The following is a 144179-nucleotide window of genomic DNA, read 5'->3' as shown; positions in this document are numbered from 1 at the left end:
ACTGATGAGCATCTCATCTTAACTCTCAGATCATCTCCTAGGACAGAAAATCATGAAAATGCTTCTAAATAAATTGAAAACCTTGAGATTGTTAGATCATGAGATACACAAACAATGACAAAATGTTAAAAACATGTGCAGCCCCACGTAATGAATTCAACAACCTTCCAAAGGTCCTTGAGGTCTTCCCGCAAAATACATGTCATTCTGTTTACATCAAACACAGAAAACTCATTTACAAGTGAATGTCATTTTCATCTTTGTTCCATGGCCAAGTACATCTCATTTGCATTCGTTTGTTTCCCTACTGGAGTGCTCACCACTATTCTACAGCTGGTGTGGGTTGTGCTCAGTACCTGCTACTTACCATAGGCCCATACTCCAGTCTCCCAGTTACAGGTCTGAATCATAATCCTAAAGATGGCTTTACATAGGATATTTTTAAATAATACACATCATAGGGAAATCAAAATTTGATGACAGTGTTCATGGGAAAAAACTTTAGAAGTTCAAATGCATGTGCATGCAAACGTACTCTTTTCCCATGTTAGCCTAACATTAGGATTTCCATGTCACTTGCCATGGAGAAGTACAGTTCTATAGCTAAAGTTACTTTGCCAAATTCTCAAGAGAACAAAAGAATAGAGTGGAGGCCCCACTGTTGTCACCCTATGTGCAAAGTACAGTCAAGAGCTAAAGGTGACACTGAGTCTTTCAACTATGAAGAGAAGGGCCAAGTTGAGCAGTCAGCCAATCATCCATCTCCTAGAGGCTGGTCTGATTCTGACACTGGCTTGGCCAGCTTGGTGTCCTCAATTGCTCTCTCCACTGCAATCAAAGAAGTTACACCTCCTGAAACATGCCTGCACCCCACCTACAAAATCATTTAGCACAAGTTATTCGCTAAAGTATTCTTTATAGTAATAAAGGATTGAAAACAACCAAAATGTCCATCAACAGGAGAACTGGGTTAAATAATCCATGTACATCTACATGATAGAATACCATGCAGGAGTAAAAGAAAAAAGAGAGGGAATGAGGAAGCTCTCTTTGATTTTTATGGAAAAATCTCCAGAGTTCTTATTTAAAAGCAAGGTACAGAAACAGTAAATATTAAATCTTTAAAGTAGGGAGGAAAATAAGAATACATTCATTCTTGGGTGTTTATGTTTATAAAAAGAAGCACTGAACATATACAACAAACTAAAATAAGAGGCTTCAAAGCACAGATCCAGGTTTTGTTGGTTCTGAATTTCACAGAAATGGGGAGATCAACTTTAAGAAATAAAACAAAAAATTAGTTACAGGTCTTAAAAGAATCCTATGCCAGTGAGCTTCATGATACATTCACCTGTGGTGATGACCTATGAGTTGACAGGAGTATACAGAAATGAGGGGTGATTAAGACTCCTAAACATATACCTATCTATACGGTTTTCATCTTTGAAACTGCGAGTATATTACCTATGTAAAATGCAAAATTAACTTTTTAAAAAATTCCTACTTCCAAACTCCAATTGTTCAAGATCTCACTCCTTCTCCATCTCCTCCATTCCATTCCAACCTTCTTGTTCAGCTCCATTCTGCCATCTTGTCTCTACAGGAGTCTGCCTCAGCCTGGCTTTTTCAAGGTGATAACATGCCTGGCATTCTATTTTGAGTTTGGTTCTGTATTTCTCTTTGTGATCACCCTCAGCTCCACCACCAGCAGAGCAGCTTCAGGCCAACCCAGCCCCACCTCTGCACCCTGAGTGACCCAGACTTCCAGGAATCCAGCCTGCTACATGTGAAAAGAGTTTGAAAATTGATTAAACCACACCACACATGATCTCCAATCCCAAGGGATGGTAGGAAACTGGGAAATTTTTCAGGTCCTACCTTGGGAATTGCATGATTCTCTAATAGTTCTGAAATTCTCAACAGAATCAAGCCATCACACCTTCCTTCCTAGGATCTTCGGAACCACAACTAGGCCATTTTAAACCCACCCCTATACACATCTCTATATTAAACAAAACCAAGCCAGGCTAGATTGGACTGAACCCAGCCTTATAGGGATTTACAGAATTCAAATGATTTCAAGTACATAGCAAGCCTAAGACAGTCTCTAACTCAACTCTAGTTGAAAAAGCCTAGGGACCCATTGACCTTTCAGTTCACCTCATCATCATCCTGTAAAATGTTCATTGGATCCAGTTACAAACGATTCAAGCTGAGTTGCTGGACACTTCCTACATCAGATGACAAATGTTTTAAAGAGGATATATAGTATGTTGAGAGTGAGGCTGTGGAATCAGTAGGCTTAGGAATGGACTCTGGGAATATTTCTAGATTGGCTTCTAAATGTAAGGCTCATTTCCCTTACCTGTAAAATCTATTGTTATAAAGTTTAAATGAGATAATGAAGATTTGGTAAAAATGAATGCTGTCAAGGGAACCTCAAGGCAAAACTAAATTTTTTCTCACTTTATAAGGAGAATATTGGCCAATATAAATATTATGAATTCCAAACTACCAATTCCAGACAATAACACATAAATTGATTTTGGAAACAAATGTAGGACACAGTATATATAAACACCTATAGATGACAAAGCCAGTACCCTGAGACAACATTTCAGCATGTTAGCTTTAATTAAGTCTGAAAAGCTATCCCATAAACCCCCAATGCATTTTCTTTTTTCTACATCCTCTTGGTTGCTAAGGCATTTTTTTCCTCCTGCTTTCTGAAAAAATTACAAATAAGCTTATAAAATGCGACATCCTGCATTGACTTGTTTCTTATTGGATTGACTTTTAGCATACCTGAAAGCATTTCGTTGCTCACGGATGCATTCTGCTATGGTCCAATGCCCTCAAGTGAGCTTGAATCTGACCTGGTCACATCTCCATTTACCTTAAAGTGATAATTCAAGAATCAACTACTCAGTGTCAAGTATAGAATCATATCTCTCTGCCTTTTTCTTCAGAATTAAAAAAAAGATGAAACACAATCTTTGGCCTCCACTACGTTCTTATGTAAAGCCATCTGCTATTTCATCTCTCTTCACTATATTTTCTGTCACATAAGACATTTTCACCTAAGGCTCTCTACTCAAATCATTGGATTTGAGCATTTCCCACTCAAATACAATTTGCCAGGGAACGTTGGATTTTAAATCATTCTCTACCTAAAGTAACTTCCAGGAACATTACTGTACTGCCAACATTAAAAATGGGAAATATGTATTTGCAGTTATTTCCTACAATATCGAATTATGCAAAAGCATATATGGATTTAAAAAAATAGAAAATACTCATGATATTTGGATATCTATTTTATTTTTTAATAGTTTCCTCAATCTACATGAAAACATTTTAATCTATTTAACTCAAATTACCAAAACTGTCTTTTATGCCATCACGTTTCTATTCTTTAATGACATATGCTTTAGTCTTTATCGGCTATGTACATAAAACGGTAAAATTTAAATAATTAAAACATATCGTACTTGAAATAAAATCAGTGTTTTCAAAGGGGTTATATGCATACATACAGTTCACCCAACTTTACTTCCTTTTGGTATGGTTTGAGAGCCAAAGGCATTAAGAAGTTGTCTGTCGTATTACAACAACGGTTACACCTAATTTGAATGAAACTACAGTCGCAGATGACAGAAGCTCTCCTTTCATCTTTTGTGGGAAGGTCACCCAGCCCTGAGCGAGCGCCACGCTCCTTCTGGAACTAAACACGTTGGCCCCGCCGTCTGTTGAGTCCTCCCTTCACAGCTCACACCTGGGTGGCCAAGGGTCACGTCTGACCTCCCGACGGGCGCCAGCACCTCTGCCCTCTTCCCTTTGGAGAAGCGGCAGATGGCGAGGGCGCACCGCGCTGGTGCCACAGCTCCCCGCCACAGCGGGGCGGGCACTGAAACTAGGGCTAGTTCTGCCTGAAAGTCTCGGCCTCCGGATGGGAGCCGCGGGTCTCTCCTCCAGGACTTCCCGCACTGTACACCTAAATGCGACGCGACTCCCATACCTCTGCCCCAACCCAGAACCAGGAAATCCCTGATGCCAGGGAGAAAAAGCTGTGAGCCGAAAGAGCAACGCACTCTCACCCCTGCCTGGCGGCCGCCGCACCCACCCAAACAACGCCACCGCCACCGGCCCGGGTTCCTGCGAGGTAGCGCCTGCCCAGACCTTCGCGCGCGGCCAGCTCGCCACCAGTCGCAACCCTGGCTCCAAGGGATGAGCCAATGGGAGCGCTCGGAGTAATGAGGCTGAACCAATCACCGCCCTCTCGGCTCTGGAACCCTACCTCCAGCACCACCACTGCTCCTCCAACTCCGCCGAACTGCAGTTCTAACCTCGAGTCGTTTCCTCAAGAATCTAGATAGACAGTAAATAGAGTTTACCCAGAGTAGAGTCGTGCGGAATTGCAGCTCTTGCTGGATTCCTCCTTCTCTGTTCGACTCAAGAAGGCAGATGCACGCACGCTCACCGCTGCTGAATGCTTTTGCTTAAGCTCATCCCTCACTGCCCAGCCAAGCATTTCAAAAATTAGTGAAAACAAACGAAAACAGCATTCTTCTTCCCATGCAATTGACCTCTATGGAACATTTGAACCGATACCTAAGTTTAAAATGGAAAGATGGCCTGATAAGGGATCTGAAGAAGTTTCTCCTTAGCACAAGTATAGAAGGCCTTCATTTACTGAAATTGGTGCGTGTTGGGGGCCTAGAAACCAAGAAGAGAGTGTCCTTTGAAAAGATGCTAATGCTTATTAAAGGGCAATCAACCCTTATCTCCTTAGGTTGATGTCTTTGAAGTGAAAACACAAAAGGTTACTACAGTTATTTTCATATCGTTAGAGAGTTTACTGTGCTTAAGTGTGATTCTAAGCTGTGGACCTGTTGACTCATTTAATGTTCACAACTACCCTATTAATTATTTCTTCCCTGTTTTACAAATGAGGAAATCGAGGCAATTGAGAGACTGGCCCAAGATGCCAAGCTAGTAAGTCACGGAGGACAGAGTAGAACCCAGGGTCTGCCCAAATTAACGAAGTGCGCACAATCTAGAGTCTTTCACCTCTAAAGGACATGAATACGCCTACTATCTTTTCTTTTTTAATCTTTTGGTACAAAATATTCCATCCCAGAAACTCCCAGTGGCCTTAGCATGACCCTCAAAGTTAGTTGTGGTCACTAGGATAAGAAGGATTGAAAGGGGGAAGAGAGTGGAGAGAAAGGGATAGGAGACTGAAAAAAGTAATCTGAGAAACACTAATTCAACTGAGCCATCTAAAATAAGCAACATTATTGTTCTGGGTTGTATATCACTGATCTGACTTTGCCATTAAAATAAACAATGGCATTAATTATGTATAGTAGTATGCACATACATGAACAAATATATGGGTTAGCTGAAGCAACCTGTGGAGAATTACACATGACCTGCAATTAGGAGACTTTTAAATCTTTGTTCAATTTTCATTTTTTTATTGGAATCTATTCTAACTTCTAGTGATATCAATTTACAAAGCTAGAAACAAAAGGTTGGGTTGTTTGTTTTAAATCTCTATCAATTCTGCATGTATATCCTTTGACCAAACATTTTTTTTAGAAATGAGTGTCTCTCTCTAGGCTGTAGTGCAGTGGCTATTCACAGGCGTGATCATAGGGCACTGCAGCACGGAACTCCGAGGCTCAAGTGAGACTCCTGCCTCACCTCCCAAGTAGCCCAGACTACAGGCGCCAGCCACTGCACCCAGCTTATTTTTAATGTATTTCTGTTATCTTTAGGAGCTATTTTTGCACAAAACAACAAGAATTATAAGAGTTAGTACTGAGCCAGGAAATGGGAGAGGGGAGTAATACTTTTATAGCTGATGTAACTTTTCTTATTTTTCAAATCTGAGCAGCCTTTCTCACTTTCCTTGAAGACATGCTCTGATTTCAGAAAAGTTTTCCAACATTCCTCTACAGTGGTGGATTGGTTTCAAGCAATAATTGGGTTAAAGGGCAGGACCATGATATTAAGCAGGTGGTAAGAAGTGTGGTCTCCTGGAGCCCAGGTTTAGCGGGCAGATGCTTGACTTCACTTCCTGTTCTGTGTGACAGTGCCATCCCTGAACCTGGTTGGGCAAGCCCTCAGTCTTCCTCCGTAGAGAGGAAAGAACTCCAACTAGCATAAGAATCTGTACAGAGTAGGTCTTCAATAAATGGCAGTATCTTTGTCACCATATTTACATGTTAATCCACACATTTCTTTTTCCTCTTTGGGCTTTCTTTTCCAAAGCAAAACATTTTCTGGTCAGATAATACTAAAAACTATAATTCCTAACATACATTTTCTCATAAAAGAAATCCTTTGCAGATCACCACCCAGAGAAATCAGATGCCGTCCCCTACTCATGCTGCCTGCTATGATGTGCCAGAAAAAGTTCCTGCCAACCACCAGGTGACTGAGGCAGTGTTCCCAACAGGGAGAAAATGAAGTGAAGACTTACATTCAGAATTCAGAAAATAAAGGGTATTTTTAACTGAGTTCAATCATCAGGGTCACATCCACACCCTTGGGTGACCTACCAGAATCTTCCAACCAACCTCTGAGAAAAGTGCTGCAGACCTGGGCTTTTAGGATGCCTGTTCTTCGCTGAGAGGTTTACTAATCCTTCATTTCCTATGGTGAAATCTTCCCCAGAGTGTGTATGGGGAGGAGAATGGATGCTTTCCAGTTTTAGCCCACAAAATTATATTCCTTATTACATTCTTCCATTAGCTTCCATTAATTTTTTTTCATAAGTAGATACAGTCATTGCTTCTAACCTTGTTGTTCTGATTATGGGTCTCCCAGTGACCTTGAAGAGTATGTTTTCTCTCCTGTAAAATGGGACCAATACTGACAAGCCAGAGATTGTTGGAAGAAGTACACGGAAGAAAGAAACTTACGAGTAAAGCAAATAAATCAGGACCTCAAACAAAATAGATCCTTCTTCACTATTTGTTGAATATTCAAATGTATGAATCATAAAAGGCACTGAGCAAGTTTCCTTTTGTTTCCCAAGGAAAGTTCTGTCAAAATGGAACACAACAAGAAATAAAGACTGATTCTACAGTTGCATAATTCTTTTTTGACAAAGGATAATATGTGGGTTTTTTTCTTGAAGGTCATTAGCTTCTTTTAGTAAATGTGAAAGCACTTAGTATGATCAACAATGGTTTAAGAAAACAATTGTTTTGCCTGCTATTTGGGAACCTGTGGAATGCACATATTGAAAATGGTATATTTCCCTGTTACAACACTGCTTAACATTATTTTATGAATAGTCAGAATATTCAAGTGTCCTATGACTTATTTTGAAGTCTCCTCAAATATTGCTTTCAAATTAAACTACTTTTTTAAAAGATCTGCTAAAATCGCTAAATGAACAAACTCTCGTTTGTATCTTTATTTTTCTTAAAGATTGCACAATCTGGAACCGAGATCAAAATACTGTATCCACTGTACACCATTCATTATAAAACAACATACACCACATTTGTTGTCTACCAAATAGAATATTTTCTTTAAAATTATATATTGCGTGCTCTTAGATTCATGCTTTAGATATTTTACATTTATCATTATTCTCTTATAAATAATTGCAACTTGAACAATTTGTACACCTGCTACCACTACATGTTCAATGAGGCAAGGCATAGTCTTTCACATGAGAACAGATAAAATGAAAACAAGTGTATGGACGTCACATCTAACGAATTGCGACAACTGTTTTGCCTATGCAATGAAATGCTAATGTAAAATACACACAAAACGTCGTTTCAAAAGGCACAATTTCCTGCACAGAAAAGTACAATTTCAAAATACGTGGCAGTTAAAGTCCGCGTCCTCGAGGGCGTTTGCATTAACGTGATCCTAAACCCCAAGAGCAGACCGCCTGTGCAATTCAGAGTCAGCCTATCCAAGGAGTCCAGAGGCCTGGAGTGCGGGGGGGACTGGCCACCCTCTGGCTGCCCAGGTGGTCGGATTTCTTTAAGCTACCTCTGAACTTTTGCTTTGAGTTTCAGCGCTGGACCTAGGACTTCTCTCTGCTCCTAATCTGGCTCCCTCCCCCAAATTAAAACGATTTTGTCAACTGAGTCCTCCTCCTCACCAGCAGGAGGTTCTCTTTTCCCAGAACAGACCCTCGCCTTTTCCCTAGAAGACTCGTTACGAGTCGCGCTCGCCGCCGCCCCCGGCCTCGGGGTCGCTCTGGTCATCCGTGAAGCAGACGTCCACGTCACTGTCTTCGCTCTTGGGATCCCCCGGCTCTGGGGGATAGCCGGGCTCGGCACCTGAGCCGTCGCCCGCCTTGGCAAGCAGACTCTGGCCAGGGTGGCGGGACTTGACGTGGCGCTCCAGATCCCGGCGGCGCACAAGCACCTTGCCACAGAACTCGCAGCGGTAGGGAGTGTTGCCCTCGGCGTGCAGCCGGATGTGCTTGTTGAGATTGCTGGGGTCGCCGAAGGGCCGCAAGCACACTTTGCACTTGAGTGGCTTGTAGCCCGTGTGCGTCCGCATGTGGATCTTGAGCCCGTACTTGCGCGAGTACAGCTTGCCGCAGTAGAGGCACAGGTGGCCGGTCTTGGGCTTGCCTGCGCCGCCTCCCCCGCTGCCACCGCCCCCAGCGCCGCCCGCCGCCACTACAGCTGGTGGAAGCGTCCCGGAGTCCAGGCGGCTGCGACCTTTCCCGGCCGCCATCTCAGACAGCTGCTGAGTGTGCATGGCGATCTCTCGGTCGATGCTGGCCAGGGAGCCCAGTTCAGCGGGGCTTAGAGTAGCCGCGGGCCCGCTGAAGTAGGATATAGACTCCGGATACTTCAGCAGCCCGCCAAAGTGCAGTTTGAGCGGGTAATAAGCGGCAGTGGCTGGTGAGCCATAGAGCAGCTCCCCGTTGTAGACGGTAAAGGCTGGCATGACGGCGGGCAGGTGGCTGCACTCACCACCCGGAAAGGCCTTGAGCCCGCCCGCGTCGAGGGGCGGTAGAGCGCAGCGCTCAATGGGCAGTCCTGGCGCTGGGGGCAGCTGCGCGTAACGAGCTCCGGGTAGCGCAGCGGCGGCGGGCGGGGCGCGCTCCACGTGCTTGAAGGCGGACACCTCTTCCGGGGGGACCGGGAGCGAAGGGAAGCCGCGCAAGGCCCCTGAGCATGGCAGGCCAGACGGAAGCGGCGGCGGCGGCGGCGGGTCCCCCACGAGCAAGCACTTGGGATGGTGGTGGTGGTGCGAGTGGTGGTGATGATGGTGCCCCGCGCCGCCCGCCGCCGGGTTCTCCCCGCTCCCCGGGCGCCCGCCTGCCCGGCCCCCGCCCAGCAACCTGCCTAAGGCTAGGCCAGCCCCCTGCTTGCCGCCGCTCTCCTCCCGGTAGGAGTCGCCATGCGCCGCCACCGCTGCCCGGGCCAAGCCGGTGGGTTTGAAAGCTGAGCGCACGCCTGGGTAGAAGGCCAGGCCACCGCCCCCCGCTGGGGAGCCACCCACGATGCCGAGAAAGTGGCTATGTCCTCGGGCGGTCCCGCTCATGTCCAGGGCACGATCTAGCTGCTCCTTGCCCTTCTTGGGCGGCCCCCACTTGCCTGGGGGCGATGAGGTGGCCAAGGGCGCTGAGGAGACCTCGCGCTTGACGCTCTCCCGCGCCCCGCAGGCCTGAGGGGGTGGCGGGCCCTGTGGGTGGGGCCGCAAAGCACCAGTCTGGACGGGCGCGGCGAAGTCAGGCGCCGACGGTTTAGGGGAAAGGCCGAGGCCATCCGCCGCCGGGGCAGCGCCTTGGCGAGCCGCGTGCTCTTGCTGCAGGAAGGCGCTGCCCCCACCGCCGCTGAGCACGCAGTGGAAACGCAGGTGTGCCTTAAGGCTGTTGGGGTATCTAAATGTCCTCCAGCAGTACCAGCAAATGTAGCGCTCCTCCCCTGTGCGAGAAAGAGTGGAAAAGCGACCCGGTGAGAGGCAAACAAGAGGGACAGAAAGCTCCAGAGAACCCAACGCAAAGCCCAGATTTTGACTAGCGGTATGGAGAGAGGGCAAGTAGGTAAGTTCGTTAGCCCCACTGTATCAAGCTAGAAAAGCCCCAAATGGCTAGCCCCTGTCACTGTCTCCATCCTCTGGGACTACTCAGAGGCCAAGGGGGGTGACCTGGCCTTTCCAACGAAGACTTCCTCTGGGACATTGGAGCAAAATCTTCGTTGGAAGGGCACTGCTCAGGCAGGCTGGCCGGGGAAGGGCAAAGAGCAGCTGTTGCTTTAAATCAAGTGTTGAGGCTGTGCTGTGCCTGGGCCCATCTGTTGGTGTTTGCAGAATAGGTGGCGTATGTCAAGGAGTTTGGATAAACTGAACAAAGGCCAATCTAATGGTCGTGAGTGCCTCATTACCAGGCGAGACAATATCCTGTATGTATGGGCCATATGTAATCATTCCTTTTCATAGAACAATGTCTTTTGTGTCCATTACCCACCCTTTCCACCCCCTCCCAGCCTTAAACACTTTGCCTGAGGTTTTCCTGGAGCGTGACCAACTGAAGGACCACATAGGGACTATAATTAGCTATTCTTCAAAATTATTTGTATCTTTATTTCCTCTTTAACCCCATTTAATTTGATGGGAGAAAAGAAAAATATCCTATGTCCTGATGATGATATTCTAAGAAGGATGATGTTGCATTGTCTTGTCAGTTCCACTTGGTAAAATTAATTAACTCCTAGATAGCTGTACAGATCCAAGCTTAGTAAAGTCCTTGGAGAAGATACATTTATTAGTTTGTTTTATTACATGACTATATATAAGTAATATAGGTACTCAGCTTTTAATAGGTGCAGAATTCTCTACCAGGACAATATACATGTTTGATGTCAAATCTTTTTTTGTGTTTAATATTACTAGTATTACTTGTTTTTAATTTTGCCAATCTGTGAACACAATCAAGAGACACATGTATGAGACAGATTCCAATCACATGCTAGAAGTTAATCTCCACTCAGAGGGGTCAGGTTACTTTTGTAGAGAGAAGGGTGATCTTGCATTGCAATTGGGTTTCTTTTAAAATGTGGTTGGCTGATAACACTGAAGATAAAGAAGATAGTCGATCCACAAGGAAGTATTCAAAGTATGTCAGTCTCATAAAATTTAATGGGAAAGTTAAATTCTCCCTCCTTATGTACAAGCAGCTCAAATTTCTAAAACATTACTACAGAAATAACAATGGGAAAACATTTCAGATCTTCTTCCCTTCATGTATATTAACTTCTGACTTTGCATAAAGCAAGTAGTCCCCCCCCCATAGCAATGATGAAAACTCAAGTGAGAAGCAGTTTATTCCTACTGAGGCCAAAGGAGAGCAGAAATAAAAAAGGGGAGACGACAATTTGCCTATGATACCCTATCCTAATTATTTATAGAAGATTTGGATAAAACTATTTCAATATTCCTGCTACCTTGTATTGAATATTCATGTACAATAAATCTTAAGAGTTAAAGAATAGATCTTTTGTGTTCTCTTGGGGGGTATGTTGATTTAATATCTTAAATAATCTCCCTTCTTCTAAATTTAGAACCTCCCTCTCTCCTCACCCCTGTGTAAAGAGGGAGTTTTTAGGAGCCTGCCCCAGACTCAGCTTAATGCAAGGCCAAGTAAGCTTTGTTCTTAAAACAAAGGGGCAGTATTTTCCTTAAACTTACTATGAATTGAAACCAAGTGAAATTAGCCAGTATTGGAAGAATAGCAGCTATCCCTACTTACTTCTTCCTCTTTCCAAGATTTAAGCAAAATATGTTTTCTGATTCAATATGCACTTTTCCCAGTTTATCCTGACCAACTGACATGATCTCCAGACTCTGAGATCCAAATTATGCCAAGAGTATCAAACACACTTCATAAGTGACCTTGCCTCCTTTCCTTCATGTAGCCCAAAGGTGGTTAGGATTTCAAACAGCAATCTCCAAGCTGAAGCAGTCAGGGTTCAAAATAGCCTATGCTTTCCCCAAAAGGAAAATGATGTTTAGTTTTACTTCTGTTACCATATGATGTTTATAAGCTCAATTGGCTAAAAGGAAAACATAAGGGCCACTACTCAAACAAGTTGCTCTTGTACTATTTGGGAATGCCTAACTAAGGAAGGGTGTTCTGTGTAGAAATGGCTAGCCCCTAAAGGCCAGTGGCCCTCCAAATTGTTCTATTATGGCAGATTTGAGAGTTCTCCACTATGGAGGTTTTATCGTGCTTCTCTCTTACTGGAAGAAATTGACAAGAGAATTTAATATAATGTGATGCAAGGAACAAACTATTTTAGGATAATTTTAATGAATACTGTAATACAAATCTACACACAAAACTAAGAAAATTAATTTACAGAGAACAGTGATACTTGAAGTGAGTCATCATTTTGAATAAACTTCATCCTGTCTTATTAATGAAGTGTTTCCTAATTCCCATATTTGTATTAATTTCTCTAAACCTATTTCTAGAGGGATGAGATTGAGCAGGCAATTCAGGAAGAGAGCATGTTAAAATATTTCACAGCATTCATTTTTGTCAACTTTAAATAATAAATGTGTCTTTAGGAGAAATTAGACAAACTATTGGCAAGGAAAAGAGCCATGGAAGGGAAGCCATGAAAAGGGACTCTCAAGACCTTAACCTTAACTATTCTAGCACCTCCCAGACTTCTTTCCACAGGAAGTGTCCTAGGGAAGGTTTTAAATGTTTTTCTCTTTAATTACTTCACCTTCATTTGCATAAATCCGCTTTTGGCTTTGGAAGGGATCAAATAAATCTGAGAAGAAACTGGGATACATCCCAGATTCAATTTAAGTAGGGAGGGGGAAATGAATAAATACTATTTAAATGGAAGGGCCTCAGTACCTGCCAACTCACCAGCTGTAAGTACCGTAATGCTTCTAAAATGCTGTAGAAATACATTGCTCTCCTCGAAAACCAGTGTGTGTGGGGGGGAACCCTTCTACCTTGTTAAAGTATTCCAGGTTTGAGTTATACTCTCTGGAATTTATGATATAATTACTGTAACGATGATTTAAAGCTCCTTTACTGATTCTCAATTGTGTAAAAAATTGTCTCTTTGAGTATGCAGTAAGAAAAGATGACCCCATGAAGTTCATAAATTATGAGCCAGATTATTACTATCCCTGTTGTTACCATTTACTGTTGTTTTTAAGGAGGTAGTGGTGATGTCGCCTTTCTGCCTATATAGGGAGTGTGAATTCAGGTTTACAAAGCTCGAGGGAAAGGCCTTCCAAGTCTGGGGACTCGCCTCAAGACTGAAGGAGAGCTGGACTCTTGCCCACCCACGCTGGCCTAGGGGCCCTTTAGGGCGGTACCTTTCTCGTCGTGCGTCGGAGTCGCCGTTGTGGGGATGTCGAACCACTGAGCCAAGGAGTTAGAATACCACACAGTCAGCTCCTCCCCTGGCTGAACGTCTCGCAACGCTCGGTAGAAGATCTGAGAGGCAACGAATAGGACAGCTCTGTCATTTCCCAGGTAATACTCAAAAAGCAACTGAGAAGGTTCAAATCCAGGCTCTGACGCTGTGTGACCCTAGAAAAGCTACTGTATCTCTCTGAACCTCACTGCCCTCATCCTTCAAATGGAAAACAGTAGTATCTACCGTATAGGATTGTTGGGACGTTTAAATGAGACCTGTAGCTAAAGCGCTTTGCTCTTAATATCGTTGGCCCGGCAGGGATGGTTAGTGGAGATGGCAGTGGGGAGGGCGTGGGGGGTGTGGGAGGAGAAGCCCGCAGTACCTGTCCTCCGGGTAAGTCTGCAATAGCTTCCAGAGTCTGTTCCTGGGGGTTCCTGGCTGCCCGGATTAACCCTATCCACTCCAGAGGGGAGCCCCCCGACTCGTCCACCAGCTCCCCTCTCACCATGCGCACCTGCAACACAAGCAGTGGTCGTTCTCCCCCGCACCATGGCCAAGACTACAACCCAGAGAGAATGTTTATCCTCCACCCCACCCGACACAGGAAAATGGTTGTTTTCGCTTTGGCCAGACTGCTATGGGCTGCTGGGAGGAGGATAATTCCTGAGGACCGTTGCTTGGGGGGAGGGAGAAAGAGGAGAGACTGACTACTATAACAGTACCCTCCTCCCCGCGCCCCACCTTGACAACGTGTGGGATGAGGATATTCTCCCTGCGTGCCTGGACGCATCTTGCACCAAGAAGTCCTCCACCCCTACCCCAGCTCTTCCACTGGCGGTTCTGAGAGCAGTCCTAACACCAGGGTAGAGACAGTCCAAGTCAGTCCCAGGGCCCAAAGCGCCCACCCCCAATTTCTCAAGCCTCCCTGTTCATGCTGCACGGCACTTAGGTGCGGGGAGACTTGCTCGGCGAGACTTGCATCGAAAGTCTCCGAACAAAGCGCACGCAGGGAAAAGCTTGCCCGCAGATGGCCGGCCATTTAAAGGCAATTAAAGCTCATTTAAAGAGGAAGACGTGGTGCGCAGCAAACCTGGCTTCAGACGTGGTGGGGAAAAGGGTTGATTTCAAGGGAAACAAGATGCGGATCCCGCTGGCTAGGCACGGGAGCTATTTCTTAGAAGAAAGCTCTAGGCAGCGGCAAGCTAAAGCCAAGGTCCTCCCTTCTCCACCAGACTCCTGACTTCATTTTCTGATCGCTGTTTGCAGACCTTTGACTGCTGGGATGCCCTCAAAGCGGGCGGGAGCCTTTAAATCTCCCTTCTGGTCAGGAGTCGAGACCCTGTTTGGGGTTAGGGAGTCAGAGCTAGCGGGTTGGCCACGGTGGCCCCCGGTTGGGGCCCTGGATTCTTAGAGCCCGGCTGCAGGCTCTCTGACCCGTTGCCCCAGGCGGTGGACACTCTTCGCCCTCAGAGCCCGTAGGAGAGCCACCACCTTGCTGACCCTCTCTCAATTTACCCCAAACCCACAAACAGGCATTGGTGGGAGAAAAAAATTGGAGGAGGGTCTAGAAACTGTGAACATCCCAAGAATTATTTTTTCGGAGCAAATGGAATTAAATTATTTTAAAGCAAATTTAAGCCGCAAATTAACATATTGAAGGAAAAAGGGGAAGAAAAGTCTTCGACGCCCTGCGCTCCCACAGAGAGGGCGCGTTTGCAGAGAGAGCCGCGAACCCCGGGAGAGGGTCAGGGGAGACTCCAGCGCCTTGAGGAGGAGACCTCAGAGCGCGGGGGAAACAGCGAGTTCCGAATGGTCCCAGCACGTAGAGAATCCAGTGCATCCCACCTGGTGACTGTCCCCTCTCAGCCACGTCCTACCCTCTCAGCCGGGCCCTTGTCCAGCTCTCATTTAATTAGACTTGCTAGGAATAAACGGAGCCCTCTTCTACCCGGCAGAATTAGCAGGTAATGACCCCATCACTCCCTTCCTGCACTTTCCCTCTCTACTCCTTTCCCCGGTAAGGGCAAAGGGAGGCAGCCGACAGGGGGCGGAGGTCGGAATAGCCAATACCTTTTTCTTGGGCCCGGGCTCCCTGCGGTCTGACAGGTACTTGCCCAGCTTGAAGGTGCCAGGCACCGGCCCGAGGCGCAAGCCGGCCGGGATGCAGCAGTCCGCACTCACGCTGGTGGCCGGAGCGCGGGCTGTTCCGTGCATTGTTGCTGCCGCTGCCAGGCAGGCGCTCCGATACTCCGGGTCCTCCACAGGGCGCGAGTGACAGAGCCCGAGCCTGGAGCGAGCCAGGGAGCCGCGCCCCGACGTGCGTCCTCCGCCCGCGGAGTGACGCGAGCGGGCATGCACTGCGCCTTTTCAATCAGGGCGGGCGCCTTTTGGCACCGAGAGCGCAAGGGCGCGGAGTTTGGTGAGAGAGTTGCGCTGCGAAGCAGCTGCAGAGTCCCACCCGAGAGGGTCACATGGAGTGGTTCCCTCAGCCCCCTGCATAATCGAGGCCTCTGAATGGCTAGCACACAATGGTCCAGGCGACCTTCCCATTCCTAAAAATCCAATTTGTCAAGGGCGAAGAAAAGGCGCTGGTGAATCAAAGGTCCGGCGGGACCATTAATCCTCAGCATGGGGTATTGTCCCTGAGACAGTTACGATATTTTAAGTGACAAATCCACTGTATAATTTATCCATAAATTTTACTTCCTTTTATTGTTCGCGGACAAACCAGTTTTGGGAAATAAGTGACTACTTTAAGTCTACTTGGCTGATTCCTTTGAGCCTTGGTCTACTTCAAAGATTTTTAATTCTCTCCCCTTGGCTTTATTGTAAAGGAGATTAAACAAAGAGATGGGGACTGTTTGGAGGACTTGTTAACTTCTATTGATTTCTGGCGTGTGCCATACAGAAATTAGGCAGGTACTTGATGGGAAAACACCAGAAAATACCTACACTTTTTAAATAACGACCATATTACCATTTCAGGGGATTGGGTTCAGGCCAGTCTGCTATTTAGAACCGCTTTGATGGTTACCTCTGTCCCATCTTGCCTCGAAATATGAAGCTTCCCTACCAATTTGAGAAGGCGAAGTCAACTGTGCATCACTTTTCTTGGGCTCACCCCGGGCTCTCGCTTTCTCTGGAGAGTGGGAAGCGGCTGTAGAGCCAAAGGCTTCACAGGGGGATCCCGCATCCCGGATCAGTGGTTGAAGAGCAAGAAGTTCTGTGGGCAAGTTATTAATCATGTCCCCTCCACATGCTAACCCATCAACTCAAGCCCTGACTTGCTTTTAAGTTTAAAACGAGGAGGAGGGCCTTGGACTAACTTCCCCAGAACCAACAAAGTGGACTTTTCTATTTACAAAAAAAAAAAAAAAAAACAACAGCACAGAACTGCCACAGTCTGTCAAAGGTTGCCAAGAAGAAGGGCAAGGTGGGCATTTGGGATAACCCTTGCTTGGACCTACTTCGTGAACTAATAGGACAGGTACTTCGGGATTAAACCAGAGTGCTCCCCGTTTTCTTTTAGGGGAGCCTCCTATTCGTGTGAGGACATTTATTTTCATAAAATAGTAGTGGAATAATCAAGTTCATCAGATACTTGTAACAGTTTTGCTGTCACCTGCAATGCCCTGCTAAGTCAACACCCCAAATCCTAGGCAGCCAGCATGCGAGCCCCACTCAGTTCTTCTGGAGAGGCCAGACTGGTGTCAGAGGCCCAACCACTGCACAAAAGGGCAGAGGACCCTGAGCAGCGCCCACGCTGTCTTCTCCACCTGGCTTTGCCTGGGGAAGGTGAGATTCTCCAGCTGCAAGCCAGAATGATTCTAGTTAACAAGGGCAGCAGGATGCAGGGTGACAACACCCATAACTCCCTAACTCCGCTGTTTGTCTGACAAGAGCGCCCTCAAAGAAGCTTTGTATGGTGCCCTTCACTTGAAACCTGTTTGCCACACTGGACAAGGCCAGGCTGGAAGACTCGTGGTCATTTGGTCTGTGCTCTGCCACTCGAGACTCAGGGAAACTTAAATGAATTACCTGGAAGCCTCAGTTTCTTAGTCTACAAAATGGGAATGATGGTTGCAAACAGACCCTTGGCTTCCTCTCCACCACTCACCCTGGTTTGTTGCAAAGGTCAGTAGCAACCTGTGGAGTGAATACATTCTGGAAGCTCCAAAACTCATTGTTTGTATAATGGGAGAATCCAGACCAGGTCAAGGGTCTCAAGTCTAAGCATCTCAAGTTAGACCATGTGAGGCCACATGATGGCCAGCCTGGGTGCCAACTCCAGGGCCTGTGTAAACATGGCTAGCAGGGCAGAGAAGAGCCACTTTGCGACCACACGCTGTGGCCCCTCTGACTGTGCAGCTATGCAATGCCCAGGCCACTTTCTGAGGGAGCTGCCACTGATTTTTCCTCTTAACCCTCCAATTGCCCCTCTGTGGGCTGCGAAGGCTGCTCTCCACAGAGAGAAGGGAGCCTTTGATCCCGCGGCCCATGAATGGCAAAAGCCGAGGGAGGGAAGGAGGAGAGGAAGCCTTTCCGAAGAGTCGAAGAGTCGAGGGCAATAAATTTAAGCCATGAACATGTCCCTCTAACCTCTGGCCTGGCGACTCCGGAATGACACCCAGTTTAAATTACCAGCACTGCGAGCGGGAAGGGGCGAACGCGGGGCCTGGGTTCGGGGCGCCTCCCTGGCCCTCCTTAATGAGTGAAAAAGCGTGAACGACACGCGAACAATTTTATCAATAGGACCATGTAAAGGCCGACTGTGAGGAAAGTTATTTATTAATATAGCCAATTGTGGCTGGTTCCCAGCCCCACGAGAAGAAAGAGACTGCGCCAGAGGCATTCACACCAGCTCGCCGAGTTTTATTCTGTCCTGTGGCTCAGAGTTGAAGTTCCCCAAGTGAAATAAATTGTCCACAAAGGAGGAAAGGAACACATTTTCTTTTATTTTTCCTCCCCTAAAAAGCAAGGGTGAAACCAATCTAATGTGCCCAGTGGAGCAAGATGGGCCGTGAAAGGCTGGGTGTTAAAAGTAAAAGCGGGCTGTGCAGCAAATGGGATGGAAAATTAAATGAAATTAAATAGCTTGAACGGCCGTATTGTCCCTTATTAAAAAGACACATTAATTACATGGTCTCAGCCTTATTCAAAGACAATGTTGAGACTCAATCAAAACATTCCACTCGGCTTTTTTTATCGACTTAAAATGGGCGTCCAGAGGCCCCGTTAAAGCGAAATCCCTCCTACACCGAGGTGCGGGGAAAGGCGGTTTGGGGGCGGTCCTGCGGCCTGCCCACCACCGAACCGCGCGGCCCGGCTCTCGCCCGGGTAACAGGTTGCCCCAGTGAGGCCTGGATGTTCCAGAGCTGCCGCCGGCCGCAGGGGCTGGCTCAGTCCCGCCAGCGCGCCGCTTTCAGACTCGCTGCGCCAGGAGAGGGCGGCCCCCAGCCCCGTGCGTCGTCGCGGCCCAGCGCGGAGCTAGAGATGCTGCGGGCGCCTAGCACGTGTGACCTGACTGGGCTCCGCCTAGAGGAAAAGAGACCCCAGAGGACTCTGGGGCTGGGATGAGTGGCTCCTTTAAGAACATGCTTCTCTGGGGCTGCCCGATTTCGCCGCGCAAAGGCCTTGGGCTTTGGTCCCCGGGGGTACTGACTTTGCCTGCCCCTTGGTGCCCTCAGTCTGGGAGACCCGGGGGTAGAGGAGTCACCAAACACCCCTCCCTCCCCAGTTGGCTTGGAGTCCCGAACCTGGGGATAGAGGGAGCGACGCGAGGTCAGAGACTCAAGGTGAGGACGAGGGGGAAACAGAGGCCTGCGGACCCCGCGTTCAGTAGTCGAATTTTGGCCTGAGGTGGCCTGGGCCGCACCCCCGAGGTTGTCCGCGCCGGCCGGGCCAGCGGGTCAGCGCGGACCAGCTGCGCGGCCCCCGAGGCGCGGGTGGGACATTAAGGCTGGGTCTGAATAGGGCGGCGGCGACGGGCTCTGGGAACGCCACCAGATGACACGCCGGCGACGGGGCCATTTTCCCCTTAATTGCGTGGCCGGTGGATGCGCGGCGGCCGGGAGGCTCCAAACTCGCAGCCAGGACGCAGCCAGGACGCCGCTGGTGGGTTTTGTGGTGCCTTTTTTGTTTTTTAAGTCCTCCATTGGAAATGGCTCAATAAAAGTATTCAGAATCCCTCTCAAGTTGCCTTTTAACCGGAGTTCCCCAACTTATTTCTTGGTTCTTTCGGTTGACATGGTGCAAAGAAAAGTCAGGCGAGCGTGTTGCTGAATTGCAATGTCTGGGGGCACCTCCACATTCAGCGCTTCTCTGCCGGCCGCTGCCGAATGAGCCCGCACTCAATTCGATTTTCCTTGCTGTTGGACACATTTAGGAGCGCCTCTATTTGTGAAGTTCATTTCTAGGCAAATGTATTCAAGAGCTGATGGGAATGAATAGGACCGTGTGTCAGCCGCCCCTAATTGGGATTAAAGCACTTAGGAGCATATGCAGAGAGTGACAGAAATTCTCAGGTTGCTTTGTGTTCAGACTTCCACCCGCTCGGACACTCCTCCTCCAAGGGAGATTTATAAAGATCGCAGGGAGAAACTGAGGAAAGAAAAGCGAAACGGAAAACAACCGGACTAATGGCTCACGATGGGCCTGTGGTTTAGCAAGTGGTGGTGACAGCTTCTGAGAAAAGATGCTGGGGAATAATTGAGTGCGGGCGGGGGAGCAGGTCTGAACTCTTTAATCAGAAAGGCGGAGAGTTAAAAGGCGAAATAAAGATGTTCTTGAGATTCCCAGACGTTTTTTTTTTTTCCCCTTCCTTTTCTTTTTCTTTGAAGAGTTTGGCTTTATTTCTTTTTATATCTGTCTCCCCAGCCCCACCCCAAAACCATACCCTCTCCTGGAGCAATAATAAGAACAATTTGGTACTTGAATGGGGGAGAGTCACAAAAGAAATAAAAATATCTTTTTTGTATGTTGAAGATTTCACACTCAAATAAATCAATGAAAATATTTCTTAATGTGTTTGTAAAATATACACATACTGTGTTAAAACACAAGGCTAGCAATAAGTATTCATTATACATTCAGACCATATATGTAAATGTATAGTCTGCCGGTAAATCTCTGCCTAGAAGTGGCCAGTGGGTTTCTGGGCTGAAGGTGACAAGGCCTTTTAAAAGTTGAAAATCAACGTGGACTTGAGGCTGGGACAGTTGTCTAAGCAAAGAGCAGTGACGGCCTCTTTTAGCCCCCAGGAGCGGAGAAGACAGAAAAGACAAATGAATTTTTTTTTTTTTTTTTTTTTTTTTTTTTGAGACAGAGTCTCACTTTGTTGCCCGGGCTAGAGTGAGTGCCGTGGCGTCAGCCTAGCTCACAGCAACCTCAAACTCCTGGGCTTAAGTGATCCTACTGCCTCAGCCTCCCAAGTAGCTGGGACTACAGGCATGTGCCACCATGCCCGGCTAATTTTTTCTATATATATTTTAGTTGGCCAGATAATTTCTTTCTATTTTTAGTAGAGATGGGGTTTTGTTCTTGCTCGGGCTGGTCTCGAACTCCTGACCTTGAGTGATCCACCCGCCTCGGCCTCCCAGAGTGCTGGGATTACAGGCGTGAGCCACCGTGCAAATGAATATTAAACAAAAGAATGGAGGGGAGAGCAGATACTTCTGAAATTATCTCGACTTCCTTGTGTGTCTCTTAGTTTGTTTAAATCCACATGGAAACAGATTCCCTTGAGGGGTAAGAGACTCTGGGTGTCTGAGCTTGGGATAGGAGGGAGACTTCTCACTCTATCCCTTTTGGTATCATTTCGGATTTGGTACATAAGAATATATTTCCAAATGAAAGTTATTCTTGAGATTTAAAAAAGTTTTTAAATCCACACAGGGGTAAGGGGAAACAAGGGAGAAAATAAAAGGATGGTGATGTCGGAATCTGAAGAAGGGATAATAGCCAGTAATTTTGTAATGAATTCTTACCCAAAGTTAGGCTCCCAAACTCACTCTAGGGACACTGGTTGACCACACTCATATCCCCACGCCCACCCCAACCCTGGCTTAGCCATGTTGGGAAGCTGTGTTTTTCTACTACAAAGGGGATTCTGGACAGAGGGGATGACCACGTGACAGGGGGACAAGCCTCCATAGTTGTGAGCCATGGATGAAACATCTTCTCTTTCAGTTCCTCAACAGACTCAAAAACCTCCTTTCTTTCCGAAGCTGGCTCACCTCATGAAAAAGAAATTGTGAATCTGGGTTCAGGAGGTACAGGATTTTCCTTTAACCCCAAATCCAGTTTTAAACTCTTTGGAAAGTGGTGCATAATGGGAAGAAACTGCCTCAAAAATACCTTTATAGCCCCTGGGACAACCTGTGAGTGAAGGAAGTTCAAGTGATCATTATGATAGCAATAGGAACAAAACAAGAAAAATTTCCAGCTATGTTACAACTAAGAACCAAATTTAGGTTCATAACTGGCAGCTCCACACAACAATTAGTACATCACTGATAGGATCTTGTGTACTTCCCTAATGTCATGGCTAAATATGTGTTTGATACAATGCTATTACCCATGTTATTCATACACATGAGCAAACAATGATACATTTTAGTTTCCTGAAAGCATGTTTGAATTTTAATTATCCTTCATTTTACTCCAGGGATTCACATTCAGAGAACCTTCCAAGTACATGCATAATCACAAGCTAAAACTTAGGTAAGGTTACAAAAGATGAATTTTATGTATGTACACATATTTTTTCTTTTAAAAACAGCTTTATTGAGATATAATTCACATGCCATACAATTCACACATTTAAAGTGTCTAATTCAATTTTTTTAGTATATTCACAGGGTTACACAACCATCAGCACAATCTAATTTTAGAACATTTTCATCCCCTCCCCTCAAAGAAAGTCCACATGTGGTAGCTATCACTCCCAATGTATCCTCAACTTCCTGAGTTCTAGGCAACTACCAGTGTATTTGCTATTTCCAAAGATTTGCTTATTCTGGAAATTTCATACAAATGGAATCATACAATATATGGTCTTTTGTGACTCGATTATTTCACTTAGCATAATGTTTTCAGGGTTTGTCCATGTTGTAGCGTGTATCAGATTTCATTCCTTTTTATGGATGACTAATATTCCATTGTAGAAATAAATCACATTTTATTTATCTATCCATTCATCAGTTAATGGATCTTTGAGTTCTTTTCCCTTCTTTGCTATTATGAATAATGCTGTTTTGAATGTTTGTATAAATGTTTTTGTGTATATATATTTTCCTTTCTTTTGGCTATATACCTAGGATTGGAATTGCTGGACCATATAACTCCATGTTTAATTCTTTTAAGAACTATCAAACTGTCATCCAAAGCAGTTGCCACAATCCTTCACTCCCACCAACAGTGTATGAGGGTTCCAGTTTCTCCACATTCTCACCAACACTTCTTATTATCTGTCTTTTTAATTATAGCCATCCTAGTAGAGATGAAATGGTATCTCATTGTAGTTTTGATTTGCATTTTCCTAATTACTAAATGACTAATGGTCAAACATTCTTTCATGTGCTTCTTCCCATTCCTATATCTTCTTTGGAGAAATGTCTATTTAAATCCATTACCTATATTTTAACTGGATTATTTGTCTTTTAATTATTGAGCACACACACATCTTTTCATAACTTTTTAAATGCCCAACACACAACAAGCTATTAGGTTTAACTGCTATGACAACATTATGATGTAGAATTTATCTATCTTTTACCAATGAGAAAAGTTCATAGAGGCTAAACAGCTTGTTAGGGTCACACAAGATTCCTCCCACATCCCTCTGAGTGTAAAGCCCAGGCCATTTATACTTGACCACACTACATTCAGGAGGTATAATTGACTTCATATATCTATTCTTCTCCATGAGGATCATTAAGTTACCACAGCAAGTCCTAGTGGTTGAGAGCATGGGCTCTAGAGCCAGACTACCTAGATTAATACTCTGCTTCTGGCACTTAGTAGCCACATGAACTTGAGCAAGGGTAACCTTCCTATTCTCCAGTTTCTTCATCTGATTTGTATGAATAATCAGACCTACTTCACAAGTGGTAAGCATAGCACTCAGGACATAGGATATACTCAGAAATGCTTGTTATTGATTGATATTTTTATAATGATACTGATACTTACCATTTATTGAGCCCTACGATAAGGTCCTATACTATTAGGCTAGGAAATGTATATATGATAAATAGAACAGAACATCTGACACTAGAGGCCACTTGGCCAGTCACATAAGATACAGTCATGCATAGCTCAGGGCAACAAATAATTGATGAGAGGAAGCCTCTCTTATAGATGTATTCTACCTAATAAATGAAGAAAGACTTTCAGAATTCAAATATCATTGTTTTGCAACCCTTAGCCAAATAATGGATCGAGGCAGTGATCATCAATGATGGTCACAAAAAGCAGGATAACTACACAGTATGTGCCTCTGAATGGAATATGAGACACTGCCTATGAAATAATCTTGCCAAAACAAGCAAGCAAGCAAACAAACAAATAGAATCAAACCTGAATCTGATTGTTCTAATAACAGGAAATAGAGAGGACAGATGAACTTGATTAAAAAATCCATGGGATTCAATCAGAAAAAAAAAAAAAAAAAAAAACAAAACCAGAAAAACAGACTGTGGGACCCTCTACTGGACAAATGGCCTGTTTTTATTTTTAACAAATAAGTTGCAAGGGGAAAAAGAAAAGGAAAGGGGAATCAATAGATTTAAAGAGACTAAAAGTATGTAATGGTTTAAAAACATGTCCCAGATTCTTTAAGAATTCTCACCTCAAAAGATGAAACTTTGAGTGTGCAAGATTTAATGACTTGCTTGTAACCAAGAGAATATTGCAGAAGTGAAAGTGTGTGATTTTCAAGACTAGACCATTGCAGATTACTCCTTGATATCTCTAGAACATGACTAGATATTTAACGATACTAGAAATTAATGTTGATTTTAAGTGGAATAATTGTAGTATGGTTATGTTTTTTTAAATCCTTATTTTTCAGACACACACTGAAATATTTATAGATGAGATATGATGTCTGAAATTTGCTTTAAATAATTCTAAGGTGGGGGAGCAGTGGATACAAGTGTAGATCAGGATTTTTCAACCTCAGCACTATTGACATTTTGGACTGAATAATTCTTTGCTGTAAGGGCTGTTTTGTCATTATATGATATTTAGCAACCTTCCTGTCCCTACCCACTAGATGCCAGCAATATCTCTCCCCCACTGTGATGCTAGATATTGCCAAATGTCCCCAGAAAACAAAATCACCTTTGTCTGAGAACTATTAGGTATAGATGAAACACAATTTGCCACAAGTTGATCATTGTCAAATTAGAGTGATGAGTATATGGGGGTTCATTACAATATTCTCTCTAGTTTTGTATGTGTCGGAACGTTTTCAAAATAAAATGTTATTTTAAAATAAGATTTTTTTAAAAATCCAGTAGAGGAGAGGGGATATGGGGCTGGCAGTGGTTTGGTTGTTAAATATTGCCAATATTCCATTGAAACCTGAGAGAAAAGAAACAAGCAAGTTGTTTTGGTTCTGTGATCTTTCAAGAATCTAGAGCAGAGATGAGCCAGAGAGAATATGCTGAGTTGCAGCATATACAATTTAAATGGCTGTCTGGAAACTTCACAGCTACAGTGGTACCCTGACAGGCCTAAGAAACCCACAGGCAGTGTCCAAAGCCTTCACAATAAAAAAAATGCTAATCCTGTGGCATTGAATAAAACTCTCCTCAGTTGGAATACAAACCACTAAATGTGGTCTGCACCTAAGCCAATTATAAATGGCCTAAATTCATTTTATTAGTGAAAATATCTTCCCTTTTAAAAGATCAGTGAAGTTTTTCTACAATCATCCTTGACCTTTGAGCCTTGAAGTTATGTTGGGAAGTAAGGGGAGGAGAGTTTTAGATATTATCACTGAGTTTGGGGATACGGTGCCCCTAGTTTGATGTCCCAAGACATGCTTAGATGAATGAGGGTTATTAGGTACTGTTATGTGTTGAATTGTGTCCCCCAAAATTCGTATGTTAAAGTCTTAACCACCAGTACCTCAGAATGTAACCTTTTTTGGAAATAGGGTCTTTCTAAAGGTAATCAAAACAAAATGAAGTTATTAGAGTGGGCCCTAATCCAATATAACTGGTATCCTCATAAAAAGAGGAAATTTGGACAGACATCCAAACAGAGAAAATGTCATGTGAGCATGAAGACAGCCATCTACAAGCCCAAGGAGGAAGGCCTGGAACAGATCCCTTCTTCACAGCCCTCAGAAGGAAGCACCACTGTCAAAACCTTGACTTTGGACTTCTGGCCTCCAGAACTGTGAGGCAAATTTCTGTTATTAAAGCCATCCAGTTTGTGGCACTTTGTTATGGCAGCCCTAGCAAACTAATAGAGGTACAAACATCAAAAATCCTCTGTGAATGGCTGAAACAGAAAAGAATATTAAGTGGTTCTGATTTTATGTAAATACAAGAAACAGTGGCTTGAAAGCTACTCCCCCAGGAAAACTGCCCAAATTAAACACCATGATGGCTCCCCTGGAGACACCACACCCACTGAACAGGACACAGACCCTAAAAATTGCACTACCATCTCTGAGCATGGACCTCTGCCATTGCTGCCTCAGGAAGTTTGATGTCTCTGCTGCTGCTCTCACAAAAAGGGATTCCACAGATGCATTTGCTTTTTTACTTTACTTACTTCCAAATCACAGTCCTGGGTGGTAGAGTCTGACTTAGAGCCCAAGCCACATTGCAATGTCCTAGATGCAAAAGAAGGCAGGGGGAAATGAGCTTCGGATTTAGAAATAGGCAAAGGATGGAGCCAAAAGGTAGGATATTCCCAGTAGTAGTTGAAAGGTTTTCATAAGCATGATGCAATTTCGCTACATTGCTTTAGTCACTGTAGCCGAGTCTTCTATTAGTATATCTACTCTAAGCATCCATTCTCCCATCTTCTAACAGAAGCCTGATTACATTACATTACTTCTGGTTACATTGCTGTATGGAACAAAGAGTGTATGTCTCAGCTTCTTTGTAGCTAGATGTGGCTATGTACACTCTCATCAATATGCTGTAAGAAAAAGTGGATGTGAGAATAAGACAACCCAGCCCACTTTTGCCTTTCCTCATGTCTGAAATGCAGACATGATTGCTGGGGCTGTACAAGCCATCTTGGGCCATGAAATGACCCTGTGAATGGAAGCCATATGCTGAGGATGGCCAAACAAAAACACAGAAGGAAGCAGGATCACAGAGGACTTAATGGAATGACAACACCAACCCTGGATTACCTATGTCTAGACCTCTTTTATGTGAAAATAAACCTTGGTGTCTAAACCACCACTTGGGTGGGTGAGGGGGAGTCTCATTACTCATTGCTTACAGCAATTCCTAAGTGGTACTACTAACAAATGGAAGATGTTGGTTTGTTTCCTTTGGAGCTTTTGCTTTTTGTGTGTTATCAAGGAATCGATTTTTCAGATTTCCTTGTAATTTGTATTCATTTTATATTTGAGAGGTTTGTATAAATAAATAAACCTTTAAAATTGAGATATGATTAATTTTATTTTACCAAAAATATTTGGAGAATAAAAACAAATGTTTAAGTTATTATTAAAATAGGAACCATTCTCCTGAAAAAGGTATGTATTTAAAGCCATGATAATGGATGAGATCAATAAAGGAATGAGTATATGTGGAGATGAAAAATCCAAGAACTGACACCTGGAGCACTTCAACTTTTGGAAGTCAGAGAGGTACAGAGGAACCAGCAAAGAAGATAGAAGAAGGAACAAGTGAAGTAGAAGGAGAACTAAAGGAGTAGTGTCCTGGAAGTCAAGTGAAGTTTTCAGAAAGATGGAGTGATGCTCTCTGTCCAATGCTGCTGAAAGGTCTTGTAAGATGAGAATTTAGAGAGTTGACCATTAGATAAGACAACATGGTGGTCAATGTTTCACTGGCAGGACATGTTTCCATTGGAGTTATGGACATGAAAATCTGATAGGAGTGAGTTCAAAAGAGAATGAAAGAAAAGGAACTAGGACCAATGATTATAGGTTACTTTTTTTTTTTTTTTTTTTTTTTTTTTTTTTTTTTTTGTTGAGACAGAGTCTCACTTTGTTGCCCAGGCTAGAGTGAGTGCCGTGGCGTCAGCTTAGCTCACAGCAACCTCAGACTCCTCGGCTTAAGCGATCCTACTGCCTCAGCCTCCCGAGTAGCTGGGACTACAGGCATGCGCCACTATGCCCGGCTAATTTTTTCTATATAGATTTTTAGTTGTCCATATAATGTCTTTCTATTTTTAGTAGAGACGGGGTCTCGCTCAGGCTGGTCTCGAACTCCTGACCTTGAGCAATCCACCCGCCTCGGCCTCCCAGAGTGCTAGGATTACAGGCGTGAGCCACCGCGCCCGGCCTAGGTTACTTTTTAAATGAGTTTTTTTCTATACAGGGAATCGAAGAAATACAGCAGATACTGAAGGGAGATATGGGATTGAGGAGTTTTTAAAGGTTGGTAGGTATTAGAGCAGGCCTGTATAACGATGGCAATGATTCACAAAAGAAAATATTGATAGTACAAGAATGAGGAGTGGACAACTACTGAGTTAATTGAGAGTTAAATCAGAATGGTTGGTAACAACATATCCTGGAAATTCTGGGATATTGGGAGACAGGCTCAACAATTCAATCCCTAAAACTATCCCTGCTCACCTATCATCAAATCACAAAACTGAGAAGGCCTTAACAATCATCTAGTCCAACTCTCTTTATTTTTCAAGAGGAAACTGAGCATAGAAGGTTGCCCTACTTAGCCAGGTGCAGTGGCTCATGCCTGTAATCCCAGACACTGGGGAGGCTGAGGCCAGGAGTTCAAGGCTGCAGTGAGCCACTGTGCTCCAGCCAAGACCCTATCTCTAAAAAAAAAAGAAGAAGAACAAGAACAAGAAAAGAAAAGAAAAGGAAAGAAAGAAAGAAAAAGAAAAAAGAAATGTTAGCACACTTATCCAAAGTCCCAAAGCCATGTAACTGGTGAGAGATGTAGCCTGCTCTTTCTATCTCACCATACTTCTTGTAGTGTAGTTAAAAAGGGAGAAGGTAAGAGAAGCACCAATGTCTTCTTTTCATCCTGGTCGTCTCATGTTTCCTCTTGAAAGTCAAAGGGATTGACTCTGTCCTTAACACTCTGCTGCAGTCAGGAAACTGCCCTGTATGTACCATACCCAGCATGCCCACCAGCTCTCCTGTACAAGCAGCACTGGGACCCCAGTCAATTTAGGTGAATCAGGATCTAAAAGAGCTTTTAGATGCATGTGTCTAAAAAGCTTTTGATTATAGGGTCTGAAACCAAGATAATGTAGTCTAATTTGAATCAATAACCTTATTTGGGCAACCATTACTTTTTTTTTTCTCCCAAGTCTGGCTGAATGCCCACCCTTTAAAACCACCACATCCTAGTCACTAAGCAATTCCATTTGTATTGCAACTCATGGAGCCAAGTATCTCAGAACCAATGGGACATCTAGAGACTCCAGGTCTGAACCCTCAGATACTTATTAAAAATCCAAATACATATAAGGAGGATATAAGTTAAATGGAATAATAGGATTCTTTTGGGTTGCCCAATTAAAACAAATTCCAAAGAGGATCTTAATCAAATACTTACTGATAGGGAAACAGGTGGACATCTGAAAGATAGAGGTTCTTTAGTTCCCCTCTTTATTTCTGTAGTCTAGTCAGGTCTGAGCTTTCTTGGCCTTGATATTTTATGGTCTATGGTCCAACAAAACAGAGGTACTTTGTCTTGCATTATAACAAATAAATTTTACCAAAAATATTGGAGAAAACCTCAACAAAGTCACCTTGAAGTTATAAATTCAGGGCAGGTTATTTCTAATAATATCCCTTGATGGAAATAACTTATGGGTAAACCCCAAGATTTTGGTGTGTTTAAAGACAAAACAATTTAAAGGCTTCATTTGATAGCAATAGAAATATTTAAAAGGTTATAAAAAATAAGAAAATGTTTATTTAATGATGAGAAGACTGAAGTTGCAGTCTACATCTTCTTGCATTTTACTCCATTTTAAGTAATCATAGTTATTCAGCCAAGGCTAAATCACCTAGATATAGAATGAAGCAATTTTTAAAATTATTGATATCATTTTAATGTTGGATAGCATTGCCCTCAAAATTCTAATTTTGATTATTTTAGATACTAGAGATCAAAACAGTGGAGAATTCACTAGATGCCACAGAATATTTACAAGGAAAATAAAGTAAATTCAGTATGTGTTGACCACTGAAACCATTCCTACTTCTTTTCATGCTATCTATATACCATAGTTTTCAAGGCTTCCTGTTATTAGAATGGAAGGCCAGGAAAATAACATATGGAAAAGAAAACTAAATCTTGTTTTGACCTAGAAAGAAAATGACACCCTCTTCCAAGTTGGAAAGAATTTGTGAACTAAGGATGATTATGATTTATTCGAAGCTCTAAATCCTGGGTCTTCATTATTGGCAGGAAGGCAATGAACATGAAAGTTCAAATTAAGAGAATGTTTCTTTTTCATATTACCAAATCAATTTAAGACTAAAAATGTTTAGATCTGGCAAGCTGATTTCATCTTAAAACAAGATATTTGTAGAAAAATGGAGCTAGTGTGAAAAGAAAAGAAGACCTTTGCTTTCAGCATGATAAACTTATTTTTTCCTAATCACATTCTGAATTAGGCAGTATTTTCTACCTTGCTTGTTTCATTGAAGAAGGAGATCAAGGAAGCTTTAGCTTGAATATATGAATTAAAAAGAGCCAGTACTTCGATTATCAAAAAGTCCTGTCATAAGGAACACTTCTGCCCAACTTTTTAAGCCTAGGCAGTTAGACCTCCACGTCAAAGACTAAAGAAATGTTGGATGTTTGTTTGAATAATTCGACAACAGTTTCTGTAACTTATATAAGAAGTGGGTATTTTGCTTTGCTTCTTTCTCTTGCACATTGGGGACTGAAATAGGAGAGGGAAAATTGCTAGCAGAGCATAAGAAAGGGGGATCAGTTTCCAGTAAGTGTTTTAAGTAATTTTCCTAACTAATGTTTTGCCTCCTGTGCCTGCAATTAATTTACCTTTCAGCATTGTTTGGTCTTTTAAAAACTGATTAGAAATTTGTAACAACATTACAACCTTACCTCCTTTTCAGAAAATAAATTCGAACAATTGATTCTACATTCTTGAGACACTAAATGTTACAGTGAACGCTGGGATCTCAAAAAGATTTCTCTTTCTGGAGCAATACAATTAGGTTTTCACAATGATTAAATGGGTCATCTCCTAAAAGACATTATTGCTCAGGAAATAAGATTTGACTTCATTCCATCAAAGTGGTGCTCAAGTTCAGAAAGATGCACACCAAGCACCCTTTGATGAACACAGACATTGGGAAAGGAATGAAGTGTGAGGCACCATCAGTTTCCCCATCTAGTTCTTCAGCCACCTGGTGAAGTCGTCGGACCTCGAGCATCGGCAGAAACGCAGACTCTGAGGAAGCCCAAAGGGAGAGAGGAGCGCTTGGGATCTCCGCTGGCCCGGCCGGCCGGGGTACCCTGCAGCCCAAGAGGGACGTCCCAATCCCTGAGCTGGGGCTGAGGCGGCACCGGGCTACGCCCTGAGAAGCCCCAAAAGAGGCTTCGCGGACCACCGAGCTCAGGTGCAGACAAGCGCGAGGCCTGGCCTCTGTCCCTATCTCTGCTCTGCGCTCCGGGAAGAAGAGCCCTGGCCTCCCTGGGGGCTTGGTAAAGACGCGGCGCCGCGCCGGGGTTCCTCTCCTCTCTTCTTGGGGTTGGACTTGCCAACAGGTCAGACTATTTTCCTGCGGGGACAGAAAGAAAAGTCTCCCTCCAGTCTCCTCAATCCCGGGGGCCCACAGAGCCCCAGCCCCGCGCCGGAAGTTTGTTTCTTCCCTGTGGACGTCTCTGCCAAAGCCTCCCGTTTCACTTAAGCCTTCTTGAGGATTGGCTTCCGTCGCGGTGGCCCTACACTCATGGAAGGTAGCGTGCGGCTGCAGAACCGTGCACTGAAGTGCAAGTACTCGCGCACCTCGGAGCGGGTTTCTGGAGCTGCCCCCAGATGTCAGGCGGAGCTAGGTGGCCGCATCGGTGGACGCCACCTCCGACCCCTGCCTGCCACCATCGCCCCGTACTGAAGCTCTGCAGTCTGCTCCGGGGAGCGCTGCTTACTTGCAGAGAGCAATGCGCAGTGAGCGGAGCCTTAGGGTCCAGTGGCTCTCACAGCTGGAGGAAGGCGGGGAGGTGGAGGAAGGCGCAAAAACCCAGCTGGGCAGTTGCTCGCCATGACTGTACCAGGCTGGCATCGGACCCCTAAGGCAAGAAGGCTTTTGAAATAATTCATTAAATGTCTTTTACTGATGATAAAGACATAAATGATAACAAAAGAGAAACAGGCGCTCACATTTGTAAGACTTTGATAATGGGCACATGGCATGAGCTCGCTTTTCTACATTAATTCACGCATCAAACGTGCCTTCCTCGAACGCCTATGGGGCAGCTCTGCTCCAAGCTTCCTTCTAGTCCCTCCCAGGCACTTCAAATAGGATCTTCCCCCACGTTTTCAAGAGCACTGCAAGGTAACTGTTACAACAGTTTTCAAAAGGACTGGAAAGCCTGTTGACCAGGACAAAGAAAGGCAAGGTCATGCACAGGAAAAGGTTGTTTAATTTACGTGCACAGTCAGTGCCAGAGTCAATCCCAGGTTTTAATGTTCTGGAGAAAATGGACAAATGTCGAGGGCTTGGGGTATGTCAATCACTGCCTTGAAGAAGACCAGGAGTCCTTCAGGGTGATTTTGATCAAAATTACTGTTTACTTCTTTTTAAAAAAAGGTTTGAATATGTGAAATCAATATTACTTAGTCAAAGACTTACAAATGCAGTTGAACTAAACCTGTAGTCAAGAAAAGTATTCATATCCTAAGGAAAAATACAAAAATTGATGACTGTGATTGTAAAAGGTAGTGATTGGTTTCCTATGTCCATATGATTATGCGTATTATGAAGAACATACAGGAAAGCATGCATATCAAAAAGAAAAAAATTTTCCTTTAGAAAATTTTGTAGGTGAAAATGTTGAAATTATCAGTTGAAATATCTAGTGAAGTCTAACATTACCCTTAAATAAAACACAAATGACAGAAGGGTACAGATGCAATATTACTCTTGGGAAATTAACTGTTTCTCTTTTAATCCTCCCTTCACACCTTCGCCCCCGAATTCGCCACCCAACTATAGCAAGGCAGTCCGTGTTTGGGGGTGCCAGACACCGTAATCCGACTTTAGAGCTCTTTGCTTAAGTAAAAGGTGGCTTCTACGTTCCCCGGCCGTCCGAGGCGGGGCAGACCCCCAAAGCCTGACCCTCAGAGGAGGGGACACCTGCCCACTCCCTGCTGGGCTGCTCCCTCGAGGTAGCCCACCCACCCGCAGCCCCTCTACGGCAGCCTTGCTTCCCCCCTCCTGCCCCCGCCCCCGCTGGCTCTCGCAGCTGCGTAGGGTTTAAGGTACCGTAGGAATTTCAAGCTTTCTCTGGATTCCTCCTCCCTGCCCCGCCTTGAATCTGGTCTCTGGGCACCGCGGGCTTTTCTAGCCCCATCCAGCTCAACCTGAGGCTTGGAGGAGAAGCCCCACAGCTGCGATTCGACGTTGCCCCGCCGGCCGAGGTGAAAGCACCTCGTGGAGGACCCTCCAGCACCCGGCGCCGGCACACAGGAGAAAAAGCTCACAGCCGAGAAGCGCCGCATTCGCCCTCGAACTCGGGCTTCCAACCTGTGTCCACGTCCCAACCGCGAAGCGGGGTGGGTGATGTCGTAGGGAAGCAGCGACCCCGAGGGGAAGAATTTTGGTTTCTTTTTGAGGCATTGCTGAAGTGCTGGTGCCCAGCCCGGGGCAGGGGTCTCCTCGCTCCCCGGAGTCCCACGGGCCTGAGCTGCCGCTGGGCCACTGTGGTAGACAGGTGTGTGAGCCGAATCCGGGACACCGGGAGGCATCTGCGAGCCACGGCAGAATGCCTGGGGCGCGTCCGCAGGGAGAAATCTTCTGGCGTCTGAGCAGCTCCTGGGTCTTTTGCTGGCGCTGCAGATCGGCTTGCTCAGCAGGAGCCGGGGGAGCAGAGCCGGGCCAGGCCAGACTTTGCAGACGCGCACGCCACCCAGCGCCCGCCTAGCGCTGGTCTCAGCCTGGAGTTCCCTCGGTTAGGCAGAGCGCTTAGCGAGCGCGTAGGTTTTGGTTCTTTAATGTGTGTCTCCCAAGGAAGCGCAGGGCAATCGTTACCTTCGTATTCTCAGCTCCTAGATACCAGGCACACAGGATCACACAGTAAAATATTGATTCTTCCACTAACAAGTATTGTTGAGCACCCACTCTGTGCCAGGCACTTACACAGCTGTGAGTAACGTAGACAAGGCCTTGGGCCTCATGAAGCTTACATTTCTGTTACCGCCCAATCAGGTTCATTGCCCACTGCTTAAGAGGAAGCCAATACCCTGTTACCGCAGAGAAAGTGTTTAATACCGCGGGCGCCATTCGAGGAGATGGGAGGAATTTCTCAAATCCATCTCCCTGAAAATTTGGGAGAAAGGATTTTTAAAGACAATTTGGCGGCAAAAGTCTAGGCAATTGGATCTACTAATTGGCTGGGTTCGCAGAACCATAGGAGTTTAGAAATTGTCTTCTTTGCCAAGTGGGTTCTTAGGTGGAGGGTGTTATACCAGCTGAGTCAGTTCCTTCCTATAGGCCACTGGTCTGGTGGGTCATCCATTCCATAGGAATGCAGGTTTCACAAGGGTGATGTTATCTATGGGGAAAGTTAAGAACCTTTATCACCATCAGCTATGTGACTCCTGAGTAGCAATTATAGGAAAGCAAACAAGTGGACAGTGGCTGGTCATTATCATTATTTTTAGCTATGCCTGTGCTTTTGCAGAGTTTTACACCCTTACCACAGTTCTTACCTTGTACTCCTTTATTAATTTATAAAGGATGGTTTCATTTCTAGTTGGTTGAATGAATAATAAAAGAATAAGGTTGTCAAGAGGAACTGTGGAAGAGATGGCACCTATGGGCCACTTTCCTATTGGCTACCTCAAAAAGGACAAGAAAAGTAGTGGTGGCATGTGTCTGTAGTCACAGCTACTCTGGAAGCTGAGGCAGGAGAATAGCTTGAGCCTAGGAGTTCAAGACCAGCCTGGGCAATATAGTGAGACCATCATCTTGGAAAAAAAGAAAAGGGTGAGAGAGATGGTAAGAGATGAACGGAGGGATCGCCCACAGTGGTCAGCTGTGTGTTGTACTGACATATTACCTACTTTCTTATGGTATTCAGTATATTTTGTCTTTGCCTAGGGAGAAAGTTCTGTCTTTTAGGTATAAATATGAACTGCCATTCCAGTTTCATGGAAGAGGACCTAAATAAGACAAAGACTTAATAAGTAAAGTGGAAAAAGGGAATAAGGAGAAAGGGATATTCAGACAGTCCAGTGATTAAAAACAAACCAAAAAAACAAAAACAAAAACAAAAAAAACGCTAGGGCTATCATTCTCATTTTCACTTCTCACAAAGAAGCATTATGAGTTTAAATCACATGCATTTTTCTCTATTTTTAATTTAGCTCAAGAACTGCCAGTCAAAGGAATTAGAATAATAAAATAAGTACATTCTGATAACTTCATTCTCATTACTTTCTGGCTCTAGTTTACTACAGTCATACCTCATTTTATTGCACTTCACTTTATTGTGCTACACAGATATTACATTTTTTACAAGTTGAAGGTTTGTGACAACCCTGCATTGAATACATGTATCAGCACCATTTTCACAACAGCATGTGCTCACTTTTTGTCTTTGTGTCACATTTTGGTAATTCTCACAATGTTTCAAATTTTTCATCATTACTGTATGTGTTATGGTGATCTGCGATCAGTGATCTTTTGAGTTACTACTGTAATTGTTTTGAGGCGCCATAAACTGCACTCATATAAGGTGGCAAACTTAATTGATAAATGTGTGTTCTGACTGCTCTACTAACTGGCCATCCCCATCACTCTCCCTCTCCTCAGGCCTCCTTATTCCCTGAGACACAATATTGAAATTAGGCCAATAATATAATGTCCTCTAAGTGTTCAAGTGAAAGGAAGAGTCACATGTCTCTCATTTTAAATCAAAAGCTAGAAATGATTAAGATTAGTAAGGAAGGCATGTGAAAAGCCAAAACAAGCCAAAAGCTAGGCCTCTTATGCCACACAGCCAAGTTGTGAATGCAAAGGAAAAGTTCTTGAAGGAAATTAGAAGTGCTACTGTAGTGGACATACAAATAATAAGAAAGCAAAACAGCCTTATTGCTGATATGGAAAAAGTTTTAGTGGTCTGGATAGAAGATCAAACTAGCCACAATAATTTTTTTAAGCCAAAGCCTAATCCAGAGCAAGACCCTAACTCTCTTCATTTCTATGAAAGCTGAGAGAAGTGATTAATCTACAGAAGAAACATTTGAAGCTAGCAGAGGTTGGTTCATGAGGTTTAAGGAAAGAAGCCATCTCTATAACATAAAACTGCAAGGCAAAGCAGCAAGTGCTGATGGAGAAGCTGCAGCAAGTTATCAAGAACATCTAGCTAAGATTTTTGATGAAGAAAGCTACACTGAACAATGGATTTTTCAATGTAGATGAAACAGCTTACATTTGAAGAAAATGTCATCTAAGACTTTTAGCTAGGGAGGATACGTCAATGCCTGACTTCAAAGCTTCAAAAGACAGGCTAACTACCTTGTTAGGGGGTAATGGAGCTAGTGATTTTAAGGTGAAGCCAGTGTTCATTTACTATTGCAAATTTCCTAGGGCCCTTAAGAATTATGCTAAATCTACTCTGCTTATGTGCTCTATAAGAGAGAACAATAAAGCCTAGGATGACAAATCAATACATCTGTTTACAGCATGGTTCACTGAATATTTTAAGTCAACTGTTGAGACCTACTGCTCAGAACAAAATCCTTTCAGAATATTACTGCTCATTGACAATGCATCTGGTCACCAAGAACTCTGATGGAGAGGTACAATATTAATGTTGTTTTCATGTTTGCTAACACAACATCCATTCTGCAGCCCATGGATTAAGGAGTAATTTTGACTTTCAAGTCTTATTATTTAAGAAATACATTTCATAAGGCTATGGCTGTCATAGATGTTGATTCCTCTGATGGAACCAGGCAAAGCAAATTGAAAACCTTCTGGAAAGGATTAACCATTCTAGATATTAAGAACATTTGATAATTCATGGGAGGAGGTCAAAATATCAACATTAACAGGAATTTGAAAGAAGTTCATTTCAACCCTCATATATAACTTGGAGGGTTTCAAGACTTCAGTGCAGAAAGTAACTGCAGATGTGGTGGAAATAGCAAGAGATCTAGTAGTGGAGCCTGAAGATGTGACTGAATTGCCACAATATCACGGGTTAAACTTTAAATGTATGAGGAGTTGCTTCTTGCAGATAAGCAAAGAAAGTGATTTCTTGAGATGGAATCTGCTCCTGGTGAAGATGCTATGAATATTGTTGAAAGGACAACAAAGGAATTAGACTATTACATAAACTTAGTGGATAAAGCAATGGAAGGGTCTGAGAACATTGACTTCAGTTTTCAAAGAAGTGGGTAAAATGCTATCAAATAGCATGGCATGCTACAGAGAAATCTTTCATGAAAGAGAGAATCAATTGATTTGGCAAACTTCATTGTTGTTTTAAGACATTGCCACATCCACCCCAACCTTCAATAACCACCACCCTGATCAGTCAGCAGCTGTCAACATCAAGGCAAGATCCTCTACCAGCAAAAAGATTACAACCCACTGAAGGGTCAGGTGATTGTTAGCATTTTTAGCAACCAAGCATTTTTAAATTAAGATATGTACATTTTTTAGACATAATGCTATTTCACACAATAGAATATCATATACTGTAAACATAACTTTTATATGCATTGGGAATCCAAAAAAAATTCTGTGACTCACTTTATTGCAACATCCAGAACTGTGAGTAATAAATTTCTGTTATTTATAAATTAGCCAGTCAAAGTATTTTATTATAGCATATTTATATGATCTGAAGAGGAAACCAGAGTATATTATAGCATATTTTAAACTAAACATGAGTTTATTCTATGATCTCTGACTCTAATCCATTTCCATAGAGTTAATTCTAGCCTTCCTCCCTTGATTATTCATAACTTCTTTCTCTGACAGAGAGGAACTTCGCTCCCATTACCTACTATCCATTTACTTGTTTGTTCAAATCCAGTATACATGTTAAGCAGGTTTAGAATTGTTAATTCACACTACTGTGAGAAATTTACAAATTAGAGTATAATGTCTATATACAATTCTTTTTGTCTTTAGCTTTATAGTTTCCAGTGAAGTACATTTTATAGTCAAAACGTTTATACAGAAAGGGATTCCATAAAAAATTTTTCCCAAGATTCCATACCCAAGTATTGGCCCTGTTCTCTCTATCCCACTAATCCCAATATCATTTTAATGTCTTGCTGCATATTCTCCCACATATTTGTCCTTGTTTATATATAAATAAGCACCAGGCATATAAATATGAGTATTTGTATGTTTATTTGTTCTACATATAGTTTGTTTGGTCTGAGGGTAGAGTCTGAGAAATAAAATGTTTTAGAAACACCCCAAGCAATTGTAAAACATAGTCAAAATTAAAGACCACTGACCCTCCTAAGCCAATTGTGGTCATTCTCGTTAGGGCTGTCCCTAGGTGTTTGGGGCCCAAGGCAAATTTTTTTTATGAGAGAGAACTCTATCTATCTAAACAAAAGAAATAAGGAGAAAATGAGGTATAATGAAGCTAAAAGATCATGATGTGGATAAAAGTTGAACAATATACAAACTAAAGTTACAATGAGCAAAGACTATGAAGTATGCAGAAAACACAGAACGGGGAAGTATTATAGGCCAGTTGGAACAAGAAAACAGAGGAAATATACAAAGAGAAATATGCTTCAAATCTAGACAGTTTTCTATGTACAATTCTAGGTCCAATCCATGTTTCTTTTTATAGTAAACTGTAAATTTATGGAAGCAACTTTACAACCAAAATAGTCTAATTACAATATATAGATTTGATACAAGAATGAAGGAAAAGAAGTAAGGAAATTGGCCAGTGTTCCAGGGATAAAGAATGTCAGGAAAACAGGAGAGTATTCAGCTCATAGCCAAGTGGTGAGACCCATTCTGAGCTTCAGTTTGAAGAGAAAAGTATATTGAAGTCGATCATTTCAGAAGATCACTGAGACAAGTGGACTTCCCCAGAGTCTGGGGACCTGGTTTTAATTTTTGCAGACTCAGAAATATGAGCTGCTGGATTACCAAGTCTAGTCTACCTCTTAGGTATAAACACACATTGATCACGGCCACAGAAACTGATATATTAAAAACCCAATATAAATTTATTGATTTATAAGGATAATAATATAATCACCAAATTGACCAGATACCTTTGTTTAGTGCTCAGAGCATTATATTTCTATATATAAATCTATGTGTGGAGCCAAATTATTATTAGAAGATTGCTTGGTAAGTATGAAATTAGATCAACAGAAGTTGGTTAGAGTTAGTGCTATCAAGTTACAACAACCTGATACATCCACTTCTGTTCTAAGAACATACCTGCTGAGGAGCGTAGCTACTTAAGTCTGTGCCGGAGTGCTTAACAATCTGAAGACATTGTGCTAGTCAATATAATGATCCCCAAAGATGTCTGCATCCTAATCCCTAGAACCTGTGATCATGTCACATTACATGTCAAGAGGTAATTAAGGTTGCAGATGGAATTAAGGTTGATAATCAGCTGAATTAAAAATAAAGAGATTATCCTAGATTACCCATGTAGGATCAATGTAGTAATCATAAGGGTACTTTAAATATGGAAGAGGGAGGGAGAAGAGTCATCGTCAGACTGATGCAATATGAGAAAGACTCAACCCACCATTGCTGGCTTTAAAGATGGCTGGTACATTTACAGAATACCTTCAGAGGTGATTTCCCCTGGAACTAAAGAAGCCTAAGTTCCTTTAGTCCCAGCTACTCAGGAGGCCAAGAGCCAAGGAATGCGGGAAACTCTAGAAGTCAGAAAAGACAAACGAACAGATTCTCCTTTAGAGTCTTTGGAAAGGAACAGAGCCCTGCTGACACCTTGATTTTAACACAGTGAGACCCATTTAGGACATTTAGGACTTCTGTCCTCCAGAACTGTCAGATAATAAATTTGTGTTGTTTTAATCCAATATGTTTGTGGTAATTTAGTACAGCAACAATGGGAAGCTAACAGAGACATCTTGCCAAAATTTAATCTTTCTGAACTCTGTTTATAGATTCCATAAATTTCCCTTCCTTAAATACCATCTTTTAAAAGCAAACTAATATAACAACTTGGTGTAAACTTTTAGTTACAATCACAATCCAGACAGGCTTCCCCTTGCCTCAGCCTCCTGAGTAGCTGGGACTACAGGGGCACGCCACAATGCCCAGCTAATTTTTCTATTTTTAGTAGAGACAGGATCTTGCTCTTGCTCAGGCTGGTCTCAAACTCCTGAGCTCAAGCAATCCTCCCGCCTCGGCCTCCCAGAGTGCTAGGATTACAGGCGTGAGCTACCATGCCCAGCCTCATTGCAATGTCTTATTCCTGGATAAACATCATTTTTTTTCAGAGAGCCTCTATCTAGGTTGACAATTATAAATTACCCAGTCTGTGGTATTCTCTTATAGCAGCACAAAACTAAGACACTTTTCCATAATTTAGAGGATTATTCATCTTCAACAAATACAGATATTCAGGAACTGAAATAAAGGGAGACACAGGGAGTAACTAGATAGAGAAGAAGATGTTTTTCACAAGAAAGACTATTAGTACCAAAGCAAAATAACTAAAATAACAATTTAATTAAAAATGAGAAGATGGTCTCCAATAATTGTGTTTAAGAGGAGAAACTTGTACTAAAAACTTGGAATAATGTGTTTATGGTAGTTTAGTCATGAAAGTTTTATTGAAGTTGTCTTGATGGGTGAAAAACTTATTGCACTGTGAATCAGAAAAACTAGATTTTAGCTGCTCTGGCCGCTAACTAGCTAAGTGAGCTTGATGAAGCCACTAAATATCTAGGCCCTAGTTTCCAGAAAATGGTATTCATGCTGCTAGAAAAAGCACTGTAATAAGAAAAAGAATAAATGCTTTTTTGTCACAGGAGAATGAACATTAGCATCAAGAATTTATCAAACATATTCATATTTGAAAAGCACAAGATAAATTGAAAATTGATTGGGACAATATTGAATTATTTCATTAAGTTCAAATTATGTGGGTGGTGAGGACTGAAAAACAATACTCCTAAAATGATAAAGAAAAGCTTAAAAAAATCATTGGCAATAAGAAGCAAACCTACATGGTTCGTCATCTTCTTGTATCTAGGTAAGCTGGGATATCTAGAAATTTTAACAGCTTTTGTAAATTGCTCTACTCCACCAGAGATATCCTTAAATGAGGTTAGCTTTTGGTTCAAGTCAATTTAACTTAGGCTACATTTACAGAATACCTTCAGAGGTGATTTCCCCTGGAACTAAAGAAGCCTAAGCTCCAGGCCCCTGACTTGGACAGCTCGTGTGAGCACTGGGAGCTGCTGGGCATTTGGTGTTCTGGGTGGGAAGTAGAAAACAGGTCACAAACAAGAAGAAGTTCTATGTAGCATTTCTGGTAAATTCCCTAAAAGAGTTTACAGAAGGAAAGGAACTCAATTTTCACAGCTCTAGTAATTTGTTGTGGTTCTTTTTGCACCCTAAATACAGTATCCACTTTTTCAACCTAATTTTGTATCCATTCTGTTATATCAAAGCATGTACTCCAATTATATGAGTCAGATTCACATGCCTATTTGCTATGTCTACTATGTGTTATGCCCTGAACTAATGGAGATACAAAGATGAAGGAGCTCACTGTTTTTGTGGGCAGAAGAGTGAAGAATTAGGTATAAAACAGAATTAAGTGCTAGTCCAGTGATAGAAACAAAGTGTAATAGGAGCACATAGAATAAAGCATTAATAATACTAATTTGTTGCAGTATCCTTATCTTCTGGATGATGCCCGGCTGACAAAAAAAAAAAAAAACCCCAAGAGAGTTGGAGAAATCCTGATCTCTATTAAGTAGCCCATGGCCTGAAGTTTAAGCTAATGCCTTTTCAAACATTTTGGACTGTGATCTGTAGTGTAACAGACAATAGCATTCATCAAATACATGCTCCTCTACATATCTCAGTCTCCCTGAAAGTTAAATTGGAGGCATGTGTCTATTCTAGTCAATGACCCATGAGAGGAGGTGATTGTGTTGTTTCTGTTTCAAGGGTCTAACATTGTGTAAGAGCCACCATGAGTCCTCTGTGCTCTCTCTAGAAAGATTTTAAGCCTAGAAGCAAAGAACATCAAGATGAAATAATTGAAAGATAGAAGCATACTTACTAGATCCTTGAAGATCTGGAGGACAACCACCAAGGAGAGCAAGCTGACTTTATGGAACTTTATGGGAGTGACATGTGACATATAAAATACTTTTATGTTAAGCTACAGAGATTGGGGGTGGAAAGTGGAGAGCTGTTACCATAATTTCTCCTAGTCTAGCTCATTCAGGCTAATTTGTAGAAATAAATGCACTTAGAAATAAATGCATTTCACATCTTGACCTAGTATATATACATACATATATAACTGAATCAAATTTAAAAATAATATCCTTTCTATTTCTGACACATTTTTTAGTTCTATTGCATTTAGGAAAATGGTTATTATGCTTAATTTCACCACAACCTAACTGGTCTCTACCCATAATGTGAAAGAATACTGTCTTAAACTGCTTCAGAACACTGATCTTCTATGAACAACTTCAGGCGTGTCCAATTATTTAGAAAAAGATTTCAAAGTTTTATAATAAATGCATTGTTACAATGATAATGAAATGGAAAATACAAAAACATTATTTCATCTTGTAAAATTATTGTATTTTTGCAGTATGCTTTTTGTTACATATATGTGCACGCGTGTACATAAGTGTACATACATGTGCATGTTTTTCGATGTTTTGCAAAACTAGTGGTTCTGCGGCATTAAAAGCTCTAAAAGTTCGCACTTTAACACTCCCAAAGAACGCATTAAGAACACATTGGTGGACGCGGTGAGCATTGCGTAGGGGAAAGGGCACGCCTCCAATCCTGGCTTGGATGAGACAAAGTCATAACATGTAACCAAAATGTTTGTACCCCCCCATAATATCCTGGAAAAAAAAAAAAAAAAAGAACACATTGGGCCTGGTGCTAGTAGGAACTCAATTAAAAACACTCGATCTGCGAGGCCAAAGTCATCTTCATTTATTTCTCCTTCCAGTAGAAGGAAAAATAAGTGAAATCATAAAATCTTATGTTTTATTATTATTACAATGCCATCGTCCTGTTTTTGGAGGCCTGGAAGACGGAATGATAGAACCGCGAGCTGGGCCACTTCTTCTAGGTTACGCCCACTCAGCGACTCCAGTGCTGAGGACCCAAAACCGAGCTGTGCCGGCTCTAGGCCAGAACCGCACTACGCTCTCGCGAGAGTTTTCCACCCGCCGCGAGTCTCCGTGAGCAATAGTTCCCGTCTCCTATCTCAGCTCGCCCACAGGCCGTTGTCTCCCCGCCGGCTTCCTCCGCTACCGCGGGGCGGGCCGGAACTTTTGTCCATAGGAACGGGTTTCCACTGTTGAGTGTTGCCGGCCGGCGTCAAGGAGAATAGGGTGCCATCCTCTTCCTCTCGCCGTCGCTGCCGCGGAGCGGAGCCGAGCTGATTTGATCGGGGAGCGTGGTTACCGGACGGGCTGGGTCTATGGTCGCTCCGCGGGCCGCTCCGCCGGCTGGTGCTTTTTTATCAGGGCAAGCTGTGTTCCATGGCAGGGAACTTTTGGCAGAGCTCCCACTAGTAAGTGATCTTCCGTCTTCTCACCTGGGGCCGGTTCGTGGGGGGCGGTGAGGAGTGGGCCTGCGACTCCCCTGGGCCTGGATCCCTGCCTCAGTCCCGAGCGCCGGCGGTACTCCCGGGAGGTGGCGGCTACCGGAAGCGAGATGAGCTTCTCTGAGGCGACTCTCCTCCACGCCCCCGGTCCGGTTTCGGGGAGGGAAGAATCTGTGAGCTGGAAGGGTGAGGGAAGGGGGTTTAGTCTCTGAAGAAGGAAGATTTAGGTGTTTAATTTCGGATTCTTGGATTGGCTAGGCCGCGGGGAATGAGATGGAGTGGGCACAGGTATGGAAGTGTGACTCAGTTCAGGACTGTGAGGCTACCTGTTCAGGACAGTGGTGGCTTGCTTTTGCCTCGGATTTCTTCAGAGAATGGGCATCGTGGTCTTTTGTCATTCACCTTTTATCTTGAATGGATATCTTACTCCGAGGAGAGGAGGGAGTCAGACTTATTTCTGTTGACTGCTTCCTGCCACTACTTTATGCCTAGATGGAGTTTTATGTTGATAAGGTATAGAGCAGGTGCTTTCAAAATGTATCCATTTCATTAGCCTGTGCCTTATATTTTGTTTTAAAAGTGCATTTTCCAGTGATTTGTTTGCCTATTTCTTTAACCTTTTTGATGAGTGAGTTTTTGTTTCTGTCAGTGACCATGGAGAGCTAGAGTAATATTAACACTTATCCTAAAATACATTTAAGCAGGTGGAAAGTATGTGATGGGGCTAATTGAACACTAACTAGGCTTTCCACTGTATAGTTGAAAGAGGAACGGAACTTGATAAAGAGGGTAATAATTTTTAATGCTAAGAAAGCATTAGTAACTAATTTAAATTTTGATTTTGAGAATAGGATCGATTCTTACTGTTCATTCATTTTTTTTAGCCCTTTGCACGAGGAAAAAAAACAATGGGCTGAGAAACCTATTTAATGAAAAGCAGGTTTTCCTTTTGCTATAAAGTGATTCAGTGGAGATGAAGTGTTATAGAAGCTTTACTACTGATTATGTTATTTTTATTTTGCATTGTTTCACACGGTGAAATATTTGCTTTGGCAAAGTTAAATAAGTTTTGGTAGCAGAGAAGAGGTATCCTGATAAACTTTGAAAGAAGCTGAGAGAATTGACAGGTAGCTAGCTGTTGATTTTTGGTTTTTCAACTTTAAATTAAAAAAGATCCTTTTTCCTTTTTTATAAGTGTTCTCACTATGTTTTCATTTACTCTTGGCATTATAAAAACAGGTTTTTCACTTTTCAAATGTAAAATTATTGTAAAATTAAATGTGCTCCTTTGGTGCTGTCCTTGCTTTCCAATTCAAATTGTCTTGGAGGAAGAGGCCAATTTGCCTTACTTAAATATTTTGCGAATTATGGAGTCCCTGATCTGCAAAAGGTTAACAAGTGTGAAAGACAAGACAATTCTGGAAAAACAAAGAAAAAAATTATGAAAGGCTATTGTCTCAGGTGAATTTGTGAAAGAGGAAAATTGACATGAAATATGCTGTATATCATGCCTCTAAAATGCACATTTTCACACTTCAACTTTGAAATCAACATGGCAATTTCTTTTATAGTAGCTCATGAAATAATAGTGAATCTTACATGAATCAAATTTGATGGAATGCAGTATTTGTAAGTCTTCTTGGTTTATCCTTCATACAAAGTGCTGTGAGGAAAACTTATAAAATATTTGTGAAATTTATCTTTTTTAAAATGTAAAATGACTCTGTGGAGATGAAATTGATTAGCAAATCACAGTATATTTCAGAAAGATGTAGTAGACCCAAACACATTCTCTGACCAAAATGAACCAGAAGGGCACTAAATATTTGCTGGTTGATTGAATGGATTACCGAACAAGTTACAAAAATAAAAACTACAGAACCAACCGTGGATACTTTATTATATCAAAAAGAAACTGACAAGTTATTTAATATGTAGAAAATAGCATGAGATCACTATATATGGGGTATAGCCAAAGCTGCATTTATTAGAAAATCAACATCCTGAATAACAGAGAATAAAAATAATATTCTATTCTACTTAAGAATATTAAAAATGAAAGTGAAATAAACCTAAGGAAACAGAAAGATTTATTAAAAGGAACACTGATACTAATGTATTAAAAGGAAAAAAAAATTATAAGAGCTGGTTCTTAGAGAATACCAAAACAGTAGACCAAACAACTGCTTGTTAAATCCAGAAAAAAGGGATGATACAAAAATAAAAATTAGGAATGAGAAAAGTAAATAAATCAGAGGTTCCTTTGGGTTATCTCCATGGTGATAAATTTGAAAGCCAAAACAAGTTAAGAAAATTACCAGAAAGCAACTCCTTAAAAAACCCTCCAGGCCCACATTATTTCAAGGGTAAATTCTTTCCAACTTTTAAAAGGATTTCCTTTTGAAATTGTTCTAGTTCACACAAAAAGAAGGAAAGCTTTTTAGTTCTCTTTATAAAGCCACAATAATGCTTATAGGAAAATCTAGCTAAGGTGGCACTAAAAACAGTCTCACTTTTGCATATTGATGCAAACATTACAAATAAAGTAATACTAAATGGAGACTAACATTACATGAAAAGTATAAAACAAGACAAAGTGAATTTTACTATAGAAATAGAGTCAATATTAGGAAATATGTTAAACAGTGAAGACATTAAAATACTATTAAAATTCAACATCTGTTCTTGACTAAAGTTCTTACTAAAACAGAAATAGGATGCTTCTTTAACATGAAAAACATACCAAAGCATCAGCAAGAGATATTTAATGGCAAAACATTAGGAAAATTAGGGTGCCTATTTAACATTTTCAGAATATGCTAGTCAATGAAATTGGTAGGAGAATGAGATATAAAAAGAATAATAATTATCCATATGTAGATAAAATTAATTAGAAAATTCAGTTAATTAAAAACTTATTAGAAATAATAAAGGTTTAATAAGATGACTACTTACAAAATACAAAGATAAACTTTTTAAAAGTGAATGGTAGAAAAATATAATTTACTTATAGTAACAGAAAATATACTGGAGAAAAAAGTTAAGAAATGTACAGGACCGGTAGGAAGAAAACTTTAAAACTCTATAGTGGAACAGAGATTTTAATAAACGGAGTTTAAATTGTAGCATTGTAAGATGTAATTTCTCCCTATATTGATCTTTAAATTCAATGCAATCCCAAACAAAATTTTGAGTGGATATTCTTTTTTGGGACTTGACATAATGATTCTAAAGTTCAGGTTTTAGAATAATAATTGTGATAGAATAGTCAGAAATTTTTTGAAGAATAGTAGCAAGGGGGCATTGTTTATACCAGATATTAATTATATAATTTTCTGTGTTTTAAAATAGCATGGCATAGGAACAAGAAAACAAATTAAAAATAGGAAATTATAAAGAAGATCCAAATATAATGGCAGAATTATAAATCAGGAAATACTTAAGCAGCATTTGGAACCATTTGACAAAATTAGCTGGATCCCTACTTTATGTCAAAATAAATTTCAGATGGATCATAAATTGAAAGAAAAAAAAGCCTTGAAAGGTGTTAAGATATGGGTGGATTATTTTTACCATTTTGAGTCAGGGAAGGCTTTTCCATGCATGACAAACATAAAAGTAAAAGATGGGGAGATTCAAGTAAGTGATTCAGTTTCAGATTTCTATATTGCAGATAATTAAATATTGAGAGATATTTAAACTTGGGAGAAATTTTTGCAGCTTATTTTACAGACAAATTATTTATCCATAATGCACAAATTTTAGATCAAAAGAATCTCTTAATCATAAAAAAATGGCAATCCCATTAGAAAAATGGTGATATTAGAATTAACATTGTACAAAAGAATTATATTTGGCTAATGAAGGTATGAAAAGATATTTAACCTTAGAAGTAAAAAAACAAAACAAAACAGTAACATAATACTTTGCCTTTAAGTTACGAAGTATTTAAAAGACGGTAAGTAATCCATAGGATTAAATATTTTAAGACACACTCATGAATGGTTAATTGGAGTGGAAATTGATATAACTTTTTTGGAGAGCAAATTGACAGTGTGTTTCAAAGTTACCTACAAAACTGACCCATTAGTTCTACTTCTAGGAAATGATTTCAGGTATATTATTAATCATATGCAAGGATGAATTATAAAGTTGTTCACTAAAGCACTATTTGTAATAATGAAAAAATAATAACCTGTATATCTGCCATAAGGATTGGCTAATGATTCATCCATAATGCTGTGCAGCAATTTAAAAGGACGCTAAATAACAAGTTCATTGACATAAAAAGACTTACAATACATACCAAGTGAGAAAAACAGGTTGCAGAATAGTTTTGTAAGCAATATCAATTTCACATCTCTAGTTACAAATAGTATTCTTGACTAGACCAGAGGAGGAGGCTGTCAGTGTAATAAATTTTAAAGTAGCTTTTGGTATGATTGGATTTGTGAAGTAGGAAAATCAAATACCATAGTTACTCATGAATAGCTGAGAAACAATTTACTTCATCAAATCTAAGGTGCCATTAATTGGTGCCAAATAATTCCACCTTATTTTATATATCACTAAGAAAGAATAAACATACTGCCAATTAAAATGCTAAGGCATCACTGATTATAAGACATGTCTTGATATCAGAATCCTAGAATCAATGAAATACAATATAAGCTAGTAACAGAGAAAGACTGAGGAGGAAGAGGGAAAAGATTAGAACAGAATATTTTTCAGGGCACATTCATGTGTTCATTCACATTTCAAGAAATGTGAGAAATATCATCTTTAATGTTACTTCTTGAATTTTGTACTTCTCAGAATATGAACAACCTATTCAATCTTACAGTGTTGTCTGTGACTTTGTTGATTATCTATAGCGTGTCTTAACATCTTACTTCTTCTAGTTTACAATGGATTTTGGATAAACAAGATCTTTTGAAGGAGCGCCAAAAGGACTTGAAGTTTCTTTCAGAAGAAGAGTATTGGAAATTACAAATATTTTTTACAAATGGTAAACATTTTTATTTTTAATTGGTTGAAATGGTATAGTTGGTTACCTCTGAATTAAAGTGTTTTTAAATGGTAATTTTTGAACTGTTTTAGTCCATACTTAACATTTTTATTTATACATGTATTCTTTTTACAACTTATCTTACTTTTTAGTGATCTAAATAAAGTTTTTTTGTGTGAATCTTACATGTCACAGGCACTCAGGACAATTTGAAAGTGTTAATTAATCTCCCTAAGCCTTTATAATGCATTATTAAACCTAGTTTAAGGTTGGCTAAAGCAAAGTACTTAAAGGATAAATGATTCTTTGGTTGACAACCTCTAGTGGGCAGTCGTATCTCAACTTTGCTTTGGAGGGAAGAGGATTTAGAGTTGGAAGGTCTGCCATGTGGTAGCTTTGCTACATGATCTTTCTGACCTTCAATTCACTCTTTTGCAAACCTAACTCTCTTGTTGTTTTGAGGATTCATTATGGATTTTTTTTTTTTTTTGTAAACTGTAAAAAGGGTTTTAATGGTTTGATAGGCAGCTAATATTTTGTTCTTATATTTATTATAAAGATAGTATGAAAAGCATTGAAAATATTTAGACAATAGAGGGGAAATACCTATCATTCATCCTCTAATGCAAGAATAATTTTTGCTATGGGGCAATTTTTTGTGTGCTTATGAATATCTATTAAACAAATCTGCAAATCCTACTGCTAGACCACCATGATCCATGTAGAGCTTTATAGCATGTGTAGGTTTTTCTTGTGTTAAAAATGAATGTAGTCATGATTTGACTACATAGAAATTATTGTTCTATGTACCAGAAGATACATTTAAACTTTATTATTTTCCTTTTAGTTATCCAAGCATTAGGTGAACATCTTAAATTAAGACAACAAGTTATTGCCACTGCTACAGTCTATTTCAAGAGATTCTATGCCAGGTAGGGCTGTTTTATTTTGGGAATATGTTGTGGCTATTTGAAACTCTTATCTAATGTTGATGAACAGTATAAGTGAATCGTGTTTGCCATAGAGTTATCTTATTTTTTTTCCAGTGTGTTCTCTGTATAAATGATATCTAACTTTGTTTTTATCATATTTTAGGTATTCTCTGAAAAGTATAGATCCTGTATTAATGGCTCCTACATGTGTGTTTTTGGCATCCAAAGTAGAGGTATAAAACAGTTTTCTGTTCTTCATCAAAGTGTAGTCATGTATGTTGGTTAATCTGCCCCAGTTTTCACATTACTTATGTAAAGGTAATAATAGATGGTAATTTATGCAAGATACTGAAATAGTGCAAAATCAAAGATATATACACATCTTTATTTTATATATTAATTTAACAAATGCTTATGTAGCACTTACTGTGTACCAAGTGCTTTTGTAAGTCCCTTTACAAATATTAACTGATTTAACCTTCATAACTATGTAATATGTAGTAGTAGTATCCTCATTTTATAAATGAGGAAACTGAAGCACAGAAAGATTAAGAATTTGCCTAAGATCATACAGCTGGTAAGTGGCAGAGCCAGTATTTGAATCAGCAGAGTTTAGTTTCTAATCCTCTATTCTTAACTGCTTTGCTTTGCTGCCTTTAAGACATTTATAGCACTAACTATAGTAGTATTCAATAAGTGCCACAGCTTGTTTACTATAACCTGAGAATGTCCCTCCTTCTCACTTGTATGCTTATGTCCTACTTTTTTCCCTTTCGTGTGTCCTGATGATTGGCTGCCTACCAATTCACAGGGAAAGCAAGAGGGAAGACAAGGACTGGGGGGTAGCTGTAGCTATATAGATTCTAACAAGGGAAAGTTTGGTTGGTGAGGATAGAGAAATCAGGTGAGGGAGAAAAGACAAATAGGAACTTGCAGCTGAGACTGAATTTCTGTTCAACTTATTTAGCTTTTCAGTATTTTTGAGAGAGCTCAGCTAAAATCCAGAAAATAGTAGCAAATATTGGTTGGTTTTCATAATGAATTCATGCAGTCTTTACTGTTACAAAATTTTTGTATTATGTTTCTATTTTTGGATGATATCTTTAGAATAGTAATTGTATTCTTGAATAGTGAATGTGATTTTAACCCAGTAAGTTTACATTCCTTTTCGTACCCACTATGATTTAGTTTTGTTTTAGCCATTATTTAGGATTATCTATGACATCTTTCCCAACTATTTCCTAAATAATGAGAGCTGACTCTATTAGAAATAGTATCAGGACAAGCTTTCTAGAGATTTAAGGTTTTCTCATTGTGAGTGGTAGTTTAAGGAGGTAGAACCAGCTTTGTTGTTAAGTTCTTTAATGGAAAAAAAAAGTGTTTATAAAAGCCCTTTATTATGGGTGATTTTTTAAAAATATTACCATGTAATATTTGATTTTATTTAAATATTACCATGTAATAATTTAATTTTATGTATCTTAAGTACAACCAGTATAGGTGACTAAGGCAAAATCTTTATAAACATCTACTCTTGTAGATTAATTTGGGGATTTTAATTTGTTTTGTTATTTGTTATTTGATTTACTGAGTAGAACTCTGTTATGTGATTTACTGAGTGAAAGTTTTTGCTTTAAGATAAAGAATTATTTGAGGGCTTGGTGGAGTGACTTTCAGATTTGGTTATAGCATTACATTTTATCTCTATGACCAAATCTTTCTGCTAATTGTACAAAAATTGTATAGAAATGGTGTTTGGCTTTTACATTTTATTTTCAGTTATTATGGTTGGATGTTTAAATGTAAATATAAATTTATGTGTACACATACATGCGCCCCCCCACAGAATAAGGAGGTAGGTTGAAGATATTTGAACAGATAGATTTTTTAGTTTAGTTTCTTTTGTTGGATAAGGAACCAATTCTTGATTTTTTCAAATTTTAAAATGAAATGAAGGCTGTAGGAATCTTATGAAATTAATCTTATGAGAAAATTAAATGAGACAATATGTGTCAGGTGGATCACCTGATAAATTTTAGTTAATTTTACAATGGTGATATGTTAGGTTGAAAGAAGAAATGAGAAGTGATCTTGGAAGTCTCATACATATCATTCTTGTCTCCCTGTTCTGAAAAGGATAATTACTGTTTGTATGGTTTTTTTGAGTTCTTTTGGTGATATTAAAGTTTATCTTATTCAGAGATTGAACTGTTTTATTATTAAATGGCATTAGGTATATGTTAGTCCAGGTTCAATTGAATAGGAAGCATACTATTCAATTAATATTTATTCTTGCAATTCGATGTAGAATCTAAACAGTCTTCTTGGAAACTATTTCAAGTGCAGAAAACTAGCACTGGCACTCTAAGGCTTGGTTTCTAATTTGGTACCTTTTATTGTTATTAAGTTATAAAATTATTTGTTTTAAATGTAGCAATTTTAAAGAAAAGTAATATTGGTATCCCTAATCCAAAAATCCAAAATCTGAAACTTTTTGAGTGCTGACATCACACTCAAAGGAAATGTTTATTGGAACATTTTGGATTTCAGATTTTCAAGTCAGGGATGCCCAACTAGTATAATGTAAATATTCCAAGATAAAAAATCCAAACTCTGAAACACTTCTGGTTCTAAGCATTTCTTATAAGAAATTCTCAACCTGTATATTTTGGAGATTTGAGTACTTTTTCCCTCAAGTAGGTAGAAGGTGAACAGACTAGAGTACAAATATGAGGGGAGCTAGGAAATACTGTTTTGAATAGACCTCAGATAGATACTCCCAGGTTCACTGGGTTAATATGTACCTGGTCTCATCTACTTTTCTTTCTCTAGGAATTTGGAGTAGTCTCAAATACAAGATTGATTTCTGCTGCTACTTCTGTATGTAAGTGCAAAAAATATATCTGCTTTAAGGATGTAATTCTGAAGAAAGTTTCATAGTACATAGAAATTTTTTAGTTTATGAGACGTGTGAGATTAGTTGGGTTTATTAAATCTCCTGAGGATACCTTTATGACTAATAAATTTGGCAAAAAAGAAGTTTTTTTAAAAACCACTTATAGTATTATCTTTAAGATGTTACTTTTAATGTTATAAATGGATAGTAATTATCAGTCCAAAAATAGCAACTCGGTGGCTCTTAATTTTATAGTAGGGGTACAGAAAAATTTATTTCCTAATTTTATTATATTTTATTGTTTCCTAATAACTGTTATGTCATTGTTATGGGTGGAATATACTATAATGTTTCTTGAGCAACTATAATGTCTGTCTTTGGGAATTAGGTATTTTTAAATATACATATTGAAAAACATGGTTCAGAAAAAAGGCTGACTTTTAACCCTGGTTCTGTCATTAAGTAGCTATGTTTTGTCTCTAAGGAACTGTGTAACCTTGAGCAAGTTGCTTTACCTTTCTGCCTGAGTCCTTTATCTAGAAAGAGGGGGTTTAGTCACAGCTTCTCAGAGGTGATAAAAAATATTAAAAAATGTAAAAAGATGAGATTTAGCTTTTTGTGAGTCATGAAATGAAAGGAAATAGCATTGTAAAGTACCGTGTACTGGATATTAACATTATGCTATGTTCCATCTTTATAGATTAAGCAAAAAGGCCTCATCTAGCAAAAGATAATTCATATATATTATTATTATTATTATTTCTGTGATCTACACAGGAGAGACAGAAGATAGCTTTTTATGTTTTAAGTTTGTGAGCCAGACTGACTAATTTTTGTATTTTTGAGTCAGTCCCTGTCCGAGAAGAATACAATACTATAATTCAGTCTTTTCCATGTCACATCATAATTCTTATAAGGATAGAAGATTAATAATCATTTTTGCCAAAAAGTTTAATATACCAATCTATCACATTGATGAAGTAATGAATTGCCCTTTGGAAAATCAAATTATTAAAAAATTATAAAATGACTAAAAGGAATTCTCACCAAAATGTTAGCAATGCTCAATCTGTGCATAGTAGATTAGTGGTACCTGATTTTCTTCTTATGTTAGTTTCTGCTTTTTAAACTTTTTAAAAAATGTATATATTTTTTATTGTGAGATACCTGTTACCAAGGTTTATTTATATATATGTTTTAGAATTTTTTATATAACAGGCTATTTTATTTATTTCTTAAGTTTTATAGTGTATTATGTAGGCTCAGACTGCTTGGGTTTCAAATTTTAGCTCCATTTCTATGGGATAAATTGAACAAAATATTTTTTTCTGTGCCTTAGTTTCCTCATCTGCAAGGTGAGGATGTTAATATTTACGTTGAGTAGTTGTGAGAATCAAATAAGTTAGTATCCATAAAGCTCTTAGAATAGTGCTTTGCTCAGTGTGTAACTTTGCTGTGGCTGCCATAAATACCACAGACTGGGTGGCTTAAACAACAGAAATGTATTTTCTCACAATTCTAGAGCCTAAATGTACAAGATCAAAATGTCAACAGGTTTGGTTTCTCCTGACGCTTTTCTCCTTGGCTTGCAGATGGCCACCTTCTGGCTGTGTTCTCACATGGTCCTTTCTCTGCACACACAGCCCTGGTGTGTCTTCTTCATATAAGGGCAACAGTCCTATAGAATTTCATCTATAATAATAGGTGAAACTGGGTGAGGGTGTCTTAAGTCTGCTCAGGCTGCTATAAGAAAATACCACAGACTGGATGGCTTTAACAACAGACAGTTATTTCTCACAGTTCTAGGCTAAGTCTAAGTTCAACGTGGTAAAAAAGATCAATTCCTTGTGTCAGAGAGAGATCTAACCTCTCTTTCCCTTCCTATAAGGACACTAATCTCATCATGGGGGCTAACCCTCATGACTTCATCTAAACCTGATTATCTCCCAGAGGCCCTACCTCCAAATACAATCACATTGGGGGTTAGGACTTCAACATGTGAATTTTGGGGGGACACAGACATTCAGTCCATAAGGGTATAAGGGAATTCTGTGTACTGTTTTCTCAGTTTTTCTGTAAACTTAAAACTGTTCTAAAAAATATTCAGTCTACTAAAAAGAAAAAAAAAAGGAATATAATTAGGTAGTGTTTGGTTTGTTTTGTTTTTTTAAGGGAAATTTGAGCATATGGGACAGATTTACTGAAGGAGGAAAGGTTAAAGATGAAAAAAATAGTAGGAACTAGCAATTGAATAGATGAAAGCAAGTGCATAAGTGGTTAGGGGTAAAAATAGAGAGGAGTGATGCATTTTCCTCTAAGTTGGAAGAAAGGGATTAGAAGATAGAAAATCAAAATGCAGAGCAATTTTAGCATGGAGTAAGAGATAAATTGACAGCATCAGGTAAATCTAATTTCAGTAGAGGTATTAGGTGTCAAGGTCCAGGAGTTAGGAATGTAGATTTGTTTTAGGTACAGAGATAATTTTACCTGTTGATTGTCTACCATTATATAAGAACTTGTTTTTTCTCTTATACTTTACATTTTATTCACATCAAAATGATTTGTAAAACTCAGAGACCTTAATAGGTATAGGTACATTTTCAAAATTAACTGAAGACAAGAGGAAAAGAAAGATTAAGTGTAAATTTCCTTGTGTCAAGTGTAAATGGTTTCAAATCCTGGTAGATGTTACCTATCTAAATTAGCAATAGGGTACTCAATTTACAAAACAAATATTTTTGAAAACATGGTACTAGAATAAATGGAATTCCTTTTCATCTCAGTGAGGTCACCTGGGATTTTATATAAATGGAAGGAATTATAAAACAGGTCTTTGAGGACCTGTCAGTAGTTACTTGATTGAGTTAAATGTTGTGGCATAATAGCTGGAATACAGTTTTCTCAGATAGTACTTAAATATATATATGTATGTATATATGTATATATTTAAGGAGATGGGGGACTGATGGCTAATGTGTTTTTTTCATTTGTACTTTATTAGTGACTAATAAAGTAGTAGATAATAGAGTTGTAACGGTGTGTGGTATAAAAAAAGGTTCTAGAGACCTTTGCACATATACTAATGCTTTATTAAAATATATTTTTTGATAAAAAATAACTAGTCATTATATAAAGTTTAGAAAGTACAGATTAGTAAAAAATTCTTAAATCTCAGATAACCATGTTATCATTTTCTGGTATATTATCCTTTCAATATTACATATGTATATTTTTAAAAAACAAGTACATATGTATTGTAGACACGTATACAACCCGTGTGTTCCTTCTAAGGTAAATCACTAGAGAATAGAGCAATACCATTCTGGACCTGGAAAGATTTTAAAGATGATAAAAGCCAGTGATTTTTTCTTCATTCTTTTTATTTATTTTTTAGGCTGCAGAACCCTTTCTTAATATAACAATTATAAAATTGAGGCTAATTGTAGTATAGGTGGTGATCTGGGGCTTCCTGCTACTCAGTCTTTCCCCTCCCCTGAAAAAAAAATCTGGATCCCTAAGCAATGCCAAGAGCTGCTGAAAATGGGTAGCCCTACCCTCTAATATTCTACACTGTGTTAAATTCTAATTTTGGGTTAATTTATTTTCTCATTGTCTTAGTTAAAATTGTTTTTTGTTTTCTGCAGTAAAAACTAGATTTTCATATGCCTTTCCAAAGGAATTTCCTTATAGGATGAATCATGTAAGTATAGTGTATAAAATAAAACACTTGTCAAAGCTATATATCAACTAGCTACATTTTGTATTAGAATAAACTTAATAGTCTCCTAGAAATGGCAATTTCAGATATTATAAGACCATAGACATTATTCTAAATTAAAAATAACTAGCTTTTACCATTTTTTAAAATACTTCATAGTAGTGATTATCAACTCTGGCTGACCATTAAATCATCTTGGGAACTATTTAATACTACTGATGTTGCATCCTTAATAGACCACCTTAATAGAATTTTCAGGCTTGGAGCCCCCCAGCATTGGTACTTTCTAAAAGCTCCCAGGTGATACTAATGTGCTGCTGGGGCTGAGAACCACTTTAATGGAACAGTATGAAATATTTTTAAGATGAATTTCCATTGATATTTTAATAGACATATCTTTCTTTTTCTACCATGCAAGGGATTTGTTCATTCTGCTTAAACTGTGTGTTTTTAATTAAGTAGAGATCATTGCATTCTTGCATTTATTGAGTAGAAAAATAAGGAAGTTTTTACAGGATATTTTAAATAAAAATGAGTAAAAAGAATGCTTATAAGAGGCTGACTTTTCCTTATAAAGATTGAAATGCTTTATAATCATAATTGTGTGTTATGTAATAAAAAGTAATTTTTATTGCATATGTTCATTTTAATATAAGCTTATTTTCTTAGTTTAAAATTTTAATTAAAATTTGTGCTAAATTACTATAATGTCTACAAATTGTGTTAGATTAAGTGGACTCATCTAATTTGGTTTCTTGTTGACATTTGATAATTTTTTTTTTTTAAACAGATATTAGAATGTGAATTCTATCTTTTAGAACTAATGGTAAGTATATTTCCTGCAATTAATAGAGTAAAACAATTTCAAATTTAATAAAGTCAGAAATTATTTAAAGAAATGATTTGTAGGGAGGTACATTTTAACACCATCCACATGATACATGATGGTGAAATCATAGTAGCCTGGTAACCTTATCACCTGTACCCTCTCTGAAACCCATAAAATAATTTGTGTATCCTACTTAGGATGGGAACATTTTTCTATTTTATAGTAAGTAACTACAATAAAAGGATCATAAGCAAACAGGTCAGGACATTAAACCACTGTAAATTATGTGCACAATTTGTATATGTGTACAGTGTTATTTAAAGATAGATAATGTCTTTGGCAGAATTCTGCTCCTCCAATTGAGAATTATGGATTTATAGGCTAATAAGAGGTTTCAGTGTGTTGCAGATGTGACACTTTGAGTCTCTAAGGGAATGAATGGATGCTGACTGACTGCCAACCGATTTACCAAGGTATATTCCAGAGAGAGCACTGCCTTCACTATTATAGTAGAGGTTAGGGCTGCCATACTGCTTGCTTAAGAGAATAAAAGGGAAGCAAGCATGAGTTAGAGAACTTCACTTTGGAATACACAATTACAAATCAGTTGGGTGATGATATCGTTTTTGTGTTGTAATAAATCTGTTTTTATACATACACATTTTTTAAACTGTTTCTAGGATTGTTGCTTGATAGTGTATCATCCTTATAGACCTTTGCTCCAGTATGTGCAGGACATGGGCCAAGAAGACATGTTGCTTCCCCTTGCATGGTAATTAGAACAGAAGTTATTAATAGTGTAACATGTTATTAGATAGGAAGGTTGACAAGTAAAAATGAAGTTTAGTATTGTTAAAGTCATTAAACTAGTGCCCCAAGATATTTTATGTTAAGTAAAATACCTGCTTGTTGAATTTTAATAACTATAGTGGTATAAATGCTAAAATTATAAGCATCTTAAGTTATCTATTTGATAAATATACCTGTTAAAATTTGATTTTGTATGAAAAACAGACTGTTAATATAAAAATTAAGACTGAGGTTATCTTTAACATAATCAGAATACTTTTTGGTAGTATTCAACATATATATAAGTTCATCATATAATTTCTGTTTTTTTATTTAATCTTCTGATTTTTGAAAAACTATGCAAATATGTTTATAATTTATTATGAGGTTTTGACATTTAAAATACATTTAGCTGTAGTTTTATTCATTGATAAGTGCTTGTTTGTTGTCAAAATCATGTATTCTTTTGCCTTGATGTTTTCACCTTTATAGCTGTGCTTCAGTAATAGAAAAGGGAAATAAGTGTTACAAAGATGGGAAATCTGGCCCTCTCTGGGAGGAAATGTACACATGAGGTAGTTCTGCTTTCAGTAATAATATGATTTGCATTTCTATAGGAGGATAGTGAATGATACCTACAGAACGGATCTTTGCCTACTGTATCCTCCTTTCATGATAGCTTTAGGTATGTAAGCGTGTTATTACTTCTGCTAATTAAATTGTTATAAATATATTTAGGTCATCCTAAAATAAATTTCAACCTATTGTACTTTATGTTTTTATGTTCCATGAAGTAATAGACTAATACTTGCATGTGAATTTCAATAATATGAACTGCAACTGTCACAAATCAGGATTAGTATCCCCCCCAACCCCCTTTTACGGTAAGTTTTTTTTAATCATTTAAAAGCATTTTAATCAGTGTCTGAATAGAACATTTTTGTTTGTTTAGGGGGAAATGTTCAGAATTAAGCCTGCCAATATTAGTTTGAACTTATGTAAAATAATTGAGCCCATCTTTCATATCTTAAGCCCAATTAAATACTTAGGTTGGGGGCCGGGCGCGGTGGCTCACACCTGTAATCCTAGCACTCTGGGAGGCCGAGGCGGGTGGATTGCTCAAGGTCAGGAGTTCGAGACCAGCCTGAGCGAGACCCCGTCTCTACTAAAAATAGAAAGACATTATATGGACACCTAAAAATCTATATAGAAAAAATTAGCCGGGCATAGTGGCGCATGCCTGTAGTCCCAGCTACTCGGGAGGCTGAGGCAGTAGGATCGCTTAAGCCCAGGAGTTTGAGGTTGCTGTGAGCTAAGCTGACGCCACGGCACTCACTCTAGCCTGGGCAACAAAGTGAGACTCTGTCTCAACAAAAAAAAAAAAAAAAAAAAATTAAATACTTAGGTTGAGTAAAGGAGCATCTGTGGTCCTTAATACCTTGCTGGAGGGAGAAGTTAGCTACCATTCTGCTGTCTGTGGAAGGCAGTGATGTGATGGGTTAGAACACAGTCTTTGGAGTCAGATAGTCCTAGGTTTAAACTTTACTTTCTTTACAATTGTGGGGAAATTATCTAACCTTTCTGGGTTTGTTTCCTTAATTGTAAAATGAGGGGGATGCTAATAATTCCATACAGAGTCATTGCAAGAATTAAATGAGATGGCTTGTAGAGCAATAAATAATGCCTGCTGTTTGCTAGGCACTTGTTAATTTTTGTTCCTTTTCCTTCTATTGGTTCCTTCTATAACTCCATCCTCTTGGTTTTCCCCCATTATTTTCCCAATTCAGACTTAATTTTCATTTGTTTCTCTTTGTTCAGTTTTTCCTTAAATGTTCATGTTTCTTGGCCTTCTTACATCAGAGGTGGCAAATAGGCTGTATTTATACTTTTGTGGTACTGGTGGCTCCCTGAAACACTGGATTTGGAAGGATTTTGAGGTGGCATCTGGGTTCAGTGTGTAAGAATGCTAGGCTCTACATAGGTAGGAAGGAGGGGATAACAGGACATGTGCTATATCTTTGCCATCCCTGCTATCTTTCTTCTTCCTGGGTATTTTCACTGAGGCCCGTGGCTTAGAGAGATCTACTATCTCTTACGTGCTAAAATGTTCAAATTTCTTTTTTAGCCAAGATCTTGTTCCCAAGCAGTTCTTTATATCCTTTTTCCTTTTATACTGCCCCTCAGACTCACCACTGACCTCATCAGTTTGCCCCAAAATATGTTCCTCCTTTTGATGTCTTTGCTAGCTTGTTGAATAGCACTAGCTAATTACCTTAGTTGGAAACCCACCAGTTAGGTTCTTTCATCTCCCTTGATACCTACATCTAGTTGGTTACCAATGCTTTTGTGCTTTTCTCTTGATTGTCCCTTTTTAAATCTCATAACTATCTTCTCATCTCTGTCCAGGTTACCACAGCAGTTTCCTAACTGGCTAATTCGCCTTCCACATCCCTGTGCTCAAGAGAGCCCATCCATCCTCCACACTGTTGAGCTAGGCTAGTGGTTCTCAACTGGGGATAATTTTGCCCCCCAGGGGACATTTGGCAATATCTGGTTTGGGTTGTCATAACTAGGGTGAGATGCTACTGGCATCTAGTAGGTAGAAGCCAGGGATGCTGCTAAGCATCCCATAATGCAAAAGATAGTCTCAAAGAATTGTGCAATACAAAATGCTGGAATGAGCTTTTTAAGATTCAGAATTTGTCTCCAAATTAAACCTTTCAGTGCTCTTCCTAATTGCTGGATAAAATCTACAGCCTCTTTTTACCATTTATGTACATGTCATTCTCTCCTCCCACTCTCACCTTTTTTTTAAGGCTTGGCTCAGATACCCCCTTTAGTTGACCCTCCCCAGCACCCTCCCAACATTACCTCTTAGGATGCCTCCTCAATCTCTGATTTACTCTATCTATGCCCCTGTCATGGCTTTTTCCACTGTATTTAAATCATCTGTTCTTATCATTTCAGTCCTTTAGCCTCGTAATTCCTTCTGGATCTAAGCCCTACTTTGTAGTTTTGTTTGACTTGGGGCAACCAGTATGTCAGTTCACATTTAAGTTGCTGTTTGCCTAGAATGTCATCCTTAGCAAAGTCATGTGGGTAACCAGACCAGGAAATTTAACTCTCAACAAGCTAGGATGGGATCAGGGTAGCCAGGCTGCTAGTAGAAATTGTTTTAGGCAAAATCGCAATGGGGATTCTTGTCTTTGAGCTCTTTTACTATCTTTGTTAGTTTATATTACATATAATGTATATAATTGTATACGGTATATTACATTGTTTCCTAACCTCTATTTTATTTCAACACTAAATTTATATAGGTGTGCCCACCCTTCACATAACTTGATCATATGCTAATAACTTTAAAAAGAAAAAAAGCAGAGGCAACACTGCTTTTAATTGAAATGTCAACATTCTTAAAACTTGGCATATTGATTGACTTTCTTGTTTTGTTTTTGTCACACTGACTTCTGGGTGCAATTTGACTTTGTTTATACCACTGTTCAGGAATGGCTTCCCTGTTCTAATCTCCTCTTTGGCTGTTCTTCCTCTCTAACATACCCTGACTTTCAAGGCAACTGCATTGCGGCTAGGGTCTAGCACACAGTGAGGAGCAGATGTTTAGAACATTAATGTAGTCTAATAATTTTTCTATCTATATCAGAGGTTGTTGAGATGGTCAGTGGTAATTATTAAATGTAGCTGTGTAATTTGTTATTTTTTTTTTATTATTTTTTTTTTTTATTCTTGGTCTTGACTTGCAAGCTGTATAATTTTTTAAAGGAATGTTGGAAAATACACATAAATTTGTAAGTGAAAATCTTATCTTTAGTTCTAAGGTCATGTATTCTATGTCTGCAGCTAAACATGGGCAATTGTCTCTCATTTTCTTTCCAGCTTGCCTACATGTAGCCTGCGTTGTACAGCAGAAAGATGCCAGACAGTGGTTTGCTGAGCTTTCTGTGGATATGGAAAAGGTATTCTTTAACATTCCCTTACTTAAATAAAAACTTGAACATTTAAAAATTAATGTCTTATTTACTTACCATAAGTCTAAAATCTTAGGATGTTCATCAGGCTAAGAAAATTATTGGTTAAAAAATATTAAGAAATACATTTGGTGGGAAGAGTTGATGTTGACTATTTAAGTTATATTTCTCTTTTCAGCTTAGGGTTAAATAGAATGGTAAACTTTTGTTTTGACTGGTTACAAAGTAGCCTCTAATTTCCAGGATTGTTTTAAAAGCTACCCAGTGACCACTGATTACTACTGTGAACTTCTGTAATGCAGCCTATCTCCTGGCAAAATGGTTTTTGCCATGTTTTCTACCTTTTCTGCTCAAATGTTGAACACATTAAAATTAATACAAGTTAGGTCCACTCAGGTGGGAAAGAAAGGCCTAATTTGGAAACTGGTTATGACAAATTTGTAGCTGCCAGTTTTTGAGCACCTTAACTTACAGGTAGTTAACAGAAAATAAAAACATCTTGTGTGTGCAATCTCCCATTAAATTGTTTGAAACAGTTATTAGAGGAGTGTGCTCTATAGTGGCATATTCCTCCATGATTAGAACCTTTAATCTTACTTAGTATCTCACTATTTTGTTTTGGTGTAAGATGTCATCAGGTAGAAGAAAACCAACTTCAGAGATGGATAAGGATGGACAGGGTATACCTGTTAAAAGATGAGACTCTAGGAGGAAAAACCTGTCTAAAAAAAATTAGCAGAGTGGTGAAAAATACTGCTTTCAAATTTTATCAAAATTGTCTAACCTGCATACTTAAGGACAGAGACTCTTATCTTTTTACAGTTTTTTGTGATGTGTGTTCTTTACATAATAAATGTTGCTTGTTTTTGCCACTGAGAACTTTTCAAATATTTTCTTCTAGATTTTGGAAATAATCAGGGTTATTTTAAAACTATATGAGCAGTGGAAGAATTTTGATGAGAGAAAAGAGATGGCAACTATTCTTAGTAAGATGCCGAAACCAAAACCTCCTCCAAACAGGTATTTTATAAACTTTAATTATTGATTTCATTTAATTATATATCATACTTATCATATTTTTCTTAAATTATGTTGTTTTGTATCTTTTTCTTAAAATTTCTTCCAAAACTTCATAATCCATGTTAATTTTATTTTTTAAATTTGTGACTTGATAGTTTGAGAATATCTCATTTTTAAAAATACATTAGTCTGATCATGTATTTAGTAATTTTTCCTAATGCAATGGAGGTCTATTACAGGTATCCCTCAACATATGGCTACATATTGTACATAAATTTAATCAGAGAAGTATTAGGCATGTTTATCTGAAATTCAGGGATAAAGAATTCTGTAGTAGTTTCATGTCAGTGTGACTATGTGCCATCTTTTTTCCCCCCTACTACTGGCTAGTTTCCTATTTTATAAATTTCACTAGCAGAAAAATTCTGATGAATGACCTGATATTATAAAGATAAAGAATTTTGGTTTTGAGTGACCCTAAGATCCACAGCACGCAATAACATAATTTTGCTAAATAATGAATCACCTGTGCTAATAGGTTTTTGTTGATGATTTTTGTTTTTTTTAAATGGGATCTGTTCAGTTAGTTCAGGTTCTAAGCCCTCACTGTATATCAGATAATTTGGGGTAGGGAAAAAAGTCAGAAGAGAAATAAAGAAATGTTACCCATCTTCATCATCTATCTAGAAAAATAATTAAGTTATATAACAAGATAAATTTGTAGGTTGCTACTGATAATGTTACAGTTTGGACAAAGTTAACTTGACTTATACAAGGAGCTGTTTAAGGCAGTCATTCAAACAGCTGCCTTTGGATGCATTTTTTGCAGAAATTCCCTGAGTGATTCTCCACTAGTGGCAGGGCCTGAAGCTGCAAGATGATGGTGGACAAGATAAGGCAATAATCCTATTGCCACATTCAATGGTATTTTCAGTTTTAGTTATTTTTATTTTAAATATTCAGCATTTTCCAGGAAATTACCATATTTCTTTCTGACTTACAAAGTTTTGCTGTATTTATATATGCTTTTATTATGCCTTTGGACACGAGTTTTTTTGGAAGAACACTTCTTGATTTTCGTAAATAGTAGGAATAGAATTTTATATGTAAGATTTAATTTTATAGAAAATTTGTTTAGAAGAAGCTGTAATCTCTATGTTGAGTGATACCTGTAATAAGAATGAAATCCCATACCCTAATTTAAATTTTTGGAGTGTATATGGACACTGACTTCCAGAATGCTTGTTATGTGTGAGGACAAAAAGTTACATAAGAATAAAAACATAAAACCAAATGTTACTCTTCTGGGTTTTAATTTTTCCACATCTGTGTCTTAGAAATGTTTCTTTGTAAAGTTCTGCTGCAGAATAATGAACTTTAAAATTAGTAGGCTTATTAGGGTGTTAAAAATGAATCTTTTAATTGGTAAAAAATCTCTTTCTTCCCCATTTGAACAGTGAAGGAGAGCAGGGTCCAAATGGAAGTCAGAACTCTAGCTACAGCCAATCTTAAAACATTCCGAAGAATTCCGTAGTGGACCACTTGGAAATAAACCATTGGACAGATTTCAGTAATGTCTTCAATGGAACACAAATGAAAATGAATAGCTTGTTTCTGTCAAGCATTTTGGGAAGTGATTTTATTTTTGCAAAATCAGTTTCTTTACCTAATTTGATCTAGTACATAACTGATTAAATCTGTTGATTATAAAAGTTTGGAAAGGTTCTAAGGGGACCTACAGACAGACAGACATAGATATTTCAAAATTAATAGCTTTTGATTAGTATAATATTTCTTAATTTGGATAATAGAAATTGTAGCTTTTTATTAAGCCAGGAAACATGGAGCATAATTTCTTTAAAATTCTCTTTGGTCATTGAGGGACCAGAAAAGGACATTAAAAGTCAGTATATGAGGGGTTTTTTTCCCCCTTCATATGTTTAACTTTAAAACTGTATTTAAACAATCAAATCTTACAAAATCCTGGAAGATTTTGAAACGATGTTGATAATTTCAGGGAAATTAATCAAGTACCTATTGATTTAAAAGTGTATTTTATTCAATAGTTTTGGTATCTTGCCATGGAAGATACTTAGCCCCAGCCTAGCAGAAAAGTGCAATATGTATAGCATACTTTGACATTTTAAAAGTAATATTCCATAACCATTTTGAAATGCTGGGCAAACAGAAGAAAAAAACCTACATGAAGTTACTTGCAATTAATTCACAGTTAATCGGGCGTTTTGAAAATTTAATTGGATAAAAAAACATAAGTTTGAAATCTAGTAAAATTTTAATGTTAATTTTTACTGTGAAAAGTTTTTAATAAGATATACACACCCTAGTTTAATTTTGTGTCTCAATGTGGATTTACAAATTTACTACAGGTATCCTGAGCCAGGAACACAATCAGGTTTCAGGCCAGTTTGATACTGGCTGTTCTTAATTCTCACATGAGTGTAGGACTTCATACTAAATGTTATGTCAGTGGGACTGTGCTGTCTGTAGAACTTAATAAATTAAGCATTTTCTTCAGACTTGAAGGAGAGTGATAACATTTGGAGTCATAGGATATTGATGTACAATTTAAGGATTAAAATTTTTTAATAAATCAATTGTGGACAATGGGTTATTAAATTAAATGTTGGCTTCCTAGTATAAAACTGCAAGAATAAAAGTAAGTTCTCCAGCCATGTTGACTAGTGTCTTGAATTTATCTTTTTTAATTTGCCTTATGCTCTTTTCTGAGAATACCTCTTTAGTTAAGTATTAAATTAAAGCTTTCTGTAGTTTGCCATTGGGGTCATTTCAAATGGTATTTAAGCAGACCACATCCTGCTTCCTTATGGATAGTATCAGATGAACTGGAAAGGGAGACTGTGTGTGTAAAGTCAGACCAATGACAAATACAAGTCTCCTAGGCTTATGGCAGGATAAGAAATAAGAGAAAAAGCTCTCCTCAGGTCTGAAGGAATTAATGCTGGGCTTGAGGTGGATGGCAGAGTGATAATATATCACAATCATTAACTTAATAATTTTTCCTTTAAGCTTACCTATATTTTTAAAATTTTATTTTTAAAATTAATACATGTGCCTCAATCTCTTATTGTAGAAAATTTAAAACAACATATACAAGAATAGATAAAGTAGTGTAATTAACCTCCATGTTCCTATCACCTAGCTTCAATAATTATCAATTCATGGCCAATTTCATTTCATCAAAACTCCTACCTACTTCCCTCAACTTGTGTATTATTTTGAATCAAATCCCAGATAGCATATCATTTCATCCATAAATATTTCAGTATGTGTTCCTAAGAAATAATGACTCTATAAAAAAAACTTTTATAAAAGTATTATTGTACCTAAAAAAGAATTAGTAATAATTTTTTAATGTCAAATTTTCAATTATCTCACAAATATAAAAAATCGTTAAATAATTCTGGTCAGGATCTAAATAGGGACAACACAGTACAATTCATTGTGAAATCCTTTAGGTTTTTTTAAATTAATGAATTCCATCTCCATCACATTGTAAAAATTCCTCTTTTTGGTGTATTTTTTACTGAGTTTCCCACTATCTGGATTTTGCTAATTGCATCCTTGACATGCCCTTTAACATGTTTTTTTCTCCATATTTTCTGTAAATTGATTATTGAATCTAAAGACTTGATCAGATTCTTTTTTTGTCTAGTAGACTACTGTATAAAGTAGTGGTCTTCCATCAGGAGGCATGTATGGCTGAGTGTCTCTTTCTGTGATTTAGCAGCCATTGATGATATGTATTATTTTTAAAATTAAAATATTACCATAGGCTTCACTGTCCAGTTTGATAGCCACTAGCCACATGTGGCTGTTGAATACTTAAAATGTGGCTAGTCTGGCTGGGCACAATGGCTCATGCCTGTAATCCTGGCACTTTGGGAGGCTGAGGCAGGATGATTGCTTGAGCCCAGGAGTTCAAGAGCAGGCTGGGCAACATGGTGAGACCCTGTCTCTACAAAAATAAATTTAAAGAAAATTAAGTCAGGCATGGTGGTGCACACCTGTGGTCCTAGCTACTTGGGAGGCTGAGGCAGGAGGATCACTTGAGTCCAGGAGTTTGAGGTTGCAGTAAGCTATGATCATGCCACTGCACTCTAGGACATAAGAACAAGACCTGTCTCCAAAAAAAAAAAAAAAAAAAAAAAAAAAATTGGCTAGTCTGAATTGAGTTGTGCTGTAAATGTAAAAATATACATTGGATTTCAAATACTTTAGTACAAAAGAATAAGAATGTAAAATCTCTGTTTATAATGATTACATGTTTTAAATAATATTTTGGATACATAGGATTAAATAAAACATTACTAAAATTAATTTCACTGTTTCTTTTTAATCTTTTACATGTAAGAAGATTTAAAATAACATAATGGCTTGCTTTATAATTCTATTGGACAGTGCTGCTCTAAGACATCATATGGAAAATGTTAGATCCTTGTCCCATTCTCCCTACCTTTCATTCCTACTATCCAGAGGCAAATACTTTCAATTTTTAGTCATTTCTCTGCTGTTCACTTCCACATTTCTAAGTAGCACACTTTTAATCATAGCTTTTATATGAGCACTTATGATGTGCCAGGTATGTTCTAAGCTCTGTATTTATGAAATCAGTTCTCTGAGCAATCTTATTTTAGAGATGAGAAAACTCAGGAGTAGAAATATTAAGTAACTTAGTCACAGATCAAGTGAGTTGACAGAGCTTGGTATTCTTGATACCTGGGCATCTAAGCTCCAAATACTTTACCAGATTGCCTCCTCTGCTATGCTTTCCTTTCTTTTTCCTTTTTTTTTCAATTGTAAATATTATCTAACTCCCTAGTATGGAAGATGAAGATTTTGCTTTGTCACACAATTTCCCCTATTCTTCCCCTTCCTCAGCTGTTCCTAGACTGGGACATTTCTCATCGCCATTTAATTGTATAGTTTTGTTAAATTCTATAGATAGATAATGCTTTTTTCTGTAGTATACTATAATTACATTTTCTTTTAGGATATTTTTGTGTTTCTGGAAGTAGTAATTGCTTGGTTGTAATTTGCTGAATTTACTTTGTATCATCTATTAATTTATCACCAGAATCATTTGTCATTTATTTATTCTCCAAATCACTCAGAGGGAGACATTCTTCCTGGATTCCTCATCCTCCAGGCTAGACTGACTACTCTCTCAGCCAAAGAGCACAGTTGTCATCAAAGAATTGATCATATTGGGACTTCTCTTTATCTTCTATCTCTAAGTATCCAAGATCTGGGGAATCTAGGTCTTTTAATTAGCACCTTGTTCTTGTTTGAGAGTGTAATGTGTTCTCATCATTCTGAGGATATTAGTTTAGATTTTTTGGTTGTTTTAAAATTTTCTTTGTTCCCTGCATTAACACTACTGGTTGAGTATCCCTAATCTGAAAATCCAAAATGCTCCCAAATCCAAAAGTTTTTGAGTGCCAACATGAGGCCACAAGTAGAAAATTCTGTCCCTCACTTCATAGGATGAATCATGTCAAAATGCAGTCAAAACACAGTCAAAACTTTGTTTTGTGCATATATAATATTAAAATATTAAAATTACCTTCAGGCTACATGTATAAAGTATACATGAAACAAATGAATTTCATGTTTAGACTTATGTCCCATCCCCGAGATATTACATACATGCAAGTATTCCAAAAGCTGAAAAAAATCCAAATCTAAGACACTTTTGGTCCCAACCATTTCAGACAAGGGATACTCAACTTTTATTTCCTTGAAGTCCCTTTTTACTGTTTGGTTTGGTCATAGTCTTTCAAGTTAGAATCTTGCATTAATTTTCTTAGGTTCCTTCATATTTGAGAGGCACAGAGAAAGCTAATTGGAAGGTCTCTCTGTGCATGAGTAGGACTTTTCAGTTGTGAGCTTCATTGTAGGACGAGGCAGCAACAAAACTTTTTCATGTGCCATGTCTCCCACCCCTGACATTATTTTCTAAAGGTTTTTGTTTGGGGTGGGTCAGTATTTCCAGAGAGGAATCTTGTAGCTTTCTATCTCAGGTTGTAGGAGCTAGGCTGTCAGGGTTCTTGGAGACAAGTGAGGGTGGGGAATAAGGTTATCTCATTTTTCAGTATTCAGAGTTTCACTCTTCTTGTTTTCAGTAAGGGGTCCACTGCCATTCCTGCCCCCACACCCCCATGTTTAGCTAGAAGTTTCACCTGCCTTCTTTACCCATTACTGTTAAATGAATGCAAACAACAATTCAATATATAGCTGCCTATAATCAAGTACTATATTATACAGATTTACACAGTAATGATGATGATGACAGCATAATATTAAATATTTGACATGTTTTATGTGAGTTAATCTTCAAAACTAAACAGTGAGGTAAGAACTATTATTATCCTCACTTGGATATACTTCAGCACATTTTATCATTATAATATCTTACTAAAACTTCTCTCCTTTTCTGCTTTCTTTTCTTATCCTTGCTCTTGGAGAAGCTTACAGCATTGAAAAGTCGTGGTGACAAAATTATATTTTTCTACTAATAAATTGCTGTCCTTTTAGGCATTGAACAATATTTTTTACTGAATGGCGGGAGAAGCATTCAATTTTTCATTTGTCTTTAATAATATGAAATTTCTCATAGATTAGCTGCTGATCCTGCCTCTCTCCAGTATTTCTATGGCATACGCATTCTAGATAGCAAAAAGGCACATTATCACAGAATCCAAGAAACCCAACTGAGATCATAATGCAGCTAAGAAAAATGATGTGAATGAAGGAAACCTGAGACACTTCAATTAATTCAGAATTCTGAGGCTGTCTGCTGTTGCCAATTTTTCCAGGACATCTTCCTTCTATTCCATTATGAAAGTGAATGAGTATGTATAGCATTTCAAAGTATAATCTAGTTTTTCTCATACATTTCTAAAACTTTTGATCTACCCTTGTATTATCAAAGTAAAAGTGATATTCTCCCATGATTGAAATAAAATAGCCACTTGTTAAATGATATATTAAATCATATGCCATATTTTTACACTTTGAGGCCTTTGATACTGCAAACCTTGATGATGGTTTTTCCCTTTTAAGAATTTTGTTGCACAAGTCAGTGCAGTTTAAGAAATATAATTTGTTAAATTTTTATTTTGGAGTAACAGTTACCTTTATAAATTTGATCTAATATGGAAAATATATTTTTCTAATTTATTAACCTTTTGTTTCTTCAAAGAGATACAAGTACAGTTCAGCGCTCTGGGAGGCCAAAGTGGGAGGATCACTTGAGGCCAGGAGTTCGAGACCAGCCTGGGCAATATAGCAAGACCCTGTCTCTACAAAAAATAAATTTAAATTTTTTTTTAAAAGATATTAAGTTCAGGCCGGGCGCGGTGGCTCACGCCTGTAATCCTAGCACTCTGGGAGGCCGAGGTGGGCGGATCGTTTGAGCTCAGGAGTTCGAGACCAGCCTGAGCAAGAGCGAGACCCCATCTCTACTAAAAATAGAAAGAAATTATATGGACAGCTAAAAATATATATAGAAAAAATTAGCCGGGCATGGTGGTGCATGCCTGTAGTCCCAGCTACTCGGGAGGCTGAGACAGGAGGATCGCTTGAGCTCAGGAGTTTGAGGTTGCTGTGAGCTAGGCTGACGCCACGGCACTCACTCTAGCCTGGGCAACAGAGTGAGACTCTGTCTCAAAAAAAAAAAAAAAAAAAAAAAACATATTAAGTTCAGTTATTTTTGGGTAAACAGAATATGTTGTCATGTTTTTTTCTTTTAATAATAGTACCAGTAATCCAAACTTGTTACAATTTTATAATCTTAAGTGTAGCCAAGTAGAGATAATAATTCTTATCCCATACATATAAAAGGTAAAAATAATTAAGTGCTTATTTACGGACCACAAATACTAAATAAAATGTTAACAATATTGTTAAAGTCTACTGTTTTCCTTTCCCTTCCCCCAGTGGAAACCATTCTGAATTTAATATTGTATATTTATTATTTTCATAAGCTATATATGTCCAGATGCCTAAATATTATTTCATATGTTTTAAAACTATGTTTTACAGTATATGTTTCTGTACTTTGCTTTCTTCGTCAATATTGTGAGAGTCATCCAGGTTAATATATGTACCTCTCTAGTTTTTCCATTTTCACTAATCCTGTCATCAGTTTTGTATAATCTGCTATTAAACCCATATACCATCTATTGGGTGTTTAATTTCAGTTATTACATTTTTAAGTCCTGGAATTTTCATTTGATACTTTTTTGTAGTTCCCATTCCTCTGATAATGTTTTCAATTTTGTCATCTAAGTTATTGAATATATTAATCACATTTATTTTAAAGTCTGAAAACTCCAAAATGTAGATTTTTCTGTGGATGTTTCTATTTTCTTTTCTTGATTTATTGTTTGTTTGTTTGTTTGTTTTGAGACAACGTCTTGCTCTTTCTCCCCTGGTAGAGTACAGTGGCATCGTAGCTCACTGCAACCTCAAACTCCTGGCAATTCTTCTGCCTCAGCCTCCCAAGTAGCTGGGACTACAGGCGTGAGCCTCTTAGAGATAGGGTCTTGCTCTTGCTCAGGCTGGTCTCGAACTCCTGAGCTCAAGCGATCCCCCCACTTTGGCCTCCCAGAGTGAGTGCTGAGATTTCAAGCATGAGCCGCCGTGCCTGGCCTCCCTGTTATTTTTTCAATTATGAGGTCCTATTGACTGCTACACCCCTAATATGTTCTCACAGAATACTGAACATTGTATGTGAAAAATTGTAGGGATAATTTGTAGCTCTGGCTCAAGGGTCTACAAACTATGCCTCTGGCCTGCCACCTGTTTTTGCCTGGCCTTGAACTAAGAATATTTGCTATATTTTAAATGGTTGAAAAATAATCAAAAGAATAGTAATATGTGGCAACACATGAAACTTACATAAAATTCAAACCTAAGAGGCTATAGTGTTATTGGAATATAGTGACACTCACTCCTTTATGTATTGTCTATGGCTGCTTTTGTGCACAACAGCAGAGTTGAGTAGTTGCAACAGAAACCTAATGGCCACAAGACTTAAAGATTTACTATTGCTAATCCCTGCTCTGGCTAGATAATGGTATTGTTCTCTAGAGAAGGTTTATTAAATACTTCTGGTAGACCCTTAGGTATCAGGAAGATCACCTTAATTCTTTCAAGGATTTTAGTTGATTCAAAACTTAAGTGTGTGTGTGGTTGATCAATTTCCAGTTCACTTCTCCTAGCCTTTCAGGGCTTCCAACTAAAAGCCTGATGTGTTTACCCAGGCTCCTAATCCTTGATGGACTCAGTACTTCAGTATTGGTTCATGCTCTATAACTTTCCTTCTCTCTGAGATTATGGCTCTTCAAATCCTTGGTGCCTCAGGAATTAATGCCTTTAAACATTATATATATTACCCCTTTCTCCCCATCAGAAATAGAAATTCAAGGTGATCATATCACATCCCTACCCCAGATTCTCCAGTGGCTTTCCATCTCATTTAGGAAAAAACAAGTCTTTATAGGTACTGCAAGAATGACTTGCATGAATGAGGCTAAAAACAAATGGGTCTGAAGCGATACAGACAAGAAAACGCAGGTTTATTTGGCCAATCAGTGCACTAGCACACTAACATGTAGGATTTAACATTCCAAAGGAATATACCCATGCTAGTGGGAGTTATTTACATTTAGACATTTTTTCTATTTTCATTATTTTTTAATTGAGGTATAATTACTTAAAAAAAATACATTTTTAAGTGTTCACTTTAATGAGTTTTGACAAATGTATATACCTATGCACCAATACTTCAGTCAAGATGTAGAACATTTCCATCACCCTAAAAGTTCCCTCCTTGCCTTTTCTAGTTAATCTTCTTCCCTTTAGAACAGCAACCACTGTTCTGATTTCTATCCCCATTAATAATGTTAACCTTAATTTTTAAATTGCAAATTATATTACTACTGTGCTGGTTGTAACACTGCTGTAAGTCTTTGGATGCTGTTAATGTATTTTCACTGTTCAAATTTCCCCAATTTCTCTAGATCCCGCAGTCTTGACTTTTTTAAAGGTCAAGTCTGCTTATTAAACTACTGGTCTAGCTCATATCATAGCCTCCTTGATGAACAGAAGCTGTAGTAACACATATAGTCACACATGATTAGGTAATACAAGTAACCTAGTCTTTTAGAATACTATTGAACTATACTAAACTACTTAAAAAAATTAATTCCTAGAATCCCAATCCTTATATTTCCTTGGCAAGTTACATAGATTATCTCAATCCTCAATAGCCTTTGAAAGTAGGCCGGGGAGAGTGGTATTCTCAATTTACAGATGAGAAAAAGATTCAACAAGTAATTGGTTTATACAAAATCACCTTACCATAATCAGTGGTACCAGGACTAGATTTTTATTTTGCTCATTCCACTATCTTAGGCTGCATGCACACAAGGGAAGATCCAATTTGTATTCCAAAATTCAATTTCTTTATTTTTTCTCTGAAACTTCATAGGTTACCCATTCCTTCCATCCTCCAGCATAGTGTTGAGATCTGAAAATATACATAAAATAATTAGTGCTGGTAAACATTTTCTACTGCTTTATAACAAAAGATTGATAAGTTTAAATGCACGCATAAAATTTTTATCAAAAATCTAGAAAGCACTTGGATTTTTTTTCTGTGATCACAATAAGGAGCATAAAATAGAGAATCGTCTGTTACACGAGGCCTATTCTCTCTTTACATCTTCAGACTGAAATTCTGTAAAGAGGTAATAGCTTTATACAATAAAACGGAAGCTTAGTGGTCACACAAAAAATAACATTGAAATACAATTAGGAAATTAAGTAATATTGTGTGTTTCAAAGGATTGGAAACCTGAACTATAGATTCACTAATAATTTGGCAATGACAGATTCCATGCTGTTCACGTTTAGTCTGGTATTTATACTCACATGTAGAAAAAAATTACCCCTAAATAAAATCTATTACATAGCATTTGTGATATGAACTTCAGGAACAGAAATTAATAAGAGTTCCTATATCAAGAGCAAATAGTAAATTGCTAGAATAAAGGAATTTTTCCCTTTAAGTTCATTTGGTTTTATTTTACTATTTTGTCAAGGGCAGAAAAATATATACATGGTACTTCAATTACTTTTTTATTCTGACTGAGGAGTATATAAGCAAAAAACTTTAAATGTATTTCAGTATTCATGACCATCTTTATTTTATGTACTGGTGAGAAATGACCAACAAAAACTTTAAGAACGGTTTGAAATCTGCTGAAACCTTCTCCCATCCCGTTATTAGGGTGGGGAGAAATCACTTAAATTGATTTTCCAGTGAGAAAGCTAGAGGATGATTTCTAGGATACAATGTTTTATTTTTACCTAAGGATTGCCATTAAAAGAACCAAGATTTAATGTATTTAACAAGGAGGAAAATCACTCATTTGACTAGTCATTTAAAAACAGAACAGGAAGGAACAATTCTGTTCAGTAGTGACCTCATTAGAAGAGCCCAAAGACTTTAAAGAGATATAATGTAAATTCTGAATACATAATTAGCATTCCCCAAAAGACCTAATATAAGTTATAAATTAAACATTTTATAACTGTGTTTTGGCATTTCTTGAACAGAATGAGACAATCATTTAAATAAAAAATGAGAAGTATTATAATTTAATGGCCTTGTTTTGCTGTAGCAATAAAATGACCAAGTACAATGACTTGATTTAATAAAAATCATCTTTTAAAAGTTGCTGCTATGAATATTTTTAGCTATAAAATTTACTCTTGTTTTAGCCTGACTTGCTTTCAGTAACTATTATGTAATGCAGTTGATGTGGTTAATGTTCCAAAAAAAAAGAAATGGGGAATTTCAAAGTAGCATATTTCACTGACATGTTTACAGGTGCTGTATAAAAAGCATGCCTCTTCCTCGAAAAGAAAAAATAATAAAGAATTGTATTGCCAAAAAAAAAAAAAAAGATTGATAGGAACTTTAGAGATAAATAATGCAATGGCTACTCACCATACTATTTAGACTAAACCTATTTAAAAGATTCATCTTACATTTGAGTAAGATGAAAGATAGAGGCTTTTAGTCTCACTATCCTGCCTTTACTGACGGTACTTATAAGAAATTCTTAAATAGACCAATAAAAATGTAATATATATGAAACATTGCAATATACATTCATGAATCCATTTCCTTCACCTACGCACCTATTAAAGCCCAGAGATATTGCTGTGTCCAGAGCCGCCTTGCTTCTCACCCCAGCTAAACAAGAAAACACTAGACTGTCAGATTTGGATGGCTTTACTTCATCATACTTCTCTTTGAAATCTCTTGGGTTCATCTGTAGAGCTTCACCTACCTCATCCACTGAAAGAAAATGTTAAGAATTTCCATTAGATTTTAGATAACAGTAAATTTGACATATATAATGAATCAGTTTAAGACACATGGCACTTACATGGTATATTGACAGACCCAGGGATTTTTCCATGCTCCAGAATTTCCCATGTCTCTCTAACATCAATTAACATAATGCTTTTTGAATTCAACAGGTTTTTAAGTTCCTTATAAGTGACATCTTTAGAAACAGCAATACAAAAATTGTGGCAGCTTCCCTTTATTGACGTTAAACCTAGAAAAAATAAAACAATTCAGGCAACTTCAAAGTGACATTGCTATTAATAGCCAGAAAAAGTAGGTTAAAAGATCCCCGCCCCTGTTCCAGTCAGCTAACTATAGTTAGTCTTTTTACTTTAATAAACTGTATTCTAGGTATGTATTTTGTTCTGTGACATAAAAAATATGTATTTGGTCTCTACCTCTGGTTCCTGACACAGAGCTCCCAAATCCCTTGGAATTTTCCGGGTAATAGGAGATTCATTTGTTCTAATGAGGTGACTCTTGGTGGGCTCCTGGATAGCTTCAGGATGAGGGCTGGTCACCAGAGAGACCCAACCATGGTTAAAGCTTAGAACTCTCAGCCCCATCCTCCAACCTCCATGGAGAGGAGAGAGGCTGGAGATTGAGTTAATAATCCATCATGCCCACATGCTGAGGTCTCCATAAAAATCCCCCAACTATGGGATTCAGAGGGCTTCTGGGTTGATGAACACATCCATGTACTGGGAGGACAGGTATGCCAGCTCCACAGAGACAGAAGCTCCTGTGCTTGGGACCCTTCCAGACCTTCCTTTATGTACCTCTTCATCTGGCTGTTTATCTGTACCTTTTTTATGTCCTTTAAAATAAATCAGTAAATGTGTCCCCTGAGTCCTGTGAGCCATTCCAACCCAGGAAGGGCATCATGGGAACCCCCAATTTACAGGCAGTCCATCAGAAGTATGGGAGGCCTGGACTTGCTGCTGGTGTCAGAAGTGGGGGCAGTCTTGTGGGACTGAGCCTTCAGCCTGGGGAGTCTGTGCTAACTCTGGGTAGTTAGTTCAGAATTAAATTGTAGGACACTCAGTTGGTGTCCACAGAGTATTAGACAATTGCGTGGTGTGGAAAACCCACACAGTTAGTGTCAGAAGTGTTGTGAGCAGAAAACAGAAGAGTTTTTCCATTTATGCACACATCCTGACTCTGAGCATCAGGATGCAGCCTGTGCTGCCCTGAATGCTTGATGGCTGGCCCTGTGCTACCTCCATATTCTACCTTCTCCAATCCCCTTAACTGGGGGGAGCTTGTAAATGTACATTCAGCATTTGGTAACTGAATTACGGAAACAATTTGCAAACCTTACCGTAATTCAAATAACAACATTAAGAAAACTGTAGGCCAGCATTCATGCCTATAATCCCAGCACTTTGGGAGGCCAAGGCAGGAAGATCAAACAAAGCCAGGGGTTCAAGACCAGCCTGGGCAACATAGCAAGATCCTGTCTCTACAAAAAATTTTTTTAAAAATTAGCTGGGTATGGTGGCATGTACCTGTAGTCCTAGCTAGTAGCTGAGGATTACTTGAGCCCAGGAATTAGAAGTTACAGTGAGCTATGATCACACCACTGTACTTCAGACCCTGTCTCACAAAAAAAAAGGAAAATTATAATTTCTTTTCCTTTGCAAGTGAGGAGATTAAGCCATATGTTAGGTGTGGGGACCTTACATTTTAAACTACATTTGTAAGTACTTAATGTAATGGTAATGGCACTGTTTCTATTTCTTTTGAATATAGTCATCCCTCAGTACCCGAGGGGGATTGGTTCCAGGACCCCCCCAGGATATCAAAATCTGTGAATGCTCAAGTCCCTTATATAAAACGGTGCAGTATTTGCATAGAACTTTAAATCCTGTATACTTTAAATCATCTCTAAATTGCTTATAATACCCAATACAATATAAATGCTATGTAAATAGTTGTTATACTGTATTGTTTTTTAATTTGTATGATTTTTTATTGTTGTATTGTTAATTTTGGGTTTTTTTCCCCCAAATATTTTCAATGCACAGCTAGTTGAATCTGCACTTGTGGAACCCGAGGATCCAGAGGGCCAACTGTAATTGGTAATAACATGGTATTTGACAATAGCCCATAAAATAAATCTATAGGTCCATACTGATATAAAGATATAATTGAATAAATAAATAAATGAGGAGAAGGGATTATTTTCCCTAATTTGGAATTCCAGCTGATAAATGTAGAAGGAATGATGGAAACATAATCATCAGGCAAATACCCCAGTAATAATTGTTGCAGGCAAGAACCACTGATAGATATAGATTTAATGAGTGAAAGTATGATGGGAAATAAGATAGTATCTCCCCATGAGATACTAATCACAAAGGGAGAAACCTGAAAGATACCACATTAACCAGTTGTTGAAAGATGACTTTAGTAGTAAGACATGTTGATAACATGTACCTCCTGATATGATGCAGTGAGAAAAGCACGCCATTCCTTTAGGATTCTTGCAAAAAAAACCCAATAATAATACATGCCCTGAATCTCATCAGAAGACCTCAATTTACAAAAGAACATACTCTCAAAAAGTGTCAATCTCAAGAAAGACAAAGACTGGGGAAAGTATTAGGGGAAGGTGAGTAAGAATAAAGGGAACTGTTTTACTTTTGCAACTTTTCTATAGGTCTAAAATTATTTTTTAAAAGTATCCAAAAGATTCCAAAAATAAAATAGCAAAAAAAAATTAAATATTTTTTAACAAAATGACTTCGATAAAAAAGGTAAATAATATGGTTATGCTTCAATTTTTATTTAATATATTAAATACATTATAAACTTAAATTGACTTAAGTAGTGTAGAACTGGCATAGGAAAAGGTTTAAAGGTCTAAGTCCAGAAAGAGACTCAGAATATTTATATGAGAATTCAGTATTGGCTAACAGTGACATTTCAAATTAATAGGGAAATGATTTTATTCAATAAGTATGTAGGGCAACTAGCTAGGAGAAAACTTTAAGCAGGCTGTTGCCTCATTCCTCACATTTAAATGAATTCCAAATTTAAATCTAAAAGCTAGTATCTTTTTTTTTTTTTTTTTTTTTTGAGACAGAGTCTCACTTTGTTGCCCAGGCTAGAGTGAGTGCCGTGGCGTCAGCTTAGCTCACAGCAACCTCAGACTCCGCGGCTTAAGCGATCCTACTGCCTCAGCCTCCCGAGTAGCTGGGACTACAGGCATGCGCCACTATGCCCGGCTAATTTTTTCTATATAGATTTTTAGTTGTCCATATAATGTCTTTCTATTTTTAGTAGAGACGGGGTCTCGCTCAGGCTGGTCTCGAACTCCTGACCTTGAGCAATCCACCCGCCTCGGCCTCCCAGAGTGCTAGGATTACAGGCGTGAGCCACCGCGCCCGGCCTAAAAGCTAGTATCTTAAAAGTACTCAGAAAACATAAGTGAATAATTTAAATCTTGGGACAGGAAGGCCATTCTAAACATGACTAAAGTCAGAAATCAAAGGTTTGACCTCATAGAAATGCTAAGCTTATGTATGGAAAAAGAACAATTAATAATTCAAAGACAAGTAGCGGGCAGGAAGAAAACAGAAGAGATAAAAGATAAGTATTAATAAAATAGAGCTCATACAAAAAACTAGGAAAAGGACAAAAATCCCCATAGAAAAATGGTCAAAATATATGAACGGAGAATTGACATGAGAAATACAGATGGCCAATACAATGTGAAAAGGAGGGCAGGGCATGGTGGCACATGCCTATAATCCTACCACTTCAGTAAGCCAAGGTAGGAAGATTGTTTGAGGCCAGGAGTTCGAGACCAGCCTGAGCAAGAGCAACACTCCCATCTCTACAAAAAATAGAAAAATTAGCTGCACATGGTAGTGCCAGCTACTTGGGAGGCTGAAGTAGGAGGATCCCTGGAGCCCAGAAGTTTTGAGGCTGTTACAAGCTACAGTGACGCCACTGCACTCTAGCCCCAATGACTGGGCAAGACCCTGTCTTAAAAAAAAAAAAAAAAAAATGAAAAGGTGCCCAATCTCACTACTAATTAAGGAAATACAAGATATAAAATTCTGTAATTTTACCAGGTTCATAAAAATTAAAAGGATTGATAATATCAAATAGTGGTGAGAGAATGAGGAAATGGGTAACTCTCATACATTGTTGGTTGTGTATAATGTTACAAACTTTTGAAGTAAAATTTAGCCGTAATGTTTGAAGTATGCATATCTTTTTTTAAAGTCACAATTTTACTTTTAGGAGTCCATCCTACAGAAATATTGGTATGAGTTAATACAGATGTATGTAGGTATACATATGTGCATGGGCATCTCTCTTTGTTGTACTGCAAAATAAGCTAGAAGTCCATCAATAAGGGAATGGTTATATTACAAGTGGTACATTTATATAATGGAATATGTATTATTTAACGTAAGTTGTCCAAAATATAGTATTAAATGAAAAAAAAAAAAAACCTAGTTGGAGAACACTGTATATACAACTAAGGTTTCCAGACTTTCTGGGTTCACAGTGTTCTTGATGTCTTTGTAATTTTTTTGCAGTACCCATAGGCCAGAAGAAGTGCTTAGCCATTTCATTTATTAAGTGAAGAAAGCCAAAAAGTAAGTTACAAAAAAAGCGTATCTTTCTATAAAAACCAGACACTTTTCTATATTCATTTGTCTTTCTCACTGATAGCAAAGTATGGAAAAATGGACAAATACCTATAATAGTTTAAAATACAGGTTTCCAGGCAATTCCACTCCTAGGCATATCAAAAGAACTGAAAACGGGACTCAAATAAACACTTGTACACCACTACTCATAGCAGCAATTATTCACAATAGCCAAAAGGTACAAACAACCCAAGCGTTCAACAGATGAATGGATTAACGAAATATGGTGTATATTTACAATGAAATATTAGCCATAAAAAGGAATGAAGTTCTGACACATACTACAACATGGATGTACCTTGAAAATATTATGCTGAGTGAAATAAGCCATATACAAAGGACAAATATTGTATGATTCCATTTATACGAAATATCCTCAACAGGCAAATTCATAAAGACAGAAAGTAGGTTAGAGGTTGCCAGGAACTGGAAGCAGTGTTTGGACTTACTTTCTTATTTGTAAAATAGGAATAATATAATAATAATAATAATTAATATTAACCCTTTAGAGTTGCTGTGAGGTTTAAAGAAAGTAATATACATACAATGCAATCAATAAATACCTATTTCTGCCTTTCCTTCATGATTTATACACACTGTTCCTTCTGAAGGGAATATCTTTCTCCCTCATCTCTACATGCAATACTCTTATTTTCTTTTAAGACCCAGTTATTAATAAATGTCAATTGTCACTTCTGCTTTAATCTAACAATTTCACTTCTAGGTATCTATTCTACTGATAGTAAAATATTTGTACAAATAACACAAAAGTGGCACATACAATGATAATTATTAAACCGTTTATAATAAAAAATTGGAAAACAAAATGTTCATCAGTAGATGACTAGTTAAAACTGTGGTACAATCCATGCTATGGAATATATGCAGCACTTAAAAGAGTTACATGTGCTGCCACGGAAAGCTTGTGAATACCTAAGTGGGAAAAAAATTACAGAAAAGTATGCACAGGTCACATTTTTATATATAGTATTTTTAATGTACTTTTACTTCTGTATACTCATAGAAAAGTGTTTAGAAGGGTGTGTATCAAACCATATCTGGGAGGAGACTAGGAAAGGGAGGATGTATAAAGGAGACTAATGCTGTGCTTTATTGTTTGTTTTACTATAATAAGAATATAATTAATACTAGAATAATTTTTAAAGTGAAAAAGGCACCTTTCTCTAATACTTTCTCCAAGTCAGCTAGAGTCAGTTCTTTCCATCATAGTGTCACTTGACTGGGCTGCGTGTGGTCATTTTGACTTGGGTCTGTCTCCCCAGAAATGGTGAACTCCTGAGCTGCAGAAGCTGTAACCCTAGCAGGAGGCCTGGCAGAGTAGGTGCTCAATAAATGATTGTTGATTGAAGGTAAAACGAAACAATTTGCATAGAAAAGCACATCTTAAACTACAGAGGATGTACCAACGGTTTAGATAGAGTGAGGGAGGGGGAAGGTAGCGCTGTGCTATGCTGGGCCCCTGTACCTGCATCCGCAGAGAAAATCTGATGCTGAAGGAGAGAGGAAGCATGTAAAGCAAAAGGGGCTGGGGGCCTGCGCTGAGTTCTAGACCCAATGCCTCCCCTACCCACCTTCACTTCTCTGCCTTCTGTGTCCTCATCTGTAAAATCAGGCGTGGTACTTTCACAGCTCTAACACTTTATAATTCTGGGTGGCTGTTTCATCAAGCGGGGAACGCCGCTCTCTAGTGGGTCTCTGGCGTAACTCGCAAGGCGGGGCTCGTCACTGCGTCTTTCGGGGGCAGGGACTGGCCATCTTGCTCGCTTCCCTGAGTGGCGAATTGACCTTCATTGCTCAATCAAGCTCCACTACCAATAGAAATGCCCTCGCACACGAGCTCCCTGGAGCAATGTTTACCTCTCTCCGTGCGTCCCCCAGAGCAACCCCAGGTTCCGGTAGCCGGAAATCTGAAGTAACAAGAACTGCACGTGGATGCTGCCTCCCCAGGTACCAGGAGTAATGGGTCTGACTTTTAACTGAAGTCTAAAGAAACGAGCACCGCCACAAATGCATCCCTTGCCTGGGGTCCAAGGTTAGGCGCGCTCCCCTTTCCCAAGGACTACCAAAGCTCACCGCAGGGTGCAGCCTCCACAGACCCGATGACCGCCCTGAGTCGGGTCCCGAGCAGCAGCCGGGGCAGCACCATCGCCGGCTCGCTCCCGCGGGGGGCCTGATCACTTCCTCCTCCTCTCGCCCACGGCGCGCTGCGCGGGCTCTCCAGCGCCCTCCGGCCAAGCGCCGGCCAAACCGGGTAGTGCCGCAAGGCATAATCGCGGACAGACTGCCCTGCTTTAAAATTTAAAAATCGTTGGGAAAAAAACTAAGGGTTATGCTTGCTTTTTTGATTGTTATTTTTTTTAGGAGAGACAAAGTTTAAAAATGGAAGACAAAACACATGACCCAATTAATATTTAAAGATTTAAAGTAGATAAACTTCTCTAATTTACTTTACAACATGATTTTCATACACTGGATTAGTTTAAAGCAAACTACATAGATGCTTTTCTAAGAATTGTTCTTAACTCCATTAGCTGGTTCAACTGATGTCAGTATTAAAATAATCTCATACTATCATCTCCATGAATTGATGATATTTGACTATAGCTTTGCCAGGACTAAATCCAACTATTTAAAATGTGGGTTAGTTTCCTCTTGTTACTGGAACAACTTACCATACTGGCTTAAAACAACAAATTTATTATCCACAAGTCTGTAGGTGAGAAGTCTCACTTGTCTAAAATCAAGATGTCAGCCAGGGAATTTCTTTACTTGTCTTTTCCATCTTGCAGTGGCTACCTGCGTTCCTTCGCTTGCTGTCCCCTTCTCCATCTTCAAAGCCAGCAGTTTAGCATCTTCAAATTCCTCTCTGACTCTGCCCCCTACTTCTGCTGTCACATCTCCTCTTCCTCTGACTCTTCTGCCCCTCTTTTATAAAGACCTCTATATTTGGACCACTGAGATAATCCAAGATAATCTCTCTATCTCAAGAGACTTAATGTAATCACATCTGCAAAGTCCCTTTTTGCTCGGTAAGGAAACACATTCATAGGTTTCAGGGATTAGAACATAGACATCTCTAGGGTGGGGTGGGGCACTATTCAGCCTATCACATAAAAGTTTCTCATTACTTTATTTTTAATTTATTCTCAACTTGGTTCCCAAGCATCATGAAAGCTATATTTAACTGCAAATAGTTTAAAATTAAATATTAATGTTAATGGCATGATTAAAGGATATATACAAGTAATTTCATTAAGCATTTACTTTTAAATCATTCCATCTTCAACAATTTTATAATTAATAAACCATTTCAGATGTCTGTACCAATGACATTATGTATAATTATGTTTTTCCAAATCATTTGGAGCTTAACTGTAGTTTCTGTGTAATTTATTTTGGGGAATAACTTTGAGCTAGGATGTTATCATATTCGGTAGATTCATGTATTCTTTGTGGCAACCACAACCTGAATATGCATCATAAACCACCGGTGATAGGAACACAAGACATGGAAACATGTATTTGGCATCAGTGAATCACATTTAATATGATTTATGCTTTTGTAAAAGAAATATTACTAAACAATTCTTTTTCTAGGGTTCATGACTATTATTTAAGAAATATTTTTTCTGTAGTATTTTTTTTCTGAAAAGATGAATATGTCCTCCCATATATAGCACAGTGCCAAACTTTGTTTAAGAGTCCTCAGAGCAAAAAGATTTTGTCAAAAAGAAATTCTTGATCATTGCCCCTAGGGTACAAATGTCCAAATTATTCCTTTAGGGAGAGCTAGTAAGACTTAAAGTAGGATGAAAGGGGGAGAAATAATTTAACTCTTCTGAGAAAGGTGTACTAGTATAGAGTTGATAATGAACTATTTATTCTCAAATCATTTTATTTTTTATCATAATTCATGTTCAAGTGAAAGGCTGTTGGAAAGGAGGGGATTTTTAAGAGACTTGAGATTTTTCCTATTTCTTTTAAAATCCACTTTAAGCCCCCATATGATGGACAAATAAAATGAAGAATTAAGAAATGTGTGGCCTTTCGTGTAATTCTTTTTGTCCAAAGAATTTCTATCAAAACTTTAAATGCACATCTATTGACTCAGCATTTCCACTGCTAATTGTTTATTTGCTGAAAATACTTACACAAGTAGGCAAAGATAAATGTACATTAACAACAGACTGATTTTTATCAAAGATACATTCATTCACTAGAGTCCCACACAGCTAGTCAAAAGAAAAAGGCTAATGTGGAAATATGTCTGGCATATACTGTCAAGTGAACAAATCAAGTCATTGAACAGAATGTAGACTGTAATCTAGTATATTGACACCACACTAGAAAAAAAAATTTTTTCCTTGGGGCCACAGTGTTTTATTAGGAAAATAGAATAAAAACCATGAAAACAAAATGATCCTTTCTAATTTAATGAAAAAAAATTTTAAGTAGTTTTCTATGTGTGAATTACATACAATTTGAAAAATAGTTCTCTCAGCTCCCAAGGAGAAGAGACATGAGATGGTATAAATGAATATTGTATGTGCAAAGACAACTCCTAAGACTATACATAAGAAACAGTGAACAGAGGAGGGGAAATGTTACCTCTGAGGAGAGGAAACAGGAGTGTGAGAAGAAGAAAATGAGGAACTTTACATTCAAACTAGCATGTATTAAATTTATAATAAAAAGTATATCTTTAAAAAACACACATGATAGAAATTGAAGAGGTGTATGTAGAGCCTACAGTTTAGCAAAGTATTCCACACATTTCTAGGCAGAACAATGATGGTAAAAGTAAGATGTTTAGCATATTTGAAAAATACAGTTAGCTGATCTTAATTGAATCTGTATTTTTATTTGACTTTTTGTCATAGTGTCATTGTAATAGCACTGAAAAGATACTGGGTGACATTTAAAAATGAGTTCCTTCTTTTGAAGAAACCATCATATAAATAAATTTTACTTTCAATTAAGTGAACAGATAATTTGAAGAACATCAGAAATAAAAACTTAATGTTAGGCCAGGCTCGATAGCTCACGCCTGAAATCCTAGCACTCTGGGAGGCCAAGGCAGGAGGATTGCTTTAGGTCAGGAGTTAGAGACCAACCTGAACAAAATGGAGAAACAAAAAAATTAGCTGGGTGTAGTGGCCTGCTTCTGCAGTCGCAGCTACTCAGGAAGCTGAAGCAAGAGGATTGCTTGAGTCCAGGAGTTTGAGGTTGCAGTGAGCTATGATCACTTCATCGCATTCTATCTGGGGAGACAAAGCAAGACTCTATCTCTAAAAAAAAAAAAAAAAAAACAACCAACAACTTAGTGTTAGACAATTTTCACTAGCTCATGCTAAATTCTGAAATGGAGATTGCAATCTCTGGAGATTTTTATCATGCTAAGGATACAAGTGCTGAAAATCAAGATAGCTTTGAAGCTTGTCTTTTCCAAGAAAAATGTAAGTATTGTATCGCGGTTTGCATAATTTCTAAATTTCTTTTTATGAGGAAAAGAACCTCAATTTCCATATTCTAATTCAATCCGTTCTTTACTGTACACTGGGTTCCAATATATGATACATTTTTTAAAATCCCTTTTACTACAACACAATTTAAAATACAAATTATTTAGATTTGCTTATTTGCTTTCCCCCCCTCCACATTCTATGTCAAATCCAGTTAAAATATATGAAAATTTTTGATTTATGAAGTAGGCAACTTACCGAGTTCAAAATTACACCACAACACAACCTATACTTATTTGGGAAATATTTTCCTTTTCGCTAACGAAAAAAATTCCCTTACGGCAAAAGATGATTATGTAGCCCATACCTAGCACAGTGACTGACATATTTGTACACAATTGCATTTGCTAAATGAATATAGATACAATATAAACAATAGCAACCTCCTTTGCCAAGTTCTCCACGTGGAAATAATGTGAGAAAAGAATTACAGTTTTTAAGGTAAAATCAGATATTTTAAAAATTTAACTCTAGTATCTTTTGATTTCCAATCCAACGCTCTTATCCATAAGGCCACATTTGTCTCTTGGCTGAAGAGTTACGAAAGATTAGGACACTTCTAGAGCCCATCCATAATTAGTGTTGACGTTTGCAATATCTATAATTCAAACAAAATATTTTCGAGCCAACTACTTTTACTAAACATGCGATGCGCAGACCACTTTAATAGATAATCGGGCTTCGAACAGGTATAGGTGTAGGTCAAGAAATGTACTTTCTAGTTAGGAAGTGAGAACGACAGGTAATACAACAGTGATTTTTAAAAAAGCCAGACGGCATACGATGTATGTCAGATGTGACTTCTGATTCAGAGGCAGGTGAAGAGGGGAAGTCGGAGGCAGTCCCAGAAGGCGCCCAGCACAAGTGACACTGAAGCTGGACGCCCGGAAGACGGGAGCTGCGCACTCCACACAGACAAACTCCGAGTAGATGGCTGCTATTCTAGGAACGCAGGCGCCACGCGAGCCGCCGGGCGCGGCGCCCACCCGCGGGGCCTGAGGGCGGGCACCCGAGGCCCCGCCTCCTCCCGGCCGCGGGACGGCCGCGCAGGCGCAGTCTTTCCTGGCTGTAGACGCGGCTGCCGGGCCGGGCGGGGTGAGTTGGGGACGCCGTTGTTGTGGTCGCTTCAGGTTCTCGGTCTTCACTTTGGCGACCCTGACCCCTTTGTGGGTGGGCAAGGCTGGGAGAAAGGGCCCCTATTCCCCGTCGCCTTCCCGATCCTTGGGGGCGCCAGGCGGTCACCGAGGGCCTGGTAAGCGCAGCCCGGCCGGCTCCGTGTCCCGGCGCCTCGGGAGGACCCGCCAGAGAGGGTCCGAGTCCCCGCGTCACGGTGACCGAGGAGCGCGGCGTCCCGACACCCTTCCGTCCTCCCTGCTGCGCGCTCTCGTCACAGCGCATTTTCTCTTCACGTTCTGGGGGTGTCAGTGATCGGAGGAAGTGTGTCTAACCGCGTGTTCTGGCAGCGCCGTGTATTAGAATCTGGAGTCGGACTGCCGGTGTCCACATGCCCATCCACTGCTTACTGGCTTGGGGACCTATACAAGTCTCTTAACCCCTCTGCCTCAGTTTCAGGTGTAAAATGAGGAAAACAGTAGTAACTGTCATAAGGTGGTTGTAAGGATTAAGTGGGTTAGTATCTGTGAGGTGCTTACAACTTTGCGTGATATGCAGCAAAGCTATACGTGCTTTTCATATTTTTTAGCCTGTTATGTAAAAAGAGATTGTTCCTTTCTTCTCCTCACTCCCGAAAATAACTGCCCAAAAGTAGAAAAACAAGATGATGATTTTGAAGAATATGAGCTTTTGTTTGCATAGCCCGTTTAAAAACAAAGCTTTTAAGACAGCTTAGTTGCACACCCTACATTAGAGAAAAGACAGGTGTTACGTGGTGAAGTTGAAAACTGTAAAGTTTGATGTTTGCGAAACCACATGAGAAAAATGGCCAGAACATATTTGTGCTGAAAAAGAGTTAACATAGCAGGCCTGAGACTGCCATCCTTAGAAAGGCCTGCTTGCAAGGATGGCTCTTGTTTGGCATCTGGGAACTTGGATTTGGAGAGTTTGTGCTAAACGATGTATTTTATGCTGAAATTATAGCTTCCATAAAAATTCTGGGCACCAAGTCTTTAACAGGCTTCCTCCAGCAGAAGCATTGCATACGTGTTGCTGCATTTTCCATTTTGGGGGAAGAGTGTGTACTGTGTGACCCCTCCTGGGAGAGAGACAAGATAAGGAAGTCTGCATGTGATTCCTCCAGACTCCACCCATGTCTTTTTCCATTATGGTCAGACTGTACCTCTGAACTACATTGCTGTAATAAATGTTAGCCATGAATACAACTATATGCTAAGTCCTATGAATCCTATGGAATCTCCAAATGTGAGGGACGTCTTGGAGATCCTCGGATACAATCTGGATGATAGAAAGTATTTGAAACTCTAATAATTGGACTTTTTGTCTCTTTTTGCCTTAAATGGGAATTGGAAAATTGTACAGATAAGTGATTGCTAAATTGTGGGTTACTATACCAAATGATTCTTTCTGTTTAGACATATTACACTTGTCAGAAAAATCATCAGAAATTGTCTCTATGTTGCCAAGTTAAGTTTGAGTCAGTGTTTTTGAAAAAAGGCACGGTTGTTTATAGATTTGAGATCAAATGCCTGGTTTTGTTTACTGTTTTGCTAGCATTATGTGCTCATCTTTATTATGGATTTCTCTATACCACAAGGAGAAAAATTTGACCAGTTTCTCATGGACCATTTTTCCTGGATTCTATTAGCTATGCCTATCTCCTTTTAGTACATCAAATTAAAATTGATGGAGGTAGGTTTGTAAATTTGGGGGTAGGAAGATTAGATTTGCCATCTGTATATGTCTCTTTTCCTTCTATAAAGTAGACTACTAGATCATTTTTTGATGAGTGGGGAGGTAGAGGTTTAAGGAAAGTGAAAAAGGTTTGAATTGGCTTTGTGGGGAGTAAGTTGACCAGAAGGTAACACAGGGGTGGGGAACCTGCAGCCTTAACTAGGTCCTTAAATATGGCCTTTTGACTGAATCCACATTTTACAGAACAAATCCTTTTATTAAAAGGGATGCAGCAGAGAAAGATGAAGCTTTTCTTGCCTCTTTTGGTGCTTAAAAACGAACAATCTTGAAATCAGAAGGCTGCAGGTTCCCCACCCCTGCATGGGGTCTGCTTTCTTGTGAGACTTCTCCAGACATGGAGAAAATGGTTAATTGGGTTCATCTAGGACTGGGTTCTGCCAGGAGGGTGATGTAGTCATTAAGCTGTGCACAGATATTCTGGTTCACCTCTTTCTGGGTACACAGTAAGGTTGCACTCTTTTTATATTCCCCTATGTCTATGTGAAGTTAAATGTGCCATGTGACTTGCTTTGGTCAGTAAAATATGAGTAGATGTGGCGTGTGCCACCTCCAGGTGAGGCTTTAAGAACCAGCTCTTTATGTGCTACTAACCCCTGCCCTGCTGTAGGGATGGATCATGGGAGCACTTGCAATGCAGCTTCTTGTCAGCCCCGATACTAAAGTAGAATAGGAGTAGCCAATCAAGTATGCTGGAAGAACTGGGAAGTTGTAATCAGAGAAGGGAATTCTTAAATTAGTGATTTTTTAAATATGGGACTGTAGGAGTGAGTAGATGAGGAAGATTGGATGGAGAAAGTCGAGATGAAGTAATCAAGGAACTCATAGGCTTTATACATCTCTATAACTCTAAAGCCCTTCATTTGTTGCAACTCAGTTCAATAGTGATGACCCTTGGCCTTAAAGAAATGGCTCATAAAATGGTAAACTTGAAAGCTCTCTTACGTGCAACATGGAATGACTAAGATTCAGAATTTAGAATTGAATTGAGAAAGTCATTACCTTGATTATTGAAAAGTAAACAAAAATCATGAAAATTACAATGTAGCATAGACACCAGGCAAGAGAGTAGCAGGTAGGATTTAGGCTAAGCTGCTCTAATGGAGACTCCAAAATATAGTGGTTTAAAAAATGCTTAGCTTGTGTCTAAAGTCTTTAGAATTAACTGAGTTTTTAAGAAATATAAAGGATAAAGGTAAGTAACTCCATAAAGAAAGAGACAGATTCAATGTGGAACATCATACAACTTTGCTATTAAAAGTATATTTTGTGGATTCCCAGCAATGGCTCCAGTTAGGGGCTTGTTAGGCAGAATCTCAGGTCTTGTGCCAGACTTGTCGAATCAGAATTCATATCTTAAGGAGACCTCAAGGTGACTCATATGCACTGGCCTGATCTCTTAAAAAAGCCAGTGTCTTAGGCAAGTGTAATAAAAAGTTAGAAGAGCTGTTCTAGATTAAAAGATACCAAAGAGACATAACCAATATAAAGTGCAAATACTGATTGACTCTTATTTGAAAAACCAGCTATCAAAGAAGCTTTGGGGTCAACTAAGGAAATTAGAACATGATGGGACATGTTAGAGAATTATTGTTAATTTTCTTAGATGTGATAATGATGTATAATTACACAAGAGAATGTCCTTATTTTTAAGAGATACATGCTGAAGTATTTAGGTATGAAGTGTCATGATCTCTACAACTTATTCAAATAGTTCAGCAGAAAAAGAAAAAATATGCACTTACATACACATATTTGTCTCTGTATATACACATTGATATTTAGATAAAACAAATATAGCAAAACATTAATAGATGTGGAATCTAGATAGTAGATGGGTGTCCATTTGTACGGTTCTTTTAAATTTTATTGATGTTTAAAATTTTTCATAATAAAAAGTTGGAGAAAAAAATAAAAAATGCTGTAGCTTAAAAAGATAGAAATTTATTTTCTCTTAATAGTCCAGCACTAGGTAGTACAGCACAGGTAGGGTAGCTTTACTGTGTTTGGCTTATGGCTTCCTTCCCTAGTCCAATGTGGCTCTTCTAGTTCCTACTATTTCCTTGCTAGTGGAAGGGAAGAAAGGGCAAGAGGAGCACATTATCCAGAAGCAGCACTTACTTTGTTGACCAAGCTAGTTTTTTTTATTCGCCTGAACATCATATATTTAGGGGGTATGTGGGTATGTCTTAGTTCAGGCCACTATAACAAATGATCGTAGACTGGGTGGCTTAACCAACAAATATTTATTTCTTACAGTACTGAGGGCTGGGAAGTCCCAGGTGCCAGCAGACCTGGTATATCCTCATGTGGATACAAGGCTAGCTTTCCGGCCTCCCCTTGTAAGAGGCTAATCCCATTTATGAGGGCTCCACCTTCAAGACCTAATTACCTCCCCAAAGTTCCGCCTCCAAGTACCATCACATTGGGGATTAGATTTCAGTATACAAATTTTGGAGGGGGACACAAATATTTAGTCTATGATGGGGTGGTTGGTAAAAGTCAAATGGAATCTACCATTTGTATATTGATTTAATAAAGATTTCTTTGATTTCAGCTGATATTCCCCTCTTCTTCGAACTCTGTTGATTTACCAGACCAATTAAAATTATAGCTATTTCAATTTTGATATGCATTAAAGAAAATATATATAATTTTAATTTTGAAGATTGTGTATTCATTTTTTTCCCTTAACCTTTTCAGTAAATAACAGATGCGGGTAAAAGATCCAACCAAAGCTTTACCTGAGAAAGCCAAAAGAAGCAAAAGGCCTACTATACCTCATTATGAAGACTCTTCAGACGACATTGCAGGTAAATTATAATATCTGGCATCCCAAATAGTGTTGAAGACAAGAAATAACAATGCACTTGACCCTTGAACAACATGGGTTTGAACTGCACAGGTCCACTTATACATGGATTTTTTTTCAACCAAATGCGGATGGAAAATACAGAGTTTGAGAAAACCTCCTACTAAGAAGACCATCTTTTCCCATAGGCAGGTTGCACAAGGCCGACTGTGAGACTTGAGTATGTGCAAATTTAAAAAAAATTTTTTTTTTTAAATTTTAATAGATGTAGGGGGTACAAGTTGAATTCAGTTACCTGTATATAATATATGGTTGTGGAGTCTGGGCTTTTGGTGTACCCATCACCTGAGTAGTATACATTGTACCCCAAAGGTAATTTTTCATCCCTCATCCCCTTCCAACTTCCCCCCTTTTGAGTCTCCAGTGTCCATAGTGTATGTGTGCAGATTTTGGTATATATGGGGAGGTCCTGGAACCAATCTCTACATTTACCAATGTATGACTGTTTTATTTTTAATTAATAAATCCATTATTCTTTATTTTCACTGTTCTGCATAAGCTTTAGAATCAGCTTGTCTAGTTCCAAAAAATGCTGTTGGTGTATTTATTGGGATTTTGTTTAGTTCATAAAGTAACTTAGATTGGCATCTTTTTTATTGTTGTTCCTTTGTCAGGTCCTGTTAAAACCAAGTCTCCGAGGCACCCAAGCTTGGCAGATGGCCCTTGGGAGCTGCTGGCTTCAGGGCTTGCTTGTCTCTTTGGCCTCTTGCCTTAGCTTTTGGCCTCTGAGAATTTTCCTCACTTCCTTGCTAGTTCGGTTCTCAACTTACAAAGACATTTTAAATATATATTGCTATTTTTAAGTGTTTTTAACTTGGATAGGGTTTCAGGATAACTAGTTTGCTGTATTGAAGGAAGTCTGAAATATATGTTTATATATTTGTTCTATTCTGTTCATATTGATTTCCTCATATGATTATTATGTTAACTGTCCTTTGCCTGTCTTCCATGGTTATTTCTTTTTCTCAAATCCTTTAAAACTCTTCTTTCCTTTTCATCCTACTGCTGTTTTCATTTTTATCCTTTACTGTATTTGCAGCAGTGTCTTTCACCCTATATTCTTTTTATTTGAGCTTTCATTTTTGTGGTTTTATGTATTTATTTTTGTTCCACTTCTTTCCTAATGCCAGTCACTTCCTATTGTTTTGCCATCTTGTCCTAGAGCTCTTGCTTCTGTTTTGTGTTCTTATTTCATGGAAGAGCAATTTGTTTTTCCTGTTTCTTCCTTATTTTTTCTTATCTTAGTCTAGAATTTGTGGCTTTGATTTCTCTTTGATTCCCCATTTTTTCCCCCAAACATTGATAGACTGTATTGTGAGAGAGTTCCCACCTGTGACTCTACCCTCTTAAATAAAAAAGCACATAGAAAAGAAGGGATTTAGGTTAGTCCGAGTGCAGCGGTGTTTACAACTAATTGATCACAACCAGTTGCAGATTCCTTTGTTCCTTCTCCACTCCCACTGCTTCACTTGACAAGCCTTAAAAAAAAAAAAAGAAAGAAATAAAAGAAAAGAAGGGATTTAGAAACTTTTGTACAATATCTACATCCTGCACCCCAAGGTGGGAAGGTGGGTGGTGATTGCTAAGTGGGCCAGAGGGGTGGAGGCAGTGTCTTTGCCACATGCGTGCCCACATCCACCCAGAACATGAGAGTGGGAGTGAGATGCTCTGGGAGGGACTTGGGAGCCCCCAGGCTAGAGGCAAGGGGGTGATTACTCATTCTTTCATGTAGGGTTGCTTTTTTTTGGACTAGCAAGTTTTAGAAATATTTGGGTAAGAATGGAGGGCTAAAGCCTTGTTGAGACCTGGCTGGAGTTTTGAGTTTGAGTTCATTTTAGCCTTTACTTTTTTCTAACCAAAAAATGCAGTCCTGAATCATGCAGCCCTGAATTTTTCCATAATCCAAAGTATCTCTTCTCAACTGCCATAGAGACAAGACTGCTTCCTGCAAAGATGGCTTGCTTTATTTCTCACTTAATAAGTGAGAAATTCCCTTCCTTTGCTTCTTCTCAATGCAAAATTAGATATAGGAGATCTCCTGCTACTGTTGCTGCAGCACAAGATTTAGGTTTGTTTTATGTCTAGGAAGCATGTGGTGTTCTGTATGAAATCTACAGCTGCAGTATTCTCTGCTTTCTTCTTCATGTATCCTTGTTCCATTTCTGCTGCTTTGAAGTGGGTGCCCTTCCACTTAATTTGTGACTTAGGGCTGCAGCTGTCTTCTGGTTTCTCTGAAAATGATCTTTGGGTCTTTGTTTCCTTTTCTTATTGTCTTTGGATAATTTCTGGGAGAAGGGGGAAGTGTCACTGTTTGCAAATTGGAAGGCCTTCCTATAAAGTTTTTTTTAATACTTTAAGTGGAAAACATGGAGATTCTGGTTATTGTTTTTGATTTGTATAATGTGAAACAACTGTAGACTTTAATACATTTTAATATTTTATTCAGGAACCTTAGAGGACCTATTTGTCAGATGACATTTAGACAATTACACGATGAAAGAAATTTCAGAATACTGAAGAAATTTACTTATTAATACAAAGGAAATTTTTTACATATTTTCTACCACAAGAGATAGTGAATACTATTTAAACACTGGTTACCTATTGTAGGAAAACTTCAAACTTTTTTATTTACTCATAAAAAATATATATGGTTGAGACATTTAAAAGCTAATAGATTTAATTTATTGCCTAGAACCTTTTTATCTTGAGTTCACTTATCTCTGAATTCACTAAAAATTTCAATTTGAAAAGTCTGAATAGTAGAATCAGAGAATTTTAAGTTGTACCCTGGCCAGATCCCACCCCAGAGATGATATATAAACGTATGTGGAACGATTTTCCCCTTAGAGTTTTACAATATAAAATTCAAACAAAGCAATGACATTTGGTAAGCCATTTCTAGATCTTGTACTTGATGGTCATTTATCAGTCTTTCCCTGAAAAGTCCTTTCTTTCATGAATCCTTGCTTCTCAAACATATTACTTCAGAATTACTCCTTTTATGTCTGTTCCTATGGCTTGTCCTTTATATAAAATTAGAAGTTTTAATATTTTATTCATATTTACATACTATTTTTGTTGAAATTATATTTTACTATAAATAACTTGTCAGCAGTCACATTCTTGGTCTTCAGGATGAAACGAAACCAATGCTTAGCCTCCCTAGTCAACTAGTAGGCAAAAAGAAATGCTTTCCATTTAGAAAGGGAAGTAGAAAAAGTTGAAGTGTATATAGACCTGTTTTCCTCTTAAAGTTACTTAGTCTTTTCCTTTGTCTTTTGATTTTGGTAAGTAGTTGTAGTTTTAATGTTTGGGGTGTCGGAAGTGGAGAAATTAAAGTGTTCAGGTATTTGGGAGAAAGGGAAGTATAATTGTGCCCAGGGGGGAAATATATAGTTATTTAAAGAACTAAAAACATATTTGCTCAGTTTTGACCATTTGTCTCTACAAACTGCGCACAGTGAGAAGCTGTTATAAAGGATAATTAGGGACCAGTCAAAATAATTTATTTGGGAATATTTCTTAAGGAGAATTCTTGTTCCTGTAAATTATACCATTGTTTGTTCCTCTTTCTCCTTTCTCGCAACAATAATGAAAATTGCATCATAACAGGGCTAGTCTATGTAAAAATATTTTATACGTGCATCTTAAGGGAAAGAAAATACATTCAAAATGCCTGATAAATAGTAGCTATTTAAAACATATATAATCTCCTTAATTATATTTATTTATTACATTTTAAATTTAATTTTTTATTTTTTTTAGAGATTGGAGTCTTGCTCTGTCACTCAGGCTGGAGTTCAGTGGTAGAATCATATCTCACTGCAGCCTCAAACTTCTGGGCTCAAGTGATCCTCCTATCTCAGCCTTCTGAGTGGGTGGGACTACAGGCATATACCACCAGGCCCTGCTAATTTTTCTTATTTATTTTTTTAGAGATGGGGTCTTGCTGTGTTGCCCAGGCTTAAATTTTAAATTTTTGAACTAATTTTAGATTCACAGGAAGGTGCAAAGAAATATCCAAGGAGGTCCCATTCAACCTTCACCTAGGCTCTTCTGATGTTAGTGTCTTGCATTGTTATAGTATAATATCAAAACCAGGAAACTGATATTGGTACAATCCTTACAGCTTCTTCAGATTTCACCAGATATATAATACATGCACTCATATGTGAGTGAGTGAACGTGTGTAGCTCTATGCAATTTCAGTACATGTGTAGCTTTATATAACCACCAGAATCAAAATACTTGACTGTTCCATTACCACCCTGTGTGCTGTCCATTTATAGCTACACCCTCTGCCCCTGTCTCTCTCCCCTGACAGCCACTAATCTGTTCTCACACTCTATATTATTTCATGAATGCTGTATAAACGGAATCAGGTAGCATGTATCCTTTTGAGTTATTTTGTTTTTTGAATCTCTATGCTTTTTAGTTAACAGCATTGTAATACTATTGACTTTTGCTTACTGATGGTAGCACTCTGGTTTAGCTAAGAAAACGTTCAAATTTTGTTTTATCTTATTCATTAGGTTTAACTTGTGAACATGTAAGTCATGCTATCAGCGTGAATCATGTAAAGAGAGCAGTAGCTGAGAATGTGTGGTCAGTTTGCTCAGAATGTTTAAAAGAAAGAAGGTTCTATGATGGGCAGCCAATACATCCGTCTGATATTTGGTTGTGCCTCAAGTGTGGCTTCCAGGTGAGAAAAGTGTTATTTATGTGTGAATTTGTCTTAAATATTTTCCTTAGGTGCTTACTGTGAGTTGGACTGTTGGCCATGCATAGGACTTAAGATAAATTTATTCCATATTTAGATAGAAACTCTCCTAGAATGAACTTAGAAATGTTTGTTAAGGTAAAGTAAAAGGTATGGTATGCTCAGAAAGTAATCATGTGTGGTTTATAAATACTTTGAAAGGGAATCCAACCCACTTGCAGTAGTTGCCATGTTTGTATTTACTTAGGAAATGGATTCAACTTTTTAGACTCATTTCTTTCTCTCTCAAAAAGGATTATTCTTTTCAAAATAACTTGTCTTAAAGTTTAGAAGTTCGTAAAATAAAGGAATTTCCCAATGAAATTAAAAGTGTGTACATTTTTTAAAAATAAGAGGTATCTTTATTATCTCATATAGAAAGTCCAGAAGTAAGGCCACTTCAGGTTTAGTTAATTCAATGGAAAGAACATTAAAAACTGAGGTTTATTCTGTTTATCTGCTATCCTCTCCTCAACTTCATGGTTTTAGAATGGCCAAAGATGCTTCAGGCATTGTGTATAACGCAGCAATCCCCAAAGGCCATAAAGAGGCCTGTGTTCTTTTTTGAAAATATGTAAAACTCTTCTAGAAATATCTAACAGACTTCCTTCTTGTCACATTAATCAGAATTGTGTTTCACTTCTTTACTTACCCAGTGAAGGAAATCACTTGATTGGGCTGTGTGTCTCACTAGTTCTCAGTGGGTTTGAGGTGAAGATGTGTACAGGATTGGGCAATGTGTGGGCAAGGGGTACCACTGGCCTACCAGGATGCTCAGCATCCCACTGTCTCCAGACACAGAGTTTATACATTTTTAAATCATAGGGAAATTAACTCTGCTCATAATTGTTTTAGGTAAATATTACATATTGAAAAACAAGTTATCCGCTTTGCAAGAAATTAAATTTAATGAGAATCTTTATTTTTTTCTGAAACTTTCCCCTCCTGCTTGAAATTCAAAACAAAACAATTTTTTCAATATAAGTTGCGTATGGATTTAAGTTTTAATTAATTTGAAACAAACATATGTGAATCATACAAATAGCATTCTGTTCATCTTCAGGGATGTGGTAAAAGCTCAGAAAGCCAACATTCACTGAAGCACTTCAAGAGTTCCAGAACAGAGCCCCATTGTATTATAATCAGTCTCAACACATGGATTATATGGTAAGTTAAATTATGTTAGTTCTTGTGTCCACTACAAAAAAAAAAATCTTTAAGCTATATGAAGTAAAATATTTAAAGATGTTACACTAGCTTATGCTTTTTTAGCCTGAACACAATCTATGCGATAATTTAAGAAAATTAACATTACCAATGAATATAAAATTTAAATTGGAAAAAATTAATTATCTTTCTACTCTTCTCTAACATTTTCTTTACAACATAAAGAAAAATTCTTTCTAGTTGATTTTTTGTAATGAACTTGCTAATATAGAATTCCAGAGTTTTAGAGGAAGAAGGTACATCAAGCAGTCAAATGTGCATAAGAAGTTGGTAAAAACCTCTCAGGTGATTCTGCTATTTGACCCTGGTTGAAAACCTAGTCTAGTTTTCTCATTTTATGTATAAGGAAACTGAGTATCATTTACTTTTTTGTGGTTACAAAGTAAAAATCCAGACTCTAGAACAAGTTTTTTGATTTTCTAGTTGCTTACCATTATACCACACTGTTTCAGAGGTATGAGTGGACACTGTATTGAAATACTTTCTCTATATTTTACAATAATTTTCTAATTGGAATCTGTAGACTCTTTGGGTTCCTTGAATGAATTTTCAGGAATTCTCAAGTTTTCTTTAAGACAAAAAATATTTTAGCTTTATGTTTTCATTTCAGGGTTCTAAAATTAGTATAAGGATATTTTGGGCCATAGGAGAGATCATCATCTTATAATTTAATACAGCCACAGGGGTTGAGCACCTGCTGCATTTGTGTTTTTCTTTATTGTTGTTGACCCCAGGTAGTAGTATTGGGGAGAATGAGGAAAGAACAAAGGAATTTAATATGTAAATGATGCCTTAGAGCCAAGGGAGAGGAGGATGATGTCGTAGTGTGGCAGCTCAACAAAAATTTCGCTGTAGTGGTCTCAAACTACAGTGTGTCAGAATCTCGGGGAGGTCTTGTTTAGACAGATTGCTGGATGCCAGGCCTAAATATTCTGATTTAGTAGTTCTGGGGTGTGGTGTGGGAATTTGCATATTGATCAAATTCCCAGGTTTTTCCAATGCTGTTGGTCTGGAGAGCAGTTTAAGAACCACTGAAATAGAAAAAGTTGGTGGGAGAATTGAGGGGTACCTGGCAGCTCAAGTGAATTTGTGCTATAAACTTCGTTGTATTAATAGCTCTTAAGACCATAATTGTGAATGGTGATTTATCATCAAGAAAAACTTATCCAGCATAATAAATTAGTGTTGTTAGTTTTAATTTAATTGGTTTTGTAATTTTTTATATTTAATTGTATAATTTATTGTGCTTTTATAGTTATGTGGAATTGTAAAGATGATGAATTTATTGAGTTTTGTGAGAGTATGTGTTAGATTTATATTATGATGAAAATAATTTAAGCCATATTTGGGAGTCTGTAGATTATTTTTCTTTAAAAGGAAGATATTCAAGTTTGTCAAATGCATTTATAGAAATTTAAAGTTTGTGAATATTCTCTTTTCCCTTCTAATTTTTAAACAATAAATATTTAACAATTTCACTAATTTGAATTAAAGGGAAAACCAGCCTGAATTAGATAAAAACTCTGTGTAAAAAAGAAAGGAATATGGTAGATTTGATAATTTAATCATGGCTAGCAAAGAGTTGCTAGATAGTGGATTTAATACTGCTTTAACCAGTAATGACTATTAGAATAGTGGTTCTTACCTCTAACTTCACATCAGAATCATACAGGTGGATTTTGAAAAATCCCCAGATGTCCCTATTAAAGCAGTTCCATTTGTGATTTTGATGCCTAAACAGACTTAAGAGGCACTGATTTAACACCTAAATTAACATAAAGTACCATACTCAAAAGTTTGTTGAAAGAAGATTCAGCATTTTTCTTATACTCTTTTTTTTTTTTTTTTTTTGGGACAGAGTCTCACTTTGTTGCCCAGGCTGTAGTACCATGGTGTTATCATAGCTCACTACAGCCTCAAACTTCTGGGCTCAAAGCATCTTCCTGCCTCAGCCTCCCGATAGTGCCTGGAACTATGGGTGGGCACTACCACACTCCTGACTAAATTTTTTTTTAATTTTTTGTAGAGATGGGGTCTCACTATGTTGTTCAAGTTGGTCTGGAACTCCTGACCTCAAGCAATCCTCCCACCTCAGCCTCCCAAAATGCTGGGATTACAGGCATGAGCCACCATGCTCATCCCCCTTGTACTCTTATTACAGGAACCTCCTGTCTTAGTTTCTCATCTGTAATTAGAAAATATTATACTTCTATAAAGATATTTATTTAAAAATAAAAACACTTTCATGATTTTTGTGAGGAATTAAACCAGATAGTTTATGTAAAACACTAGAACAGGGCCTGGCACATTGTAAATGCTCAATTAAAAAATTTTTTTCGTGTTATTTTTAATGGAAACAGCTAGAATTAAGTTATCTTCAGTTATCCTCATGTTGATTTTTATTTACTTGCCTTTTCTTTTTGTACTTTCAAAATTAAAACAAGTAAAAGTTAAATTGCAGTATCAGTAAAAATTTCTTAACATTTCAGTATTTTTCAAAAGAGCAATTATTTAAATTTTTATTATTGTTGGACAATAGTTGAATGAGTAAATATTTAGCACCTTTATAATATAAATCTGGAATCTATAAATAAGTATTTAAATTCAATTTAATAGTCTATCAGAAAAGATGTTTTTGGGAATGTTGTCTGGGACTCATCTCCTTCACAGATCTATCTTTGGAGAAATAATAAAGTAGGCTCTCAGTAAATATTTGACTAAATTGCTATTTAGTCAAGTAATTATTTGACTAAATATTTGACCAAAGTACTATTTAGACAAGCAATCCAAACTAGTTTACAGCCATTGATTATCTCAGGACCATTTATAGGTAAGAAGATTGTGAACATGTAAGTAGTTCACAATTTGGTATAATGCATTATGATTATAAAGTACTTCAGTACTTTCAAATCCATGTTCTTATATGATCATTAGATCTCATGAAGATAAAGGAATCACAGATAATGGTAATATATAGAAGAAACATTAATACTATGCAGTAATGACTAAGTTTAATTGAGGGTAGTTTTCTGAAATGGAATTTGCTTTTGAAAGTGTCTTTTTTAACCCTCTATCTCTGAATAAGTCCCAAACAAAATAAAACAGCTATCTCTTCCAGTCTTCCTCATCTCTGTAAGGGGCACCTCCCTCCATCACTGAGTAATCAAGCTAGAAGCCTGGTAGTTGTTTTCTTTTCCTTTTTATCTTATATTATATGTTAAACTGTTAACAAAAGTAGATAGAATGGTATAATAAATTCTCCTGTACCTATCAACCAGCTTTAAACATGATCAACCCACACCAAGTCTTGTTTCATCTAGACCAGGATTTCTCAATCTCAATATTGTTGGCATTTGGACTATTAATTCTTTCTGATAAATTCTTTGTTGTGCTATCCTGTGCATTGTAGGATGTTTAGCAGCATCCCTGGCCTCTACCCACTAAATGCCAGTAGCAGTCATCTCTCCCATCACCAGTTGTGACAACTAAAAATGTCAAATGTCCCCTACGTGGCAAAATCACTCTTCAGTGAGAATCACTGACATTCTCTCACCCACTTCTTCCTTCCTATGGCAATGGTTTTGACACTTCCCTCATCTTTCATATCTAATTCATTACTGTTTCTACCTGCAAATATATGTAATGAATGTGTCCATTTCTCTCCATCTCCACTGCTACTATGTACTAATCTGTTTCTATTCCTGGTATCCTTCAATCTATTAATAGTTTATCACATTAGTCAGAGTGATGTTTATAAAATGTAAATTGGGTCATATAACAGCCCTGCTTAAAAACCTCCTCATGGCATTTAATTACAACTAAGATAAACTGCCAAAGTTTTCATTTGAACTTTATGGCTTCGTATGAACTGTCCCTTGCTTATTTATCCAGGCTGTATTCCCTCCCATGTAATTTATAGACAGAAATGGATAAATACCAACTTTGTTACCTAATGTGCAAAATTGTTGATGATGCTTTCATAATATTTGCTTAAATTTTGTATTTTTTCAGGTGTTATGAGTGTAATGAAAAATTATCAACACATTGTAATAAGAAGATTTTGGCTCAGATAGTTGATTTTCTCCAGAAACATGTTTCTAAAACACAAACAAGTAAGTTAAGCAATTACTAAAAGAATTGGTATTAAAATATAATATTTTATACTTCATATAAGGAGTTCATAAATTATAGAGTACTTTAAATTTTATAGTGACATCTTAGTAATTTTAGTAAAGGTATGAGTATCATGTATTCTTAGGTGGCAATCTTGTTATGTGTCTACATAGTGACTATGAAAAGCTGAGTTGTGTCCTGACTAGATCATGGGATTTTCACTCAGATAGTCCTGAGTTTGAATTTAGGTTCCCCCATTTACTTACTATGTCACTTTTATTCCTTAGTATCCTTACTTAAAAAATTAGGATGATAATTTTATTTTATGGGATTATAACAAGGCTTGGAGATAATATTTTCTAAAGATTTAGAAATAATGTATGTAAAAATACTTGATAGTGCCTGATGCATTTATGAAATGGTGTCTGTTATTATTTGTTACATGATTGCAGTGCAGTTCTGACACTAACTACTTGGAGTAAGGCCAAACTTCACAGGCCAACAGCACAGTTTCCTGTTAGACTGTCCTCACTTGAGACACCAGCTGCAAGTTTGAGGGTTCCCAGGCCACCACGTTTCTGACCAACTGTCTACAAATTTGGGGATTCCTACTACCCCTTCAGGTTCAACAATTCACTAGAATGACTTAGAGAATTCTGGAAAGTGCTATACTTACAATTACAGTGGTTTTCTTGTTTGTTTTTGTTTTACTGAGACAGGGTCTTACTTTGTTGCCCAGGCTGGAGTGCAGTGGTGTGATCATAGCTCCCTGCAGCCTTGAACTGGCTCAAGAAATCCTCTTGCCTCAGCCTCCAAGTAGCTGGGACTACAGGTGCAAGCCACCATGGCTGGCTAATGTTTTAAAAATTTTTTGTAGAGATGGGGTCTCACTTTGTTGCCCAGGCTAATCTCCAACTCCTGGATTCAAGCGATTTTCCTGCCTTAGCCTCCCAAAGTGCTGGGATTACAGGTGTGAGCCACCATGCTTGGGCCAATTACAGTTTTAATATAGCAAAAAAGGATACAAATCAGGACCAGCCAAAAGAAGAGATGCACAGGGCATAGTCTTGGAGGGTATGATGGAAAGAACGTGGCTTTGAGTTAGGGGGTCTGGCATTCAAATTTGACTCTCTCAATCACTAGCTATGTGACCTCAGGCAGATTACAGCCTATCTGAGTCTCAGTTTTCCTTTGTACTTTCTTGTTTTTCCATGGTGCTTTAGGGAATCGAGATTGATAGGACTGTCCCTATCCTTAAGAGGTTAAAGATCTGAAAAGCAGGTGTGAGATAAAAAAGTAATGATAATGCGAGCAGAATAAGATTTCTACTTTAAGAAATGATCAAGGTCTTTCAAATATTCAAAGAGGGATGTAATATTCAGTTGAAGGGAATTGAGAAGGAATCATGGATGAGCTGGCTTTCAAGCTGACCCTTAAAGGATGAACTTTGGGCAGGTGGAGATGAGAGACTAAATCATTTCAGGTGGTGGGAAGCACTACTATAAGCGTTAATTGAGTTTATGGAATCATGAGTAGCATCTGGCATACTGAGAAACAGTTCTAGAGGTAGTCTGAGTGTGAGCAGAGCCTTCGAGGTTTGGGAGATACATAGCAGAATGTCATTTTCCTTGTGGATCAAGCTACAGGATCTGTCAGGCAAGTTTTATTTTAAGTAAGATCCCTTGGCATTCTAGAAGTAAGTTTTTTGGGATAGTAATTTGTCATACTCTTTCTTGTATGAAGCTTCCGTATATTGTTATAAAATACTTGGAAAATCAAATGTAAAGGTTTATAAGGTTTGTCAGGTTTATAAGAATGCTAGATATGATTTTTCAGTTATTTTAACTGATAATTTTGAAGATTCTAGAAATGTAAAAATGCCTGTATATGATAATTCAAAAGGAATATGAAATTTTATATATCATATTTAGGAGGACAAGAATGATTTTAAAATACTCTTTTTATATTTTTACACTAAGTAAAAATAACTCTACTGAGAAGAAAGCTTGTACCTGTACAGTAAACACATTTTCTTTTTTAAGAGATAAGGTCTTAATATATTGTCCAGGCTGGTTTCCAACTTCTGGGCTCAGGGGATTCTCCCACCCTAGCCCCCTGGGTAGCTGAAACTTCAGGTGTGTGCTCCCATGCCCAGCTCATAAACACATGCTTAAAGTTATGCATTGCCTGAGTAATTTCATTTCTTATGCATCTACTATAGCTTATCTATACCGAGAATCTAGGCTGATGTCCCATCTACCTCTAAAAACAACTGGCTCAGTCAATCTCAAACTTTCGGTCTTGGTACCTCTTTAAGACTCTTAAAAAATTATTGAGGACTCAGCTTTGGTTATGTAGGTTATATCTATCAATATTTATGAAAAAATAAAACTAAAATACTTGTTGAAATCTGCAACCAGCCTGCTGAAAAAAGAAAAAAAAAAGTAAATATTCACTGAAAAATAATTCCATGACATGTTAACACAAATACCATATTTTTAGGAAAGATAACTATTTTTCAAAACAAAAAAATTTAAGGGGTGGCATTGTTTTATGTTTTTACAAATCTCTAATGTCTGGCTTAGAAAACAGCTGGATTGTCATGTCTGCTTCTGCATTCACTCTATTGTGATATCACATGTTCTGTAGCTTCTGTAAACTGCATTGTATGATTGACAGCGATTGAAAGTAAAAAAAAAAAAAAAGAAAATAACATCTTAGGCTTATTATAAAAATACTTTTGACCTTAAGTACCCCTGAAAGGAGGGTGACTTACAACCCACTTTGAGAACTGCTGAACTCTAGCCCATCTGTCTTTATATCTTCTGTCTTCAGCCTTACTTATCCATTAAGGCTGAGCTCAAATCCTACTTCTAGGATTCTTTCCCAGTAATTACCTCTTCTTTGGCACTCAAAGTCTATCTTTGGCACTTTATAATCTAATAACACACTGTTTTTTTTTTCCACTCTGAATTACCAACTGAAATAACACACTGTGTTTGATATTTAGCTTTCATGTTTGTATGTGTCTTATTTTCCCTCTCAAAATTTATGTTGCTTGTGGATTTGACCTTGGCTTATATTCTTTCTGATTCTTATGTGACTAGGCAGTAAATACTTGCTGACTTAAACTGAACTAGAATGTAACCAGTTTTTACTGAGGAAGTTGATAGATAAATTTTGCACTTTCACCCTCAAAATTGTGAATATTAATATCAAAATTATTTATTCAGTCAGTCTTTTAATATGTTTGAGTTTTTGCTTTGTGCCAGATGCTGTATTAGATGTTGGAGATGCAGTAATGCATGAGACAGATCTACTTCTCAGTTTCTGTCATTAATGATCTTTTGGTCTAGTGAGGGGTATAGACAGTCATACTTAGTTGTAATTCCTTGTTTAATTAAGTAGGGCTGTGATGGAGCAAGCAAGTGCCAAGAACTATGAGAACACTTTGCAATGGTATCTAACCTAGACTGGAGGAGCCAGGACAATTCTATTTAGAGGAATGACCTTCTAAGCTGAGAGCTGAAGAATATCTAGAAATTACCTGGCAAAAAAAGAAGGGGTGTGTGCTCCAGGCAGAGGAAATAGCTCATTGATGAGAGAGCTGATAGGTTCAGGGAATTCTGTAGAGCTGGAAGGTTGGATTTTGTGCTTATGGGGAGGATGGTGAGCAATGGGACTCAAGAGGTAAGTAGAAACAGATATTTAAGGGCCTTGTATGTTTAGAATTTGTTCTGAAGGCTGAGGAACTACTGTTAAGTTTTAAGCAGCAAAGTGGATGATCAGTTTGTATTGTAGATAGATCACTTGATTTGACTTGTTCTATGAAGACAGATAGGAATGCCTTTATATGTATACTTGCCTATTCATTATGTTAATATCAGTTCATCATATAATTAAAATTTCTAAGGTTAATAATTAACTGAGAGTTGGTAGATTTTTGAGAATAAACAGATGAGCTAATTATTACTTGATTCCAAGGTAGGGGAATTGTGGGGCTGCAAGTTTTTCCTTTTTACTCACTTTTTAAAGATTGAACTTCTTTTCAGCTGTAGAAATGGGCAAATTACATTAATACTACATGACTGGTTTAGGTAATTGCATTAAGCCGTTGAGATGAACCCTAGTTCAGGTTCCCAGAAGAATGCTTACAGCTGTGTAGATTTCACATCTGATGTTAGGATTTGCTTTAAAAAACAAAACTCCCTTTATCTCCCCTTTTCCTGTATACATAATGAAAAGGTCATATATAACGCAAGATTGAAAAGGGGCCAATAAACATTCTTGTGAGTCCCACCGAGTAATATGTATTATTAAAAAGTAGACCAAAAAACTTTGGAGACAGTAAAAAGATCAGTGGTGCCAGTGGTCGAAGAGAGGAAAGGATGAATAGGCAAAGCATGGAGGATGTTTAGGGTTGTGAAACTACTCAGTATAATACTATAATGGAGAAACATGTCATTGTGCATTTGTCCAATTCCATAGAACGTACACTACCAAGAGTGAACTCTAATGTAAAACATGGACTTTAGTTGATAATGATGTGTCAATGTAGGTTCATCAGTTATAATAAATGAACCATTCTGATGGGGATGTTGATAATGGGGGAGGCTGTGCATGTGTAGGGGGAGGGAGAATATGGAAAATCTCTACTTCTCATTTTTTATGTAAACCCAAAACCTCTAAAAAAATATATTTTTTAAAAAAGTGGGCCAGTGTTTTCTGAAAGGCTCATGAGATTTGTCACTTTGATAGACTTGCAAATGTCACTGAAGTGTTCTACAAATACAGAATACAGGAATTCCTGGTGAAATAATGTGGTTGAATATTGGTTTGCTTTTTGTGAAAGAGATGGATGACGGACAACCCCACATTTTTTGCCAAACCAATAAATTTGGCCCATGATTTTAATACTGGTGGGATGCCATTTTTGACAAGATTAAAGAGGAGATACATTATTATATTAAATTCATTAAGCTCGTGCTCCTGGTGTTCAAAAGATACGAATTATGTTCTTTGGTTTTTATATAGTATAAGCTTGCTGTATCTTTTTTTTTTTTTTTTAGTAAGAAAGTAAATGGTATGTTTGGGATCTGAAACTGCATCTGCAGATAAAAAAATATTGTGAGCTTTTATATTAATAGTGAAGTGACAATTTGAATGTGATTTAATATTTTTTTTTAAAAAAAGGTAATACAATTTGTTTTGCTATTAAGTGGCAGTCCTTCTAAGACATTTGTATTTTCAGGGCCAGTGACAGTGGCTCACACCTGTAATCCTAGCACTTTGGGAGGCTGAAGTGGGAGGATCACTTGAGGCCAGAAGTTCAAGACCAGCCTGGACAACATAGCAAGAACCCATCCCTATTTAAAAAATTTACAGTTTTAAAAATAATTACTAAAAACAATTCCATGTATACAAGGGGTTCAACTCAAAAAGATACTGCATTTTTTTTTTTTTTTAGACAGTGTCTTGCTCTGTCACCCTGGCTAGAGTGCGGTGGCATCATCATAGCTCACTACAACCTCAAACTCTTGGGCTCAAGCCCATTCTCCTGCCTCAGCTCCTGAGTAGCTGGGACTACAGGCATGTGCCATCACACTAGGCTAATTTTTTTCTATTTTTGGTAGAGACAGGGTCTTGTTCTTGCTCAGGCTGGTCTTGAACTCTACCTCAAGCAATCCTCCTACTTCGGCCTCCCAGAGTGCTAGGATTACAGGTATGAGCCACTGTGCCTGGCCATAGTGTACATTTTAAAAACTTATTTTTACTTATTTATAGAGTTTTAAATTTGGGGTTCCTCATCTAAACCACAAAACACAGAAAATTATTTGAGTGACTACTTTCTCAGTTCTCCCAAAGATGTCACAGAACTATATCCTTCCAGATACATGGGGAGAAGTTAATTGTATACATTTCATGCCTAGGGCATTGAGGAACCATTTGAAAAAGGCTGCTACAAACTATAACTAATAAAACTATAAATCCAAACACAAAAGACATCCAGCAATTGATTACATACTGCTTTTACTTAAGGGTAACGGCTTTTCCTTTCATATCACCACTGGCATTTCATTAGTGTCTTAAAATATTATTACACTTATAAATCTTTTCATCCTTTATTATTATGGACAGATAGTAGATCATAACATTTGTGTGAATTCTGAAGCCAGACTTCCTGGGTTTGAACCTTCTAACACTAACCAGCTGTATGCCTCAGTTTTGATCACTAACATATTTCATTTCTAAAATGAGGATAATTGTCACAGGTGATAATTTAAAGGAGATATGCTCTCAAACTCTTACCCTAATTAACAACAAAATAAGTTTACTTTCCCCTTGCCTATGGGTAAAAAGGGAAGAACCAGTGTTCCTTTTCTGCTTTAACCAAAGCGATTTACAAATACCTATACCATTGTGAAAAGAGAGACATCAATATTACTTGGCAACAAACCCACTCTTGGTTGGTTTCATTGTTCTCCCATGATAAACAAAGCTGTATCTTCATATACTTGCTCTTTTATTTTGTGGGTTAAAATTTGTGGAATTTCTTGGTCAAATTATAAACCCATGTTAAATTTTCATTACTGTTGTTAAACTGCTCTCCGGAATGATTATACAAAGGATGTAGTTGACAACAGTGCCCACTTTTCCATATTTATTTTGTTTATAGTTTAGTTTTATTTTGCCATAATGAAATTTTTAATGTCATTGTTGCCAGGTCCATCAATCTTTTTTTGTAACGTTTTTTAGCCTTTGGAGTCATGCTTTGTTTTTGTTCTCTAAAATTATAAAGATATTCACCTAAAATTTGCTGGTATTTTAAGATTTTAAAAACATATTTATGATTTCATATCCTTAAACTCAATTTTTTAAAAAAAGATAGTTTTAGTCTTTAAGTGTTGAAGTCATTTTTATGGTAGAAAAATTTGAGGTAATTCTTAAGATTACTTTTTTAGACTGTCTTAGACAAGTAAATTTTATTTTTTTCCTTTGCTGGTGCTTCAGAAGTTTTCTGTCTTACAAGACTTGTGGTATGTACAAAACCTATTAGGCTTACTCTATTAACCAGCTGCTCTTTGAGTACTTCTCCAGTTGTAGGCTTAAAGGTAAACTACAGAGATATATTAATAAGAGCTTTAAAAAATTAGCTAGAATGCCCAAAGTTTTCTCTCAATTTTCTTTGCATTCTGGGTCTATATTATTTTATTATATAAAGAAATATCTGATGATAGTGTTGGTAATATAGAGGTGATAAGTAAATTAAATCCCTTTTAATAAAATAATCCCACTTCGAAATTCTGTGATTACTTTTTCTAATTATGGGCACCACTTTTTTATAGGTGCAGGTGGACTTGAGGAGAATACAAATGAATGATAATCAAAATTTTGTATAGCTTATCTTTCCTATCTTTTTTGTTATTGTTGTAGCAGCTTTGTCCTTTTACCTATATTATGCTTCAAAACATCTGAAAGTTCACTCTTTAGTGTATTTGGCTCTCTGTTTATGAAGGAGAGTTCTTAAAGTGAATATGATGTAAAATGATTGAGAAAGCTTTGTTGTCTCTAAAAACAAAATATCCAAAATCATTCTTCATTAGAAGTTACAAATTGCTTTTTATTAAGACACACACACACCTGCTTTATGTCAAATACCTGAGAGACTGATTCAGACACCCCTGTTTTAAACTAGAATCTTAAACTTTCAGCGAACAGTCTCTTATTAAATTTACAATGTTTAAAGTTTTACTGAGATATTATGTTATAAATTTAAGCCTTAAGACTCTGTGCTGTTCACTATGTATCAATTCCTTGTACTCCAGTCATAAAAAATTAAATATAAATAATTATAGATAGTGGTTTATATAGTATCTGGTACACAATAGACATTTGATAAATCAATTGAATTTAAATTGTTACATTTTATAAGCATGCTACTTAGTAAGATAAAAACTTGTGCTTTTATTTTAAATGAAACACTTAAATAGCTCTTAGAAAATGTTATTCTATTTTCTAGTTATCTGATCTGTTTAATAGCATAGTTAATTTGGAATATTTTCTCACAGACTAACATGTAAAAGTCAACAAACAGACCCCTTGCCACTTGTGTGAAGTGGCTATTTAACCATGAAATAAACTACTTTTATTGCCATTGCCCTGTGGATATGTTCTTTCTGGCAGTGCTGTCCATATTTGGTGGCTATGCATGGAGAGCCAGGTGGTGCTGAAAAGCATCGCACAGTGAAGCGTGGATATATCTAGGTTTGACATTTGTCATCCCTCACTGCTGAAGGGAAGGGGAAAATCTGTTTTTCCATATGTTTATGCTTTTTTTTTTTGCCTGCAGTTTTGTCCAGATGGTCTTATGAACATTGTTTACTTTGGGATGCTTTCCCAGATGTTTTGAAAACTGATGGATAAATGTGGTACAGATACATAAGTCATTTGCATATTATGGTTTTTAAAATGTTATGTGTTTTTGCAAGATTAAAATATAATTTATTTCTGGGAGTATTTTCCTAAGTGAATAATTTATGTATATTTTATATAGTTACATATAGTTATACTTTATTCCCTTCGATCATTCTGTTTTCATGTTAATAAGCAAAATATTATTGCAACATCTATAAAGAACGTTAAGTAAAAGAAATACTTTTGAGGAGTCGTATTTGTTCAAGGCTGCATATACCCAAATTTGTAGGGATCTTGCCCTACTGTCTTTTATAATTCTTCTCATTGTACATAAATAACTGAAGAGAATTTAGGTGGTAAAATGATAATGAGTTAAGAATCAGAAGATTATCATTGTGACTCTGGTTAAATCACTTAACCTGTCAGAGACTGAGTTTTGTAAATATAAAATCTGAGTTAATAGCCTTGCCTGAAAAGATGGAGTAATGCTTGGATTTAGTTACTCCTCCATTTTAAAATCTCTTAAAAATCACGATGAAACCATCTATTGGCACCAGCTATAATGAAAGTCTGAAACCTTCCTATTCTAGGCTCTAGTTGGAATCTCAGATATAAACAAGAGGCAGACTGTTCTGTCTGCAAACCCAGCCGGGATCCATATCGGGGTTCCTATTTACTGTGTAGTGTTTAAGTACTGACTGGCTTTTTTTGTTTGCTTTTCTATTCACTTGCAGGTTTGAATACTGTCTGGTCTCTTCCCCCTTTTCCTTTTTTCTATGCCTGGTCTCTGTACTTCAGTGACCTGCTGCATTGATTGTGCTGGTCTTTGCCTCTAAGCTCTAGTGTGGGGCTTATTTCTTATCACTTATTTTAATATCTGGAGGGCAGGAAAAGAGACCTATCTTGCTAGTTCTTTTCTGCTTTAACTCAGGATTCTGGAATTGGGAGTTGAAAACAACTCCTTAATACTGAACAACAGATAACTAATAACAACTGGTAACATTTAAAGAATAAGCAAACATGAATAAAGGCAGGAAAAAAAACAGTTAATAGGGTTTATTAAAAAAAAATTGCAATACAGGACAAGAGAAAATTTGTTAGAACTTGGGAAAAAAAATCTTTTCCATGAAATAGATTTGCTTAATGAAAGAAACATCTTAGAAACCACCAAATCATTTTTCTCAATGGGAAAAGATGTTTTCACATGTTAAAAAGAAAAGCTAAGAAATTATGACAACCATAAAAGCAAAATGCATATTAGCAATTCAGACAATCCAATTAGAAATAAAAGATAAACCTGAGGGGGGAAAATACCTAGAATGTATAGGACATGAATAAAGAGAAGAAAAATATGAGAGCAGGTAAACAATAGATGTGAAGGTTGGCTGATGAAGATATAGATTTGGGCACAGTAACATTTTTGGGGGGGTGAGGAGGGTCTCAGCTGTTTTTCAAACACATTCATAGTGCTTACTGTGCCAGGTGGTTTGCAATTATTAGCTCACTTATCACTTATTGAAAACCCTATGAAAAAAATGTTAACCCCACTTGATACTGGGGCCACGTATCTAGATGCTTTCTCTTTGGCAAAAGTCACAGGTGCCGAGTCCAGCCTTATTTGAACTGCCCTTACCTAAGACTGAAGCTTCTCTGTGTGGGGTTTGCTTTCTACTCCTGTCCCTTAGAACAGGGCCACCTCCACCCTGGTTCATCTCCTTCAATGCTGTTTATAGAAGTGGGGAAGATATCTTAATTTATTTCCTCTTAAGAACTCATCAGACAGGCGTGGTAGCTCATGCCTGTAATCCTAGCACTTTGGGAGGCCAATGTGGGAGGATTGCTTGAGGCCAGGAGTTCGAGACCAGCCTGGGTAACATATTGAGACCTAGTCTCTACAGGTGGAGAGGGGGGAACTTATCAGAGACATAAGCTAAATTTCTACTGGATCTGCTGTTGAATCTTGTAGATTTTTATCTATGTTGAATTTTTATTATGGATATTCTCTGCAATGCTATATCTCTGGAAGAAAGAGCAGTACTAAGAAATACTCCCTGTTCTCCATCAGTCAACCAAACATTTAAAAGTTAGTAATGCAAGGCTGCACATCAATATTAGATGAATAAAACATGTAATTTTAAAGAACTGTAAAATCTGAGGGTTAGAAGGAATTTAAAAGAACAGCTAATTAAAACCAAAACATTTGAGAATTTGGAAATTTCCTGTCAAATTTCAAATTGTAATGATTTTAATTCAGAGTGATCTGTTAAATAGAAATAATCAACCATGTCAGTTTGTAAATGTTAGGAATTATTTTTTGTTTTTATATCGTTAAACATGAACTGATAATTTTCAAGCCTGCATATACAAATTGGTAAGCCCAAAATATGCACTTACGTATTTTACTTTTGTATTACACTTAGGTATTTTACTTTTGTATTATAATCTGGTTCTATTAATTTTTCAAACTTTTAGATTTGACAACTTCAAACACAGAAAAGTTATAAGAATAATACAAAAAAAATGACACTGTAAGATGGTGATTTTCCTAACTCCATTTTTTCTATTAGTTGACATTCTCTTGTAAGGAAGTTCCTCCCCCTTTATTTCCCCTCATTTTAAAAATCTATTATCAATTCAGATTCATTCTGTAATAATCTATTATAGTCCCCGTGTTTTTTTTGATGGTCAAATTGTCCCAGATTTGACCAGTGGGAACCTGTTCAATACAGTGCCTGTGTATTTTGACTTACTTCCATCACTTTTTTTGAGGACTTTCTCATTCTCTGGCACTGCAAAGATGTTATATGCTCATTTTGCATCTTTGCTGCCCCCCACGCAATCAGCCTATTCTTCATGGAGTCCCTATTCCTTTCAATGGGGAATGATATTTAGAAACTAGACCTTTTCTATTAATACTTGTTTTTTTGAATGTATTCTTTTTACATCTAATTTAATTCATCTGAAATTTATTCTGTAATGTAGTATGAGATATGGATCTATAACATTAAAATAAATTTAAATCAGTTGCTCCAGCAATAAAATATAAAACCAAAGACATTTGTATTTCCTGCCCTTCAGGAACACTGATTCAGGGAGATAATGTGATTTAATTTTAAATAACATATTTAAATTATGTCAAATGACAGATATTTAATTTTACATCTCATGTCAGTTATGTTTTCTCTAACTCTTAGATGCATTTTCCAGAATCATGAAACTTGGTGAAGAAAAATGTGAAATAGAGAAAATAAAGAAGGGATGTCTACCATTTGTAAAGGGGATTATAAATTTAGGAAATACGTGCTTTTTTAATGCAATTGTGCAGGTAAGGGTCATCAGAAAACTTTGTAAAATGTAAAAGATAATTTACATGGTTGTTGACGCACATGTAGACTGTCAAATGACCACTAAATGTTCCTCTAGAAATTTGTTTTCGTTTTGTTTTAGGAACTTTAAGCTATCTTTGGCCATTTTCATACATACACCTTCTTTTCACACAGTGTTTCTGAAAGGTCTTCTGTGTATTTTACTATGACTTTATTAGTAATGGTGATGTTTATTAAATGTAAAATATATTCAATTAAATTTTAAAAATATTTTTGAAGTAGACATTTTTGCTATGTTAGATGAAATCTGAAACTTTAAGAGAGTATTCCATAAAATCAGAGGCATATTATGACTGAATCTGAAGACTTTACTTTTGCTTTCTTTTAGAACTTGGCACACACTTACGTTCTTACTGAACTGATGAACGAGATCAAAGAAAATAGTACAAAACTCAAGATTTTTCCTTCCTCAGACTCACAGCTGGTGAGTAATAAGTATAGCTATTTAGATAATAGCTGTTATTCAGATCTGTCAATTGGGATAGTAATCAGAGGACTTTAAAAAATAATTCAAAAGTATTTTATGAAAATCAAGATTTAAAATTTCTGAAATCAAAACTTTAAGATATGTTATGGTTCAGACATATCATGGCTCATAATACAAAGATATTGAGGTTGCTTTTAAACAAACATACTGGAAAAAACAAAAGGGATTTGAGTTATGTTGAGCAAACTGCCTAGGACCCTATTTTGTAGTTACTGGTGACATTTTTTTAAACTTTTTTTTTTTTTTTTTTTTTTTTTGAGACAGAGTCTCGCTCTGTTGCCCGGGCTAGAGTGAGTGCCGTGGCGTCAGTCTAGCTCACAGCAACCTCAAACTCCTGGGCTTAAGCGATCCTACTGCCTCAGCCTCCCTAGTAGCTGGGACTACAGGCATGCGCCACCATGCCCGGCTAATTTTTTGTATATATATATTTTAGTTGTCCATATAATTTCTTTCTATTTTTGGTAGAGACGGGGTCTCGCTCTTGCTCAGGCTGGTCTCGAACTCCTGACCTTGAGCGATCCACCCGCCTCGGCCTCCCAGAGTGCTAGGATTACAGGCGTGAGCCACCGCGCCCGGCCCATTTTTTTAAACTTAGCATTTTTGTTTTGTAAAGGTAGATTAAATGTTAATAGTGAGCATCTAAAAGTGTTTTGAAGCCTGGTCTCATGATAGTTTTTTAAGCCAGTGAGAAAGAGGAAAAAAAGGTAACCCCTGACATTCAGAAGCTGGCCTGGCACCCCCAGGTAGGCTGTGTTATTCAAATAATCTCAGAATACCAACCTCAGACTAGGTTTCCCTAAGACTGTGACTGTGATAAAATGAGGCAAAGCAAGTCCACTTTATAATTTTGTCTAAATACAGACAAGAACAAGATCACTGCACCATCTAGAAAATCCCAAACATCCTCTCTCGGCCAAAATGAGAAACAAATGACTGCTACTTCTTTACCAGCTATAGCTTTATCCTTGTTTTAGTCTCCGCCCGCAACATAAGATTTATTGAGATGTCCAATCATAGAATTACCCCCACTTTCTGATGACATTTAATTTAGAGTAAACCTCTCCTTCCTTAGAACCTCCTTCAAATTACCCATTGAAAGCCCAAATCTTATTAATATATAGATTCTTTATGATACCCTCTTACCAAGATACTCCATGTTGCTTCATGGTGTGTGTTCTTCCTCACTCCAGAAGGTAATAAACCCACCTTTTAACTATAGGTGTGTTCCTGATGGACTTTGGCTGGAGGACACTGACACTAGTAATGATGATTTTAGTTAGAAATTGATCCATGTGTGTATGTGTAGCTCATGATCTGGCTTTTGTAAAGAAATTCAAAAAGAAGAATTCTAAAAATGCTTATAGCCCAATGTAGTAATCTTAGATTGTTCTTCCCAGGAGACAGCTTTGAAAGACAATATTGTCTTTTTTTTTTGTTTTTTTTTTTTTGCTGTTGAAAAGACAGCCTGTAAACACACTTTCTGTTAAGCCCCCTTAAAAAACTAATGGTAGATTCCAATGCCCTATTCTAAAGTGTAGTGAGATAGTTAAGACTACTTTACTAAGTGGAAGTTACCACCTAGTCACTTGAAAAGATTTCCTACTACATGTGATTGGATGTGGAGTTTAAATATTTAACATGTGGAGCTGTGTCTCAAGATTACTATATGGCAATTAGATACTATAATTTATAACTTTAGGTTTGTGTCATTCTACGAGACGAATTTTCAATTTTAGGTCCTAGGTTTTTAGGACATAAAGTTGGCTTGAGCTGTAGGACTATCTTTTTGTTTGTTTGTTTTTATTTCAGCTTATTATGGGGGTACAAAAGTTCAGGTTATATATATTGCCCATGCCCCCCCATCCCTAGTACTATCTTTTGAATAGGTCACTACCCTTTGAATCACCAATTTTACTTTGTCCTTTGTCTGTGTGCCTTTTCTTACCTTACCGTGCTGGCTTGGACCTCCATTAACATGTTGAATAGAAGTGATGAGGGCAGGCATCCTTGCCTTAATCCCAAAATTAGGGGAAAACATTCAGTCTTCCACTGCTATTAAGTACGAAGGTAGGTTTTTCATAAGTGATAGGTGTTCTTTATAAGGTTAAGGACATTTCTTTTCTTTTCTTTCTTTCTTTTCTTCCCTTTTTTCCTTCTCTCCCTTCCTTCCATCTCTTACTTCCCTCCCTTTCTTCCTTTCCCTCCCTTCCCTCCCTTCTCTCCTTTATTTCTTTTTAAAAGACAGAGTCTCTCTTTGTTGCCCAGGCTGGTCTTGAACTCCTGGCCTCAAGCAATCCTCCTGCTTCAGCTCCCAAAATTCTGGGATTACAAGTGTGAGCTACCACTCCCAGTCTGACATTCCCTTTTCTATTCTTAGTTTACTTATGAATGGATGTTGAATTTTGTCAAATGCTTTTCCTATATCTACTAAGATGATTATATGGTTTTTCTTCTTTAGTCTGTTAATGTGGTAAATTACCTTAATTTTTTTCAACCTATCTTGTATTCCTATTACAAACCCCAGCTAGTTATGATGTATTCTTATATGTTGTTGGATTCAACTTGTTAATATTTATATGCATATCAACAATGTACACTGTTTGAGGAAGGCATCTTAACAGGAACCTGTTTCAATTTTGGAGAATTCGCTAACCACCCTGCTTCCAGACAGCCTGCTGGCCCACCCTGCTGATCTGACTCGAGAACATCAGTTCTGTCCTGGATAATCCTGGGTTTCTACCCTTCTGGGCCACCCTACAAAGACTTCCAGGTAGCAGGGAATGTTTGTAATCCTAGCTACTGAGGAGGCTGAGAAGGAGAATCGCTTGAGCCCAGTAGAACAGCCTAAGCAAAATAGTGAGATCCTGTCTCAAGTAAACATTTAAAAAAAAAAAAACAAACTTGCAAGCCACCAGCCCCCACAAACAATGTGCTGTTTAGCAAACTTTTTATTACACTAAAATATTATTGGAAAGGTATATTATGAGTGTATAGCTTGAATTTTCACAAACTGAACACCTGTATAACCAACACTTTGCTCAAGTAATGGAATGTTCCCAGCACCTGAAGTCCCCTTGGGTTACCTTCCATTTACTACTTGCCTACCCTACAAGGTAGCTACTACCCTGGTTTCTAACAGAATAGATTCGTTTTACCTGTTTTAATTCTCTGTTTATGGAATCATACAATATGCATTCCTGTGTTTGGCTTCTTTCTATCAACATTATATTTGTGAGTTTCATCCATGTTGCATTCTCAACAAACTTTTGTTTTCAAAGTTTAAATGTACTTTTTAAAACTATTTTCTCACTTCATTCTGAAGGGTTTTTACTTTGTCTAAAAATGCTTTAGTTGAGAATAAGGGAACTGCAACTTGGTACTTGGGCTTTAAAATTATCTTACATTTTACTTTTGACCCTTGAGGTAACTTACAGTTAACATGTCAGAGAACACTTAAATACTTTATTTTTTATGGCAGTTTTAGGTTTGAGGCAAAACAGAAAGTACACTTGATATTCAGAAGCTATGGAAAATTACAGCCTGTCCTCTCTGTGGTTGTAGCCAGATGGTGGATTTTTAAGGATAGTTGATATGAAATATATATGTAACAAGTATTTCATGAATACAGAATAAGATACCATATTTGATAGTTGTCTTAGATGGTAACATTCTTTAATGTCCCAAGATTATATTTGGGATCTGCTTTTTAGTCATTCTCTCTTAGGAGAGGGGCTTATTAGTAGGTATAACATTTTAGAAAACAAAAGTTGGTGGGGGGAAAAAAAGTTCTAGAATTATGTGGGTTAATCCTTCACCCAATTTTAGCTCCTTTTGTCAAGCTTTATGTCTCTCCCCTGTAAAAGAGGGAGATGGTATACTGGTTTTTCACGTAACTCCCCATTTTTTATTTTATTAGTAAAATATGCAGGGAAAAGGTGTGGAGTTTTGCTGCTTAATATAGTTTTGATTATTTGTGGAGATGTATAAATATCAAGTAAATTAGTAATTTTACTTTTAGGAGAGCACATTAAGGGACAGTTATAAGAACTAAAGATTGGTGATTTCACTTGAGCTAATGGTTTTTTTTTTTTTTAAAGGGCCGAGGGTATTATTAAAATACTTGTGTTTTTCAAGGCAAGGCATGCAATTCTTGTATATTGATTTTATTAATAAAAGAATGAAGTCTTATAATATACTTGAGGCAATTTAGGTGCAAAGTATAACTCTTAGATTTTTAATATTTTATTGTAAAATTGTGTATTTCTGACATAGAGTTGATCATGTTTTTAAAGGACCCATTAGTGGTGGAACTTTCAAGCCCTGGACCACTGACCTCAGCCTTGTTCCTGTTTCTTCACAACATGAAGGAGACTGAAACAGGACCACTTTCTCCTAAAGTTCTTTTTAATCAGCTTTGTCAGAAGTGGGTGCATCTACACTTTTAATATAAATAATCATGAGTTACAAAATGTATTCATCACTTAACTTGAGTAGTTTCACTCTTACTATAACTTTGCTATTATCGCCCAGAGTATCAAGAGAAAGAACTAACATTTCTTTGTTGCAGCTCTGTGCTTTATGAAATTATATCTCTTAATCCTCTGAAGAAGTGATCATTTATCCCCATTCCACATATAAGCAATTAAGTAGCTCACAAAAATTAGGTAGCTCACCTAGTCTCAGAGTGACAAAACTAGGAGTCAAATAGAGGTCTGTCCTGACTTAGAAGCCCATGATGTAATACCTTCAAGTAAGAAAATCATAGAATTATAAAATCTACAAAGAACTATAAGAGATAATCTAATCTAGCTACCTTATTTTTAAAGATGAGCCTTGAGGCAAATAGAATCTAAATGAATTTCTCAAGATTTTACAGTATGTTTAAAAACAAAATCCTTATGTGCCTGGAAATAAACACATACCATAAAGGATCTAACTTTAATGCATTCATTTATTTCTTCATCTAAAAAATTGAGAGCTTGCTTTGTATCAGGTACTTGCTAGAATTCAGGGGTACACGATGTATAATGTATTAAAAATGGACTCTGTCCTCGTGGAGCTCACAAACTAGTCCAGTTCAGTTACTGAAATATGTAGAAGGGAAAAATTCTTTCAATGTGAACTTGCATTTTTGTATATCTACAGACTTTAAAATCTCATTTTAATTTAAACTAGTTATCTGTGCCATGATATTTTAAGTGCAGTTCAAAATATAGATGGTTTCGTGTATGTTTCAGTTGGCTGGCAAGTGCTGTTTCTTCACAGCCTGAAGACCAAAAAACTTGTGACAAAGTCTCAGAGACGTGAGTGCCTCATAGAGTTAAAAAGTTTTTAGGGCATTACGTGCTCTAGAGATTTGTTTCTGACTCTGCCAAAAGTAACTTTGTTTTGTATAGTTTTCTTGTTTTATAAAGATTTATAAAAAATTTTTAAATTATTAAAATAATAGGCATTCATAGATAAAAATTCAAACTCTTCTCTACCTTCACTCCTCAGAAGTAATTATTACCTGTTATTCTTTTCAAAAGTGATTGTGCATATGGACATATATGCAAATTGTTTGCAACTTCTTTGTTTTGTTTAATATATTTTATACATCTTTCCATATTAATACATGTGGATATAATGTATTCATTTTGTGTATATCATACTTGTGGGAGTGCATCTATAGGATAAATTCTTGTGAGTATGCTAACTGTACCGAACATTATTTGAAAAGTTTTAAAACTGCATTCTCTTTTGTTTTATTGTATTTACTTTTAAGAGAAATATATTAAGAAAAGTAATTTTAAAGTTTGGATAAAGATTTAAGCCATATATTTGAGTTTATTTCTGCACTCTATGCTGTTGCATTGATTTATATGTCTTTACCCCAAATTCTACACTGTTTTGATTACTGTAGCTTTATAGTAAGTCTTGCAATTGGATAGTGTGAATCTTCAAATTTTGGTCTTCTTTTTCAAACTGTTCTAGGTCCTTTGCTTTTTTCAGATGAATTTTAGAATCAGATTGTCAACTGGAATTGTGTTGAATGTGTAGATCAATTTGAGGAGAATTGACATCTTGCAATGTTGAATCCTCCAATGCATGATTGTATCTTTTCAGTAACTAGGCCTTTGATTTTTCTCATCAGGGTTTATAGTTTTCAACATACAAATCCTGCATATATTTTGTTAGGGTTATTTTTAAGAATTTCATGTTTTTAATGCTATTATAAATGATATAATACTTTTAAAAAATTCAATTTCCAGTTGTGCGTTGCTAATATATATAATTGATTTTGTATATTGACCTTGTTTCTTGCTACCTTGCTCAATTCATTTACTAGTTTTAGTAGCTTGATGTAGATTCTTTGGGATTTCCTGTGCAGACAGTGTCATTGACAAATGAAGATTGTTTTATTCCTTTCCAATCTGTATCCTTTTATATCTTTTTCTTACCTTATATCACTGGCAAGGACCTCCAACACAATGTTAGAATTGTGAAGTGGGTACACTTTGCCTTATTCCTGATATTAGGGGGAGAGCATTCAGTCTTTCCTACATAAGTATGAAAAAATAACTGTAGGTTTTCCTTAAATGCTTTTTATCGGATTTAGGAAATTCCCATTTATTCTTAGTTTCTTCTGAGAGTTCCTATCAAGAATAAATACTAAATTTTTTTCAAAGGCTTTTTATGCATCTGTTGAAATAATTACATGGCTTTTGTTGGAATAAGTAAATTTTTTTTTTTTTTTTTTTAGACAGAGTATTGCTTGGTCTCCGGGTTTAGAGTGCAGTGGCGTCATCATAGCTCACTGCAACCTCAAACTCGTAGGTTTAAGGGGATCCTCCTGTCTCAGCCTCCTGAGTAGCTGAGGACTATAGGCGTGCACCACTACGCCCAGCTAATTTTTCTACTTTTTGTAGAGATGGGCTCTTGCTGTTTTTAGGCTGTTCTTGAACTCCTGACCTCAAGTGATCCTCCGACCTCAGCCTCCCAGAGTGCTAGGATTACAGGTGTGAGCCACTACACCTGGCGTTTATCCTTTAAGTTTGAAGTCTCCTTTGGTATTAGTAACTCAGGTAGGCTCCATCAGAGATTCTATAAGTCATCGTATGATTTTTCTTTTCCCAGTTTTAGGTAAAAGAAAAAAGAAAAAGCATCTAGGTTTCTTAAATTTTCTTCAGTAGTTTAGAAGGCAGTTAAGTAGTTTATGAGTTGGTTGAGCTGGAGCTACAGGCACAGGCATGGTGGAAGCAGTTTCTCTGTTTTTCAGGAATGATTTCCTTCCTGTGTGTCTGCTTTGAGAGCCATAACTGCTCCCTCCTTCTACCTGCCACCTGGCTGTTGAGAATCACTGGAGGATTCCTGTTTCCCCTTCCAGTCTTCTGCCTCTTCCCTGGCCTTCCTTGCTGTGTATAGCACAAGTGTAGTGTCCTGTAATTTCTGCCTCGTGCTGGCTGTGGAGGCCCAATAGGGTTGGAATTTGTATCCATCTTGGTTTCTGCCCTTGTCTCTGATCTGGGGGGGGGGGGTGCTGTCCACCACATGCACACAGGGAAGCCCACCAGGTTAGTAAATTATTGTCAACATGTTATTTGCTGCTACTTAGCAAAAGAGTAACCGAAGTGGTGTTTCCTCTTACAGGCTACATTCACTACCAGTTCAGTTAGTGTTTTAGCAGTCAGGAACTCACATTCATTGTATTACTAGAGTGAATCTTTATCATAAACTAATGAAGAATAATGCTTAAAATACAGGACCCAGAGTCAAAACACCTGGATTTATGTCATGGCGCTTAGCTTGTTCTTGGTGTTCTTGAATGTAAAATGGAGTTCATATTAATTACAAATTCCTTAACAGTGCTGTTGTATATATCATGATATAAATACCATAATGAAATAATTATAAATTTGTCTTGTATTTACTACAAGATATTCTCACTATTTTGTATTTTGACAGAATTGTTCATGTTAGGAAACTTATCTAGATGTAGTACTTATTTGTATTTAAGGCAAAATGTTCATTTTTAGCATTAAAATTTATTGTAGATTATTTTTTAAAGTTACTGAAATTTACTAAATACTTAACTATATTGGTATATCCATGAATGGTCTTGATATTTTTATTTAATATACAGGAAATCTAATTGTTAAATCCTTAAAAGATATATAGTCACAGAGATATCAGTTTATAGTCCTATATTTTCATATAAATACTCTCTTCCTTTTGGTTACTTAAGGTAGGAAAACATTAAACTACAGTGGCTTGGGTTGAATACTGCTTTTTTTGCTAGCTGTATGAATTTGCAAATTATTTAAATAATCCCCGTGAGCCCTCATATAAGTTGGAGAAAATAACACACCCCAACAAAGTTGTTTGAGGATTATGTGACTTAACATATGTAAAGCTAGTACTACTGTGCTTGATGTATAGTAGTAGTTGCTTAATAAATGATAGTATTGTTCTCAGTGCACACTTAAGATCACATCCTCGTTGGAACAGTAATTACATTTTGCCTTTCTACTTAGTTGAAAAAGTAGTAAATTAATTTTTGACTCAATGTTTTTTCAAAGTGATTTTATATAAGAGTAATATATTGTTGATGAATCATGGAATGATTATTTTTTTCTTTTCTGTTTTTAAATCATAGGGCACCTCGATTTAATGATTTCCAACAACAGGACAGTCAGGAGCTTCTTCATTATCTGTTGGATGCAGTGAGGACAGAAGAAACAAAGGTCAGGTTTCTTTGTTTATCACATTCTCTTTAAGAAGAAGATACAAAACCACAGGAATTTATTTTTACTATAATTTTAAAGTACAATTGAGAAGTAATTTGATTTTGGGGGGTTAAATGTATATATTTTTCTGTCTTTTATAAGATTATTTTTTAATCCTTTTACTGTAGGCCTATTGTCCTTCACTAGTTAATGCTCTTTGGCTGTAAATAAAATAATTCAAACTAGCCTAAATAAAAGAGAATCCTAAAAATCCTGAGTGCAAAAAGCAAAACAAAACCAGGAAAAAAAAAAATCCAGGTGCAGGGAAATGTATCTGGGGATATAGAGGCAGGAAACCTGTCAGAAATCCAGAAAGTATTCTTATTTTCCTAGCTTCTCTAGCTCTGTAGATATTCTTCATTTATCTCTGTTCAGGCTGAGTAGTTTCTCTGCTTCTCTGTGAATGGTAGTACATGACTGTCATAATTTGCACATTGCAGTTCCCCGTATATATATACTAAACTGGCTGTTTGTGATTCCCAAATCTAAATTCCCAGTAGAGAGGAACTTCATAATCCCATTTTGGCTTAGGATCCACTCAGGGATCAGTAACTTGTGGCTAGGAGAGTGGAATCCCAGCCTCGTGGATCAGGAAACTTTCTCGGGAAAGAAGGAATAGCTCATAGACTGGATAGATTCCCCAGTGTTCATTGCAGTCCTATACATTAATTAATTGGCTATTTGTTGGCTTTAATAGCAAGTTAAATTCAACTTCTTTTGGGAGACAGGGTTCTAAGCAAATAAGATTATCAGAGAAAATGTAAGATATTAAAAGTCAAATACACAGCACACATCCTTAATTTTCCCCCTTTCGCACTCATAGCAGACATTGCTAGTCATTCATAACAATGCTGGTGATTCGGATTCAGCCTCAGAAGTATTCTGTGAGCATAGCACCGTGGGCAGCCTCTGTCAATCATAATTGGCATGATAGGGGAAAACCTGTTTTTTATTCAAGGCAAATACACTTGTTAATCTATATGGTAGTAGGTAATAAAACAGCCAAATAGTAAATGAAGTGCTTGTATGCTTGTGATAGGTGTCCTTAGTTAAGGTGAACCCGCCTTTCTTTTCTTTTCTTTTCTTTCTTTCTTTTTTTTAATTCTTCTTTGTTTAAATTGTAACATTTCAGTGTCTCTACTCCTAATGGCCAGTTTTCAGTGAAAAGAAAGTTAGGGTTCTCTTATATTTTCTTATAACTTATCTTAAAAAAGAAAGATTGAGTAGTTAATTGTTATACTTCCTCCTGCTACAAAGGTGTGTATTATAATCCCCTCCTTTAATTGGCTGTTCATTGACCTTCATATTAAATTGGTTGAATTCAACTTTTGGAAGTATCACTCCCTTTCTGCCACATCTCTGCTTTTATATATTTTGATCATGAACCCTACCACCTTCTATTTAAATGTATGTCATTATCTGTCACCTTTCTTAGACTGTGATCTGCTTGAGGAATGGTACTGTTTATTATCTCTTGCCCATTTACCTTGTACATAATTAGGTGTTCTGGGAATGTTTGTTGAATGCGTTGTCTGTGCTTAACTTTAAATACAGCTGCTTTTGAGAATTTGAATTAGGAAGAAAACAAAATAATTAGTCTCTAAAATAAGTCATACTAGCTAGTTTCTTGGGGATTTGCAGTTAAGTATGCTGTAATGTGAATAAACTGAGAAATTGGCAGTATAATACCACACTATGTTTTACCTGTATTTTGTTTTAAAAAAATCAATTAAGAGACTCATAATTAGCTTTTGAGATATTAACATAATTACCCTGAACTAATATTTCTTCACATTTTCTTAGAGCTAGGAACTGATAAGATTCAAACTCAAGTCTTTTTGACTCCCAAACTAAAGATCTTTCTGATTCTATACACTACTACTTATTAAAGTTTAGTTTTAATGCTTGCTTATCCATGATCAGTATAAATAATGTTTTTTAAGCCTGCTATTTAAAATCTAACTATAATTATTTCATTATCTGGAAAAGTATTAAATCTGATTCAATCACTGGTATATTGATGTTCTTATTGAGTGGGTAGATACATGATGGCAAGGTGGAGAGAGGTGGCTTTTTTTTTTTTTTTTTAAAGATTAGTCAAGTGCCATAGTGAGAAGGGAGGAAAGAGTAGAACAGGGATTTCGAACTACTGTTAGACCAGAAGAAATTGCTCTTTGTGTTACCAATAGTAACTGCACTATGAGGGTTCTGAGCCTACAGATGATATGAGTTACTTTAAGATGAACTCAGACTATCAATTGCTAGAATGATTTTTCCCCTATAATCCACAGGAATATCATATATCATTAAATGGAATTAAAAATATGTGAATAGAATTAAGTCATGAAAATTGATTAAAAATTACCTCTTTGCATTGTTTTTTTCTGTTGATATTACAAGTGAAACAATAAAATCTATCCCTATCACTTTTTCTATCTCACTTCTATGACTTGATGGCAATCTTTGTTACAATTAAATTATTCTTTGGTCATAATAGTGCAGTGGGATGCACGGTATCTTAAATACTCAAGGCAGTACAGCAGGACACATTGGTTTTGAAAACTCTTATCTTTCTTCCACTATTTGAAGGCTTTAGATGGTGTAGCAAAATTAAAATGTCAAGTCTGTGGATCTATTCAGTCTTATAAGCAAGGACAGTCATGGCAGTCAGTTACAGTGAGTATCTGGGCAGGAGCTGCATTGTCTGGCCTGGGAACTCCACAGCTGTTAATCGTGCTGTTGTTGTAGTGTGTCACTGCCATGTGTTTTTTGATTGAAAAAAGGCTACAGTGTTATGTCTGCCACCAGAATCTTTTTAGTAATGATTAAAAACTATTGACCTTCTTTCATATTGTTTCACAAAAGTCTTTTTATGACTATAAAGTCAAGGAATATACTCTTGCTAAATAACAGTGCTAAAGGGATAATTTGTGCAGAAATTGTGAATTTTTCATGTACCAAATAAAATCAAATTTACTAGAAGTTCTTTTATAGGCAGTCTTTTCTTTTTTTTTTTTTTTTTTTTGTTGAGACAGAGTCTCACTTTGTTGCCCAGGCTAGAGTGAGTGCCGTGGCGTCAGCTTAGCTCACAGCAACCTCAAACTCCTGGGCTCAAGCGATCCTACTGCCTCAGCCTCCCGAGTAGCTGGGACTACAGGCATGCGCCACTATGCCCGGCTAATTTTTTCTATATAGATTTTTAGGTGTCCATATAATGTCTTTCTATTTTTAGTAGAGACGGGGTCTCGCTCAGGCTGGTCTCGAACTCCTGACCTTGAGCAATCCACCCGCCTCGGCCTCCCAGAGTGCTAGGATTACAGGCGTGAGCCACCGCGCCCGGCCAGTCTTTTCAACTTACAATTTTTTTCCTTATTATTTGAGCTGTGATTAAATTAATATTATATTTTTTATCTTAAAGATATATCATTTTAGTACATTATTGGATAGGATTTATTTTTGAGAGAAGTTTAAGATAAAGATTTGAAATAGTTGAATCTAGATACTGCTAATTGATTAATGTGCTACAGTTGTTAGCATCTCCCCAGCTAAAGTGTTTTTCTTTTAACCTAAATGGTTCAAAGCCCAGCACCTAACAATGAGAGGTTGTATGTGAATCTAAACTCATTTGTTTTATTCAACTTGATGAATTACCTATTAATTAACTCTTAAACTATTTAGAGCAGAGAATATAAATTCATGGTTAAAAAACAATAAAAAAGTCTAATATTTAAAATTTAATAATTAAAATAATTTCATTGTTTATATTCTTTTAGAGTGTGATATAGCTTTTTAGCTTTTTTGAAAGAGTATATCACATGTCAGAATATAGCAAAGGCTCATTAAATCATGTAAAAATAATGTCTGAATTAGTAAAATGTTTAAGTGTAGAATAAATTTACAGATTTCTAGATTGAGTTAGAGATCTCTTTATCTTTAGTTGCTTGAAAGGTTATTCATAGTTTTTTTTTTTTGTTGTTGTTGTTTTTTTTTTTGAGACAGAGTCTCACTCTGTTGCCCAGACTAGAGTGCCGTGGCGTCAGCGTAGCTCACAGCAACCTCAAACTCCTGGGCTCAAGCGATCTTACTGCCTCAGCCTCCGGAGTAGCTGGGACTACAGGCATGCGCCACCATGCCCGGCTAATTTTTTGTATATATATATTTTTAGTTGTCCATATAATGTCTTTCTATTTTTAGTAGAGACGGGGTCTCGCTCTTGCTCAGGCTGGTCTCGAACTCCTGAGCTCAAACGATCCTCCCGCCTCGGCTTCCCAGAGTGCTAGGATTACAGGTGTGAGCCACCATGCCTGGCCGATAAAAATACCTTAAACCCAAGAGAGAACCTCAACATAGGAATTTTGTCCCTTACTTGGGAGGATTTGGCATTAGAGAGTTATTCATTCATGGAACTTTAGAACTGGAAGAAAGGACATTTTTTTTTAATTCAGTCATTTTATTTTCAGACTAGGGAACTAAGATCCACAATGTACCTTGCTGTTTGAAAGTCCTTTTACTAAGAGCATGAGGCCTGAGTTAACTACTATTAGACCAGATTCTATTAACTTTGTCTTACAGAGAATACAAGCTAGCATTCTAAAAGCATTTAACAACCCAACTACTAAAACTGCTGATGATGAAACTAGAAAAAAAATTAAAGGTATGTTGACTTTTTAACTGTTAGAACTTTTTTCTAGAAGAAAATGTTAAAAGTTTCTTTTGGGTGGGGGGAGAACTGAGCATTATGTGAACTAATCCTCTAAAGTAGCATTTTTAAAAAGAGGGTGTACTTACCCCAGTGTCTGTAAGATACTCTGTAGGACATAGAAGGAAAATGTTAGAATGTATCCATATTAATTTATAAACATCAAACTAATATCAAATTTACAAATTGACGCTGTTGCCCTTTGTTATGTGAGGCCTTCTAAGGGAGACTTGAAAGGATGTTGAAAGTAGCAACCTCACTTGAAAGTTCACATTTGTCATATTATATCATTTTGGAGTTGACTTGTGTTTGGATAAGTGGCTTTATGGATGTTATCTAGTGCTCCAAAGACTCTTGCAAAGAAATCATTTACTGAAGAGAGTACTGAGTCAAGCCTAAGTGCAGTTTGCCTGCTCCTAGTGTTTGCTCTTCATCAGTCAAAATATTAGGCAAAACAATGATTATCTAATCAAAGCTAATTATTTACAATTATCAATACTGCAGTGTGGGTTTGTATCCTATCATATTAGCAATTTACCTTGTCTTAAGTGTATATTCTGCCTTGAGATATTAACTACAGTTATCATGAAGTCATTTTTGGAAGACATTTAAAAATATTATTTGTATTTTATTTTCTTTTCTCACTTCTGTTTTTTATAGGTTTATAATGTACATATTTACATGTCTATAATTTATAAACATGCACACATTGTTATTGTGCACTGTAAGTCTTAAGAGTTCAAGATTTATAAAAATGTAGTCCCAAGTATGCTTTGTTCTTTTGTGTTGAGATAGTGCCATCTAGTGCATATTTAAAAAAACAGCCCAGTTTTTCTTTCCTCTCTTTCTGGTTTTGTAATCTTTTCTATTTTCAGTCCCTTGCAGAATTTTTCTTAGTGAAACATCTTAATTTACCATGGTATTTCTAAATAATTATCATTGTAATTAATGTTTCTTGATATGTTCAGAAATGTTTGCTCTGTTATTCAGTGCTTTAAGTAATGTTTTAAATAATTTTAAATATCATTTGTATGAAACTTGAAGACAGAGGCCCAAAAAAGATAGAAATTTGGAAGAGGGTTGAATAGGTTTGTTAATATATTATACATTCTTCCCCATGGTTTATGATGGAAATTTTCAAATTTTTATTAGAATAATATAATGCAGTCCCTTGTACCTATCACTCAGCTGAAACTACATTTGTTATGTTTAACCTATTTTCTCCCAACCCCAGATTATTTTAGAGCAAATCACAGGCATAGTTTTCTTTGATTTGTAAGTATTTCCTGAGCAGAATAGTTTAACTTTTTTATCAAGTTCTTAAGTTCTTAATTGCCTATGTTAATTCCTTACACTATGCTTATTTACTTGTCTTTTATGACTCTTATTTTCATAGCCATGATCCTAGCATCTGTAGTCCTGAAAGCATAATCTCCTTTCCCAATCTTCTGTCTGCCTCTAAGTTAGACACAAGGCTTTCAGAGGTTTAATGGGAGCAGTTGAGGTGTAGTATGAATAGTGGTTATTGCTCTATTTATTTTGCCTCTTAAGTTTAAGAACAGTTTGTTTTTTCTTGTAGACTACAGTAGTTGGTAGTCATATTTCCTCTACAAAATCATAAAGGAAAAGGACATTATAACATTATACATATAGTAAAATATTGATATATTATTAAGTGTGGTACAGGATATCTGCCTTATGCAGATTACTTTTGCATAAACAGAAATTAGCATGTTACACTGTTAGATGGATGGTTGACATGTCTTTTGCATTAAAAAGTATGATTTTTACAGCATATGGAAAAGAAGGTGTGAAAATGAACTTCATAGATCGGATCTTTATTGGTGAATTAACTAGCACGGTCATGTGTGAAGAATGTGCAAATGTAGGTACTTTGGAATTCACTTCAGCATGGAATAGATTCAGTCACATTTTATATTTTCTTTCACATATGATCATTGGCAGTTATTTTTAAAATTTGTGACATGACTAATAAGTCTTGAAAGCCTTTTAAAAGTATTATACCCTAGACTTCTAGAAAGGAAACATGATAATTTATAATTTTTTAAGTAAATGTGTTTATGTGTGTTTTTATTTTTCCTCATGATACACCTGTGAAGTGGTATATGCTGAAATGTATTAGTTGCCTATTTGGATTGAAGTGAGAGGGGAACTTCTGTGAAGAGAGTAACTATGTTACATTGCAGTGCCCTAAAATGTAATACCAATAGAAATAATTTAATGTAGTAACAGAGTGATTATATCACATTTGATTTAAAGTTTATATTTGTATGACTTGTTAAAGTTTTTTGTGTGCAGACATGACTCATCTTTGAATTGAGTCATAATTGAATGCCATCTTTAACAGCAATTTAAAATATACATTTTTATAGATTTTTTTTTTAATTGCTGGGTAAGGAATATCTCTGAAAGTGTGTGGCTTAGAGTATGAGAGGTTTACATTTTGTCAGGTTTTAATGGTAGAAAAAAGAGCCTCTATTATGTCCATTTTCCTGTCTCAGATTATGGAGTACTTTTCTGTCCTCTCTAGTGCCATAAAAGCAGGATTATAAATGACATCTCCTTCTAGCCTGGTATGTTGAAGCACAGAATGTATAAACTTGATTACTTAAATTTATAAGAATATTCAAAATAGAAGTTAATTTCTCTCTCACAAGGTAGAGAGTATCTTTTAAAACAGAATTATCCTAAGGAATCTACAAAACAGCCAAGCTCTCTCCTTTTTTTCATGACTTTCTCTTAGCATTTTATATTTTATTTATGTTATGGCACTAATTTCACCAAAAATGTTGAGTTTCTTTTGTTAATCAGTTTTATTAAACTGTTTATTTTGAAATTACTTTAAATGTTACAGGTTAGTCATATTGACAGTGTTATAAAATTCAACTGGATTGTGTTTATTGAAGTTTTGAAATATATCATTTTGATTACCAATGTGCTGCAATACCCAATTAAATCACTGTTTGTTCCAGGAACATTTTTTAACTTAAAATTTTAGGTAGCCTGGGAAGTTTGATTTCTTTGATATATTAGAATTCTAACTGAAGTTCTCAATATGTTTTCTTTTTAAGATCTCCACGGTGAAAGATCCTTTCATTGATATTTCACTTCCTATAATAAAAGAAAGGGTAAGAAAAAAAACTAATGATTCTTTTGTGAAGAACATTTATTTAGACATTTGTTGCGTGTTTTATCAGATATCTGAGAGTCATTTTTTTATATGTAATTGAGTTTGTGTAATGTGTTTGATATTGGGAGTTTGTGTGCATAAAGTGTGATATAGTTTTCAAGGAATTTAAACCCTCATGCTTTATATTTTAAGAAAATATATTTTGAAAGAAAATTTTTATATTTCAAGTGAGTTAGAAATTAAGATGATGATATCCAGAATTTATTTACTAAAGACCTTTTGTGTTATGTACATGGCATTTACATAGGTTTCAAAACCTTTGGGAAAAATGAGTAAATGTAGACGTTCACAGGAGACAGGTCATGATCAGTACAGTGGCACTGTTACTATAGAAAATATTGATCAACCCAGAACCGCCAAGAAGTATTCTCCATCTAAAGATAAGGTAAGGCTGTGAGCATTTGTTAGACTTTTGTTTAACACTTTTTATTAAAAATCTCAAGCACATATAAAAGTAGGGAAAGTAGTATAATAAACATTGTTTCATTAGGACATACCTGGTGGTTGAATTATCCCATGAAAATGGAAAGCAAATCTGAATTTATACTTAAAAGACTTTTTTATATAAAATGATTTGTACTCATTTAGCAAATTGACATATCAAATTCAACTTACTCTGTTAGAAGGCTCTAAAGTGGCAAGATGATATATTTTCTTTAAATAAAAGCTATCTTATCTGCTTCATAAGATAAATAGAGCAGTTAAATATAGTTTGAGCATATGCTTTATTCTAATGATATAAGACAAAGGCAATTCAATTAGTTGCTGAGTTCCCCTCAAACTTTAGGTTGTTTTATCTCTGTAACACACATTATGACAAGAATCGAAGTTGATACTACTTAGTCTGGCCAAAAAGCAGCAATTAGTAGGCAAACTAAAGAGTAGATACAAATAAAATATTTTCTTCCAGATCTATGGTAACCAGGCAACACTGTTTTGTAAGAGTTTTAAATGTGCTTTTGTTGTTTTTTAATTTATTTAAAAAATAGTACATTTTCAACCTTTAAAAATCAACAAGTATGGAAAGGCTTATACAGTAGTTGAAAAGTCCTCCCTCAAGGCCCTGTTCTACAAAAGTTCTGTCCCCTTCCCCACAAATAGGTAACCATTGTTATTAGTTTCTTGTGTAAAGATTTACTTTTAAAACAGAACTATTGTTTGGTATATTTTCTGTTGGTCTTAGTTTAGGTAAATTTAGGAAATGAATCTCAGAAAAATAGTATTTATTTAATAACTGTGGAATGTTTAAATGAGACTTATTCACATTTATTTTCAATGAAATCACAAGATTCTTCTCTCAAAACACTGTCAACTTACAGAATCAAGTAACTCATGACCGAAAACGTGTAAGAAAATCATCTTCTGGAGAAGAGAAGACTGTTGTCATATACCGGAAAAGTGAAAACCTTGAAATGAATGAGGATTCTTTAATGTTTGCAAGCATCAGGACTATTGAGTCACCCCTGAATGAAAGCCCTACCGATGGCAGTGAAAAAGAAGCCAGCCATTCTGAAAGTAGTGTTGATGCTGACAGTGAGGCTTCAGAATCTGAAAGTGCTTCAAAACAGACTGGGCTGTTTAGATCCAGTAGTGGATCTTGTGTGCACACATATGGACACCTTTACCATCCATCAGCAGGTGAACTGCCACGTACCAACAAGACTGACAGTGGTGATGGTGGAATGGCTGAAGCAATTTCTGAACTTTATTTGAGTAGCACTGTAACTGGAGATAGAGATTTTGACAGAGAAAATCAGCCACTAAATGTCTCAAATAATTTATGTTTTTCAGAGGAGAAGCATTTGAGGTCTCACAGTCCCCAAAATGCTTTTCAGACCCTTTCTCAGAGCTATATAACTACTTCTAAAGAATGTTCAGTCCAGTCCTGTCTCTGCCAGTTTACATCTATGGAATTACTAATGGGGAATAATAAGCTTCTGTGTCAGAATTGTACTGTGAAGAAACAGAAGTACCAAAAGGAAACAAGTTTTACAGGTAAATCTTTATTTCATTTTTTTTTTTTTTTTTTGGTACTGATGGATTATCTCATGGTGACTAGTGAGTTACAGATTTCAAATAGAGGAGCCCATGAACCTTGTCTCCATACTTGAGCTGTTTGGGCACAGGGATTGTTTTATTCATATTTGTGCCTGGGCACTAAAGACACTGACTAGGCAGAGTAGATTTTCGATGGATTTTTGTTCAAAATAAACTGAAGAGCAGGAAGTATGTGCATCTCTGCCTTGAAAATGCAAATCCATATAATCTTATTTGAGAGACCTAGCTATCTGAAATCTTCCTGTAAGAAATATCCCTATAGGCCGGGCGCGGTGGCTCACGCCTGTAATCCTAGCTCTCTGGGAGGCCGAGGTGGGCGGATTGTTTGAGCTCAGGAGTTCGAGACCAGCCTGAGCAAGAGCGAGACCCCATCTCTACTAAAAAAATAGAAAGAAATTATATGGACAGCTAAAAATATATACAGAAAAAATTAGCCGGGCATGGTGGTGCATGCCTGTAGTCCCAGCTACTCGGGAGGCTGAGACAGGAGGATCGCTTGAGCCCAGGAGTTTGAGGTTGCTGTGAGCTAGGCTGACGCCACGGCACTCACTCTAGCCTGGGCAACAGAGTGAGACTCTGTCAAAAAAAAAAAAGAAATATCCCTAAAATTTATAATTGTATCACTAGTAAGATTAATGATGAAATTAATGTGCTCCACAAATCCCATAATCTGAAGATTTTAAATAATTATATGTCATGAAGCTAGCAGTATAATGTCTACGTTTAGTTGATCAAAGAAAAGTGGAAAAAGCAGTAATTGTCAAGTAAGAAATTCTCAGCTGTAGCCTTGATGAAATGGAAAGAACACTCTGATTCTTAGTAACTAGTTGTTTTAAAATGTAGGTTTTGTTATTATTTAGGTGTGGTGTGGTGAAGCCAACAGATCAAGAGATGATTGCCATTGAAAAAATAGTTTGTTGCTGATAGTTTTCAAGAAACATCATGCTACACAGGGCCACATAATTTTAAGCAAAAACATGGGCAAGAACCTTTATCTGGTTTCTGAGGGAAGGAATGGGTAAGGCAGGGTAAGCAGATTTAGGATTGGCAAGTTTGAATAATATAGTGGGCTCTGGGATATAAGGGCTGTTTCTAGTTTTCTGGTATCTGGCCCTGGAGTGATTAGGACAGGTGGATAATAGCCCAAGAGTGTAAGAGCCCAGGGAAGGAGATTGTTAGGATATGGGCTCTAGATTGGTTTGCATATAAAAGGTGTGCTTAAGTTGTTTACTATCTCAGGAATTAGCTAGCCCTGGGAGGGGCTGTCCCTCCAATGTTAACAAGGCCCTAGACATCCAAGCATTAGAATAAAGACATGCTTCATATATTAGTAATTAAAGAAATGGCTAGATGAGAGAAGAAAGAAACATCTACTTACAGTAATCCCAGTTAAATATGCAGTGGGCCACGTTCAAATCCTATCATAAATCCTTTCTAACAAACTCTTATTGAAATGCCCCATGGTTCTCCACAGTGTGTATTCTCCTTTCGCTGCAATGGTAATAAATCCAACTTCTTTAACTACAGGTGTGCTTCTGGTGGTTTCCAGCTGGAGGGGATTGACATAACTTACTTCTAGTTCATCTGCTTTCCAACTTCCAAAGTTTTGTTGCAAATGGCATCTCTCTTATTCTTTGTCCTTATTAAGTATGTGTCTTTAAAAAAAAAAAAAAATCCCTTTACCTTCATTTTAGTGGAGTTTTAGAAAGGAGTAGAGGAACCCTTTAATCAGAAGTCCAATTTCTTTAACATTTTTAAAAATGTGGTATGATGTTTCTGTATAATTGTTTACTACATTATATGGTAGATAATGTATAAAATGGAATTTTACATATAAATTTATTGCATTTTATGCAGAAGAGAGAGCAGAAGGAGTTTATACTAATGCCAGGAAACAATTGCTCATTTCTGCTGTTCCAGCTATCCTAATTCTCCATCTTAAAAGATTCCATCAGGTAAAAGTTTTTTTAGTAACACCATAGTCATTTTCATCATGTGTTTGCAGAGCCCTAAGTCCTATAGAATATTGTCAAGGATTGGACAGTAATTTATTAAATTTAAAAATGTTTCATATGTGATTTACTACTGTTCCAGCTATAATAGTATACAAGACTTAAAATTGTTTAATTAACAATATATGAAGATTTGGGTAGTAGGAACCTAAGTGGTGTCTCTGTGTGTGCTAATGAAAAATAAGTCTTACTAGGAACACTTATAAGCAGCAAAATAGCAAAGTGCACATGGCTTTCTGAGCTCTTACAATTCCACAGAGAGGGATGCTTATGCTGGGCAGAGTTATCTAGGACTAAATGCAGAAAGGGCTCCAAGGCAGGCCCTACAGCTATAGGACTCTACAGTGGCTGGCAACCTAAATATACTTAATGTGTCAGGTTTTTCTCCAATTCTTTATAGATTTTAATCCAATGCATTGTCTCAGTGAGATGATTTTTTGCATTTTAAAAAATCATTTTAATATTTCTCTGTAAGAATAAGTGAAAATACTAAAACATTTTTTAAAAAGTGAGGAGTTATATTTTGATACCTGTTTTAAAATAAGACTAATAATTGAAACAGTATGGTTGGAATTGTAAGAAATAAAACATGAGTATAATTTAAAGCCATTACAATATGGTAAAGGAAGAATTTCAAATCAATTGGGAAGGGGGATAGATTTAATTAATAAAGGACTTAGGAAAAATAGTTGTCTGAGGAAATAAAAATTTAGAACTTCATTCTACATCATATAGTAGCCATACTATTTTCACATTTTTTGTGTAAAACAGATTATCAGGAAGACTAGGAGAAAACTTAAATAAATATTTAACCTGACCTCTGTGCAAAAGACTAAGTGTAAAACCCATGAAGGAAATCTCAAAGAGTGAGAGCTTTGATTACATATTTGCAACATTTTAGGCAGGCTACAAATGTGCAGGAAAAGATTTTTCTTCTTACTTATCCCTATCCACAGAAAGGTTAGATTAAGTTCTTGATTTTTTCATAGCCAAGGTTAAGAAACTCAGTGGAACTTAAATGGTCACAGAGAGTGGAGGCAGATGTATCTTGTCTCATGTCAGAAATGCCTAATGGAAGGGGTGAATCTGCAGTGACTTTTTATGAACAAGAGAGGATCATGCCAAATTGCAGAAGCTAATTTTGTGATGTACCAGTTATTTTATATTTGGTACTTACACCCCTATTTAGGAACAACTTACAGAAAGAATTCATGCCCTTAAAAGGAAATATTTGTGGACACCTCAATCCCTTCTTGTTCTCAAGCTAAATGTAATGTCAGCAAAGCCTCATTCTTATTCCCAGGGGTTTGGAATTGTAGGGAGCAGAGTCTCAAGCAATGTCTCTGATTTCAGTTTTTTAGCATCTCTAAAAACCTTCTTGGTGATAACTTTAGAGCTATATGTCAGATTTCTGACAATGGACCCTCTGGAAAAAAAATAATAAATAAATAGAGCTGTGTATCAGAAACACCCACAAGACTTAAAGGCAAATCTCAAATTGGATAGAGATCTTTGTCATAAATATGCCAAATGATTAACATTACAATATGTAAAGAGCTCTTAAAGATCAATAAGACAAATATCAAAACCCTAATAGTAAAATGAGTAAAGAATATCAATTAGAAAAGGAAGTACAAATTCAAGGGAAGTATGCAAAAGTCCATTCTTCCCAGCAAAAGACATGCAAAATAAAATCATAGTGAGATTCCTGTCCAAATCAACATAATGTTGCCAAGGATGAAGTGGGATATAGGCATTCTTATTAACCAGCAGCATAAGTATAAATTGGTAACACCTTCTAGAAAGTAATTTAGTAATGAATATCAAGAACATTAATGTTTTAGATAAAAGAATTTCTGAACAAAAGTAATCACTCTTGACTAATCTCCCTTCTAAGAACCTTTCTTAAGAAAATAGAGAGGTACACAAAAATGTGTGGCCTATTTGTAGACCCTGCCACATGTAAGGTCTAGCTTAAGTGTGCAGTGTGCAGGACATCAGATGTATATTTTAATGAGGAAAAGATGATATATCTACTAAAAGAAAAAAAGGAGACTGCATATGCCCAAATATAGGGCTGGATGTCTTTCAAAATTATCCCTTAGAGAAAAAAATTTATATTAAAGTCCTTTACATAGCCTTTCCTATTGTAGAAATTCCTATTATGTAATTTCTCGATAGCAAAGTACTGACTGGGGAGGATACATTAGCCTGAAAAGATCTCAGACAGTTGTGGTATCAGATGCTTTTAGAAATCATCTGGTGAAAAAGGCAAAGAATTTGAATATAAATTAAGTAATAATTCTGGGATATGATCTCAAAATTTTATGTTGGATATCATGTTAAGCCTCCTAAGAGAGATCACTTGGAAAAACAAATTAGTAAGTGGGATATATTTTGGCCAAAAAAAATTTTTTTTTTTCTCTTTAAAGAAAGATGAGAAATTAAAAGGCAACAGATCTATAGTAAAATTATGTGTTTAGTATGCAAATGAAAGACCAGTCATTGAAGTCATGAAAACACTAATGAAAGTTTGCATTTGTTAGTTTTTGTTTATCCATACAATTCAGACTTAAGTATCTTCTCATTCCAACAGAGTCCATTTCAATACCTTTGATAATTTGTTAGCTAGTTTTTATTATCATTACATAATGCAAAGCATACATTTTGAAAATTAAAACAATGAAAAGGTAGAGCTTATTTAAGAACATGAAAGTACATTTTGACTTATATAACATTTTATTGATAAAATGTTTTGAGTGTTCACATTTTTTATTTTAATAAATGAATATAATTGAATTTTAGAACTGAAAAGGAATCTAATCCATCCATTTATACCTGTTTTCTCCCTTGACCTAGATGAGGTTGCTTAGAATCAAGTTAACTGTTAACCAGTCACTGAGTCCTAGAAAGAGCACCAGGCTGCTGACTCTTTAGTTGGATACATTTTCATGGTAGCATATGTGTCAGTAGCTTAGCTTTTATCACGTTGAATTAATTTTTCCATAACTATTGAAAAGCCACAGTGAAAGTAATTATTTCCCTTATTGTTCATGGTAAAAATCCCCATGTAAATGAATAATCTCTGTGGTAACAATTTATGTAACAATTTATGTGGTAACAATTAACCTAATTTTTAACTTAGTCATGTCAATTTTGGACTATTGGTTAGTCACATTTTTATATATATGAAAAAAACTAACTTCTAGAAATCCTCTTTTAGTTTTAGTTAACAAACACAGTGCTTGTGATGTAATTAAGTTTGCTGCATTAAAAAATATTTTGGTTTTTTTAAGGCTGGCTTGAATCTTCGTAAAGTAAACAAACATGTAGATTTTCCACTTATGCTTGATTTAGCACCGTTCTGTTCTGCTACTTGTAAGGTAAAGTACATTAAGATATTTAATTGACTTGCAAATAATATGTGTTAAAATATACTATGTATGGTTTATTAGGCCATGTTTTTGTTTTTTTTTTAAATAAGCTTCTCTCTGAAAGAAAATTTTAATAGTTATTAAATCAGTAGCATGTAGAACAGTTAATACACTATGACTTTTTTCCTTTGACAGATGGAATAAACGAAAATTGAAAATATAAGGCATGAGACATGGTGGTCATGCAAATCAAAGATGTTTGTAAATGCTACTGGAAGCTGATAGTACTAAGAGAAGTGAATATATTTTGTGCCCTCTCCTGTTCTTTGTGAATAATCTGTGTAATTAGTAGTAGTTTTACCATTTGTGGATTTCTGTATCTTTTGCAAATCAGTATACTAGTGCATTGTCTTTCATGCCATTTCATGTGTACTACTGAGAGTAGTGTACTTGTCAACTGAGTATGATACTTCAAAATTGCTAATACTTTAATAATTAGGTATAGAAAGCAGACTGGTATATAATTGCTTGTGTTTACATGTAAGAATTGTGTAGTGAAATAAATGACTTTGTCTTCCCTGAGGGAAGCAGTTATTGGGTAACTTATTGTCCTGTTTAATAGCTAGAAGTCTAGGTTTTGTGGTATGTAATAAAATGCTTATTAAACTTAATATTTTCAGTACACTGACCAGTCAAAACAAAAATCTTAAATGCAGTTTTCTGGTGAATCTGGTTTATCTGTTGTGGAATACCAGCACTATCTGTAAATTATTAACACTCAGTAGTCCTAAAATTTGATACTGTGATAAATAATAATGAAATTTAACAAGCTCTGTGTTAAACTTAGGTATTTTAAAAGTACCTATCATGGAAAATTTCCAACATACACTGAAGTAGACAGAACAGTGCAATGAGCCTCTGGCACCCAGCCCTAAAACCTCAGATCCTGTCCCGTCCACACACTCATCCACTTCCTCCTTTATTATATTGAAGTACCTATCAGGCATCATTTCATCCTTAAAGAGTTCATTATGTGTCTTTTTTTTAATTTTTAATTTTTTTTTTTATTTTTAGAGATAGGGTCTCTATTGCCCAGGCTGGGTGGCAGTGGTACAACCATAGCTCGCTGCAGCCTTGAACTCTTGGGCTCAAGTGATCCTCCTGCCTCAGCCTCTCAAGTAGCTAGACCTACAGGCATGCCACCACCACACCCAGCTAATTTATTTTTCATACAGATAGGGTCTTGCTATGTTGCCCTGGCTGGTCTCAAACTCCTGGGCTCAAGCAATCTTCCTGCCTTGGCCACCCAAAGCACTGGGATTTTCGGCATGAGCCACTGCACCTGGCCTTGTATCTCTAAAAGATTAAGAATTACTCCCTCCCTCTTTCTTTTTTAAAACATAATGGCAATGCTATTTAATAATTCCATCATATCATCTAGTGTTCACATTTCCAATTGTCTCATAAATGTAATTTTTAAATGAATTAGAATCCAAATAAGGACTGGATATATTGTTAATTTGTATAATTTTTTAATTTTCATTTTTAAGGATTGCTTTTTAAAATTTTATTTAATAATTATGTAAAATATTTACATAGGTCCAGGGTATAAACAAGGTAAATTCAAAGAAGTCTAGCTTTTACCCATGTCCATTCTACCTGTTTCCTCCCACTCCTTATAGATAGCCATTTAAAAAATTATGATTTAGTTTTTTATTATTTCTTTTTAAAAATATAAGTAGATAAGTATGTATATTTACATCTCCCCTCTTAAGTAATGGTAGATTATACTATGAATCCTTTTCTCTACCTATTCTTAACATATTCTGGAGATTATTTCATAGCACTATATAGAGATACAAACCATTTTTTAAGCAGCATAATACTCTGTTGTGCGAATATATCACAGTTTATTCAACCAGTTCCTAATTTATGGACATTTGGGTTTATTCTAGTCTTTTGATATTACAAATGATCCTGAAATTAATAGTCTGGTGCATGTCTTTTTATGTTTTGTTCATGTACCTGTGAGAGAGAATCCTAGAAATAGGATTGATGAATCCATGAATAATATATATGTAACTTAGCTAGATTAAATGAGATATCCCTGCATAGGGGTTGTACCCTTTGCATGCCCACATGCAATGTGTGTGAGTACTTTTTTCCCCACAGGCTGGCCAACAGAGGATCTTGTCATGCTTTTGCAATTTTGTCAGCCTAATAGGTATGGAAAATTATCTCAGTATAGTTTTACAATGCATTTCTCAAATTTTAAGCAGGATATGCATTTACTTACTTTTCCTTACAATAATATTCCACTAACTATTACTAATTTGGATTTTCTTTCTTTGTCTGAAAGAATATAAGTGTGGGAGAGAAAGTTCTCTATGGTCTCTATGGCATAGTGGAACATACTGGCTCAATGAGAGCGGGTCACTACACCGCTTATGTGAAAGTGAGAACACCCTCCAGGAAATTATTGGAACATATCACTGGAAAGAAAAATGTGTCTGGTATGCCATCCTAAGTTTATTTCATTATTTAAATTTTTTTTTAATTTTTAATTATTATGGGTACATAATGGTTGTATATCTTTAGAGGATACATGTGATGTTTTGATACAGGCATACAATGTGAATTAATCAAATCTGGGGTATCCACCACCTCAGGCATTTATCATTTCTTTGTGTTAGAAACATTCCAATTCCATTCTTTTAGTTATTTTAAAGTGTACCCTAACTTATTGTTGATTATAGTCACTTTGTTGTGCTATCAAATGTTGTTCATTCTATCTGACCATTTAACTATATTTTTACACACGTTAACCATCCCCACTTTATCCCCCTCTCTCTGCTACCCTTCCCAGCCTCTGGTAACCATCATTCTACTCTCTGTCTCCATGAGATCAATTGCTTTTAATATTTAGCTCCCATATATGAGTGAGAACATACTAGATTTGTCTTTCTGTGCTTCGCTTATTTCATATAACATGATGTTTTCCAGTTCCATCCATGTTGTTGCAAATGGCAGGATTTCACTCTTTTTGTGGCTATATAATATTCCATTGTGTATATCTGCCACAATTTCTTTATCCATTCATCTGTTGATGGACACTTAGGTTGATTCCAAATCTTGGCTATTGTAAATAGTGCTGCAATAAACATGGAAGTGTAGATATCTTTCTGATACACTGAATCCCCCTCCTTTGGATGCATACCCAGCAGCAGAATTGCTGGATCATATGATAGTTCTATTTTCAGTTTTTTTAGGAACCTCTTTACTGTTCCCCATAGCGTTTGTGCCAATTTACATTCTTACCAACAGTGTGTGAGGGTTCCCTTTGCTCTACATCCTCACCAGCATTCATTATTGCCTGTCTTTTTGATAAAAGCCATTTTAACTGGGGTGAGGTGATCTCTCATTGTAGTTTTGATTTGCAGTTCTCTGATGACTAATGATGTTGAGCATTTTTTTCAGTACCTGGGGGCCATTTGTATGTCTTCTCTTGTGAAATGTCTATTCAGATCCTTTGCCTGTTTTTAATTGGATTATTTGATTTCTTCCTATTGAGTTATTGGATGGGTAGTTTGCAAATATTTTCTCCCATTCTGTGGGTTGTCTCTTCCCTTTGTTGATTGTTTCTTTGCTGTGCAGGAGCTTTTTAGCTTGAGGTGATCCCATTTGTCCAATTTTGCTTTGGTTGCCTGTGCTTCAGGGGTGGTATTACTCAAGAAATCATTGCCCAGACCAATATCCTGAAGCATTTCCCCAGTGTTTTCTTTTAGTAGTTTCATAGCTTCAGGTCTTAGATTTTAAGTCTTTAATCCATTTTTATTTGATTTTTGTATGTGGCAAGAGATAGGGGTCTAGTTTCATTCTCCTATATATGGATATCCAGTTTTCCCAGCACCATTTATTAAAGAGACTGTCCTTTCCCCACTGTGTGTTCTTGGCATCTTTGTCAAAGACCAGTTTGCTATAATGTATGGATTTATTTCTGAGTTCTGTATTCTTTTCCATTGGTGCATGTTTCTTATGCCAATGCCGTTCTGTTTTGGTTAGTTACTACAGCTCTGTAGTTTAATTTGAAGTCAAGTAATGTGATTCTTCCAGTTTTATTCTTTTTGTTTGGGATAGCTTTGGCTATTCTAGGTCTTTTGTGGTTCCATATAAATTTTAGGATTATTTTTTCTATTCTGTGAAGGATATCATTGGTACTTTGGTGGGGATTGCAATGAATCTATGAATTGCTTTGGGTAGTATGGACATTTTAACAATATTAATTCTTCAATCCACAAGCATGGAATATCCATTTTTGTGTGTATTTCCTCTTCAGTTTCTTTCATCAGTGTTTTATAGTTTTCGTTGTAGAGGTCTTTCCCCTCTTTGTTTAAGTTTATTCCTAGGTATTTTATTTGTACCTATTATGAATGGGATTACTTTCTTGGTTTCTTTTTCAGATTCTTTACTGTTGGCATATGGAAAGGCTACTGATTTTTGTATAGTGATTTTTGTATCCTGAAACTTTACTGAATTTGTTTATCAGTTCTGATAGGTGTTTTGTGGAGTCTTTAAGATATAAAATCATATCATCTGCAAATAAGGATAATTTGACTTCTTCCTTTCCGATTTGGATGCCCTTATTTCTTTCTCTTGTCTGATTGCTTCGGCTAGAACTTCCAGTACTGTGTTGAATAATACAGTACACACACAGTAACACAGTGGTGAAAGTAGGCATCCCTGTTTTGTTCCTCTTAGAGGAAAGGCTTTCAGTTTTTCCCCATTCAGTATGATGCTAGCTGTGGGTCTGTCATTTATGGCTTTTATCATGCTGAGGTAAGTTCCTTCTATAACCAGTTTTTTGAGAGATTTTTATCATGAAGGGATATTGAATTTTATTGAATGCTTTTTCAGCATCAATTTAAATGACCATATGGTTTTTGTCCTCATTTCATTGATACGATGTATCACATTGATTTGTATACGTTGAACCATCCTTGCATCCCTGGGATGAATCCCACTGAATTGTGCTGAATAATCTTTTTAATGTGTTGTTGAATTCAGTTTGCTAGCATTTTATTGAGGATTTTTGCATCTATGTTCATCAGAGATTATTGGCTTATTGTTTTATTTTTTGTTGCCATTGTTATTTCATGATTAAAAACAAAGTTTTCCTTTTTTGGAAGAGATAAGTTATTATTTTACTGATACGTGAGTAGATTGACTTTAAGTGAGAATTACTTCTAAGAGTGGTTAGAGAATCTTAACTATCATGATACTATACCCTTCTAGGTGATAGAAAGTGACACACGGTTTTTCAAGGTACTGAGTCATGCATTACAGTGGAGTGGTATTTTATTTAACAATACTAAAAATTTTTTAAAGATATACCAGGTCCTCAGAACAGAGTTGGAGTTGAAAATTTGCTGGCTTTGTTTATGGGTCATTTAATTTTGCTTTTTTTTTTCTCTTTGAGTGAAAATGATTCTTTTCCCTGAGCAATTAAGTATTTATAAGGCTCATATTTCACTACATGTTTAAAGTGTTACTAAGTAGAGATAATTATTATTCCTATAATATTTATGTTTTGAAAGAATTTATTTATTTTGGAAAATGCTTAACCTAAGAGGAAACAACTTCTGCAGTAGGATTTAGCATTGGATAAATATAGTTTGTAATGAATACGTTGCTATTTATAATTTGGACTAAGAACGTAAATCAGACTGGTTGTAAAATTGTACTTTTTATTTTGTTAGGTTTGAAAGAACCTGATAGTGAATTGGCAGGCCAGTGGGTCCATATTAGTGACACTTACGTGCAAGTGGTTCCGGAATCAAGAGCACTTAGTGCACAAGCTTACCTTCTTTTTTATGAAAGAGTATTATAATTATTAACGGTAATGATTATTTAGGTCACTTTGATTTGAATGCTGCAATGATAACATAATATATAATGTGCCTTTGTAGTCTTTTTTTTTCTGTAAGAATATCATGTCCCTCAAATGCTCCTGAACTTTACCATTTTGGTGAACCCTTTTAAAGTAAATTAAATTTATTCAATGCTTTCAAATTTATATTCTTAAAATCAATATAAAAACACTTTTCAAAATATTTGTCATGGGGGACAGAAAAACCCCAGAATTTACAATAGGAGAGGAAACCCTTTTATGATGTGGTCCATTATTAACAAACATTCAGAAACAACGCTGTCTAAATCAAATCATTCCTTAAGACTGTGTTTCCATAAATGTAATACCACCTTCCTGATCTCATATATATTCTGTGCCATTGTGTACTTATTTTTTAACATTTTTACCCTTAATTTTTTAACCTTAGCCTTGTTTTGAGCAATAATACTCCATGTTTTATCTGCTTGTTTTTTTCTAATAAACATAAATATATAAATTAAAGATTGTTCATCTATGTACTACTCCACTTAAAAATCATCTCAGGGCTATCCAGTGGTATATATGT

The 144179-nt window shown here is 37.1% G+C and overlaps 4 protein-coding genes across 10 annotated transcripts; 2 read left to right on the top strand and 2 right to left on the bottom strand.

The window, feature by feature from the left end:
- Positions 1-7417: 7417 nt before the first annotated feature.
- Positions 7418-15801, bottom strand: PRDM13 (PR/SET domain 13). The gene is made up of 4 exons (XM_069488693.1): positions 15456-15801; positions 13768-13899; positions 13342-13462; positions 7418-9923 (listed from the first exon to the last, which is right to left on the bottom strand). The coding sequence occupies exons 1-4, from the start codon at positions 15597-15599 to the stop codon at positions 8194-8196; spliced, it is 2127 nt and encodes a 708-aa protein (XP_069344794.1). The 5' UTR covers positions 15600-15801; the 3' UTR covers positions 7418-8193.
- A 27424-nt stretch (positions 15802-43225) lies between these two features.
- CCNC (cyclin C) lies at positions 43226-65800 on the top strand. 3 transcript variants are annotated; one of them, XM_069487458.1, is made up of 13 exons: positions 43272-43543; positions 48478-48584; positions 49432-49516; positions 49680-49749; positions 52349-52400; positions 56057-56112; positions 56921-56956; positions 57640-57731; positions 58366-58433; positions 61646-61725; positions 62639-62757; positions 63587-63681; positions 64215-65800. In XM_069487458.1, the coding sequence occupies exons 1-12, from the start codon at positions 43512-43514 to the stop codon at positions 63636-63638; spliced, it is 849 nt and encodes a 282-aa protein (XP_069343559.1). In that variant the 5' UTR covers positions 43272-43511; the 3' UTR covers positions 63639-63681; positions 64215-65800. The 3 variants fall into 3 exon arrangements, with proteins under 3 accessions (XP_069343560.1, XP_069343559.1, XP_069343558.1); XM_069487459.1 differs by lacking the exon at positions 63587-63681 and having other exon boundaries at positions 43226-43326; XM_069487457.1 differs by lacking the exon at positions 63587-63681.
- Positions 65801-73004: 7204 nt separating this feature from the next.
- On the bottom strand, positions 73005-82087 carry LOC138395683 (thiosulfate sulfurtransferase/rhodanese-like domain-containing protein 3). Its single transcript, XM_069488534.1, has 4 exons — positions 81991-82087; positions 75264-75437; positions 75013-75172; positions 73005-73333 (listed from the first exon to the last, which is right to left on the bottom strand). The coding sequence occupies exons 1-4, from the start codon at positions 82061-82063 to the stop codon at positions 73270-73272; spliced, it is 471 nt and encodes a 156-aa protein (XP_069344635.1). The 5' UTR covers positions 82064-82087; the 3' UTR covers positions 73005-73269.
- An 8951-nt stretch (positions 82088-91038) lies between these two features.
- On the top strand, positions 91039-143663 carry USP45 (ubiquitin specific peptidase 45). Of its 5 annotated transcripts, XM_069488036.1 has the most exons (18): positions 91039-91138; positions 93374-93376; positions 95733-95902; positions 97023-97126; positions 101198-101298; positions 112909-113039; positions 113429-113524; positions 117880-118010; positions 122223-122310; positions 126925-127006; positions 128845-128936; positions 130144-130200; positions 130510-130647; positions 131582-132257; positions 134178-134275; positions 137629-137715; positions 140066-140219; positions 143463-143663. In XM_069488036.1, the coding sequence occupies exons 1-18, from the start codon at positions 91039-91041 to the stop codon at positions 143591-143593; spliced, it is 2439 nt and encodes an 812-aa protein (XP_069344137.1). In that variant the 3' UTR covers positions 143594-143663. The 5 variants fall into 5 exon arrangements, with proteins under 5 accessions (XP_069344137.1, XP_069344136.1, XP_069344140.1 ...); XM_069488035.1 differs by lacking the exon at positions 93374-93376; XM_069488039.1 differs by lacking the exons at positions 126925-127006; positions 128845-128936.
- Positions 143664-144179: the final 516 nt, after the last annotated feature.

The sequence above is a fragment of the Eulemur rufifrons genome, chromosome 15, assembly GCF_041146395.1.
Source record: "Eulemur rufifrons isolate Redbay chromosome 15, OSU_ERuf_1, whole genome shotgun sequence".
In the NCBI taxonomy this organism is placed as follows: Eukaryota; Metazoa; Chordata; class Mammalia; order Primates; family Lemuridae; genus Eulemur; species Eulemur rufifrons.
Note: the sequence above shows the minus strand (reverse complement) of the source record. Positions and strands in the feature narration are given on the sequence as shown.

Bases quoted from the DNA above. Each gene is read 5' to 3' on its own strand.
- PRDM13 (XM_069488693.1), bottom strand. From the start codon at position 15,599: ATGCACGGAACAGCCCGCGCTCCGGCCACCAGCGTGAGTGCGGACTGC. The intron at 13,463-13,767 runs GTACTGCGGGCT...GTTGCCTCTCAG, and splicing joins CAGACTTACCCGGAGGACAG to ATCTTCTACCGAGCGTTGCG. The intron at 9,924-13,341 runs GTACCGCCCTAA...TTTCTCGCACAG, and splicing joins TCCGACGCACGACGAGAAAG to GGGAGGAGCGCTACATTTGC.
- CCNC (XM_069487457.1), top strand. From the start codon at position 43,512: ATGGCAGGGAACTTTTGGCAGAGCTCCCACTA. The intron at 48,585-49,431 runs GTAAACATTTTT...TTTTCCTTTTAG, and splicing joins ACAAATATTTTTTACAAATG to TTATCCAAGCATTAGGTGAA. The intron at 49,750-52,348 runs GTATAAAACAGT...TTCTTTCTCTAG, and splicing joins TTTTGGCATCCAAAGTAGAG to GAATTTGGAGTAGTCTCAAA.
- LOC138395683 (XM_069488534.1), bottom strand. From the start codon at position 82,063: ATGGTGCTGCCCCGGCTGCTGCTCGGGACCCGACTCAGGGCGGTCATC. The intron at 75,173-75,263 runs GTAAGTGCCATG...ATTTTCTTTCAG, and splicing joins TGGGTCTGTCAATATACCAT to TGGATGAGGTAGGTGAAGCT. The intron at 73,334-75,012 runs GTGCGTAGGTGA...GTATATTTTCAG, and splicing joins ATATCTCTGGGCTTTAATAG to ATCTCAACACTATGCTGGAG.
- USP45 (XM_069488036.1), top strand. From the start codon at position 91,039: ATGCGGGTAAAAGATCCAACCAAAGCTTTACCTGAGAAAGCCAAAAGA. The intron at 101,299-112,908 runs GTAAGTTAAGCA...TCTAACTCTTAG, and splicing joins TGTTTCTAAAACACAAACAA to ATGCATTTTCCAGAATCATG. The intron at 134,276-137,628 runs GTAAAAGTTTTT...GGTTTTTTTAAG, and splicing joins ATCTTAAAAGATTCCATCAG to GCTGGCTTGAATCTTCGTAA.